The sequence below is a fragment of the Salmo salar genome, chromosome ssa04 (genome assembly GCF_905237065.1).
Source record: "Salmo salar chromosome ssa04, Ssal_v3.1, whole genome shotgun sequence".
NCBI classification, from domain to species: Eukaryota; Metazoa; Chordata; class Actinopteri; order Salmoniformes; family Salmonidae; genus Salmo; species Salmo salar.
The window spans coordinates 82,976,630-83,099,700 of NC_059445.1; the positions used below are offsets into that span (position 1 = coordinate 82,976,630).

The 123,071-nt window shown below is 43.3% G+C and overlaps 7 protein-coding genes and 1 long non-coding RNA gene across 11 annotated transcripts; 5 read left to right on the forward strand and 3 right to left on the reverse strand.

The window, feature by feature from the left end:
• Nucleotides 1–19,944: 19,944 nt before the first annotated feature.
• Nucleotides 19,945–21,088, reverse strand: vkorl (Vitamin K epoxide reductase complex subunit 1-like protein 1). The gene is given in 1 exon segment (NM_001146431.1): nt 19,945–21,088. A coding segment is annotated over 1 exon segment (195 nt). The 5' UTR covers nt 20,701–21,088; the 3' UTR covers nt 19,945–20,505.
• A 2,855-nt stretch (nt 21,089–23,943) lies between these two features.
• Nucleotides 23,944–24,922, forward strand: LOC106603974 (uncharacterized). Its single transcript, XR_001328552.2, has 2 exons — nt 23,944–24,299; nt 24,607–24,922. It is a non-coding gene; the product is annotated as an uncharacterized lncRNA (long non-coding RNA).
• A 1,627-nt stretch (nt 24,923–26,549) lies between these two features.
• znhit3 (zinc finger, HIT-type containing 3) lies at nt 26,550–28,390 on the forward strand. Its single transcript, NM_001140621.2, has 5 exons — nt 26,550–26,708; nt 27,377–27,414; nt 27,581–27,646; nt 27,852–27,938; nt 28,107–28,390. The coding sequence occupies exons 1-5, from the start codon at nt 26,641–26,643 to the stop codon at nt 28,274–28,276; spliced, it is 429 nt and encodes a 142-aa protein (NP_001134093.1). The 5' UTR covers nt 26,550–26,640; the 3' UTR covers nt 28,277–28,390.
• myo19 (myosin XIX) lies at nt 28,387–53,840 on the reverse strand. The gene is made up of 24 exons (XM_014198281.2): nt 53,519–53,840; nt 49,132–49,285; nt 45,016–45,164; nt 44,573–44,686; nt 44,299–44,431; nt 44,005–44,074; nt 43,649–43,751; nt 43,391–43,487; nt 43,133–43,209; nt 42,930–43,020; nt 42,567–42,735; nt 42,076–42,149; nt 41,720–41,841; nt 40,016–40,129; nt 39,485–39,661; nt 38,774–38,914; nt 38,534–38,641; nt 38,209–38,279; nt 37,792–37,871; nt 35,791–35,951; nt 31,888–32,017; nt 30,539–30,624; nt 29,798–30,127; nt 28,387–29,573 (listed from the first exon to the last, which is right to left on the reverse strand). The coding sequence occupies exons 1-24, from the start codon at nt 53,564–53,566 to the stop codon at nt 29,460–29,462; spliced, it is 2,913 nt and encodes a 970-aa protein (XP_014053756.1). The 5' UTR covers nt 53,567–53,840; the 3' UTR covers nt 28,387–29,459.
• A 79-nt stretch (nt 53,841–53,919) lies between these two features.
• On the forward strand, nt 53,920–63,085 carry pigw (phosphatidylinositol glycan anchor biosynthesis, class W). 3 transcript variants are annotated; one of them, XM_014198288.2, is made up of 2 exons: nt 53,920–53,981; nt 59,529–63,085. In XM_014198288.2, exon 2 carries the CDS (start codon nt 59,532–59,534, stop codon nt 61,026–61,028), a length of 1,497 nt encoding a protein of 498 aa, XP_014053763.2. In that variant the 5' UTR covers nt 53,920–53,981; nt 59,529–59,531; the 3' UTR covers nt 61,029–63,085. The 3 variants fall into 3 exon arrangements, with proteins under 3 accessions (XP_014053763.2, XP_014053764.1, XP_014053762.2); XM_014198289.2 differs by having other exon boundaries at nt 53,937–54,122; XM_014198287.2 differs by having other exon boundaries at nt 53,945–53,984.
• A 936-nt stretch (nt 63,086–64,021) lies between these two features.
• On the forward strand, nt 64,022–79,813 carry ggnbp2 (gametogenetin binding protein 2). 2 transcript variants are annotated; one of them, XM_014198285.2, is made up of 14 exons: nt 64,022–64,296; nt 65,015–65,143; nt 65,779–65,859; nt 66,046–66,299; nt 66,678–66,776; nt 67,502–67,615; nt 67,742–67,951; nt 72,349–72,523; nt 72,774–72,962; nt 73,392–73,617; nt 77,308–77,433; nt 78,015–78,166; nt 78,406–78,618; nt 78,970–79,813. In XM_014198285.2, the coding sequence occupies exons 2-14, from the start codon at nt 65,051–65,053 to the stop codon at nt 79,156–79,158; spliced, it is 2,121 nt and encodes a 706-aa protein (XP_014053760.1). In that variant the 5' UTR covers nt 64,022–64,296; nt 65,015–65,050; the 3' UTR covers nt 79,159–79,813. The 2 variants fall into 2 exon arrangements, with proteins under 2 accessions (XP_014053760.1, XP_014053761.1); XM_014198286.2 differs by having other exon boundaries at nt 73,392–73,563.
• A 1,057-nt stretch (nt 79,814–80,870) lies between these two features.
• On the forward strand, nt 80,871–88,726 carry sap30l (sap30-like). The gene is made up of 4 exons (XM_014198280.2): nt 80,871–81,617; nt 84,668–84,790; nt 85,080–85,178; nt 87,039–88,726. Exons 1-4 carry the CDS (start codon nt 81,432–81,434, stop codon nt 87,165–87,167), a joined length of 537 nt encoding a protein of 178 aa, XP_014053755.1. The 5' UTR covers nt 80,871–81,431; the 3' UTR covers nt 87,168–88,726.
• A 3,366-nt stretch (nt 88,727–92,092) lies between these two features.
• Nucleotides 92,093–94,279, reverse strand: LOC106603969 (heart- and neural crest derivatives-expressed protein 1). Its single transcript, XM_014198279.2, has 2 exons — nt 93,414–94,279; nt 92,093–92,868 (listed from the first exon to the last, which is right to left on the reverse strand). Exons 1-2 carry the CDS (start codon nt 93,885–93,887, stop codon nt 92,773–92,775), a joined length of 570 nt encoding a protein of 189 aa, XP_014053754.2. The 5' UTR covers nt 93,888–94,279; the 3' UTR covers nt 92,093–92,772.
• Between the last annotated feature and the right edge of the window lie 28,792 nt (nt 94,280–123,071).

Below are 123,071 nucleotides of genomic sequence, written 5' to 3' on the forward strand. Positions count from 1 at the left end.
AAGGTGAACCTTCGTCCCAGTCTGAGTTCCTGAGTGCTCTGGAGCAGGTTTTCATCAAGGATCTACTTTGCTCCATTCATCGTTGCCTCAATCCTGACTAGTCTCCCAGTCCCTGAAAAACATCCCCAGTTTAGTATGCCAGATATTGGGGGGGGTTATGGAGTTCAGTATGCCAGATATTGCGGGGGGGGTTATGGAGTTCAGTATGCCAGATATTGGGGGGGGGTTATGGAGTTCAGTATGCCAGATATTGGGGGGGGTTATGGAGTTCAGTATGCCAGATATTGGGGGAGGGGGGGGTTATGGAGTTCAGTATGCCAGATATTGGGGGGGGGTTTAATGGAGTTCAATTACCAGATATTGGGGGGGGTTATGGAGTTCAGTATGCCAGATATTGGGGGGGGTTATGGAGTTCAGTATGCCAGATATTGGGGGGGTTATGGAGTTCAGTATGCCAGATATTGGGGGGGTTATGGAGTTCAGTATGCCAGATATTGGGGGGTTATGGAGTTCAGTATGCCAGATATTGGGGGGGTTATGGAGTTCAGTATGCCAGATATTGGGGGGGGGGGGGGGTTATGGAGTTCAGTATGCCAGATATTGGGGGGGGTTATGGAGTTCAGTATGCCAGATATTGGGCGCTACCTTGTCACCAATCAGTCTTTGTTTTCCGGAACATTCCATTCATTCTGCCTGAGGCCTATACTACGAATCAGGTTTGTGGAGTTAGCGAGGTAACTTTGGTCAACTGAGTTCAATTTGGGATAACCGGTACCACGGATATGGCTCACCAAATTAGCCAGGTACATTTCTATGGTAAGACGTCTGCTAAATGACTAAAATGTAATCGATAACAATTTCGATTTCGGCACAGATTTAAATGTGGCACTATTTTTGTCAATGGTTTGATGTTTCAGCATTGTGAAGAGTTAGGTGTTCAACAAGCCATGTGCGACATACATGCGGAGTTACAAGCCTGCTTGAGGTAGCCGTAGGCGGACGAGCGATATCCACTGTTGTTGTACGGATGAAGCCTGAGCTGGAATGTGAAGAGAACTGAAGCTGGCTAGCTTCAGAACACCCCGACTAGATCTAGCTTGCTTTGTAGTATAACCCTCTGGTGTAATTTTAGTTCCTAATGTCCTAGATAATGAACTGTAGAGATTCTTCAATATAGCCTTGGGTATTCCACATTAAAGAATAAAACCTTATACCGTGCTAACCAGTCGGTCCTTTTCCTGAAAGAGTGAATTATTTAGTGTAGAGGTGCTGACTAATGGCGAATAAACTATAAAGAGTATCACACTCCTCCAGTGGCGGTTCTAGACCATTTCAACTGGGGGGCCAAGCTGGGGCCAGTTGTACTGTTAGGGGGGGCCAGTTACATTAGACGTTATTGTTGTCATATCGTTTTCTTCACTGCATTAGCAGGCAAAATACCATGTTCATAATCATCATCGTTGCCACTGTCTAATAACGGATGTAAAAAAAAAAAAAGAACGATAGCAAAAATGTGTTATGTAAAAATTATTTCGTACTCCACATTTAGGGGGGCCAAAATTGTTGTCACAGGGGCACTCCTATCTATTAATCTAATCTAACAGTAATTTATTGGGTAAAACAAACACCAACGTTTCGGCCTGATAATAACAGATAATATCTAGAATCCCCCTAACATTGACTGGTTACTACAAAGCCTGAATAGAAGGTGTGGAATACTACAGGAAATTGTTTGAACAAGCATTATCAATAAAAATGCATTTTAAAGCTCCTCCTGAAAATATTAGTATTTTTTTTTTTTAACACCAAACAGTGACATTTTTGAGTGACAGCCTTAACATTTGAGTAGCTGATTTTTGTTCTGGTTGGCAAGATTTACATTTTGTGTTTTTTTTTTCAGTTATATATTTTGTGTAATATTAGAGTGAGATGTTACAAAAAGAGGCAAAGGTCACTTTCAGATGGAATGTTTTTAATGGTAGACCATTTCCACACGACAATGACCCAATTTTTAAAATGTTCACTGTAGTTTCAACTTTCGCAACAGTTTCTCACAAAGGTAAGCAAATAGTGGATTTCATTCGATTCGGATTCTCTGTACCCATTCAAATCTACCATTCACGTAATACTTTTTCCATGTAAGAAAATACAGCATTTTGTCAACTTATTTGGTAAATACAGAAGCAAACCTACAGTATTCCTCCCACAAACAAACTTTTTGATTTGAAAATAAATTTGATGCTGACACATGGATTCCTGGACATCCCTCTTTCCACTGAAATAACACAGGAAGTTACATCTATACAGCTATGATGTAGTTACCAATGGAGAGCCCATTCATACAAAATAACTAGAGAAATACACATTTTCACTTGTCACAGAGAAAGTACTTTAACAATCTTGTAATTCAGACAAAATGTATTTTTATAGCAGAAACAAGTGACCTCTAACTCTAAATGACAGAAATTAAAGATTGAACATTTATTGAAAATAAAGTAGACATTTAATGACCGTTTAAATACAAGACAGGGGCTTTGCGGTGAGTCATTTCTACCTCGCGTGGTTTATAGAGTAGCCTAGGGTGTATTCATTACAGGAAAAACGTTCTAAGAACCAAATGGAACCGACGCGGGGAGGGATCGATCTGAATTTGTCCCAATAGGAACTTGTTTGCGCCAATTGTTCCAATGATCAGAAATACATGTTTAGAAAGGCAAGCAAGAGAGCCAATCACTGTCACCAGGCTTTATTTGACTGTCTCTCTCTAACTGCTAAAGGCCCAGTGATCCAACAGAAGGCACTTTTGATGCAGTGAACATGGACTGTCATGGTTCTAAATCTTGGGACATTTTTAGAATCACTTTCTAAACAGGACACATGGATTACAATTAGTCATGGGGTGCATTATACATTTATCTGTATTTCTGATTTGATAAATACATGTTTATCTTCTAATTTGACTTGAATTAAAAAAAAAAACATTTTTTTTAAATGGGTTGACTCATCATCCAACAGGTTAGCGATAGGAACACATTCAGCAAGCTTCTTTTTGAAGGACTTTGACTTGTGTGACTCAACGCCAAACACTCCACCCACACCTCTCTGGAACAAGTAACTCGGGGACTATTATTACAACTATTTAAGTTGGTTGCTCCAACGTTAGGACCTATATGATGGCTGCCAACATGGGCTCTGTGAGTAACCCCTTAGGAAAGTCCTATAGTGTACAACCAGACTACTGTCTGTCAAAAAACTCTGGAGGTTTAGACCTTATCATCATCATGCACAAAATGGCATCTCATCCCAAAGACCCTCTGAGGTGTATCACTGCTGAAATTCAGATGCAACAGGCAATACAGTATTTTTGTGTCAAATACCTTGGCGTTCCAATGCAAACAATGTGTAACCAATAAGCACCTCATATTCCATCACGCATGTACAACTGATGACCTGGCATGGTTTAACAGGAAGCAGTCATTTGCGTCGTCAGCCATCTTTGTTTAGACCTCTGCCATTATGAAACATCGGCTCCTTTTCTATTTGGAAATTTCCAACTGGTGTTAAAAAATTAAAAAAATTAAAAAAATAAAAAGTGGCAACACATGTAGCTATGTTGAGTGCCCATCTAAAACAGTATCAATGAGATTGTTCAATGTGAGCCAGGGGATGTTCCACTGTCCATGAATGTGGATAGTCACTTGCCGCTGGTTCTGGACGATCCAACTGGCTTGGGTTGTATCACACACACACACACACACACACACCTTGGCCAATACTGAGAGGTGTGTGTGATTTCCGTCCCCTAAAACTAGATACAGTGCTGTTGAACCACAGAGAGAGAGAGAACCTTATAACCTATAAAAATGCCTAACTGAATGGCCTACTACTACTACCACCTTTAAGCTGACAGACAATCACTGTTTGGCAGCCTGTGCTACTGTATCATTGCACTATACACAAGGGGTGAGGGAGACACCAATGGCCTTTAAGTACATCATTTAGTAAATACATACAACAACAAAAAAGCAATGGGTTTGTAACAATGGTGAAACAATGAGAAGAAAAAGTGAAACATTTACATATGCCCCCTCCACCCAACCAAATAAAGGGAATTCACATCTCATTTACATATGCCCCCTCCACCCAACCAAATAAAGGGAATTCACATCTCATTTACATATACCCCTCCACTCAACCAAATAAAGGGAATTCACATCTCATTTACATATACCCCTCCACCCACCCAACCAAATAAAGGGAATTCACATCTCATTTACATATACCCCTCCACTCAACCAAATAAAGGGAATTCACTTCGTCTCTTTCAGGCACATACGTCTTCATGGATCCCCCAGTGGTACAGTAGTGTGTGTCCAGGAATGCTTTTTACACATAATGACGACAAGACAGGGAAGTTTATGGAGAGCAAGACTTCATCTTGGCAGAGAATAAATTAACGAGGGTCATGTACATTAGGCACTAAACAGAAGAAACAAACAAACGGGATACTACCTGGACAGTAGACGGGTTGGTTGTTTAGCAACAAAACTGACGGGCTTTTTTTTGTTGTTGACACAAAACTATATTGTCGCCATTGTTTATTGAAAACATATGTACATTGTTACAGTTGTTGGTTAAACTAACTGAAACGAGCCACCTACGATTCCCCACATGGCAGCTTCATGTCATTGTTGCTAGCCATCTGGCCATCAAGAATCACACCACCACACGGTCTTCAGCCCCGTTGAAACGAGGTGCGTTGTTTTCGTTAATGTCAGCTAACCAGTCTATAAGAAACGCTCATTTTCCAGTGCAAAACGTTACGTTGCCTAATGAACACGACTCTGAGAATGCACATATGCTTTGTGACCTCAGTGAGTTAAAGACGTCTGAGAAAGAGACGAAAGAAACAGATTGGTGAACACATGAATCCAAGTCTATGCAGCATGCCTCGCTTGGGGTTGCAGGGAATTAAGACGTCACACACTGACTGTAAAACGTCTTCAGACTGAGTTAATTCACCCAGATGACAACTTCACTTCACTTTTTTTGTTCCTTTTTTTTTTTTTAAACATTTTTTTTTTACTTAGTCTATGTCAACACTAAATCACAATCTAACCTGCAATATTGCTCAGCAGCTATTTACAGAATGAAAAGGAGAAAAAAAAATAGCAACAATTCTGACTGATTTGCTCACATTCTCCCATGTTAAATATTAGTGGTACTATCAAAGACAAAACAAAACTTGCTGTAAACATTAAAAAAATAAAACCTATTTCTGTATGCTGTTGGGTGTTAACCAGTTTGGCTCTCCTCATGTTATCCTAGCTATGCTGCCAACTGTACGATTATAATCCCCACGATCATGCATTTGTTATTCTGACCCATTATTCAGTTCCGCTGAGGTCGTAGTAACGTTGCAGCTGGGCTCCGGCGCCGATCAGGAACAAGACCTTCTTATCGACAAGTATTCACCTTTTAGAAGTTTGCTTCCACGTTCTGGTCCTTTTTGTTCAAGAAGGATGTCCTGTCCTCTCATCTTTCACAGTGAAGTGAACTGGGATTCTACCTTTGCTTTTCCTGCTTGTTTATTATGTGTGAGGGGAGTATAAATAAAAATAAAAAAAAAAAAAAAATGACAAATGAAGAGAATTGTTTTTCTTCCCCCGTTTGAAAATCCTTCCATTTATGCAACAATGAACTTGAGAGATGTCTGGCCCAGACTAGTCATCCTGTTTCTTTTTATATATAACACACAGCATAATAAACATTGTTTTGGAAGCAAGGTCTCCTGGTGGCAAGTCAAAATGTTCTGTTCAAGAGTTCACGTTATTTTTTTGTTTGTTATTTTCTTTCTCTCCACGTACTGCATTTTCCAGCCCCATCTTAGTCCTGTTTGACCGGCAGCTGCTGCTTCCAGGCCTCGTTCAAGTAAACCAGGCGCTTGTAGTTGAGCATAAAGAGAATGAAGCTAAGTGCATATGTGGTGATGCAGATAATGCACAAGTCCTCGAGGACAAAGTAGAGGATGTAGCCCAGGTAGAGAGAGCCCATCACCGATAGGATGGACGTCGCCATGAGGATCAGGGCAGCCATCGCACTCACGGTGATTCCTGTAACCCACCAGAGAGAGAGAGAGAGAGACAGACAGAGACAGAGAGAGACAGAGAGAGACAGAGAGAGACAGAGACAGAGAGAGACAGAGACAGAGAGACAGAGAGAGACAGAGAGACAGAGAGAGACAGAGAGACAGAGAGAGACAGAGAGAGACAGAGAGAGACAGAGAGAGACAGAGAGAGACAGAGAGAGAGAGAGAGAGAGAGAGATTTAAGGCTACTAACGTGTACAAACAAGTAAGATGTGCTGTGCGAGGCTAGCAGTGAATAAATATAAATCACTATGACAAACACTACTATGTGGAAAAGACAAAGGCACGCGTGTTGGTCCCAAAATGCCTGGACCTTGTACTTAAATCAGGGAGGAATAGGCTCTGTGTCCTCCTCTGGTGACCTTGTATGATAACCAGTCAGCTTTAAGACTTAGCACTTAACTGACATATTTATCTATTCGCTTACTCATGCTTGACGATTAGAAATATAAAAAGACAGATTGGACACCTGGCCGTCTTTATGACCATTAAATCTGAGTACCCAGCTGTTGAACGTAACAAGGGTCTGTAGTGCATTTCTTTTGACCAGGGCCCATGGGAATCTGGTCAAAAGTAGTACACTATATAGGGAACATGGTGCCATTTGGAACTCGTAGTCAGTGACCCATCAACTATGGCTAACTTACAGTGACGTCAAAGTGCAGCCAGAATAACAGCAGAGTAGCTTCATTTACATAAGCTGTTTTCTTGTGACATTTATTTGGATACATCCATAACAAAATGAGCTAATGAGGCGCAATTTCACCTGGCATAGAAAATGTGCTCTCCCTCGTCAGGACACTGTTGTTCAGAGGAGCTAGCCAACAACACAGCTACAATAACACAATCACTTCAAATTGAAGCTGGAAAGACTGCATATTAGCTGCGTTTCGTTTAACTTTTTTTCAATTGACATTTTTTTGTATATATATCCATAAAAATGATGACAGCCGATTCATGATTTCGACTGGCTGAGAAACACTGCCCGTCTCGTCCCGACACGTTCATTACTATGGGACAGCAGGCGATTGAATTTTAATATTGAAACAATGGTGCAAATGTCAGAGAGACAAACAGGAAGGTTTATACAAATCTGCTGTTGAAAATGTAATGTTAGATCATGTCTAGATTATTTTTATAGTGGAGATCAAGTTTATAAATTGCCTGGCTGGGCTGATGAGACAGTGGATTGCGCAATCAGATGGAACAGAGTAAATAGGCATTTTAACGTCAGATTTAGCCTGTGGCAATTTGTGGAATAGACACCGGCTGGAATGCGGTTTTAACCAATCAGCATTCAGGATTAGACCCACCCTTTGTATACTATACCGTACAAATTTCCCTTCACTGGAACTAAGGGGCTTAAGCTGAACCATGAAAAACAGCCCCAGACCATTATTCCTCCTCCAACAAACTTTACAGTTGGCACTATGCATTCCGGCAGATAGCGTTCCCCTGGCATCTGCCAAACACAGATTCGTCCGTCGAACTTCCAGATGGTGAATTGTGATTCATCACTCCAGAGAACACGTTTCCACTGCTACAGAGTCCAAAGGCGGCAAGCTTTACACCACTCCATTCGACACTTGGCATTGCGTATGGTGATCTTAGGCTTGTGTGCCGCTGCTCGGCCATGGAAACCCATTTCATGAAGCTCCCGACAAACAGTTCTTGTGATGATGTTGCTTCCATAGGCGGTTTGGAACCCGGTAGTGAGTGTAACCGAGAACAGATCATTTTTACGTGCTACACGCTTTAGTACTCAGCGGTCCCGTTCTGTGAGCTTGTGTGGCCTACCACTTAGCGGCTGAGCCGTTGTTGCTCCTAGATGTTTCCACTTCACAATAACAGCACTTACAGTTGACCAGGGCAGCTCTAGCAGAGCAGAAATGTGACGAACTGACTTGTTGGAAAGGTGGCATCCTATGACAGTGCCACGTTGAAAGTCACTGAGCTCTTCGGTATGGGCCATTCTACTGCCAATGTTTGTCTATGGAGATTGCATGGCTGTGTGCTTGATTTTATACGCCTGTCAGTAACAGGTGTGGCTGAAATAGCCAAATCCACTAACTTGAATGGGTGTTCACATACTTTTGGCCATTTTTATTTAGACATGTTCAACCTAACCACACTGACAGTCAGTTCCACTCATCATTGTTGTGTTAGTCAAAATAAGCCTGTGTCGTAAACTGGGTTAAAGGGCCTCTTGTTCTGAGGCAGCACCAGGTGGCTAAGCAGGACCAGTCAGTCAGTAGGCCACAGACAGTAGGCCCCGTAGCCCAGTCAGTCAGTAGGCCCCGTAGCCCAGTCAGTCAGTCAGTAGACCCCAGGCCCCGTAGCCCAGTCAGTCAGTAGGCCCCGTAGCCCAGTCAGTCAGTAGACCCCAGGCCCCGTAGCCCAGTCAGTCAGTCAGTAGGCCCCGTAGCCCAGTCAGTCAGTCAGTAGGCCCCGTAGCCCAGTCAGTCAGTAGGCCCCGTAGCCCAGTCAGTCAGTCAGTAGACCCCAGGCCCCGTAGCCCAGTCAGTCAGTAGACCCCAGGCCCCGTAGCCCAGTCAGTCAGTAGACCCCAGGCCCCGTAGCCCAGTCAGTCAGTCAGTAGACCCCAGGCCCCGTAGCCCAGACAGACAGTCAGTCAGTAGGCCCCGTAGCCCAGTCAGTCAGTCAGTAGACCCCAGGCCCCGTAGCCCAGACAGACAGTCAGTCAGTAGACCCCAGGCCCCGTAGCCCAGACAGACAGTCAGTCAGTAGGCCCCGTAGCCCAGACAGACAGTAGGCCCCGTAGCCCAGACAGACAGTAGGCCCCGTAGCCCAGACAGACAGTAGGCCCCGTAGCCCAGACAGACAGTAGGCCCCGTAGCCCAGACAGACAGTCAGTCAGTAGGCCCCGTAGCCCAGACAGACAGTAGGCCCCGTAGCCCAGACAGACAGTAGGCCCCGTAGCCCAGACAGACAGTAGGCCCCGTAGCCCAGACAGACAGTAGGCCCCGTAGCCCAGACAGTCAGTAGGCCCCGTAGCCCAGACAGACAGTAGGCCCCGTAGCCCAGACAGTCAGTAGGCCCCGTAGCCCAGACAGACAGTAGGCCCCGTAGCCCAGTCAGACAGTAGGCCCCGTAGCCCAGACAGTCAGTAGGCCCCGTAGCCCAGACAGACAGTAGGCCCCGTAGCCCAGACAGACAGTAGGCCCCGTAGCCCAGACAGACAGTAGGCCCCGTAGCCCAGACAGACAGTAGGCCCCGTAGCCCAGACAGACAGTAGGCCCCGTAGCCCAGACAGTCAGTAGGCCCCGTAGCCCAGACAGACAGTAGGCCCCGTAGCCCAGACAGACAGTAGGCCCCGTAGCCCAGACAGACAGTAGGCCCCGTAGCCCAGACAGTCAGACAGTAGGCCCCGTAGCCCAGACAGACAGTAGGCCCCGTAGCCCAGACAGACAGTAGGCCCCGTAGCCCAGACAGACAGTAGGCCCCGTAGCCCAGACAGACAGTAGGCCCCGTAGCCCAGACAGTCAGTAGGCCCCGTAGCCCAGACAGACAGTAGGCCCCGTAGCCCAGACAGACAGTAGGCCCCGTAGCCCAGACAGACAGTAGGCCCCGTAGCCCAGACAGTCAGTAGGCCCCGTAGCCCAGACAGACAGTAGGCCCCGTAGCCCAGTCAGTCAGTAGGCCCCAGGCCCATAGATCAGTCAATGCTTGTCCTAGGATTTATTTCAGCAGCGGTGGCAAAGTTAGCGTGGTAGTAGCCAATGGCATGGTCTACGACCAATGTTTTTAAAGGCCCTCCTCTTGGACGCAGAAACAAAATGTAGCTGCAATTCGAATTTCCTGCAATTCTACACATTTTACCATGGCTTACGTCACATTCTTATGCTATCTGAGTGACTCAAAAATAAAATGGGCCCCCCCCCCCCATGTTGACATTTTTTATTTATTTTTTATCCTCTCTGACTGTCTAGTTTTCATTTAGGTGATTATAGGTTCTTAAAAGATGATCTAATATTAAATTTGAGTCCAATATATTTTCTACATACTTTATATCTGGTTTTGGTGACTTAACTTTACTCTGAAAACATTTTACCACCCCAAAAATGCTATTTAAAAAATATTTTTTTGGAGTGGCTGTCCTCCACTGCTAAATGAATATAGGGGAAAAACTGGTCAGTCAGCAGGCCCCAGGGCCTATAGGGCAGTCCGCAGAGTGTCATGACCACAGGTGGCACGTGCCCCCTCAGATTAGTTTTGTTGTTGTTTCTCTGTAATACTACCGGCCACCTAGCAATTTTAAGAAGTTGAAGCCCTTAGAGACTCTGGGGATAGCTTTTCCTAAACAACATTAACCCATGCTGGACTATCTACTACTTGAATGACGCCAACATTTCATGTATTTATTTTTATTTATTTAACTTGGCAAGTCAGTTAAGAACAAACTCTTATTTTCAATGACAGCCTAGGAACAGCGGGTTAACTGCCTTGTTCAGGGGCAGAACGACAGATTTTTACCTTGTCAGCTCGGGGATTCAATCTTGCAACCTTCCGGTTACAAGTCCAACACTCTAACCACTACGCTACCTTGTCTATCCAAGATGGCGTAGCAGTAGGACGTGTGTATTTGTCTGTCTTATCCCGTGTCTTACGAAATTTCCATCCCCAACTACAACATTTTCCGCCAAGATAAAACAGCCAAGGGGGTGGAGTTGCAATCTACTGCAGAGATTGCCTGCAGAGTTCTGTCATGCTATCCAGGTCTGTGCCCAAAAAGTTTGAGCTTCTACTTTTAAAAAATCCACCTTTCCAGAAATATGTCTCTCACTGTTGCCGCTTGTTTATAGACCCCCCCCCCCCTCAGCCCTCAGCTGTGCCCTGGACACCATATGTGAATTAATTGCCCCCCATATGCTTACCACCCCGGCCGTCCTACAATCTAAGCTAGATCCCTCAATCTCACACAAATTATCAAGGAACCTACCAGGTACAATCCTAAATCCATAAACACGGGCACCCTCATAGATATCATCCTGACCAACCTGCCCTCTAAATACACCTCGGCTGTTTTCAACCAGGATCTCAGCGATCACTGCCTGCGTCCGTAATGGGTCTGCGGTCAAACGACCACCCCTCATCAGTGTCAAACGCTCCCTAAAACAATTCAGCGAGCAGGCCTTTCTACTCAACCTGGCCCGGGTTCCCTGGAAAGATTGACCTCATTCCATCAGTAGAGGATGCCTGGTTATTCTTTAAAAGTGCCTTCCTCACCATCTTAAATAAGCATCCCCCATTCAAAAAAAATGTAGAACCAGGAACAGATATAGCCCTTGGTTCACTCCAGACCTGGCTGCCCTTGACCAGCACAAAAACATCCTGTGGCGTACTGCATTAGCATCGAATAGCCCCTGCGATATGCAACTTTTCAGGAAAGTTAGGAACTAATATACACAGGCAGTTAAGAAAGCAAAGGCTAGCTTTTTCTAACAGAAATGTGCATCCTGTAGCACAAACTCCAAAAGGTTCTGGGACACTGTAAAGTCCATGGAGAATAAGAGCACCTCCTCCCAGCTGGCCACTGCACTGAGGCTAGGAAACACTGTCACCACCGATAAATCTACGATAATTGAGAATTTCAATAAACATTTTTCTACGGCTGGCCGTGCTTTCCACCTGGCTACTTCTACCCCGGTCAACAGCTCTGCACCCCACACAGCAACTTGCCCAAGCCTCCCCCATTTCTCCTTCACCCAAATCCAGATAGTTGATGTTCTGAAAGAGCTGCAAAATCTGGACCCCTACAAATCAGCTGGGCTAGACAATCTGGACCCTCTCTTTCTAAAATAATCTGCCGAAATTGTTGCAACCCCTATTACTACCCTGTTCAACCTCTCGTCTGAGATCCCTAAAGATTGGAAAGCTGCCGCGGTCATCCCCCTCTTCAAAGGGGAAGACATTCTAGACCCAAACTGTTACAGACCTATATCCTACCCTGCCTTTCTAAAGTCTTCGAAAGCCAACTGAACAAACAGATCACCGACCATTTCAAATCCCACTGTACCTTCTCCGCTATGCAATCTGGTTTCTGAGCTGGTCACGGGTGCACCTCAGCCACGCTCAAGGTCCTAAATGATATCATAACCGCCATCGACAAAAGACAATACTGTGCAGCCGTCTTAATCGACCTGGCCAAGGCTTTCGACTCTGTCAATCACTTTATTCTTAATCATCGCAATCTTATCGGCAGACTCAATAGCCTTGGTTTCTCAAATGACTGCCTCGCGAGGTTCACCAACTACTTCTCAGATAGAGTTCAGTGTGTCAAATCGGATGGCCTGTTGTCCGGACCTCTGGCAGTCTCTATGGGGGTGCCACAGGGTTCAATTCTCGGGCCGACTCTTTTCTCTGTATACATCAGTGATGTCACTCTTGCTGCTGGTGATTATCTGGTCCACCTCTATGCAGACGACACCATTCTGTATACTTCTGGCCCTTCTTTGGACACTGTGTTAAACCTCCAGACGAGCTTCAATGCCATACAACTCTCCTTCGGTGGCCTCCAACTACTCTTAAATGCAAGTAAAACTAAATGCATGCTCTTCAACCGATCGCTGCCCGCACCAGCCCGCACGTCTAGCATCACTACTCTGGACGGTTCTGACTTAGAATATGTGGACAACTACAAATACCTAGGTGTCTGGTTAGACTAAACTCTCCTTCCAGACTCACATTAAGCATCTCCAATCCAAAATTAAAACTAGAATCGGCTTCCTATTTCGCAACAAAGCCTCCTTCACTCATGCTGCCAAACATACCCTCGTAAAACTGACTATCCTACCGATCCAGGACTTCGGCGATGTCATTTACAAAATAGCCTCCAACACTCTACTCAGCAAATTGGATGCAGTCTATCACAGTGCCGTCCGTTTTGTCACCAAAGCCCCATATACAGTTGTAGTCTGAAGTTTACATACACCTTAGCCAAATACATTTAAACAATTCCTGACATTTAATCCTAGTAAATATTCCGTCTTAGGTCAGTTAGGATCACCACTTTTACTTTAAGAATGTGAAATGTCAGAATAATATTAGAGAGAATTATTTATTGAAGCTTTTATTTCTTTCATCACGTTCCCAGTGGCTCAGAAGTTTACATAGACTCAATTAGTATTTGGTAGCGTTGCCTTTAAATTGTTTAACTTGGGTCAATCATTTTGGGTAGCCATCCACAAGCTTCCCACAATAAGTTGGGTGAATTTTGGCCCATTCCTCCTGACACAGCTGGTGCAACTGAGTCAGGTTTGTAGGCCTCCTTGCTCGCACATGATTTTTCAGTTCTGCCAACAAATTTTCTATAGGATTGAGGTCAGGGCTTTGTGATGGCCACTCCAATACATTGTCTTTGTTGTCCTTAAGCCATTTTGCCACAACTTTGGAAGTATGCTTGGGGTCATTGTCCATTTGGAAGACCCATTTGCAACCAAGCTTTAATTTCCTGTCTTCTTGTCTTGAGATGTTGCTTTAATATATCCACATAATTTCCCCTCATTAATCCATCTATTTTGTGAAGTGCACCGGTCGATCCTGCACCACAACATGATGCTGCCACCCCCGTGCTTCACGGTTGGGATGGTGTTCTTCGGCTTGCAAGCCTCCCCCTTTTTCCTCCAAACATAACGATGGTCATTATGGCCAAACAGTTCTATTTTTGTTTCATCAGACCAGGGGACATTTCTCCAAAAAGTACAATCTGTCTCCATGTGCAGTTGCAAACCGTAGTCTGGCTTTTTTTATGGCGGATTTGGAGCAGTGGCTTCTTCCTTGCTGAGTGGCCTTTCAGGTTATGTCGATATAGGACTCGTTTTACTGTGGATATAGATACTTTTGTACCTGTTTCCTCCAGCATCTTCACAAGGTCCTTTGCTGTTGTTCTGGGATTGATTTGCACTTTTTGCACCAAAGTACATTCATCTCCAGGAGACAGAACGCGTCTCCTTCCTGAGCGGTATGACGGCTGCGTGGTCCCATGGTGTTTATACTTGCATCCTATTGTTTGTACAGATGAACGTGGCACCTTCAGGCGTTTGGAAATTGCTCCGAAGAATGAACCAGACTTGTGGAGGTCTACAATTTTTTTCTGAGATCTTGGCTGATTTCTTTGATTTTCCCATGATGTCAAGCAAGGAGGCACTGAGTTTGAAGGTAGGCCTTGTAATGCATCCACAGGTACACCTCCAATTGACTCAAATTATGTCAATTAGCCTATCAGAAGCTTCTAAAGCCATTACATCATTTTCTGGAATTTTCCAAGCTGTTTAAAGGCACAGTCAACTTAGTGTATGTAAACTTCTGACCCACTGAAATTGTGATATAGTGAATTATAAGTGAAATAATCTGTCTGTAAACAATTGTTGGAAAAATGACTTGTGTCATGCACAAAGTAGATGTCCTAACCAACTTGCCAAAACTATAGTTTGTTAAGAAATTTGTGGAGTGGTTGAAAAACGAGTTTTAATGACTTCAACTGTACTATCCACCACTGCGACCTGTATGCTCTCGTTGGCTGGCCCTCGCTTCATATTCGTCGCCAAACCCACTGGCTCCAGGTCATCTATAAGTCTTTGCTAGGTAAAGCCCCACCTTATCTCAGTTCACTAGTCACCATAGCAGCACCCACCCGTACACGCGCTCCAGCAGGTATATTTCACTGATCACCCCCAAAGCCAATTCCTCATTTGGCCGCCTTTCCTTCCAGTTCGCTGCTGCCAATGACTGGAACGAACTGAAAAAAATCACTGAAGCTGGAGCCTCAGTCAGATATAGTAAAGACTGAGAGGGGGCCTGACAGATGTGTGTCAGCACAAATAGCACCAAGTGACTATCAAGGAGGAAAGCAGGGTGTTTTCTGCCATTGTTGTACTTTGGCGGGCCGCCTAAGCATTTTTTTCTCTCGGTTCGCCTAAATCCAAACTAATTAATTTTCTGGATAGAAAACTGTTTTCAGTGTAAACTTAACACAGCTAAAAACAGAGTATCTCTACAATAGATAATGAACCTATATATTTAAAAATATATATAATCTGAGAACTAACAGTCACCTAAATAAAAACTAGGAGAAATGAAAATTCCAAAAATAATGAATTTAGCCGTATATAAATTGTTATTATGTTTGAGCAAAAGAACACAGTATTAGACATGGCAAAATGCATAGTCGTATGATATTTGCTTTAAAACTGCAAAATGTTCTCTCAGCTTTGTAGAATATCCGGAAATTGACTTAGAAATGCTAAAATGTCTCTACACCGTCAAGATGGGGGCCTCTAAAGCCGCGCTGATGACCCCCCCCCCCCCAAGCCCCCTTTTGATCCAGAAAGAAACCTGGGTTGCCACCTAACATCTATCCATACTTTGAAAAGCCTGTGGCAGTGGGAAAACCAAAGTCTTACCTAGTAACAGTTGAAAGACATAAAATACAATTCCGTAGACACTGTTTGGCTGGTTCATTGCACTGTCGTTTCCGAAGATCGAGCCCAACAGTCCAAATCCTCGACCCCACCTACACATTGAGAAGAATTGGAAGAAACAAATGGAAATTTGTTGGTAATCGTGATGATGAATTGCAAGGATAAATTGACAAATACATTTAATTAACCTGAAATACAAATGGCAACGTCCGCCAATGGCAACGTCCGAGAAGATCAAACTATTATTGGGCTCAATTCTGATAAGGTGATAACTAGGTAGCCTAAATGGTGTCAATTACAAATTACAATCATAAAGATAACGGCTCTACAATACCAAGTTATATTCTGATAGGGCAGCTAGTTACAACCATAAAGATAACGGCTCTACAATACCAAGTTATATTCTGATAGGGCAGCTAGTTACAACCATAAAGATAACGGCTCTACAATACCAAGTTATATTCTGATAGGGCAGCTAAATAGGTAGCCAAAACACTGTCATTTACAAGTTACAACCATAAAAGTAAAAGCAGGCATTCACTGAACCACTGTTTCCCTTAGTTAGTGGAACTTCCAGAGGCCTCAGAAGCAAGACAACCAAGTACTTTGGGGACCACTGGGGGACCAGTACAGGAAAAATAATAAAATAATAATAAAAAAATGGATGAAATGTATGCATTCACTACTGTAAGTCGCTCTGGATAAGAGCGTCTGCTAAATGACTAAAATGTAAAAATGTTTTACTTTGGAAGTCCTGAGCAACAACCACTGGTCCTGATTATACACCCCCCCCCCGCACTGCCTCCCCTCCCTGCACTGCCTCCCCTCCCTGCACTGCCTCCCCTCCCTGCCTGACCCTCCCCCTCCCCTCCCTGCCTCCCCCTCCCTGCACTGCCTCCCTCCCCCTCCCTGCACTGCCTAACCCTCCACCCCCCCTTGACTGCTTCCCTCCCCTCCCCTCCCTGCAATGCCTCCCCCTCCCCTCCCTGCCTCCCCCTCCCCTCCCCTCCCTGCACTGCCTCCCCCTCCCTGCACTGCCTCCCCCTCCCCTCCCTGCACTGCCTCCCCCTCCCTGCACTGCCTCCCCCTCCCTGCACTGCCTCCCCCTCCCTGCCTCCCCTCCCTGCACTGCCTCCCCTCCCTGCACTGCCTCCACGGGATCGCACTGCAGCATTGTTCACAGCTGACTTTTATGCACTACATTTAGGACATACATATTCCATTATTGTGAACCGTTCCCACCTAATCAGTGAACCTGTGACCTAAGCTCTTGCCCTGGGTATTAATCGAATGATGAGTTATCAATGTATGTTTGTTGATCCAATCTGGATACAAAGAGGGGTTAAGAGGGAAGCCCTGAACTGGCAAACCAACCTTCAGACTTGAAGGTAAACTGACTCCAAAATGTTTCACTGTTGACTGTTTGACAGGAGGCCAATGAAATGCACACTAATATTGTATTTCACCCCCTTTTTTTCCTCCCCAATTTTCGATCTTGTCTCATCGCTGCAACTCCCCAACGGGTTCGGGAGAGGCGAAGGTGGAGTCATGCGTGGGCCAAAGCATGACCCTACTAACTGCCAGCTTAACCAGGAAGCCAGCCGCACCAACATGTCAGAGGAAACATCATTTAACTGGCGACCTGGGTCAGGCTGCAGCCCACCACAAGTAGTTGCTAAAGCCCCACCGGCCAAACCCTCCCCTAAACCGGGCGATGCTGGACCACAGCCATGGACAAGGCCTGCACAGCCATGGACAAGGCCTGCACAGCCATGGACAAGGCCTGCACAGCCATGGACAAGGCCTGCACAGCCATGGACAAGGCCTGCACAGCCATGGACAAGGCCAGCTGACAAGGCCTGCACAGCCATGGAGAAGGCCAGCTGAAAAGACTAGAGCTGACTGTCAGGCAGTGTGGTTAGGTTGACAGGGCATTCGGACACTACTCAGACCCCTTGACTGTTTCCACATTTTGTTACGTTACAGCCTTATTCTAAAATGGATTCCATTGATGAGGGGGAAAAAACACACACAATACCCCATAATGGCAAAGCAAAAACAGGTTGTTTTTTGTGTGCACATTTATTAAAAATAAAACTTAAATATCACATTTAGATTAGTATTCGGACCCTTTACTATGTACTTTGTTGAAGCACACCTGGCAGCGATTACAGAGTCTTCTTGGGTATGATGCTACAAGCTTGGCACACCTGTATTTGGGGAGTTTCTCTCATTCTTCTCTGGAGATCCTCTCAAGCTCTGTCAGGTTGGATGTGGACCGTTGCTGCGTAGCTATTTTCAGGTCTCTCCAGAGATCTTCGATTGGGTTCAAGTCCGGGCTCTGGCTGGGCCACTCAAGGACATTCAGAAACTTGTCCCGAAGCCACTCGTGCGTTGTCTTGGTTGTGTGCTTAGGGTCGTTGTCCTGTTGGAGTTCGTCAGACCAGAGAATCTTGTTTCTCATGGTCTAAGGGTCCTTTAGGTGCCTTTTGGCAAACTCCAACCTGCCATGTGCCTTTTACTGAGGAGTGGCTTACGTCTGGCCACTCTACCGTAAAGGCCTGATTGGTGGAGTGCTGCAGAGATGGTTGTCCTTCTGGAAGGTTCTCCCATCTCCACAGTGGAACTCTAGAGCTCGGTCAGTGACCATCTGGTTCTTGGTCACCTCCCTGACCAAGGCCCTTCTCCCACGATTGCTCAGTTTGGCTGAGCGGGCAGCTCTTAGAAGAGTCTTGGTGGTTCCAAACTTCTTCCAATTCAGAATGGAGGCCACTGTGTTCTTTGGGACCTTCAATGCTGCAGAAATGTTTTGGTACCTTTCCCCAGATCTGTGCCGACACAATCCTGTCTCGGAGCTCTGCGGACAATTCCTTCGACCTCATGGCTTGGTTTTTGCTCTGATGTGCACTGTCAATTGTGGGACATTATATAAACAATTGAATTTACAACAGGTGGACTCCAATCAAATTGTAGAAACATTTCAAGGATTATCAATGGGAACAGGATGCACCTGAGCTCAATTTTGAGTCTCATTGCAAAGGGTCTGAATACTTATGTAAATAAGGTGTTTTTTTTATACATTTCCAAAAATGTCTAAAAATCTGTTCTCTCTTTGTCATTATGGGGTAGTGTGTGTATATTGATGAAGGAAAACATTACTTTAATCCATTTTAGAATAAGGCTGTAACGTAACAAAATGTGGAAAAAGTCCAGGGGTCTGAATACTTTCCAAATGCACTGTATACAACCAATGGAGAAGCCCAGCTGAAAAGGCTAAGCCTATACAACCATGGAAAGGTCCAGCTGAGGTCTGGTGTGAACAACTTGGAATATGGATACCAAGTCAAATCCTATGAGAAAATGTCATGACAGTTACACTGACTCTCAAAAAGACTTCTATGAGCAAGCCACTGATACCTAAAGAAGGCATTACAATGACTTTTCCAAGAATGCTAACCAAGGTTATTGGGCGAATGTCTTTTAGTATTTATAATTGGATTCCCCTGTAGCTCAGTTGGTAGTGCATGGCGCTTGCAACGCCAGGGTTGTGGGTTCGTTTCCCACGGGGGCCAGTATTTAAGAGCGTCTGCTAAATGACTAAAATGTAAATGATAACAGTTCTGGTCTAGCAGTTTTATGCTACATTGTAAATGATATAGGCCTCCTTTCCTATAGGGTTCATTTGTTTAGTTCACAGACATGCCACACAGACCAAAAGCATCCAGTCTCTTTTCTCTCTCTCTCTCTGCTATAGAAAATTAAAAAAAGCTCTCCCTCGAGACAAAATACTGTTTATTATGCCACTATAAGTTAACAGGTTTAGGTTGGGTGTTATTCAAAGCATCATGATGGCCTTCGGCAGGCAGAGTGTGGTTGAGAAACTTAAGGTCTCATCACGTGTTGTTCTCATGACTCCAGCACCATCAGAGACCTGACTTTGCCTGTCCACATTAAACACCAAACAGGAGCGTCATGTCATATAATCATGGGAGCTACCCCAACATCACATGGCAAGTTGAACTGACAGATGAAATCCAAACAGGTCATGTGACTTCAGTTGTCGTCAATGTAACATTTGCATTTCCCAATCTAAGGAACAGGTTGTTCATATTGTCATTGACATATTACAGCTGACAATTCAACTATTCTCAATGAGGGCAGAAATCGGGAAAGTATATTTGATATATAGTTAATGGTCCTATACAAATGTAGCCTACAGTTTCTAGTTAAAATCAGTTTTAGATATTGGAAAACGTGCTTGAGGTTCTCTCTCCAACTTATTTCATGTGTTACACGTTAGATTAGACAGCTGATTCACACGTTTAGACAAACTACACAAAACTGGCTGAATGGTTACGCCGATCTCGTCTCGCTAGCTCGGCTAGCTTAGTAACTAGCCAATGTTAGTTTGCTGCCGGCGGTGGCGCCGTATTCGCTAGCTAGTTGGCTAATTTAGCAATCTAATGAAAGCAATATGTGTTTAGAAGTTTGAATTATAAAAATGTGTAACATGTGCATCCATGCAAATGAAGAAAAAAAAACACCACTTCCTGGCATCTAGCAAACAAACAGACAGTTAGTAGCTAGCTAGCGTTAGTTGCTGGCTGGTGAATAAGTAGCGTAGCGTTAGCAATTTGGCTAAACAACTAACGTTACACTAGCTTCTACAGTAAAACATGCCAGCCTAAGTTTGTTATCAACAGTATGCAAGCTTCTGATTATAACTTTTGGACGTTTTTTGGGGGCGAAAACCATTGCATTTTTTTTTTTTTTTACAGAAATTGTAAAGTGTACTAAAGAAGAGGTGCATACGAAAGAAGAAAAAATATATATATATATATATTTGACAGTTCAGCCCGCGCAGCCGTTCCCACAATGCCACCCAGTCTCATTCAGAGAGCCGCTGGTGAATTCAAATTACCTGGAGGTGAAGACTTTTGAACAGCTGATAGAATTGCTCACGTCGCACATGGCCCGATAATTCGAGTCTCTAGACTTTTCCGTTTCCACGTGAAAAGCGTATATGGACAACAATATACCCAAGACGCAAACAAGGAGCCTGGCTATTCTTTCCCATCGAGGGGTGGACACTCTCAGGACGGGCGCCGCCATCTTTCTCCGGCCTTACTCGAGTCGTACACGCAACCGCTTACCATTGGGGACAACGAGAACTGCGACGTGGAAAAGCGTCAGAACGTGCCACACCAACAGGGCAGGGGCGTGTCACCGTCTCGCCACCCCTCGTCTACAGTACAATGGCCTGTCAAATGCCAATACAGAAAATCTGTTTGTGTAGATATAAACATTTGCAGCAAAATGTTTCCATACCATACCTGTAACAGTCTGACTGTATTTATCACATTGCTGGTCAGCTAGACTTTGTCCTGGTCTATGATTTTTTTAAACTATAGCTCTATCTAAGAGTTGAAGCTGCCTTTGTCCTTGCACTCTGAGACCAATCTAATCTATTACAAAAATAAATAAATAAATACATTCAATGAACATGTATGGCAATCCCCTCATGCCTCTGCGCAAGAGTAGCATCTTTAAAATGTTTTTTTTTTGCCAGTGGGGTCATACTGCCTCCTAGTGTCTCAGCCGTGTACTGTTTTTATTTATTTATTTATTTATTTATTTATTTAACCTTTATTTAACCAGGTAGGCAAGTTGAGAACAAGTTCTCATTTACAATTGCGACCTGGCCAAGATAAAGCAAAGCAGTTCGACAACATACAACAACACAGAGTTACACATGGAGTAAAACAAAACATACAGTCAATAATACAGTAGAAAAATAAGTCTATATACAATCTGTTAGATATTAGAGTTTGAGATCATTTCTAATGAAACATATACTGAGTTAAACATAGGAGTTTGTCTCTCTACAAATCAAATCAAAGTTTATTGCTCACGTCCACAGATTTGCCGGCGTTATGGCAGGTGCAGCGAAAAGCTTGTTACTAGCTCCAACAGTGAAGTAGAATTTGATTTAACTAGGCAAGTCAGTTCCAAAACAAATTCTTATTTACAATGACAGCCTAGGAACAGTGGATTAACTGCCTTGTTCAGAATGACAGATTTTTTCATTAACTTTGTCAGCTCAGTGATTTGATCTAGCAACCTTTGGGTCAACTGGTCCAATGCTCTTACCACTAGGCTACCTGCCATCCCAAAAAGGCTTGCAAATACAATACACATGGAATGTGAAAGTGGACATATGTTTACTGGACATGTCTAGATTGTACTCGCATTGCCCAGTTTGCAGTCTACAGCCAACAGACATATTTAATACTGTGTCGTCATGATAGATTTACAATTCAACTGCATGTATCTGGGTATAGGGATTGCAGTGGTGACCCGTCATTCAGGGCAGCAGAGGTAACTCAGGGTCTTCCTTTCCTGTGGCGGACCTCATGAGAGCCAGTTTCATCATAGCACTTGATGGTTTTTGCAACTGCACTTGAGGGAACTTTAAAAGTTCTTGACATTTTCCAACTTGACTGACCTTCATGTCTTAAAGTAGTGATGGTCTGCCATTTCTCTTTGCTTATTTGAGCTGTTCTTGTCATAATATGGACTTGGTCTTTTACCAAATAGGGCTATCTTCTGTATACCACCCCTACCTTGTCACAACACAACTGATTGGCTCAAACGCATTAAGAAGGAAATAAATTCCACAAATTAACTTGTAACAAGGCTCACCTGTTAATTGAAATGCATTCCAGGTGATTACCTCATGAAGCTGGTCGAGAGAATGCCAAGAGTGTGCAAAGTTGTCATCAAGGCAAAGGGTGGCTAATTTGAAGAATCTAAAATCTAAAATATATTTTGATTTGTATAACACTTTTTTGGTTACTATATGATTTCAAATGTGGTCTGTCATAGTTTTTATGTCTTCACTATTATCCTACAATGTAGAAAATACAAAAAGTAAAGAAAACCCCTTGAATGAGTAGGTGTAACCAACATTTTTATTGGTACAAAACAAATATTCAAAACTCCTTGCACACACTCTTGGCATTCTCTCAACCAGCTTCACCTGGAATGCTTTTCCAACAGTCTTGAAGGAGTTCCCACATATGCTGAGTACTTGTTGGCTGCTTTTCCTTCACTCTGTGGTCCAACTCATCCCAAACCATCTCAATTGGGATGAGGTCAGGTGATTGTAGAGGTCAGGTCATCTGATGCAGCACTCCATCACTCTCCTTCTTGGTCAAATAGCCCTTACACAGCCTGGAGGTGTGTTTTGAGTCAGTGTCCTGTTGAAAAACAAATGATAGTCTTACTAAGCCCAAACCAGATGGGATGACGTATCGCTGCAGAATGCTGTGGTAGCCATGCTGGTTAAGTGTTCCTTGAATTCTAAATAAATCACAGACAGTGTCACCAGCAAAGCACCCCCACACCATAACACCTCCTCCATGCTCCATGGTGGGAACCACACATGCGGAGATTATCCGTTCACCTACACTGCGTTTCACAAAGACACGTCAGTTGGAACCAAAAATCTCAAATTTGGACTCATCAGACCAAAGGACAGATTTCCACAAGTCTAATGTCCATTGCTCCTGTTTCTTGGCCGAAGCAAGTCTCTTTTTCTTATTGGTGTCCTTTAGTAGTGGTTTCTTTGCAGCAATTCGACCATGAATTTGCCTGATTCACGCAGTCTCAGACAATCAGTTCTCCATGACAACACAATCATAAACAACAGAGTAGGGCTGGCTAATAAGTCCTTCGTTTTAGGGTTATGCTCAGGTAAAACAATATTCTTGAAGATTGGAATGACTGGAATACTGATAGACTTTGTTTTTTAATGTAAGGAAATAATTTAATCGTAATATTATATGTAGTAGAAAGCGGTGGGTTAGAAGAAGCCTACATAACCAACCCATAAAGTAAAATGTAACATCCATATATGGCCAGCTATGTAAACTTTAACATTGATTTATCCTGCAAATAGATGTCGTTCTATTGGAAACATACACTTTTGTCTTCTTCTAATGCCTCATAAGGTAACTCTGGGTTAAAGTAATCTAAAAGGGGAAAGTAATCTAAAAGTAACTGAATGTAAACAGATTACGTTACTGAGTTTGGGTAATCTAAAAGTTACATTACTGATTACAATGTGGACAAGTAACTAGTAACTGTAACGGATTACATTTAGAAAGTAAGCTCCTCAACCCTGGTAGTGTAGTGGCTTTGCTGGCATGCATAGGGGGGGAAAAAAAACAAGGAGAACACCGCCTTGTAAAACGAAGGGATCTTGACATGGGCCAATCAGAAGGGATCTTGACATGGGCCAATCAGAAGGGATCTTGACATGGGCCAATCAGAGTCGTCTCTTGATCATGTGACGTTAAGAATAAAAACAGTGAGTGACATCATCTGTTTACTTCAGCTTTTGCACCGTTGATAGACTTCATTTAGAGAACTGTACTAGCAATATTTGCCTCTCCTAAAAAATTATGGCAACAGACATTGAAATATTTGCTTTTTTCGAAGAAGCACACTACGATCAATACGATTACTACAATTTAGCCGAATATTCATGTCACGCTGGTGGAAAAGGTAGAACCAAGAGAGAAATCGGACTGAACACCAATCGCCATATCCCTGCTGGACACGAGAGAAAAATTGCTGAAAAATATCAAAACAGTGAACTCAAACGCAGGAGAACCAAAAGTTCATCATCTTGATGGACTCTGTGTCAGGTAATGTTGTAGAACTACGAAAGATCTAGAAAATGGGATGAAAATTAAGCAATTTTAGTGCAAACAATGTTGCGCATAAACATGTCTGTTCGTGTCTTTTTTTTTTTTTTTGCCTCTGCGCTGTTGTTGTTCTTGTCCAACTGCCATTTTAAGACGGAACAAAGAACCGTGTGCATTGCATTGGGTGGAGTTTTTCACATTATGGATCAACAGCATTTCTACCCAATAGCAAATCTAACTGTTGTTCATGTTGACCTTATAATGTATATTATAGTTGATTTATGTATTTTATCTCCCTTCTATACAGATCTCAAACCTAGTTGAAGATTGAACTGGAACATGGTCCAAATATGTATTTTTGCCTTTCCTGACCCTTCTGACCCAGTGAACAGAGTTGACTGTGACTGGCCTGCCAGGAAACATACCTTGGCAGTTAGTTTCGAGTGCACTCCTTTTCCACATGTTGCACCCCTGTAAGTGGTCTCCAGTTACAGCAGTGTGCAAGAATACATGGTTTTAAATGGTTGAAGACCTCTCTAGGACTATTATGCTGTTATCATACCGTTTGGTTTAAAGTGTAAAAAGTACTGTGTTGTGAATAAAGAGATGACGATTTAAAAGAGGCTTGAAGTTGACCCTCATTTATCTGATCTAAATACCTCTATGAAATACGTCTTGCCTATTTTACCCATATTTTCTGTTCTTTTAGCAAAAAAAGTAGTGTGTGGTTCTAGTAGAAGTAATTAACTACTGAAAATGCTGCCACAATTTGAATTTAGTTCAACTAGGTATACCACAAAGCTACTGCAAAATGTAATTAAATTACTAGTTGAACTATACTGAATAAAAATATAAAGGAAACAATTTCAACGATTTTACAGAGTTACAATTCATATAAGGAAATCAGTCAATTGAAATAAATAAATTAGGCCCTATGTGGAGGTCCTGGGCTGGTGTGGATACACGGTGGTCTGCGGTTGTGAGGCCGGTTGGATGTACAGCCAAATTTTCTTCTTACTGTAGAGAAATTAACATTAAATTCTCTGGCAACAGCTCTGGTGGACATTCCTGCAGTCAGCATGCCAATTCCACGCTCCATCAAAACTTGAGACATCTGTGGCATTGTGTTGCACATTTTAGAGTGGCCTTTATTGTCTCCAGCACAAGGTGCACCTGTGTAATTATCATGCTGTTTAATCAGCCTCTTGATATGCCACACCTGTCAGGTGGATGCATTATCTTGGCAAAGGAGAAATGCTCACTAACAGGGATGTAAACAAATTTGTGCACAAAATGAGAATAAGCTTTTTGTGCATATGGAACATTTCTGGGATCTTTTATTTCAGCTCATGAAACTTGGGACTGACACTTTACATGTTGCGTTTTATATTTTTGCTCAGTGTACATTTACTGTAGTTCACTACTCCCCATCACTGACAAATTTGGTATGAATCCCAAATGTAAGACAGTCACCTCGCTCTCCATCTCCTCTCTTAGCCTCTTCACTTTCTCTATCCGTCTTTCCACTTCTTTCTTATTCATTTTTACCATTTGTCTTCATCAGTAAGACTTTTTTTCCCTCTCTTAAATTGTGCTTTCTTCCCCTTCTACATTTGGAGGCACTGGCAGTGCAACTGTCCTTGTGGCAGTTAGCCTAGCGGTTAAGAACTTTGTGCCATTAACTGCAAAATTAGCTGGTTCAAATCCCTGAGCCAGCAAGGTGGAAAAATCTGCCGGTTCTGCCTATGAGTAAGGCAGTTAAATGTGGAAGACATATACCAAGTCAAGGTCCTAAAGGCTTCTCAACAGCTTCTAGCCATAATACTCCTGAACAGCTAATCAAATGTCTACCCAGACTATTTGCATTGTCCCCCCCCCCTCTCTTTTACACTGCTACTACTGTTTATTATCTATGCATATTACCTCAATTACTCGACTAACCTGTGCCCCTGTACATATAGCCTCGCTACTGTTGAGGTACTGCTGCTCTTTAATCATAAAAAAAATAATATATATATATATATTACTTATCTATTTTTTACTTAACACTTATTTTTCTTAAAACGGAATTGTTGGTTAAGGGCTTGTGAGAAATAAAATGTGATTTGATTTGATTCAATTGAAAGCATTCACCTGAGATTACAGTAGGTATCCCCTTTACTCACGCTGGCCTGTTCCCTAAAGTATTGTTTCTAGGGCGAGTGGGCCGTACTTTCACCCCTGATTACGTTACGTTGGGTTTTCCTTTTTACCAACATGTGTCTGTTTTGCTAGCTAGCTAGTTAGCAGTCGACGCGTTAGAATTTTGTTCCCTGCTCATTTTGTTTAAAATATAATCAAAATGCAGATCTGCAATGTGTGCAGTGGAGAGACACCCAAATACCGATGTCCGGCCTGTAGAATCAGATAGTGAGTATAATTTATTCTTGTTTGTACTTCTGCATATATATATATTTTTTAAACAGCTAGCTATCGCTACTAAAGCGACAGAATTTAGCTAGCTAACGTTACCGTTACTAAAACTACAGGATTTAGCTAACTACCGTAACTAAAGCTACATCATTTAGTTAGCTACCGTAACTAAAGCTACATAATTTTGTTAGCTAACGTAACTAAAGCTACATAATTTAGCTAGCTAGCTAACGTTACTTAAGCTACAAAATTTAGCTAGCTAGCTAACGTTACTAAAGCTACATAATTTAGCTAGCTAGCTAACGTTACTTAAGCTACAAAATTTAGCTAGCTAGCTAACGTTACTAAAGCTACATAATTTAGTTAGCTAGCTAACGTTACTAAAGCTATATAATTTAGTTAGCTACCGTAACTAAAGCTACATAATTTAGTTAGCTAACGTTACCGTTACTAAAACTACAGGATTTAGCTAACTACCGTAACTAAAGCGACATCATTTAGTTAGCCAACGTTACCGTTACTAAAACTACAGGATTTAGCTAGCGTAACTAAAGCTACAGAATTTCGCTAGTTACTAAAGCCACACAATTTAGCTAGCTACAAAACATGCATTATGATTTGTCTGTCATGTTCTGTTACATTTTTTTTGGTCCTTTGTTTTTCAGCTGCTCTCTCAGTTGTTACAAGACCCACAAGGCCAATGGTAAGAACGTTTGTTGTTTTTCCATTATAGTAGTATCTAAAGTCTTGGAAGTGACTATCATTCATATAACTTTACACATGCCTATACAGTAAATAGTAATAGCTGATAACATACGTTATCACACTTGTTTGTGACATGGGTCTACCATCATGTTTCCTTTTCCCAGATACCTGCCAGCCCCTTAAACAGTCAGTGCCTCCTGTTCAAGACCATAATGGATCATACAGCAATGGTAGGACATAATGGTCAATGTTATACCTAGAACCTTCTCATCAATTCCCAGGAATGTACTCGCGTTTGGTGAGATGTTCATAAGTTGAACATTGCAGACAGAAATATGCTTTATTCGTTGGGACCCATTTCCTATCAGGCAGCACATTTATGTATCACATTTGTATAAAATACAGCAGTTTGATTATACACTCTGATTTTGTCAGTTTCAGCAGAGGATCCCTGGACTGTTGAAGATCTCCTTGACGATGACCATACAGATAAAGTACCACTTCAGAGGCTACGACGATTAGGTACTAAACGCCTTTGATATTTCAGTTTGCACTCTGAACTTTTAAACCCATTTTAAACTTACTGGGTATATAACTGTCATTTGGCTGCCATAGTTTCCACTAATACATTAATGGATAATGTTGTTCTGACATCTTTGCTGTAATATCTTTGTTTATGCTTCTCTACAGGCAAGTCGGAGGAGCTGAGAGAGCTGCTCCGAAACCCCCATCTCCGTCAGCTGATGAGCTCTTTGGACGCGGCAGACAGCAAAGCAGACGCCATTAAGACCGCAATGCAAGAGCCTCTGTTTGTTGAGCTATCAGATCAATGCTTGCAGATTGTTGAGCAAAACTATTAAAATGTATTTGCAGACGGAGCTGAGCAGAATACACACCGAGTCCATAATTCATGTTCACTTTGACAAAAACAATGAAATCCTCAGTTTCTTTCTGTGTAAATAAAACTGTATTCCAATTTGTTGAATATTTATTTTAGCTTGTCTTTGCAATACTGTAGCTCCAACTAGCTAAGTCAGATCTTTAAAAAGGGGTTCTCGGTACAGCTATATAAACACCAAGTAGCTAGCTATGTTTCATAACACATTTGATCTGGGTATGGCTTTGAATGCCCTTAAACAAACACCATTGTTTAGGCAGTTCAAAATAAACATAATTCAAGGTGGGTTACAAAATATCAGTTACTATAGTAGCAGATTGGGACAAGGCAAAAGGTAACTACTGTAGTGGCAAAATACAGGTCAAAGTATACAATCCTTTTCGGGCAAATAAACATCATGGCATTAAGCAATGTGGCACATCAATGGTTCCTTTCAAATAAATACAGCAAAACGTTAGTGTTTCTGTCATGCTGTTTGGTTTAACACTGAAGCGATCAGCAGCAAACTGGTTGACATTGATTATAAAGCTTGTTCAAAGACATACTATTCCCTTGTGTGCAAAACACTGTAGTGTACCTCTTCTAATAATGATCTCATAATGAAGCTTGTGCCATAAAAATAGACTGGATTTGGTGTAAATGCCCAGCTTTCCCTTGATCTGTAGTTAACTTTGCTAAAATTACACTTAGATTTGGTCTGTGAGCTCAAGTGTATGGAATACAGATTTAAAAAAAAAAACAGAATGTGGTTTAAACAACATGTATCCCTGATGAAAATAACAATTTCCCTCTGAATACAGGCCTGTCAATAACTTAAATGCAGCAATATCTAAAATTAAACATTACAAAGGAGTACAAATATCCCAAAGGAACATCTTCCCATAAATAAAAATGCCAAGTTCACCAGCAGTACATTCTTGAGTTGAATGCCACAGATTTTGAGAAAGGCACCCAAGTGGTCATAAAGCCTGAGACTTTCAACAATGATCAAATATTTCCAATATGGCAGCTAAAGCACTACAAAACAATTTCTCCTGGTCCATTTATCTCCATCTACAGTACTTATCAAAAGGTGCGGTTATATGATTGAGGCAGCTCACTTAAAAAGTGCTGGATATAAATGATGAACATAGAATGGATCCCACTCAGGTGCTCTCTAGCAGTATCTGGTTTAAGCCTGTCACTCCATCACGCTTGTGGTCTGGATGCAGATCAGCGTAGAGCAGTGGAGATCGCTGGTAGTGGAGCTTAATAGACCCCTAATGAAGTGGGAAAGGACCACAAACAACATTCACAATGGATTTGTACAGAAATTCAACAATACAGTATCACATGTGAATGCAGGTGGGAATTCTCTGGTTGAGGGGGTAGACCTGGGTCAAATACATATTGAAATATATATATGTATATTTGAGGTGTGCTCGACTTCACTTGCCTCAAGTATTACAAATATTTGTCTGGAGGGGAGAGATAGTGGTCTTACCCTGGGCTGAGCCCTGATGGAGGCAACCCCCTGCTTGAATTGGTTGGTCTCCACCTTATACTCCCTGCTCCTGAAGCAGTGTCCGTTGAGGCAGGCCATGACAGACATCATCTTCTGGAAGCCAGTAGCAGTCATGGACACAGTGATAGTGGGGGCTGAGGCCAGAGCCAAGCCCATGGGCCAGCCTCGCACCATGACGGGCTCCTGGATGCTGGAGAGCTGCACCGAGCCCCTGGCCCGGAGGATGGGGTCCAACTCTGGTGGCATAGCCTCCTCCTGAAGATCCTCTGCGTCATCCAGCTCTGCTTCAGCCAGGGCGTCCATCAGCGCCTGCAACACGAGGACAAAGTCTGTACAGTCACAACTCCTGTACTAGCTTTTCCTTCTTGCATGTCTGACAAGGACCATCACCATGAAAAAAAAAAAAAGACGACTGTTTTTAAATGGGTGTATGGTGTATTTTCTTTTAATGAAGCAACCGTTAGTATTTTAACATTTCAAATATCAAATTAATTCATTCCTGTAGGAAAGGAGAAATTCCTACATAGAAGAAACCGACCACTTGAGTTAAACACTGTCCTAGAATTCAGACAGCGAGGATGGGAGCCACTGAATTCAAGAAAATCCATGCGTGCCTCCTATTTTAATTTACCATTTGTTTAACGAGGAACGATCCTTGAGGTTAAAAACCCATTTTGTGCAAGGGTGACCTAGCGAGAAGCCAGCAGGACATCTACTCACCCTCCATTTCCTCCAGGACCTCTGGAGGACTATGGCTGCCCTGTGCCACCTCCGGACCGCTCTCCTGACCAGCCATGACCGCACCACTGCAGGAGGAAGGAGAAGCGATCAGATAATGATACAGCCACAGAATTAAAAAGAACATTATTACATCGTATCTCTATAGATCCGTCACAGACAACCGTACATTCTATACATGCACTATTTTGTCTTAACAGCTGTGTCAAATGCTGTCATTTGTATAAAAAGGAACACTTTATCTGGATTAAATCATCGAGATCTGATCACCAAAGGTATATCTAGATATTAACACCAATGTGACTCAGAGGAAACATATGGTCAAGGTGTTGTTCAGGTGAGCTTAAGTTGTTCTGTTTCTTCATAAGGATTCAAGTACAGTAACCCGTAGTCATCTGAACAGAGTCGCAGGCTCTACCATCTGGTGCCTCTTGGCCAGACAGACAGGAACAGCCAGGCCAAGATGGGCCCCCTAGACAGTGACACAGCCAGGCCAAGACGGGCCCCCTAGACAGGAACAGCCAGGCCAAGATGTGCCTCCTAGACAGGAACAGCCAGGCCAAGATGTGCCTCCTAGACAGAAACAGCCAGGCCAAGATGGGCCCCCTAGACAGAAACAGCCAGGCCAAGATGTGCCCCCTAGACAGAAACAGCCAGGCCAAGATGGGCCCCCTAGACAGAAACAGCCAGGCCAAGATGGGCCCCCTAGACAGAAACAGCCAGGCCAAGATGGGCCCCCTAGACAGAAACAGCCAGGCCAAGATGGGCCCCCTAGACAGAAACAGCCAGGCCAAGATGGGCCCCCTAGACAGAAACAGCCAGGCCAAGATGTGCCTCCTAGACAGAAACAGCCAGGCCAAGATGGGCCCCCTAGACAGGAACAGCCAGGCCAAGATGGGCCCCCTAGACAGGAACAGCCAGGCCAAGATGGGCCCCCTAGACAGGAACAGCCAGGCCAAGATGTGCCTCCTAGACAGAAACAGCCAGGCCAAGATGGGCCCCCTAGACAGGAACAGCCAGGCCAAGATGGGCCCCCTAGACAGAAACAGCCAGGCCAAGATGGGCCCCCTAGACAGGAACAGCCAGGGAGAGCCAGACCAAGACAGGACACAGACAGGAACAGCCAGACCAAGACAGGACACAGACAGGAACAGCCAGACCAAGACAGGTTACTGTACATACAGCAGTGAAGCTGTGTGCCATGCAATGATCTCCATTTGCATAACAGACGTGATGGCAGAGCCAGTTGGAGCGAGGCCATTGTTACGGAGCGCTATACTGTGACCTCTCCCTCTCTCACAGACTGCTAGGGATTTAGGTCTTGACCTTACCTGCTTGGATGAGGGTGACGGCCCGTCTCATGGCGTGACGTCTGCGTTGTTTGTACCTGTGCCAGCAGCACTGGATAGAGAAGGCCCTCTGGGAGCACACCCGGTTCCTGTGTTCCTCCAGCAGCTCCAGCTATAGATTAGATCAGTACTGAGGATTAGGCCTATCCCAGACTCAGCCCACAGTACACTGCTTATAGACAGGACAACTGTCTGGAGGTCACCTACTTTGATTCATAGCCCACAGGGGCCGAGGCATCAGTCTGTTAGCCCCATAAACATCCTATTAAATTCCTATTCTATTGTCAGCCCATGGTGACAAAGAGTCCGCAGACTATCGGGTCCGCTTTGACCCATCTCACTGGGCAGACGTCAGTTCAGCGTTTAGTTTTGATTTACAATTGATTTTAGTTGTCAACTAACGTGAATTCAAGAAAACATTTGAACCATCTCATTGGATTTAGACTAAAAAGACGTGTCCGAAATTCCTTTACGTTGATGGATTAGGGGCCTTAATATACGACTCACACTTACTACACTGAACAAAAATATAAACGCAACATGTAAAGTGCTGGTCCCATGTTTCATGAGCTGAAATAAAAGATCCCAGAAATGTTCCATATGCACAAAATGCTTATTTCTCTCATATTTTTCTTCACCTGTGGGATCGTCTGAGACCAGCCACTCGGACAGCTGATGAAACGGAGGAGTATCTCTGTCTGTAATAAAGCCCTTTTGTGGGGAAAAAAACTCATTCTGATTAGCTGGGCCTGGCTCCCATGGATTACCACAGATAACACTGCTACTCCTACTGCTCTCTCCTCGTCTGCCCACGTGTTCTCGCATACCCCGAGAGCATCTGGCCAGCGGGGTGGTGGCACTGGAATCCTCATCTCTCCCAAGTGGACATTCTCTCTTTCTCCCCTGACCCATCTGTCTATCTCCTCATTTGAATTCCATGCTGTCACAGTTACCAGCCCTTTCAAGCTTAACATCCTTATCATTTATCGCCCTCCAGGTTCCATTGGAGAGTTCATCAATGAGCTTGACGTCTTGATAAGTTCCTTTCCTGAGGATGGCTCACCTCTCACAGTTCTGGGTGACTTTAACCTCCCCACATCTACCTTTGACTCATTCCTCTCTGCCTCCTTCTTTCCACTCCTCTCCTCTTTTGACCTCACCCTCTCACCTTCCCCCCCTACTCACAAGGCAGGCAATACGCTTGACCTCATCTTTACTAGATGCTGTTCGTCCACTAATCTCATTGCAACTCCCCTCCAAGTCTCCGACCACTACCTTGTATCCTTTTCCCTCTCGCTCTCATCCAACACTTCTCACTTTGCCCCTACTCGGATGGTATTGCGCCGTCCCAATCTTCGCTCTCTCTCTCCCGCTACTCTCTCCTCTTCCATCCTATCATCTCTTCCCTCTGCTCAAACCTTCTCCAACCTATCCCCTGATTCTGCCTCCTCAACCCTCCTCTCCTCCCTTTCTGCATCCTTTGATTCTCTATGTCCCCTATCCTCCAGGCCGGCTCGGTCCTCCCCTCCTGCTCCGTGGCTCGACGACTCATTGCGAGCTCACAGAACAGGGGCTCCGGGCAGCCGAGCGGAAATGGAGGAAAACTCGCCTCCCTGCGGACCTGGCGTCCTTTCCCCCCCTCCTCTCTACATTTTCCTCTTCTGTCTCTGCTGCTAAAGCCACTTTCTACCACTCTAAATTCCAAGCATCTGCCTCTAACCCTAGGAAGCTCTTTGCCACCTTCTCCTCCCTCCTGAATCCTCCTCCCCCTCCCCCCCTCCTCCCTCTCTGCGGATGACTTCGTCAACCATTTTGAAAAGAAGGTTGACGACATCCGATCCTCGTTTGCTAAGTCAAACGACACCGCTGGTCCTGCTCACACTGCCCTACCCTGTGCTTTGACCTCTTTCTTCCCTCTCTCTCCAGATGAAATCTCGCGTCTTGTGACGGCCGGCCGCCCAACAACCTGCCCGCTTGACCCTATCCCCTCCTCTCTTCTCCAGACCATTTCCGGAGACCTTCTCCCTTACCTCACCTCGCTCATCAACTCATCCTTGACCGCTGGCTACGTCCCTTCCGTCTTCAAGAGAGCGAGAGTTGCACCCCTTCTGAAAAAACCTACACTCGATCCCTCCGAAGTCAACAACTACAGACCAGTATCCCTTCTTTCTTTTCTCTCCAAAACACTTGAACGTGCCGTCCTTGGCCAGCTCTCCTGCCATCTCTCTCAGAATGACCTTCTTGACCCAAATCAGTCAGGTTTCAAGACTGGTCATTCAACTGAGACTGCTCTTCTCTGTGTCACGGAGGCTCTCCGCACTGCTAAAGCTAACTCTCTCTCCTCTGCTCTCATCCTCCTAGACCTATCTGCTGCCTTTGATACGGTGAACCATCAGATCCTCCTCTCCACCCTCTCCGAGTTGGGCATCTCCGGCGCGGCCCACGCTTGGATTGCGTCCTACCCGACAGGTCGCTCCTACCAGGTGGCGTGGCGAGAATCTGTCTCCGCACCACGTGCTCTCACCACTGGTGTCCCCCAGGGCTCTGTTCTAGGCCCTCTCCTATTCTCGCTATACACCAAGTCACTTGGCTCTGTCATATCCTCACATGGTCTCTCCTATCATTGCTATGCAGACGACACACAATTAATCTTCTCCTTTCCCCCTTCTCATAACCAGGTGGCGAATCGCATCTCTGCATGTCTGTCAGACATATCAGTGTGGATGACGGATCACCACCTCAAGCTGAACCTCGGCAAGACGGAGCTGGTCTTCCTCCCGGGGAAGGACTGCCCGTTCCATGATCTCGCCATCACGGTTGACAAGTCCATTGTGTCCTCCTCCCAGAGTGAGTGCTAAGAACCTTGGCGTGACCCTGGACAACACCCTGTCGTTCTCTACTAACATCAAGGCGGTGACCCGATCCTGTAGGTTCATGCTCTACAACATTCGCAGAGTACGACCCTGCCTCACACAGGAAGCGGCGCAGGTCCTAATCCAGGCACTTGTCATCTCCCGTCTGGATTACTGCAACTCGCTGTTGGCTGGGCTCCCTGCCTGTGCCATTAAACCCCTACAACTCATCCAGAACGCCGCAACCCGTCTGGTGTTCAACCTTCCCAAGTTCTCTCACATCACCCCGCTCCTCCGCTCTCTCCACTGGCTTCCTGTTGAAGCTCGCATCTGCTATAAGACCATGGTGCTTGCCTACGGAGCTGTGAGGGGAACGGCACCTCCATACCTTCAGGCTCTGATCAGGCCCTACACCCAAACAAGGGTACTGCGCTCATCCACCTCTGGCCTGCTGGCCCCCCTACCTCTGAGGAAGCACAGTTCCCGCTCAGCCCAGTCAAAACTGTTCGCTGCTCTGGCACCCCAATGGTGGAACAAGCTCCCTCACGACGCCAGGACAGCGGCGTCAATCACCACCTTCCGGAGACACCTGAAACCCCACCTCTTTAAGGAATACCTAGGATAGGATAAAGTAATCCTTCTAACCCCCCCCCCCCTTAAAAGATTTAGATGCACTATTGTAAAGTGGTTGTTCCACTGGATATCATAAGGTGAATCCACCAATTTCTAAGTCGCTCTGGATAAGAGCGTCTGCTAAATGACTTAAATGTAAGTGGGTGGACTTGGCTCCCAAGGGGAAGGCCTATGCCCTCGCAGGCCCACCCACAGCTGCACCCCTACCCAGTCATGTGAAATCCATAGATTAGGGCCTAATGAATTTATGGATTTCATCATATGAACTGTAACTCAGTTAAATCGTTAATTTTATATTTCTGTTCAGTATACATAACTGGACTTCAAGAGTATTAAAATCTCATTGATTTGATAATCACATTCAACCAACTATGGTGCTGAAGGCCAATACAACACTGACCATGGAATTAGTCAGGAACACTTTGGTCCTGCCGCAGTGCACCAGCGAGCTGCGGGCCTCGTTGTCGATATGGCGTGAGGGGTCGAGAGAGTGACTTAACACCACCCTGAGAATATCAGCCACAGCCAAACCAAGAGCGTCCTTGTTGTCCGCCTCCAATCCTGAGAGAGAGCGAGAGCCAGACACACACAGAGAGACAGAGAGACATAAACAGACTGACATCTATATGAAGGACTGCATACAGACACACACACAGCAGAGTCCCAACACATTTTACATGTCAATCCAAGACACCATAGTCTGCATGTCCCGAAACACTGACCAGATTTCTAACCACAGCTGATAAATTTAATTCAAGGTAGCACTTAAAAAAAAATGGTTGCTTCAAGGTTAAAGTGAATGTTGTCGACCCATTTGGTTTCAACTGCCAAACCACACAATGAATGAATGCACAATGAATGTATAAACACTTGATGGCATGCCTGTAAACCATGATATGAGGTAAAACTATGTAGATGTTGAGAGCATACCACGGCATTTAGGTTCTAGAGCTATAAAGTGTCACCCCATAACAATGGACAATTAGCATAACACATATTTCCATTCTGGAATACAACCAAATAGCGTCAACTTGACAGCGCGACAGATAATTCATTTTGACAGCAAGTCAGAGCCAGCGGGGAACGTCAGAGAAAGAAATAGCACAGCATGCAATGAAGAAATTGCTTAAGCATGCGTTTTACCTGAGAGATTATAAAATAGTTGGAAACATATTTTAGAAAAGTCAACTCTAAGGAGCTCCAGAGTAGGAGGGGAGAGGATCAACTCTAAGGAGCTCCAGAGTAGGAGGGGAGTACAGGATCAACTCTAAGGAGCTCCAGAGTAGGAGGGGAGAGGATCAACTCTAAGGAGCTCCAGAGTAGGAGGGGAGAGGATCAACTCGAAGGAGCTCCAGAGTAGGAGAGTACAGGATCAACTCGAAGGACAGGAGAGCTAGCAGAGAGAAAAGAAAAGAGCCATCAACAAGAGAGAACAAAGATAGCAGAAACCCCAGCTGTATTCATTCTGATAAAACTATTGACCCAAGAGTTCACTATTCAACGGTTTGTTTTCTTTGGAGTTAATAGTGTCTTCAAAAAGTATTCATAACCCTTGACTTATTCCATATTTTGTTGCGTTACAGCCTGAATTAAAAAAAATTATGAAATATACTGTATATAGAGCTTTTCACACCTGGATTGTACAACATTTCCCCATTATTCTATTCAAAATTCTTCAGGGTATGTCCAATTGGTTGTTGATAATTGCTAGACAACCATTTTCAGGTCTTGCCATAGATTTTCAAGCAGATTTAAGTCAAAACTATAATAATTCGGCCACTCAGGAACAGTCTTCTTGGTAAGCAACGCCAGTGTAGATTTGGCCTTGTGTTTTAGGTTATTGTACTGTTGAAGGTGAATTCATCTCCCAGTGTCTGGTTGAAAGCAGACTCAACCAGGTTTTTTTTTTTAAAGATTTTGTCTGTGCGAAGCTCCATTCTGTTTCTTTTTCATCCTGAAAACCTCCACAATCCTTAACGATTACAAAATACCCATAACATGATGCAGCCACCACTATACTTGAAATATGGAGAATGGTACTCCGTAATGTGTTGTGTTGGATTTGACACAAACATAACACTTTGTCTTCAGGACAAAAACGTAATTGCTTTGCCACATTTTTTACAGTATTACTTTAGTTCCTTGTTCCAAACAGGATGCATGTTTTATAATGTGTTTTTATTCTGTACAGGCTTCCTTCTTTTCACTCTGTCAATTAGATTAGTATTGTCATTTAGATTAGTATTGAGAAGTAACCACAATGTTGTTTATCCATCCTCAGTTTTCTCCTATCACATCGATTAAAAAAAAAAAAAAAAAGTTAAAGTTAAAGTTTAAAGTTACCATTGGCATAACGCCACCAAACACTATTACAGTACATGTCTCCTGATGTCAGACTTACCTTTCTCACCAGCTCCTTGAGAAAACAACGTCAAGTTGGAAATCAGTCCATAACGTTGTGTGAAACTCGTATAAGGAATTCTGCACAGAGAAACAAAAACATAGTGAGATGGAAAGCGGCAGTCTAAATCAAGAGGAGATTTTGTTCAGTATAACCCGTGTCTATCTGGGTCAGTGGTACTGATGACAGTGCCTCTTGTGTAGTTGTGCAGAGGTTCAAGCCCAGTTCAGGAAAGGGATCTGCTCTCTATAGTATTGCAAAACATCCGGAAAACCAGGTTGGAAGATCCCTGGAATTAGGAGGGAATAAGCAAGAAATCCAGAATCCTCCAACCAGGATTTCTGGAAAACCTGGGAAAGATACTTGAAATTTGACACCCCTAACTCTGTGCAATACATCATCCCCCTCTGACCTTACCTTATTGGAAAGCCTGCTGCACTGATGTGTATGGTCTCTACAATCCCACAGGCCTCCAGTTGCATAATGACCTAACAATGAAATCATAAAATGAATGAAATCATAAAATATAGCTTTATAAGAGAGTTGTAGAACATATTAAATAAAAAATATGATTTGCCTAGTGACCAATATCCGAGTTATCAATTGCACATTTCCTTTTCCAGTTATCAAATGTCATGATTGTGTTCCAAGAAGATGAAAAACATCTACTGAACAAAGACGTGATGATGATTCATGCGTTCTCATGGTTTGTTACCACGTCAAAGCAGTCTCTTTCTCCTACCTCCTCCTTTTTAAAGGTGAGAGGCCTGCAGTCTGTGTTGGGTTTGATGCAGCGGGTGTAGTGAGGAGTGGTGCTGTGTAGAATCTTCATTAGACTCTCCAGAGAGTTCTATAGGGAGACAATACCATCCATAAAATATGGAACAAGAGAACTCTGAGGAATTCCAGAACAAGTGAATACCACAGAAAGAGATAGGAATCCTTTTGTTGTATTGTCGAACATCTAGGATGTTTACCTCACCTTGAACTTAGAGACCACAGTGACCACTTGTTTGAGTCCCCTGGTGCCTTGACCCGCTGGGTCTCTGTCAGCAAACAGCTGGTGAAGCAGAGGGTTCTCAGACTTCTTTAGCAGGTGGATTAGTTCTGGGGGCACTGGGTCCTATAGAAGGGAGAAAGGTGCATTTTAGAGTCTTCTCATAAAATTAAGTCTTGCAATGTCCTTTTGGCTATGAAGTACAGTGCATTCAGAAAGTATTCACACCCCTTCACTTTCTCCACATGTAAATTGGATTTCAGTTTTTTATTTTTAATACATTTGCAACAAAAAAAAATTTAAAACAGTTTTTGCTTTGTCATTAGGGGGTACTGTTTGTAGATTGATGAGACTTAAAACATTTTTTAAAAATGTAATCCATTTTAGAACAAGGCTGTAACTTAACAATATGTGGAAAAAGTTAAGGGGTCTGAATACTTTCCAAATGCACTGTATGTATGGTCTTAATTAAATCTCCTCATGAAATTAAGTCTTGCAATGTCTTCTGGTTATGAAGTATGTGGGGCTAGCATCTTCCACAGACTTCCATACAGTAGTGTCTGAATGGACCAAACATGTCAGTTATCCATTATAGAATCAGCACAGGCAGGTCTTGTAAATAAAAAAAAAAAGTGTTTTTTTGCTATCAACTATAAAATGATTAGCAGCACCTTCCACAGCATTGTTCCAGCGTACCTTGTTCTTCTCCATCATGCCGTCTATCTGGTAGGAGACTTTGCCAGCATAGTGAGCCACAGTGAAGTGGGGCTGCTTGCTGAACTTGTCCCAGCTCATACTGCCGTTGTCAGACAGCTCTTTCTCCAGACGAACCCTGAACTGCTTGGCGTCGGAAGCTCGGTTGAGAAGGCATTCCTGAATGGATGGATGGGTTAACAGACAGAGACATGTGAATAACAGAAACAACCAAAGACCTTGATATATTGTTTCTGTACAAAAATCACTTGATTTTTTTTTTTTTTTTTTTTTAAAAGGTAGCTCTAACGCAGTATTCTAGAGCGGTGGATCCCAACTCCGGGCCTCCAGTACCCCCAACAGTACATATTTTTGTTGTGACCCCGGACAAACACAACTGATTCTACTTGTCAACTAATCATCAAACCCATGTTGAATCAAGTGGAATCAGGTGTTTCTGTCCGGGGCTACAACAGAAATGTGTGCTGTTGGGGATACTGGAGGACCGGAGTTGGGATCCACTAACGTACACACCTCATTGAGGAGAGAGAACACTCCAGTGGGGATGCCCTCTATCAGATCCAGACAACCCTGGTTGTCCTGGTATTTAACAAACGACCACTCCAACCCTTCTGAGACGTACTCCTCCTAAGGGTGAGAGACTTCACTGTTGAGCACTAGACAACCCAACGCTAGACAGACAACCCAACGCTAGACAGACAACACAAGACTAGACTAGACTAGACAACACAACACTAGACAAGACAACACAACACTAGACAAGACAACACAACACTAGACAAGACAACACAACACTAGACAAGACAACACAACACTAGACAACACAACACTAGACAAGACAACACTAGACAAGACAACACAACACTAGACAAGACAACACTAGACAAGACAACACTAGACAAGACAACACTAGACAAGACAACACTAGACAAGACAACACAACACTAGACAAGACAACACTAGACAACACAACACAACACTAGACAAGACAACACTAGACAAGACAACACTAGACAAGACAACACTAGATAAGACAACACAACACTAGACAACACAACACTAGATAAGACTTTTTTTTTTAAAGGTAGCTCTAACGCAGTATTCTAGAGCGGTGGATCCCAACTCCGGGCCTCCAGTACCCCCAACAGTACATATTTTTGTTGTGACCCCGGACAAACACAACTGATTCTACTTGTCAACTAATCATCAAACCCATGTTGAATCAAGTGGAATCAGGTGTTTCTGTCCGGGGCTACAACAGAAATGTGTGCTGTTGGGGATACTGGAGGACCGGAGTTGGGATCCACTAACGTACACACCTCATTGAGGAGAGAGAACACTCCAGTGGGGATGCCCTCTATCAGATCTACTAGACAAGACAACACTAGACAAGACAACACTAGACAAGACAACACAACACTAGACAAGACAACACAACACTAGACAAGACAACACAACACTAGACAAGACAACACTAGACAAGACAAGACAACACTAGACAAGACAACACTAGACAAGACAACACTAGACAAGACAACACTAGACAAGACAACACTAGACAAGACAACACTAGACAAGACAACACTAGACAAGACAACACTAGACAAGACAACACTAGACAACTAAAGAAAACACTTTCCTACGCTCCAAAGTGTTACACACCCTCTGGCTCATTCAGAATGGGAACATCCAGTCCTGTCACGGTCTAGTTCTACGCAGGTTAACACTCTGAGACCGGAGGCTAGAGCCGTACAGCCCCCAAACAACTCTGGACCTCGAAGCCAGACTCACTGCTTTTTTTTTTCTCTTCTCTTCTTCCATTGTTCAATTAATAAATCAGGGTAGAACAGAAAAGCAGTAGGCTCCGGACTTCGTAGGGTAAGAGTTGAATACCCCTGATGTAGAGGGTAAACTAGAAAAACACAGTTCACGATTTCAACTTGGAAAATATTAATTTAGCGTAACAACTACCTGTTGGGCTTTGGAAAATATTAATTTAGCGTAACAACTACCTGTTGGGCTTTGGAAAATGTTAATTTAGCGTAGCAGCTACCTGTTGGGCTTTGGAAAATGTTAATTTAGCGTAACAACTACCTGTTGGGCTTTGGAAAATGTTAATTTAGCGTAGCAGCTACCTGTTGGGCTTTGGAAAATGTTAATTTAGCGTAACAACTACCTGTTGGGCTTTGGAAAATGTTAATTTAGCGTAACAACTACCTGTTGGGCTTTGAGATAGTGGGCTACAAAGTGCTGCTGCAGTTTCTCGTTGGCGTAGTTGATGCATAGCTGTTCCAGGTTGTTGAACTGAAAGCACTCAAAACCATAAACATCCAGCAGACCTGGGGGGGAGAGAGAGAGAGAGAGACAGACAGACGAGAGACACACAGAGAGAGAGAGAGAGAGAGAGAGAGACACAGAGAGAGAGACAGAGAGACAGAGAGACAGAGAAAGAAACGTAATAAATTCTATTTAGCAGACATTTTATCAAACCCACTTAACCAGAGAGGGACAAGCAAACAAAGGATTAATGTTTAATATGGGAGAGATTACGTATTACAAATCTACTTATTTACCTATGAAATTGCACCAGGTAGAGTTGTCTGCACATATGCTGTCGTTGATGAATGTAACCAACCATTCAAATAATCTGTTTGGAAAAATTAAAAAACAAATAAACATTCAGTACACATTAAAATGGCTGATTCCTTTGTAGTTACAGTACACATTAAAATGGCTGATTCCTTTGTAGTTACAGTACACATTAAAATGGCTGATTCCTTTGTAGTTACAGTACACATTAAAAGGGTGTGATATTTTCAGAATGAAGTTGATGAGGGAGAGGACAGGTAAGTCTTTCATCACAACAGACAAGAGCTGGACCTCATCCCAAACGCATGCTTCTAATAAATATTCACTCTCAGAATCTACTTTAGGGGGAAAAAAATGTAAAGTATTCAAAATCACAACCTGGTTCAGATCTGAATATTTATGTCAGATTTTTAACTTAGGAGTGATTATAAAGAGGTTCTGAAGGAAATATGTCCTCTCTGTTGGTCAGACTCACTGTGCATAGATGACCTTTGCGAGGCAGTCCCTCCTGACACTGCAGTCTGCCAGGGAGCAGGGCTTGAAGAGAGCACTCTGCTTCCCTGCCCTCAGGGTCCGTACCCTGAGGCATGTCTGCAGTTCCTCCACTGGGACACACAGCAACGATGCACAACGCTGCATAAAGTCTACAGGATAAGACAGGAGGGCTCATGTAAAAACGGTCTTCAAATGAGATTGATTAATTGATTGTTGAGACCACGTTGGAGCCGAACTGATGTCTTAAAAGGTACGAGAACGGAGTCAGACAACAGTTTAAATCGAACTGAAGTCTAAAACGCCAGAACAGAAAGTTGATCTAGTGTAATATCAGATTAAATACCTTTGGATTTCTCCTCGAGGTCACAGGGTTGTGATTCATCCATGGCAGAACAGAAAGTCACATTCCCCAACTGAAGAAGACCTGCTAGTATCTGTTAAGACAACAGGAAGTTGTGGTAGAAATGTATTTATGAGTGATTATGTGGAGACAGAACAGAATCTACTTTTGGAATCATTTAGGTGATTTAGTTTATATCATTCTACCCTAAATATATGTCCCTGCATCTCTGCATTGATGCCCAGGTGTAGCATAGCCTCTACAGTCTCATCAAAACAATCCTCTGCAAAACAAGAAGACAAAGAGAAGAAGAAGACAAAAAGAAGAAGAGCAAAATCAGAAACTGGGAACATTGACCTGAATAGAATAGAAATACATGGTACCTTTACATTCAATACATGCAACCGATTAGAAGCTATTGTTTTCAATCCCGTGGCTGGAGGATGAGGACACAACAAACGTACCTTCCAATGTCTTTTCAGCATTTGGAAGCCAGTCAAAACGTTGGTCATGTGACATCTTCCACTCCCTCCTCTGCTCATCGCTGCCTCCTGTCATCATCTGAATAGAATGTCAATATATATATCACAATAAATGTATTGACATGTACCGAGGCCAGGCGCACACACACACACACACACACACACGATATTACTTAATTTACAAACATTAACATTAACTTAAAATTCATCTTTATAGTCAAGAGTTTGTCTTTAACTTGCCTGGTAGAATATGTGAAAGTTTCTCTCATTAGCTGGTTGTCCAGCTACCCTGGTCTTCTCCAGTAGGTATGTTTGTACTGATGCTCCCACCAGCAGCTGAGACCTGGACAGATGACAAAGACATTTGATTGAACGGGGCGCTTGGTTGTGTCGTCAGCACAAAACAGCCTTTTCAGTTAGATTTACTGTGATGTTCTCATACCTCGTTAACTTATTTATTAGGAGTCTGCAGTGATAGCACACTAGTCTGCTCCCATATCTGTTGGTGCCATCTTGTCAAATATTACAGTCATAGTCATCAATGACCACTTGGCTAAAGAGGACTGATCTAGAAGCAGATACACAACCAGACATACCGGTTGAGCTGGAGCTGGATGTACTTCCCAAAACGACTGCTGTTGCTGTTTCGTAAGGTGCAGGCGTTGCCTGTATAAATAAGGGGTCCAGTAAATAAAAGCATGGAATGAGAACATCGAGCAACAACAATCATCATCATGTCAACTGGATCAACACATCAAAGACCACATTGATTAGCTAGATCCATGCACCTTTATTCCAATATTGGCTAAGTTGTTGATGATTTCATTTAAAAAATAAAATAAAACAAATAAAAGTTGATATTCGAAAGTAAAACTGGTTTCCAGTCTCACCGAAAGCCTCCATGATGGGGTTGGAGTCCAGTACCCTCTTCTCTATCCTCTCCACGGTGTCCTGACTCTTCAGCAGAGAGGAAGACGCTGCTACCGTGGCATAATACTTCATAAGGCAACGAGAGGTCCATGTCTGGTCAAGAACAAAGACAGTGATTTGAAATAATTCAGGGTACTTTAAAAACATATGTTAAACTTCCATTATTGACACTTCATAATAGTGTAATAAAAGGACCGTAGATATTTTATATCCACCATTATTGATTAAGTTTACCTTTCCTGCTCCGCTCTCTCCGCTGACCACCAGAGACTGGTTCACGGGCTCCACCTGGCCTTGTACATTCCTGTAGGCCTCCTCCGCCACTATGAAGATGTGGGGTTTGGACTCCTGGACAGACAAAGAAATAAATATCAGAGACAGTTGTGTTGTAAGAATTCATGAAATGTGACTCCTTTCCGTCAGCATTGACCCTTCCCTCTGTTTTTAAATTATTAAAACATTAAATTTACCCAAAAAACTTTGTTTCATGAGTTACAGTAACTAGGCACTAAAATTAAAGATCGATAGATAGGTAGATAGGTAGATAGGTAGATAGGTAGGTAGGTAGGTAGGTAGGTAGGTAGGTAGGTAGGTAGGTAGGTAGGTAGGTAGGACATGCTATAAACCAAAAGGCCATGATAATACCAGTGATAAACAGGCTAATGGTTGTACAGTACCTGTGGCTGTGGAGCACAATGGTACTCCTTCATCACATCCAAGGAGTAGAGGTCAGGGACTGGCTGGAAAGGGTTGAGGGCCACCAGGGTACAGCCAGCATGGGTGTAGAAAACCTTCGCCCTGTACCTGGCTTGTAGGCATTTCAGCACTAACCACAGAAAAACACACAGGGATTTACACAGGGAACAAACAGGGATTTACACACACACACACACACACACACACACACAGGGAACACACACAGGGAACACACAGGGAACACACACAGGGAACACACACACAGGGAACACACACACACACACACACAGGGAACACACACACACACACACAGGGAACACACACACACAGGGAACACACACACACACACACACACACACACACACACACACACACACACACACACACACGGAACACACAGGGAACACACACACGGAACACACACACACACAGGGAACACACACACACAGGGAACACACACACAGGGAACACACACACACACACACAGGGAACACACACACACACACAGGGAACACACACACGGAACACACACACACACAGGGAACACACACACACACAGGGAACACACACAAACACACACACAGGGAACACACACACACACACACAAGGGAACACACACACGGAACACACACACACACAGGGAACACACACAGGGAACACACACACACACACACACAGGGAACACACACACACACACACACAGGGAACACACACACACACACACACAGGGAACACACACACACACACAGGGAACACACACACACAGGGAACACACACACACGGAACACACACAGAACACACACACACAGGGAACACACACACACAGGGAACACACACACACACACACAGGGAACACACACACACACACACAGGGAACACACACACACACACACACACACACACAGAGGGAACACACACACACACACACAGGGAACACACACACACACACACACAGGGAACACACACACACACACAGGGAACACACACACACACACACACACACACACACAGGGAACACACACACACAGGGAACACACACACAGGGAACACACACACACAGGGAACACACACACACACACACACACACACGGAACACACACACACAGGGAACACACACACGGAACACACAGGGAACACACACACACACACAGGGAACACACACACAGGGGAGCACACACACACACACAGGGAACACACAGGGAACACACACACACACACACACACACACACACACACAGGGAACACACACACACACACAGGGAACACACACACACACACACAGGGAACACACACACACAGGGAACACACACACACACACACAGGGAACACACACACACAGGGAACACACACACACACACATACACAGGGAACACACACACACACACAGGGAACACACACACACACAGGGAACACACAGGGAACACACACACACACTGGGAACACACAGGGAACACACACACACACACAGGGAACACACAGGGAACACACACACACACACACACACACACACACACACACAGGGAACACACACACACACACAGGGAACACACACACACACACACAGGGAACACACACACACAGGGAACACACACACACACACAGGGAAACACACACACACAGGGAACACACACACACACATACACAGGGAACACACACACACACAGGGAACACACACACACACAGGGAACACACAGGGAACACACACACACACTGGGAACACACAGGGAACACACACACACACACAGGGAACACACAGGGAACACACACACACACACACACACACACACACACACACACAGGGAACACACACACACACACAGGGAACACACACACACACACACAGGGAACACACACACACAGGGAACACACACACACACACACGGGGAACACACACACACAGGGAACACACACACACACACACAGGGAACACACACACACAGGGAACACACACACACACACACACACACAGGGAACACACACACACACACAGGGAACACACACACGGAACACACACACACACAGGGAACACACACACACAGGGAACACACACACACAGGGAACACACACACACACACAGGGAACACACACACACACACAGGGAACACACACACGGAACACACACACACACAGGGAACACACACAGGGAACACACACACACACAGGGAACACACACAAACACACACACAGGGAACACACACACACACACACACAGGCAACACACACACGGAACACACACACACACAGGGAACACACACACACACAGGGAACACACACAAACACACACACAGGGAACACACACACACACACACACAGGGAACACACACACGGAACACACACACACACACAGGGAACACACACACACACTGGGAACACACAGGGAACACACACACACACACAGGGAACACACAGGGAACACACACACACACACACACACACACACACACAGGGACACACACACACACACAGGGAACACACACACACACACACAGGGAACACACACACACAGGGAAACACACACACACACACAGGGAACACACACACACAGGGAACACACACACACACACACAGGGAACACACACACACAGGGAACACACACACACACACACACACACACACACACACACAGGGAACACACACACACACACAGGGAACACACACACGGAACACACACACACACAGGGAACACACACACACAGGGAACACACACACACAGGGAACACACACACACACAGGGAACACACACACACACACAGGGAACACACACACGGAACACACACACACACAGGGAACACACACAGGGAACACACACACACACAGGGAACACACACAAACACACACACAGGGAACACACACACACACACACACAGGCAACACACACACGGAACACACACACACACAGGGAACACACACACACACAGGGAACACACACAAACACACACACAGGGAACACACACACACACACACACAGGGAACACACACACGGAACACACACACACACACAGGGAACACACACAGGGAACACACACACACACACAGGGAACACACACAGGGAACACACACACACACACACACAGGGAACACACACACACACACACACAGGGAACACACACACACACACACACAGGGAAACACACACACACACACACAGGGAACACACACACACACACAGGGAACACACACACACACACAGGGAACACACACACACAGGGAACACACACACACAGAACACACACAGAACACACACACACACACACACACACAGGGAACACACACACACAGGGAACACACACACACACACACACACGGGAACACACACAGGGAACACACACACACACACACACACACACGAGGGAACACACACACACACACACAGGGAACACACACACACACACACACAGAGGGAACACACACACACACACACAGGGAACACACACACACACACACACACACACACACAGGGAACACACACACAGGGAACACACACACACAGGGAACACACACACACACACACACACACACACACACACACACACACACACACACGGAACACACACACACAGGGAACACACACACACGGAACACACAGGGAACACACACACACACACACACACGGAACACACAGGGAACACACACACACACACACACACACACACACAGGGAACACACACACACACAGGGAACACACAGGGAACACACACACACACACAGGGAACACACAGGGAACACACACACACACACACACACACAGGGAACACACAGGGAACACACACACACACACACACACACACACAGGGAACACACACACAGACACACACACAGGGAACACACACACACACACACAGGGAACACACACACACACACACACACACAGGGAACACACACACACACACACACACAGGGAACACACACAGGGAACACACACAGGGAACAACAAGAAAACAGAAAGTTTAAACTAGTAGCTATAATAACATGTTCAAAAAGGAACCATCGTTTAAAGTCCAGAGGGAATTTCAGTTCCAAAGCAAAACAAGCTTGACTGCTGGTGAGTCATGTCTGGCTCTCTCCAACACAGAGGTAGCCATGGCTTCGGGTCCTACCTGTTGTTGGGGTCACGGGGTTGACTTTGGTGAGGTCATCGTAAGTGTGCAGTTGGCCCTCGTCTATGAGGAAGGCCTTGACCTCTCCCTCCAGTGAGTCATTTAGAGACTTCCTGTGAGCATGTCCAGACTTCTTCCTGACTCCTCCTTTCACCTGTGGTAACCATGGGAGAGAAGACCAGGGTAAACACCAGCGGCCTGTACTATTCCACAGGAACGCAGGTCTGTATCATAACAGGCGTTAGCATTAAATGAGGGCTTTACGCTGAGATTCATCTAATAAGACTTTTAAACAATTACTACAAAAACACATTTACTTGAAGAACAGTTCAGATGCTACATTTGGTAACAGAATGAAGGCTCAAACGTGTTTTTGTAAAATGTTCAGTGGTAATTGTTAAGAGTAGTACTTATGCATAGTTGTATGATTCATTTAACTTTTAAATCATTGTTTTTTGGTTTGACATACAACATACATTTTAGAGTGAAAATACTGAGTCTCAGCATGACTCTGTTACTGCATACACAATTCAAAAAAATATTTTTATTCCAGCACAAAAAAACAGACTGGCCTACGGGACAAAACAGACCGGCCTACGGGACAAAACAGACTGGCCTACGGGACAAAACAGACCGGCCTACGCGACAAAACAGACCGGCCTACGCCACAAAACAGACCGGCCTACGCCACAAAACAGACCGGCCTACGCCACAAAACAGACCGGCCTACGCCACAAAACAGACCGGCCTACGCCACAAAACAGACCGGCCTACGGGACAAAACGACAAAACAGACTGGCCTACAAGACAAAACAGACCGGCCTACGCCACAAAACAGACTGGCCTACGGGACAAAACAGACTGGCCTACGGGACAAAACAGACCGGCCTACGGGACAAAACAGACCGGCCTACGGGACAAAACAGACCGGCCTACGGGACAAAACAGACTGGCCTACGGGACAAAACAGACTGGCCTACGGGACAAAACAGACTGGCCTACGGGACAAAACAGACTGGCCTACGGGACAAAACAGACTGGCCTACGGGACAAAACAGACTGGCCTACGGGACAAAACAGACTGGCCTACGGGACAAAACAGACTGGCCTACGGGACAAAACAGACCGGCCTACGGGACAAAACAGACCGGCCTACGGGACAAAACAGACCGGCCTACGGGACAAAACAGACCGGCCTACGCCACAAAACAGACCGGCCTACGCCACAAAACAGACCGGCCTACGCCACAAAACAGACCGGCCTACGCCACAAAACAGACCGGCCTACGCCACAAAACAGACCGGCCTACGCCACAAAACAGACCGGCCTACGCCACAAAACAGACCGGCCTACGCCACAAAACAGACCGGCCTACGCCACAAAACAGACCGGCCTACGGGACAAAACGACAAAACAGACTGGCCTACAGGACAAAACAGACCGGCCTACGCCACAAAACAGACTGGCCTACGGGACAAAACGACAAAACAGACTGGCCTACGGGACAAAACGACAAAACAGACTGGCCTACGGGACAAAACAGACTGGCCTACGGGACAAAACAGACTGGCCTACGGGACAAAACAGACTGGCCTACGGGACAAAACAGACTGGCCTACGGGACAAAACAGACTGGCCTACGGGACAAAACGACAAAACAGACTGGCCTACGGGACAAAACGACAAAACAGACTGGCCTACGGGACAAAACGACAAAACAGACTGGCCTACGGGACAAAGACGAGACTGGCCTACGCGACAACGACAAAACAGACTGGCCTACGGGACAAAGACGAGACTGGCCTACGCGACAACGACAAAACAGACTGGCCTACGGGACAAAGACGAGACTGGCCTACGCGACAACGACAAAACAGACTGGCCTACGGGACAAAGACGAGACTGGCCTACGCGACAACGACAAAACAGACTGGCCTACGGGACAAAGACGAGACTGGCCTACGCGACAACGACAAAACAGACTGGCCTACGGGACAAAGACGAGACTGGCCTACGCGACAACGACAAAACAGACTGGCCTACGGGACAAAGACGAGACTGGCCTACGCGACAACGACAAAACAGACTGGCCTACGGGACAAAGACGAGACTGGCCTACGCGACAACGACAAAACAGACTGGCCTACGGGACAAAGACGAGACTGGCCTACGCGACAACGACAAAACAGACTGGCCTACGGGACAAAGACGAGACTGGCCTACGCGACAAAAGAAAACAGACTGGCCTACGGGACAAAGACGAGACTGGCCTACACCACAAAAGAAAACAGACTGGCCTACGGGACAAAGACGAGACTGGCCTACACCACAAAAGAAAACAGACTGGCCTACGCGACAACGACAAAACAGACTGGCCTACGCGACAACGACAAAACAGACTGGCCTACGCGACAACGACAAAACAGACTGGCCTACGCGACAACGACAAAACAGACTGGCCTACGCGACAACGACAAAACAGACTGGCCTACGGGACAAAACAGACTGGCCTACGGGACAAAACAGACTGGCCTACGGGACAAAACAGACTGGCCTACGGGACAAAACAGACTGGCCTACGGGACAAAACAGACTGGCCTACGGGACAAAGACGAGACTGGCCTACACCACAAAAGAAAACAGACTGGCCTACGGGACAAAGACGAGACTGGCCTACGCGACAACGACAAAACAGACTGGCCTACGCGACAACGACAAAACAGACTGGCCTACGCGACAACGACAAAACAGACTGGCCTACGCGACAACGACAAAACAGACTGGCCTACGCGACAACGACAAAACAGACTGGCCTACGGGACAAAACAGACTGGCCTACGGGACAAAACAGACTGGCCTACGGGACAAAACAGACTGGCCTACGGGACAAAACAGACTGGCCTACGGGACAAAACAGACTGGCCTACGGGACAAAGACTAACTGCACCACAGCTTCTGTCAGGAAACTACAAAAACAGTTGTAGGTTAAGTCTATTTACATTCAACAAATAAACATTTAATCTCCAGCTACCTTGCTTATCCTAAGTGTCTAGTTAGTGTGTTCTCTAGACATCTTTATTGGATTGGTTAAATCCTACCAAATGCTTGAAATGGCGCTCAGTTAAATATAGCTCTTTAGTCTGGCAACAGATGCATGAAATATGTGCATTTTGCCTCCATGTGTGCAGAGGCTCATTTAGTTTTTAAATGTATATACCATCAGCATTGTCGTGATACAATCGTTTTACCTTATCATAACAAAACAATCATGATCTATTTACCTTTTTATTTGTCATGTGAAACTTTGTAAAATTGTGTGTAGCTTCAAATCACTTTATTATTATTATTATTTTTTTAAACTATGTTCCTCATGAAATGTTTGTTGAGCACTAGATAGGATAAAAATATGAGGCTATAATGGGGTGCATTTTTTCTGCTCCATTGTCAATGTTTAAATGTTTGTATTCAATTGATTGTAACAAGTGATGATTGCATGCCACTAATTGAAAACTGTCAGTAAAGGTTGAAACTAACAGTCTTGGAGATCTTTCAAAAGGCTGAATGAAGCCAACTCTAGATTACCGAATTGTATAAATTATATGAAACTGTGAGGAGAGCATACATGAGCTACACAGGTGTGGCAACAGCTAGGCAAAATGTTACTGTTCTAGACCCGTTTCCCAAACTCTGTCCAGGTGCACGTTTTTGGTTTTTGCCCTAACACTACACAGCTGATTCAAATGTTTTATTTATTTTTATTTCACCTTTATTTAACCAGGTAGGCAAGTTGAGAACAAGTTATAATTTACAATTGCGACCTGGCTAAGATAAAGCAAAGCAGTTTGACACAAACAACAACACAGAGTTACACATGGAGTAAAACAAATATACAGTCAATAATACAGTAGAAAAATAAGTCTATATACAATGTGAGCAAATGAGGTGAGATAAGGGAGGTAAAGGCAATAAATAGGCCATGGTGGTAAAGTAAATACAATATAGCAATTAAACCAATGGAATGGTAGATTTGACAGTAGATGAGTGTGTAAAGTAGAAATACTGGGGTGCAAAGGAGCAAAATAAATCAATAAATACAGTAGTAGTAAATAAATCAAAGCTTGGTGATGAGTTGGTTATTTGAATCAGCTGCTGGGAGGGAAAAAAACAAAACGTGCCCCAGGACCAAGTTTGGGAGACCTGGTGTAGACAACATGTATCTATGTAACGCTACACAAGCCCCTTTACTCAGAACAATAATAAGATAAAGCCGACATTAGTTAATAATACATTCAGACGTCGATTCATTGAGAGATTTGGAATTCATTAAAAACACTTTAAATACAACTAACTACCAAAGTGCTCAAAAGGCCCAGTGTTGTCGCCTACCTTTCCCCCATGTCCATTTCCTATGCGCTGACTCTTCTCAGAACTCATGGATTTGGAAGTTGTCCCGCCGCCTCTTGCAAAGTAGTAGAAAAGCGATGCTGTTGTCAAGGAGTTTTTTTCCCCTTCTTGACACCAGGCAAAAGTGAATCAGACTTTTATATAGTTTAGACGTGTAGGATCCATAGTCTGACTATTCCGCCGCCATTTGACATGGGATGTGAAACTTTCCCTCTATCATAAAATTCCACAGTGAAGGACAGAAACTCTTAACCCAGCTCGTTCCGCACACACCGGCTGTTACGACAGGAGCGGAGTACGCACACTCTCCGTGACATAGAACACAGAAACTCTTAACCCAGCTCGTTCCGCCCACACCGGCTGTTGAGTCATGAGTACGCACACTCTCCGTGACATAGAACACAGAAACGCCCATCTGCAGAACGCGGAAATAACAATTCACCAGGTTGTGGTAGATTTTTTTTTTTTTAAATACATTAATCGAGGATGCGGACTACATTTTTCTCTCCGATTAATCTAGGATGATTCATCTATTATAAAACGTATATTTGTTTTGAACCAGGCTAGCTACCGAAGTTAAAGTGCGGTAGGTGGGAAAATAATCAAGTCTGTGTGATGTATTGTATGATGTTAGTGCCAAATGCTGGCTAGCCAGACTCATTGTCTCAGTGAGGCGTAAATGATTTTCAATCTTGTAATCACATTTTGTAATGAAATAATGAGTTGGTTGGCATACAAGTAAACTTATATTTGCTTGTACTTCATAATAATAAATATATATACTGCTTAGCTATCTCGTTATGCAAAAGTCTCAACTGAATCCTGAGTAGGCTGCCGGCACTGCATCTGTGCTAGATGCGTCACTACAGACCCTGGTTCGATCCCGGGCTATCACAACCGGCCGTGACCGGGAGTCCCACAGGGCAGCGCACACTTAGCCCAGCGTCGTCCGGGTTAGGGGAGGGTTTGGCCGGTGTAGGCGTCATTGTTAAATAATAACTTGTTCTTAACTGACTTGCCTAGTTAGATAAAGGTTCAAAAAATATATATAAAAAATCTTTGCTATGTTCAGCTCTGACTTCACCTCATTGAAGTTGAAATTAAAACATTCATGGTGCTTTCAAGACAATTGGGAACTCAGAAAAAACGAGGTCAAATCATGACGTCAGGGATCTTCAGGTTGGAAAGTCTGAGCTCTAGAAAGATGCCTTAGTTTTCGACTTAGAATTCCGAGTTGGATGACCGTTCAAAAGATTCCACGCTCGTTTTTTCCCCCCCGAGTTCCCAGTTGTCTTAAACGCTCTAAAGTCTGAGAGTTCTGAGGTCCCAGTTGATTTGAATGCGGCATCAAAGGTAGATTCAGCGGGTGCACAAAGTAAACAGCTTGTCGGGTCAATTTCCACAACAACTTCATTTCGAACTTGCAACTTGTTTTATTCTATTATTCTAGAGTGTGGAAGCATAAGGCTAAACTTCTGTTGAAGTTAGAAACAGCTGTTTTGGTCCCATACCTACCAAGCTTAAGCGTAAAAGGTAAATCCATTTGAATCATATTAAAAGATAGAGGATGCATTTTTTTGTATGTGCCATTATAGCTTCTGTGACAGCATGGGCAGAGCTATTGAGGCTATCTCCATTTTGAAGTAGTCCATTTTCTTTTTTATAATTGGCTGATCCCTCCTGATGACCTGGTCGGACACCACTCCCAACAGGGTCACCAGGAGGGATCAGCCAATGAAGTTGGAAGTCTGACCCAGTTGACGACATTAAAATAATGGAAGCCCTCTTCTTCTTCTTTTTCCTTGAGGTTTAATGGTGGTTGGCATCCAATAAATGTTGCATTACCGCCATCTGCTGGACTCGAGTATAACTCCCTTATACTTTACTTGAAAAAATAAAATAAAACAAATACCCTACCATCTAACACTACATTCACACACAAAAAAAAAAACCCTACTCCACTATTTAAATCTATTTAGTTCTACTTCAGGCCAACAACCTGAAAGGATGGGACACCACCACTCAACACACCCTGTAACTCTGATATCAAGTCTCGCACACCCAAATACCTCTGCAGCTGCCACCACAACCTCTATTTTCTGCGACTTACGTTCCATCCCTGCAGTACAGTTGATAACCATTGCTATAAATGCCAAAAATCCAATCTTACTGAAACATATATCACTTGATGGTTTATCCCTGTTCTGGTACAGATCTACTCGTCACACCACTTCTCTCAGGATCCCTCCACCATTGACCTATCTTCCTCTACTTTCTTCACTGCCTCAGCATACGACAACTTCTGCACTACTCTAACCCTGGAAACCTCAATCTGCCTCTCTCACAGGGGACATTTCTAATCCCCAGCCCCATGGGAACCCCATCAATTAAGACACACCTACTCGTTCTAGGGTATTTTTATTTATTTATTTGTAGAATAATAGTGACGACATCAAAACTATGAAATAACACATATGGAATCATCTAGTAACCAAAAAAGTGTTAAACAAATCAAAATATATTTTATATTTGAGATTCTTCAAAGTAGTCAGCCTTTGTCTTGATTATTAAATTATTTATTTATTAAACCTTTATTTAACCAGGAAGGGCTCATTGAGATTTAAAATCTCTTTTTCAAGAGCGTCGTGGCCAAGATAGGCAGCACCAAGTCATTATAAAAATTACAGACAAACAACATGAAAAACTACAATTAATCTAGTAAAAACCATAGAATTCACAAGAGTATGACAGCTTTGCACACTCTTGGAATTTATATTTTTATTGAATTGACAATTTTACTTCTAAATACTACCACGAAGATGATCGCCGGTCCAATGGTCATATCTATTCTATTATCTATATTTCTATATCTATTCTATTATCTATATTTCTATATCTATTCTATTATCTATATTTCTATGGTTTCAATAGGTTTCCTATGGAGGATTGAGAGTTTAATTTAAAACAACAGATATTCATGTCAACATTCTCTGATGTGTGGACCTCCAACCATCTTTGTGGTACCATTTTGAAAAAGGTATTCTCACCCTGTATTCAAGAGCATGTGTCTCAACCGATGGCGGGCACAACACGCCCCTTGGATGATGTAAAATAGGGTAAACAAGCAACAAGATAATAAAATATGAAAAATCTGCGTTTATGCGTTTTAGATAATTGACGTTAAAGAAAAATTTATACTTTTTTTTAGTGAAACGTTTTTTTTTCTCCAGACATTATACAATTGTTTGAAAACCCTGTTTGTAAGCTTTTAAATAATATTTAAACCATTTATCTTTTCAAGTGATGAAGACATGGATGTCTCATTGTATATTGGGGTATGCAAAAATGGGTTAACTTTGAGTACCTGAATGTTTTGTCATTCAGCTCTAAAAAGCCACTTTCTGACCACTTCTACAATGGGCAATTATGTATGGAAGGTTTTGTTCTAATCTAAAAGTGGTGCCGTCAAAAAGAGATTGAATTCAAATGGATTTTACCCCTGAAGAAAACCCATCCGCATGCTCAGATACTGTGTCTAACTGTGTGCGAGCGAAGTCTTGAATCTCGCTCACTGCAATATCTGCAGTGCTTCTAGAGGCAATGTTATTTCGCTGAGTTTAACTTTTAAGGGGTTAGGGTAATGGTTAGGGGTTAGGGTAATGGTAGGGGTTAGGGTAATGGTTAGGGGTTAGGGTAATGGTAGGGGTTAGGGTAATGGTTAGGGTAATGGTAGGGGTTAGGGTAATGGTTAGGGGTTAGGGTAATGGTAGGGGTTAGGGTAATGGTAGGGGTTAGGGTAATGGTTAGGGTAATGGTAGGGGTTAGGGTAATGGTAGGGGTTAGGGTAATGGTAGGGTAATGGTAGGGGTTAGGGTAATGGTAGGGTAATGGTAGGGGTTAGGGTAATGATAGGGGTTAGGGTAATGGTAGGGTAATGATAGGGGTTAGGGTAAAATAGGGTAATGATAGGGGTTAGGGTAATGGTAGGGGTTAGGGTAATGGTAGGGGTTAGGGTAATGATAGGGGTTAGGGTAATGGTAGGGTAATGATAGGGGTTAGGGTAATGGTAGGGGTTAGGGTAATGATAGGGGTTAGGGTAATGGTAGGGGTTAGGGTAATGGTTAGGGGTTAGGGTAATGGTAGGGGTTAGGGTAATGGTTAGGGGTTAGGGTAATGGTAGGGGTTAGGGTAATGGTAGGGGTTAGGGTAATGGTAGGGGTTAGGGTAATGGTTAGGGGTTAGGGTAATGGTAGGGGTTAGGGTAATGGTAGGGGTTAGGGTAATGGTTAGGGTAATGGTAGGGGTTAGGGTAATGGTAGGGGTTAGGGTAATGGTAGGGTAATGGTAGGGGTTAGGGTAATGGTAGGGTAATGGTAGGGGTTAGGGTAATGATAGGGGTTAGGGTAATGGTAGGGTAATGATAGGGGTTAGGGTAAAATAGGGTAATGATAGGGGTTAGGGTAATGGTAGGGGTTAGGGTAATGGTAGGGGTTAGGGTAATGATAAGGGTTAGGGTAATGGTAGGGTAATGATAGGGGTTAGGGTAATGGTAGGGTAATGATAGGGGTTAGGGTAATGGTAGGGGTTAGGGTAATGGTAGGGGTTAGGGTAATGGTAGGGGTTAGGGTAATGGTAGGGGTTAGGGTAATGGTAGGGGTTAGGGTAATGATAGGGTAATGATAGGGGTTAGGGTAATGGTAGGGGTTAGGGTAATGATAGGGGTTAGGGTAATGGTAGGGGTTAGGGTAATGGTAGGGGTTAGGGTAATGATAGGGGTTAGGGTAATGGTAGGGTAATGGTAGGGGTTTGGGTAATGGAAGGGTAATGGTAGGGGTTAGGGTAAAGGTAGGGGTTAGGGTAATGGTAGGGGTTAGGGTAATGGTAGGGTAATGGTAGGGGTTAGGGTAATGGTAGGGGTTAGGGTAATGGTAGGGTAATGGTAGGGGTTAGGGTAATGGTAGGGGTTAGGGTAATGATAGGGGTTAGGGTAATGTTAGGGTTAGGGTAATGGTTAGGGTAATGGTTAGGGTAATGGTAGAGGTTAGGGTAATGGTAGGGGTTAGGGTAATGGTAGGGGTTAGGGTAAAGTTAGGGGTTAGGGTAATGGTAGGAGTTAGGGTAATGTTAGGGTTAGGGTAATGGTTAGGGTAATGGTAGGGGTTAGGGTAATGGTAGGGGTTAGGGTAATGATAGGGGTTAGGGTAATGGTAGGGGTTAGGGTAATGATAGGGGTTAGGGTAATGGTAGGGTAATGATAGGGGTTAGGGTAATGGTAGGGTAATGATAGGGGTTAGGGTAATGGTAGGGGTTAGGGTAATGATAGGGGTTAGGGTAATGGTAGGGGTTAGGGTAATGGTAGGGGTTAGGGTAATGGTAGGAGTTAGGGTAATGGTAGGGTAATGGTAGGGGTTAGGGTAATGGTAGGGTAATGGTTAGGGTAATGATAGGGGTTAGGGTAATGGTAGGGGTTAGGGTAATGGTTAGGGTAATGGTAGGTGTTAGGGTAATGGTAGGGGTTAGGGTAATGGTTAGGGTAATGGTAGGGGTTAGGGTAATGGTAGGGGTTAGGGTAATGGTAGGGTAATGGTAGGGGTTAGGGTAATGGTTAGGGTAATGGTAGGGGTTAGGGTAATGGTAGGGGTTAGGGTAATGATAGGGGTTAGGGTAATGGTAGGGTAATGATAGGGGTTAGGGTAATGGTAGGGGTTAGGGTAATGGTAGGGGTTAGGGTAATGGTAGGGGTTAGGGTAATGGTTAGGGTAATGGTAGGGGTTAGGGTAATGGTAGGGTAATGGTAGGGGTTAGGGTAATGGTTAGGGTAATGGTAGGGGTTAGGGTAATGGTAGGGGTTAGGGTAATGGTTAGGGTAATGGTAGGAGTTAGGGTAATGGTAGGGGTTAGGGTAATGGTAGGAATACCCTTATATCCTGATGGCTACTGTCCAATACTTTATGAGGTGTTGGAATGAGGATTTTCTTTTCCTCTTTTGTAGGAAATGTCAAGTCAGAAGGAATTGAAGGAGGCGTTCGTCAGCAATCTGAATGGGACCAGCCTTGGGGAAGTTGCCCTGGGCTCCTTTCTGGCCCCACTGTGCCTGATCAGCAGAGGACTGTTTCTGATTCTATACCATCTGGGCAGGGGGGCGCTCCCCCTCCCCTGGATCGCCCACCTCGTCCTGGACTTCTCCATGATCATACTACCCCTGGTCTTATCATGCACCGTTCTGAGTGACATCCTTCACCTAGTCATCCTGGGCCTGATGGTTGTGTCTGGGGCTATGCTATGCTATATCTACCGTACCAAAAGGCCAACCAGACCCAGGGAAACTTCTAAGGACACTGTTGCCAAGAGCTTCTTCCAGAGCCATGTTCAGTGCAACCAGGTCCCCTTTGTGACTATCTTTAGAGTCCTGGTCAATGTGAAAACGGCCATTAGCATTCTAGCTGTCGACTTCAGCGTGTTCCCAAGACGCTATGCCAAAACAGAAACCTACGGAACAGGGGTTATGGACTTTGGTGTTGGAGCCTATGTCCTCGCCAACGCCCTCGTCTGCCCAGAGGCACGGAGGAAGGAAGTCTCAGGATCCAAGTTAAGCCAAGTGGTTAAACAGCTCGTGTCTGTCTGGCCCCTGGTCATTCTAGGCTTGGCCAGGCTGGTGAGTGTCAAAATGTCTGGTTACCACGAGCACGTGTCAGAGTATGGTATGCACTGGAATTTCTTCTTCACCCTAGCCATAGTCAGAGTGGTGGCCTCTGTGCTCTTGGCTCTGTTCCCTGTCAACAGGTCATGGCTACTGGCCCTTCTGATTGGAGGACTTTACCAAGTGACCCTGGAGATGTCTGAACTGAAGTATTCCATCATCCACAACAATGACAGGACGGGAGGCTTTCTGCAAGCCAACATGGAGGGGGTTTCATCTGTTGTGGGCTACATAGCCATCTATATGGCAGGGGTCCAGATTGGACTGTATGTAATGCGACCAAGGACACTGGTCAAAGAGTGGATCAGAGTGATTTGGAATCTCTTATTGGGAAGTGCTGTGCTGTATACTGCCCTGATCCTATGTCAGGCCTCTGTTGAGCCAGTGTCTCGCAGGATGGCCAATCTACCATTCTGCCTCTGGACTATTGCCCAGTCAATGTTTTTCTTATCCTGTTTAGCAACTGCTGATGTTATTTTGTTTTTTATGAAAACGGTATCAGGTTGCGTATTGGTGTCGTCTTCCTGGTATCCTTGTAGAAAGGAAGCTTCTGTATCTGAGGAGAAAATGGAGAAAAAAGTTGAGGGACTTTGTCTCATTCAAGCTGTGAACCGTAATCAATTGTTGTTTTTCATGCTTGCCAATTTACTAACTGGAATCACAAATGTGTTAGTAGATACATTCAACAGTAGTGATTACATTTCTGTGTGTGTTTTGCTGTCATACATGTTCATAAATAGTTTTGCGATATACATTTTACATCTCATGAAAATCACAGTAAAATTCTGGTAAGCACAATGCCTGCCTGTTGTTCTTATTTTAAATAAGTCATAGAGACTTATTCCAATAAACTGTAGTGTTTCGTTTTGTTACATTGTTTTTCATATTATAGTTGATGTTAAAGGTCCTGAACAGTCATTCTGATTCCCATGTAAAAAAGCCTTTTGAGTGACTAAAATATCACCTGTAATTTTTTTATTTTTAGAAATGCTCAAATTTTTTGAAAAACTAAATTTTTCTCTCATGGCTAACTACCAGGAAGTTAGAAAAGACAGGCTGAGTGGGCGGGGATCTTATATTCATGAGCTCGCCTTGAGAGACAGCTCTTTGAAACGCTCTTATGTTAAGCAGCGTGGACGTAGTGAGCAGTGTTGCAGTAAAATCATCTCAAGTTAATTTGGTGATACACTTAACAACTCAAACATCAGTAACCACGTTTTTATGTGGGTAAAGTCATACCGTATTAAAAGAAAATCATGACAGCTGTGATGAAAACTGGTAGTTTGAGCACAATTTTTGTAAATGCCGACAGAATTCGTTCATTCGACATGGTGGGATCTTTTTGTGTCTGTAAAATTAATTATGCGAAAAATGGTGGTGGAAATGCCTTTATGAGCAAAAATATCAAAGTAAACTTGGAGTCACTCGATGATATGTTGTGTGGTCCGCCCACTATGACTCTGGGAAACCGGGCAGTTTATTAGGCTACAGATTAAATAACTTATGATGAACTTCACAGGGTGGTGAAAGTGCACGGTGATGAGCTTATGCACAAAATAAATATTTGGATCTACTTAATTCAATTTTGGACAGTAGTTACACCTAATGGAAACAGGTTATTTTTACTTGAAATTATTATTACAGATTTACTTAATTTACTTGTGTTGTTCAAACACTATTGAATTGAGAAATAATAAATGTGTCAGATTGACCAAATGTATTTAAGCATTCGTGTTTCTAACACAACTGGGTCAGAAAGCATGCAGTTTATTAGGCTACAGATGAAATAGATTATGAGTAACTTCACAGGGTGGTGAATGTGCACGGTGATGGACTTGATGCTCCTTTCCAATAAATATCAAGAGTCTTATTCTGATGACATGATACTATTTTGTAAGAGTGAAATAATCTCATCATGTAGGCTATACCCACACTGTATCTGCCAGCTGTTGGCTAGAGCGCACGTGCCAAGACCAGAGTGGGCACAATCGCTAATTTAACGCAAAATGTTTTGTGACAAAACCTTCAGTAGAGTTGAAAATGTGATGGAAACCCATTTAGCGTGTATTTTTTATTTGGTACATGGGAATTGAACAGCAAAAGTCATTTTTATGTGCACTACGTCATCACGCACAGCCAAGTAAATTTGATGGAAAATACATCTCTAGTGGGGAAATGCACATATTGTTTTTTATGCAGATTTTAGAATATTAGCATGAAAATCGGTCGCCATTTGGATGAAAGCCAAGCTACTGATGTCAATTTGTTTTATACTTCTCCCGTTTGGCATGTCTGTTGCTATGTGGTTTACAGCAGCATTGACGGATGTGTTGACATGACAACTGTGTCAGAGTTTTGAACTAACCTACCCAATTAGCTAACACCAGACACAGGTGAAGACCTAGCTAGCCAGTAACTAGCTAACACCAGTATCTTCGCCATAGACAAATAGTATAAACCACGCCCCTCGGAAAACACGCCTTCTCCGATGTTGGTTACAAGGTTGATCCTTATTTAAGAGAATATCATGTTACCATTGGTGTATTAAAATGAGAATTAGGGTGATGTCAACCTATCCCCTTAATAATCCCGCCTCCTGAATCCAAGCGTTTGATATGGGGAGGGGACCAGTAACTTTATGATCAAACTTTATCAATGTAGAAGCAACAGAAATTTTTCATCATTTGGTCACCAATACTTTGATCTGGTTTCATCCAAATATCATCACATTTCATGAAAAACATGATTTTGACTGTTCATGACCTTTAAAGCAAAAGTTGCCATTGTAAATATTATGCAAATATGTTGTACAAATATGATCTCTTGATAATAAACTGCTTTCAAATGTTTCGTTTTTTAATTCACATTTAATGTTACTTTGATTAAATATATTATCATAGAGCCAGCCAGGAGAAAAAAATTGTTTAGGTCCACCAGGAATAACATTTCCCCTCTTTGTCGACCCCTAGCGCTCGATTTTGAAAAATAATTTCCAGCAGGGTTAGTGCTATTAATAATCCTTGGGACGGCCATAACACCCATTGAAGTCGACATTTCAAATGGTTAAGGCAGGATTGGATTTCCCAAACTCGGGAGTCGAATGGGGTGCCCGTTTTGGTTTTTGCCTTAGAACTACACAGCTGATTCAAATAATCAACTAATCATCAAGCTTTGATAATGTGAATCAGCTGTGTAGCTAGAAACCAAAACGTGCACCGAGCTTGGGAAACGCTGGGTTAAGGTTAGGCAAGGGTTGCGGTAAGCCATTTCGCAACACTCGCATTAACATCTGTTAACCATGCGTATTTGACCAATACAATTTGATTTGATTTGAAGAGAAGTATGCCACAGATAGAACAATGAGACAGATATTCCACCAGATGTATAAATGTGAAGCATCCGCTTGGCGTTTCCGCTCACTACCAAATATGGTAGTGAGAGGAAGTCCAGTGGACGGCAATGGGAGAAGATGGAACGAGATGGATTTTGGCCGATATTCTGCTAATTTTCTCATCGATGAAACATTTGATCTCAATACAGTTCTCTGTTCCCAAAACTATATGTTACGAACAGAGTGGACAACGTTTTTTTTAGGCTTTACCCTTTGTTAAAGCACAAAAAAATGCAGTTGTTTAGAAGGAGTACAAAGGCGAATTGAGTTTCTGCACATGCGCACTTTACAGAGTAGGCGTTGTCTAACAGAAATATGCAAATCTTTAATAGAACGCACCAATCGGATCTCGCTAGATCGTTCTTAGCTTTGCCCATTTTCTTACTTGTTCTGCCCACTATAACTCTTTGTTTTCATTTATATACGACAGGCTGTGGTTTTATCTAGGTTTAGTTATACAAATCTTTGGTCTCTCGTTGCCATACCTCCAAAATCACGAGGTTAAAGTTTGGTTAGGGACGTCCCGATAATCCCGGATTGCACAAACTTTGCCCGGAAGTTATTTTTTTGGTTCGTACGTCTTGAGGGCGAAGGTTACCGCCGGCACATACACCTCTGTCGCACTTGTTTTGTTTTTTTTTGTAATAAAAAGACACCTTTTAAAAGCGGGTAAGTAATATACGACGATTGCTTGTGTCTACAAAATTATGTCATTATAAGTTCGGAAAGGAGTGTCCGTTTTATTTAAGAACATGGACAGGATTTGTTAACTTACTCTGAGGCGAGAGCTAACCAGTTATCTGTGGCATTCTGACGATTCAATTTGATTAGAATTTCCTCAGACCCTGAAACGTAGCTGCTACATAGCTAACTTAACATAATGTTAACCACAACTAGTTACTAGTAAATATGAACAAAGCCAAATGGTGTAATCTAACACATCATGACTGGGAGTTTTTGTATTTTCTTAAAGATTTTGCACCTCAGTTTCAAAAACCAACTGAAGTTCTCTCAAAACTAGCGAGCTAACTTTGCTACTGTAAGCACCATGCTAGCTAGCCAGCGTTTATTAGCATCCACTTAACTAGCGTAGCCAGCAAGTTAGCCATGATAAATATGCCAGAGACTTGGTACAATTGGTCAACCACATAAGCGTTTTATTAAGAATACTCGAGAAATTGTTGCCGTCGCCATATTTGCATATCATTTAACTAGTTAGTTAAGGATACATTGCAATGTCAGCTTCCAATTTTATTATTCGTTAACTTTTGATATTAAGTAATGACAAGGCATAGAAGTTGAAATGACCCGCGGTGTAAACGTTAGCCCTAGCTATTGGTGAAACTGCGACTGTTGGATTTGCTCAATCTGTCCCCACTGTGAACAGGCAGTATTGCTACCACCACGACAAGAGCTGGAAGACATGGCGCGCCTGGTTGCGGTTTGCAGGGACGGGGAAGAGGACTTCCCTTTCCTCGCAAGACAGATTCCCTTGTACATCGATGACACTCTCACGGTAAACATTTTTACCGTCTAGCACAAGGTGCTGTAGTTGTTTGAAAGGTTTTGCAATCAGGTACTCTTCTGAAAGAAGCTAGCTATGTCGACCAGGAAACTCGGGTCAAATGCTTTAACGTTAGTTGGGAGCGAGATGACTAATGTAACTAGGCCTCTCCGACAACTAGCGTTAGCAAGCTAACTTAGCTAGCCCGATTCTCCAACCGGCTTTCCAGTCAGCAATGTTTGCTAGCTATTTTGGCATAACGAGCTATCTCGATCTGTCATGAATTTGCAATGATTCCCTGATGTACGTTATGCAATGTATTTTGGATTTACGTTTCTGAGCTGTTAGGCCAGCCTAACTGACCAGCTAACCGGCAAACTGTTACTTGTATGCGGTTGCTAGGTAGCTTGTTAGCTGGGTGGGTGGCTAACTTACATTTTTATCATTTGAGCAGCTGTAGCGTATTGGATACTGAGCCTGGACATATGTTGGCTATGCAGGAACTGTATGGACAGGTTAATGTTGAAATAGCATTCATTTAGTGGATAGCTTTACCCCCTCTACTTAGCCTGTGTATCAGTCACGTTGTGGGATACTTGTGCTAATGACACTTTCACTATCAATATATGCCCCTCTTTTTATTACAGATGGTGATGGAGTTTACTGACAGTGTCATGAACCTTGACACTCACCAAGTCAACAGCTCTCAGATGAAGCAGTTTGTTGAGGTGAGTGCTGTGACAGAAGATTTGGGTTTACCTTTCAAACATGGCTTGATAATATTTACCCGTAAGACTGTTGGTCATACTTTGCTCACGGATTATGCCTTTTTATTTCTTCAACACTTAACTATTACACTATTACTAAGTCAAGTGTTGTCTCGTGTGCCTGCCTGCTTCTGCCCCCCCCCTCAGCATCACAACATGCTGAAGCAGCAGGACCTGAACATCGCCATGATGGTAACTTCCAGGGAGGTGTTCAGCGCCCTGTCCCAGCTGGTGCCGTGTGTGGGCTGCAGGCGGAGCGTGGAGCGCCTCTTCTCCCAGCTAGTGGAATCCGGGAACCCGGCACTGGAGCCCCTCACTGTGAAACCCACCGGCGTGCTGTCTGTCACCAAGACCTGCATGGCCGACGCAAAGACGCTCTACACCCTCTTTTACGTCCACGGGTGAGCGAGACGCGTGTCGCAAGACTAATACTCCTGTTACCTTCATACTTACTTGGCCTGTCAGACTGCTTCACTTGAAGCCTACCTTTTATTGACCTGTCACAAGACCCACTCTTGCTGTGGCCTGTCTTTTATCTGTACTTTATTGGCCAATTTACCTAAGAAACAATCTTTCTAAACTGTGCCCTCGATTGACAGCAGAGATATTGCATACAATTTCTTACGGCCATGTAAGAATCGTGTGTGTGGGGGGGGGGTGTTTTGTGTTTCATTACTTACATATGCTAAAATCTGACAACTATGTTTTTATGGTAAACTATTAGTATAAGTAATGTGCTAGACAGGAAAATAAACATGTTTTTTTTTATTTTTTTGTAGGTCAAAGTTGAATGACATGATCAATGCCATTCCAAAAAGCAAAAAGAATAAACGCTGCCAGTTGCACTCCTTAGAAACACACAAACCTAAGCCTTTGGGGTGAGTCACATTTAACACCGCTATTTATCATCTGTTAAACTGCTTGTATTGAACTTCATGTCATGTATGATACCATTTTTGGAAAAAAAAACAAGTTGCAAAGCCTGTTCTCTCAGACCTTGTAAATTAAATGTTGGCTGAATGTCCACATTTGTCATACCAGGGCCAAACTAGGCTATTTGAAACTGCAGTAAGTCATTTGTGATGTGCAGTATTGTAGTGTCTTTAAGATATCTCTGAATCTTTAGAGGAGAAGGCAGCGTAGACAAAAGGCTAGGTTTAGAGAAAGACAAAGATGGAGGAGCCAAGACAGACAGCAGATGTAGCTTCGTTTTTCACTTTGGATCCCTTCAGGCCCCCAGCAGGTAGGAAGCAAAGCAAACACAGCTCGTTCGTTCAGAGCGTTTCTATGTGACATTTCTGGATGCTAGTTAGTTAGCGTCAGTCTGAAGTAGTTTACTCCATTGTCTGGATCGTGTCATACATTATGTTGTGCACATGTACATCTGTGAAGCTCTACATTTTTTTTAAGGTAAAATACTTTTGAGTTAAAGAGCATTTTAATTTGGATTTATCCAGTGAATACTTGCCAATGTTAAGTTGGCATGCCTGTCCTTTTCGTCACCTCTATTGTGAAGCTGACTTGATAGGTTTATTTATTGAAATAATATGCTGATTTGAGTCGTGCATGATGTTAACAATGGGGGGGGGTTTGCTGCTGACAGGGGAAGCTGGATGGATGTGTGGGAGCTCATGTCTCAGGAGTGCAGGGACGAAGTCGTCCTGATCGACAGCACCTGTCTCCTGGAAACCCTGGAAACATACTTGCGCAAGCACAGGTAAGTCACGGTAATGGTTTTAAGTAATATAGGTCATGTTTACATCCAATGGGCTTCATTTTTGCATTAGACTGCTTGGAAATTGTACTAGTGTTTTAATCTTCCCTTCCCTTCTCTTCCTTTCAGGTTCTGTACTGACTGCAAGAACAAAGTACTGAGAGCATACAACATCCTTGTAGGGGAGCTAGACTGCACTAAAGAGAAGGGCTACTGCGCTGCCTTGTACGAGGGACTCCGCTGCTGTCCCCAAGAGCACCACGTCCACGTCTGCTGTGAGACTGACTTCATGGCACATCTCCTGGGCCGAGCCGAGCCTGAGTTCTCCGGAGGTTACGAGTATGTACACTGCTGCCTTTTCCCTTTGTTCTATAATATATGTTCTATACACGTGTAGTAACCTTCAGTACTGGACAAATAAATTGTCATCCTTAAACTTAAAGAATTATTTATTTTTTCTAAAAATTTGTTGAAAGTGAAAGAAAAACAGTTTGGTCTCCACATATTATTGTATTTTCAACATTACAGAACCAATTTTATTATTGTTCAGTTTACAGTTTTTATTTTAGAAAATTTCCTGGACCAAATGATTGCACCCCCCCCCCCACAGCTAGTACTTGATTGCACAGCCTTTAACTGCTCTATTTCTTCAGTGTTTGAGGGGTGACCCCACATACTGCTGTTGTCAGCACTTGCCATAGGTTTGGATGGGATTCAGCCACTCCACAGGGATGGAAACTAAGTCACCTTTCGGCGAACTTCACCGTTTCGAATCTAAAATAGGTGACCTATGCGATTCGTGTAGATCCGATGAGAAAAGTATGGGAGGGGGGGTTTGGATCACTACTGGCTGTAAGCGAATGAGTGATGTGGGTTTGGAGCAAGACTGTCTGCTGTATCCCTTTACATTACATTTACATTTCAGTCATTTAGCACACGCTCTTATCCAGAGCGACTTACAGTAGTGAATTCATACATTTTATTTTTTTTTCTTCTCCGTACTGGTCCCCCGTGGGAATCGAACACCATGCTCTACCAACTGAGCCACACGGGACTAGGTATCCAAGGCTGAGCCAGTCGTTCACATAACAGAATGTAGCGCAGCACCTCGACTGAAGAAACGAGAGACAACCAGCTTACTAGTTACAGCGTCAGCTAGCGCTGTGGGAAGGCAGCTTGCCGTTTACAGCAGCACGTCGCCTACACGATGAGGTAACGTTAGGTGAGAAGCTGTAACTTTACTTCATGAGCTTGTAACCGAAAAACAACTGGCATTTGGAAAGTTTTTTTGAGGTGAGGGAGAAAGTGTGTTGTTGGAACAAGTATTAGCATTGTTAAGTATCTTGCTAACGTTTAGCTGGATCGTATTCTCCGTTAGCAAGCCAGAGTACTGTTGAGCAACGTTAGCCAACTTAAAAATCAATTATTTGAGCCGTTATGGTGTGAAAATTAGCTTGCTAATAAAGTGAGACGGCTAACGTTACAACATCAGATGAGGTAACATTAATAACCTAACCAATTCGTTTAATAGTATTAACTGGTATACGAGTCCTTGCCGTTGTTGTGCGGAAATTCCCCCATTTGCCATAATTTTGCAGCGACTTGCTTGCTAGTTGAGATTTTTGCTCTTCTTTTCACTCCGTTGTCATTTTAGCCTACATTTCACTGATCTTAATAGCAGAAAGCATTTTTCTCTGCGGTTTTCGGTTTGGCTAAAGCCCTGGATGGCTGCCCATGTCGCCCATACCCAAATCAGCTCCTGATTTTTATTACATTTTAGTCATTTAGCAGACACTCTTATCCAGAGCTACTTACAGTAGTGAATACATACTTTTTTCTTCTTCTCCGTACTGGTCCCCCGTGGGAATCGAACCCACAACCCTGGTGTTGCAAACACCAAGCTCTACCAAATTAATCTCTTTGCTAAAATTCGTCATCTCTCCCATGTCTTATTCGACTAGTATTTTTTTAAATGTAAGCATAATTCAGCCATAGTTGTTCTGAAATGTTTATTACTTCCCAAAGTTTTACTCCCTCCTCTGTTTAATATAACACACATCATTAATTATTAATTTCGGTTTCCTATCCTGACGTGAAGTTTGTTCTATAGAAAGTATTTGACTCTGTGTGCCACAGAAAGTATTTAACTCTAGCCACAAAATGAAGGAAATTATAAGGGGGAGCGGGGATTCTGGCACTTCCTCAAGTTATAACATGTTAGTTGCTTACTGGACCCTGGAAATCTGTGTGAAATTAGTTAACTAGCTAACGAACTAACCACTATCTGTTAACTAGTGTTTTCCCTCAACAGTATGTGGTTAACTTTCAGAATGAGAGAATTGGGTGAAAATGAGGTGTTGCTTGTTAAACAATTGGATTCAGGGATCAAGTGTAGCTGGGCCTGGTTTAACCTGGATGCCACTATAGAGGTGAAAGGAACAACACACACTTTCCCTATTTCTCACTTTTTCAAAACAGTGGATAAAAAGGGGTATGCCAGGTATACTCTCTGCCTGAAAGAGAGAAATTATGCCTACAAAGGGTCTCATGCATGGCTGGCACCTTGTAGAACAGATGTCCCCAGGCAGAAAGTGTATAATGTGCAGTGTAGCCCAAAGATATTGTATTGTTGTGTTGAACTTGACAGTGAGGGGGGGGGTGTATTATACTTTTTAAAATTTGTTTTATTTTACTCAGTGAATGTTTTTGCAGACATGTAGCCTTGTGCACTTGATCGATGTCTATTATAGTGGCCACTATAATAGAGCAAAAACAGAATGCCTGTTTCATTCTAGTTCTACTTTTTTTAAACAATTTTTTTTATTTTTTTTTTAAATCCCAAGTGCAATATTTAGATGTTTGTGTGGTCATAAGTGTTCTATAAAGGCTGTCATGACTAACTGCAATATTGGTGTTTTCTTAAGACTTGAGGTTCATTTGCAGTGAAGTCTAGGCAACAAATAACAATGGCATGCTTTCTTTACACTTTTTAGCTGTGAGTTAGGTTCACATTAACCACTATTTTACACACAGACTGATCATATTCTTTTGTTTTAATTAATTAAAACCTGCATTTCCTCCTAGCAGGAATTTTTGTTGTTGCATGTGCAAAAGAAAAACGTGAGCATGACATCAGCAGACTATCAGGTGTTTTTGGAGTCCAATATTTAAGTGTCCCAAAAACTGGCTCTCCATTGAAGGTCCCAAACACACATCAAAAGCACCCAGGTATGGTTCAAGAATAGTTGCTAGACTGTTCTGGACTCTTCATTGGAAGAGTCCAGATCTGAATCACATCCAAAACCAGCGAGTGCAGATAACAGAAGTTGATGGAAGGCATCCCTTAAACATTGAAGAAGTAGAGGAGTTTGTTGCTGAAAAGTGAGCAAAACTTCTGGTAGAAAGGTGCTGCAAGCTCATGGCTACAAGGAGTGTTTGTCTGCAGTTGTCTTGGCCAAAGGCTGTGCGTCCAAGTACCAGCTCTAGGACAGTGATGTAGTCCAGTCACTTAACCTCGAGGTCTAGTCCCTAATGTCCAACTCTGAATCCTTTATACTTCTTTATACAGAAGTCCCTTGGTAGTTCTGAAAGTAGCTGGGGTTTTTTAAGCAACATTTCATTACACTAACCAGGTTTCGATCCAACGTTTTTCTGAAAGTAAAGTACTTTGGATGAAAAATGTCACAACGGGCCGGTTTCAAAGGGCAAATTTTGTCGGTGAACTTTTCAAATGTTGACAACCAAAATGTTCTCGACAAGGTGGGATCTTTTTTATGTCTAACATTTATGTGAGAAATGGCTGTGGAAACACCTTTTTTTTTAATGTCAAAATATTAATATAACCATATCGAAGTAAACTTGGAGTCGCGCAATATGTTGTGTGGTCCACCCATTACGACTTGGGAAGGCATGCAGTTTATTAGGCTACAGATGAAATAAGTTATGAGGAACTTCACAGGGTGGTGAATGTGCACGGTGATGGACTTGATGCTACTTTCCAATAAATATCGAGAGTCTTATTCTGATGACATGATGATCGATGCTTGGCTGCTGTTTAACAAATAAGTTATTTTACTCTTTTGTCCATGATAATCTCATGTAGGCCAGTTGTTGGCTAGAGTGCACGTGCCAAGACCAGAGAGGGCACAATCACTATATAACTCAACAGTTTGTGTGACAACCATAATCAGAGTAGAAAATTAGATGGAGTTATTTTTATGTTCACTACGTCATCAAGCACAGCCTTTTATCTGCAACAAGTGAATTTTTATGGAAACTGGTCTCTGGTGGGAAAAATTAGTTTTTCATGTGAATTTTAGAATTCTTTTCTGTCGCTACTGTTTAAATCCCAGTCAATTTTTGTCCATACGATGTCTTTTTAAAGTTTACAATTGTGTATTTAGAAAATAAAGTTTACAAAAATACAATTGCTTCTGCAATGTTGAAAATCCAATAACATGGTGTGGAGCCCAAACTTTTATTTTTTTTTCCCTTTTCATGTTCATTTCCTCATGTCTTGTAACATAAGGAAAGTGCCAGTATATTTGACCAGCACTATAGTAGTGAAGTATGATTCACTCTGCCGTTGACCTTCTGATGTACTTAGTTGTAGTTCTTCACTAACTTTTTTTTTGTTTTGCTAGTTAAATGTTCTAGAATTATGACGTTCTAGAATGTCATATATATAGAATTTAACATGCAAATTCGAACACGACTCCTGCCCCTCTCGCGTTCAGGCGCAGAGAACGGCACGCCAAGACCATTGACATTGCGCAAGAAGAGGTGCTCACCTGCCTGGGCATCCACCTGTACGAGCGACTGCACAGAATCTGGCAGAAACTGAGGGCAGAGGAGCAGACCTGGCAGATGCTCTTCTGCCTCGGCATCGACGCTTTACGCAGAAGCTTTGAGGTTTGTTTGCACAATGCCTGCCAGCATTAGGCTACCGAGCTTATGTGACATAGACATGTTTTATTGATGGAGGTGATGTATGGCGAGTGCTTTCCCATCCGACACAAGTCTCTGTTTACAGTGCGGTGGCATGTCAGTGTATGTATTGACTCATTTGACATACATTTTTTTTATATGTTTATTTAGCCAGGACTCCTCTCTTTTTTTTTTTATATATATAATAACGACTTGGTAACACCCATTTCCCCAGACGGCGGTGGAGAAGGTGCAGGGCATCAGTCGCCTGGAGCAGCTGTGTGAGGAGCTGTCGGAGGAGGAGAGGGCCAAGGAGCTGAAGCAGGAGAAGAAGAGACAGAAGAAGAAGAACAGACGCAAAAACAAGTGTGGCTTCGACGTGTCTGAGCAGGAGGCCGGGGGCAAGGACAAGAGCCTGGATGAGGTAACGCTTCATCGTTTTCCCCACACACACACACCCATACACACCACACCACACACCACACACCGCACAAACACACACACACTGAGGCAGCATGACAACAGGGAAATACCAGTGAGTCTGTTATAGGAAACTGTCCTCGCATGCCATCAGCACACTTATTCCACATTATCTGGTTAACCTCATCCAGGCTAACCATGTTATTGACGGATTAATAGTGTGTTCTTTTTGTGATCTTGTTGTTCACACATTGTGTTTCAGACGGTCAAAATGCCATCAGTAGGTTTAAATGGCAAATATAGCCATCAAATGTTGTTTTAAATTCCTTAACTCTCCCTGCCCATAACACTGTCCTCCCTTTTTCTATGGTCTGGCCATTTAGGGACGTTACTCTAATACTGTCCTGTCGTTCTGTTATCGCCCCCCATGCAGGGTTCATTAGAGTCTGTGGAGAGCGGTGGCTGCAAGGCCTGTGGAAGCCGAGAGGAGGAGGAGGGTCATGTCAGCTGTGTGGAGGTTGTCGTCACCAGCAACGAGAGCACTACTTCCTGCAGCTGCCCAGATAGCACCGTGCCCATCCTGGGCTCTCCTAAAGTCAAGAAAGGTAATGCTGTCACCACCATCCAACCATCACTCAAGACCAGACACCTGACCCTGGGTAAGATCAATCTTACCAATGACAGCCGTCCTTTCTGAAATGTATTTATTTGATTTTAAGGGACCATGTACAATTGAAATGTGTATCTCAAGATGTGATGTATTTATATCCTAGCTAGACAGCTAATTGTCATCTTCGGTCACGGTTGATGAATCGACAGGCTGAGCTCTTTGTGTGTTCCAGTTCCATGTATATATTTAATGGTTTTCCCTTTATTCAGACAGGAGGCAGAGTAGCAGTGGGCTTGGGATGTGTACCCACACTGACTGTGAAGGTGTATATTGTCAACAAGCTGTTGTCCGGCTTATCGTTTTTACATCTAAAATCATGGAAATTGTTGCTTTTATTTTATTTTTTTATATATTTTTTTTTGTTCAGTGTAAATGCACAATTTGTAAGCTATTCAAAATAATACCCTAGTCTTTTACGATCAACCATTTGATTGACTCTATAGGCTTAACGGAGTTTTATCTTATAAAGTTGTTTTGCGATTTTTAGCATTTAATTAAAAACAGTAATAATGAGTGAGAACAAATAATTGCAAGCGACTAATGGAATAGGAAGTTGAAACAAACCCTGAAACGTTACAGCCTTACTTGACTAAAATCCCTCCTGGCGAACCCAAAACAGACAATAATAGGCTATAGACCTACACATAGGCTACTGTCAATAAAAGTTTCAGTAGGCTAAACATTACTTAGAAATTCATTATTTATATTATTTACCAAGTGTTTATTAATGTGCTTGAATTGCACTATGAACAGTAGGGCATATAATCTTCAATAAGGGGGGACAAAAAATACATAAATTATGAGTTGGAAGTTGTCTCACTAACAACTTTATTTTGAAAAGCTTACAAATTGTGCATTTACACTGAACAAAAATATATATATATTTTTGTTTACAGTTAGTTTCATATAAGGAAATCAGTCAATTGAAATAAATTCATTAGGCCCTATTTTATGGATGTCACATGACTGGGAATACAGATATGCATCTCTTCATCACAGATACTTTAAACAAAAAAGATCATGCTGAAACATGAGGTGATGGCGGCGGATGAATGGCACGACAGCGGGCCTCAGGGATCTCCCCACGGTATCTCTGTGTATTCAAATTGCCATCGATAAAATGCAATTGTGTTCGTTGTCCGTAGCTTATGCCGACCCATACCATAACCCCACCGCCACCATGGGGCGCTCTGTTCACAACGTTGACGTCAGCAAACCGCTCGCCCGTAAGACAAATAGGCCTATTATCCAGGCTATGCCTTTTGCCTATCGAACTGCAAATCCGAAACGTACAATCAGATAAAACAAATGATTATTTATAACGTTCTTTGTGACCCTATTTTAATTATTACCAAAAATAACAAATGAACATTGGCTTAGGCTAAAAATAAATAGCCTTAGCATATTAGGATGTGCATTTTGAAATGTACACATCCTAAATATAGGCATAAAAGTTACAAAATAAGTACTAAAATTATCTAAATTAGTGCAACAAAAACTGCAAGTAAGTCTTAAGGTTTGACAGAATATTTTTTTTCTCCTGTGCTCGGGGCTGTGTGTCTCTGTGTCCTCGGGGCTGTGTGTCTCTGTGTGTCCTCGGGGCTGTGTGTCTCTGTGTGTCCTCGGGGCTGTGTGTCTCTGTGTGTCCTCGGGGCTGTGTGTCTCTGTGTGTCCTCGGGGCTGTGTGTCTCTGTGTGTCCTCGGGGCTGTGCGTCTCTGTGTGTCCTCGGGGCTGTGCGTCTCTGTGTGTCCTCGGGGCTGTGCGTCTCTGTGTGTCCTCGGGGCTGTGCGTCTCTGTGTGTCCTCGGGGCTGTGCGTCTCTGTGTGTCCTCGGGGCTGTGCGTCTCTGTGTGTCCTCGGGGCTGTGCGTCCTCGGGGCTGTGCGTCCTCGGGGCTGTGCGTCCTCGGGGCTGTGCGTCCTCGGGGCTGTGCGTCCTCGGGGCTGTGCGTCCTCGGGGCTGTGCGTCCTCGGGGCTGTGTGTCCTCGGGGCTGTGCGCCTCTCTGTGTCCTCGGGGCTGTGCGCCTCTCTGTGTCCTCGGGGCTGTGCGCCTCTCTGTGTCCTCGGGGCTGTGTGCCTCTCTGTTTTTTGAATGAGATGCTTCTAGATTTGAATATAGGCCACAATTTTTTTTTTTTTTTGATATTATTAAAAAATAGTGCAATGAGGAACCATTTTAGGGGAAGTTGATTTACCATGTCTGGCAGGGAACACCACAATGTTTACCTCTTCTGCCCCAGAGTAGTGAATTCAGCAGGATGATGGACTTGTAAATGTTAACAGTTTGTAGTCTGTCCATCCTTTTCCCTGAATCTTTTTGCATATTCTGCAAGTGACTTCGGTCAGGTCTTTGCTGCTGGTCCTGCATCTTTATTAGAATGACATTATGCACCAAATCACAGTTCTGTTATAACCAATGTGTAGTTTATATTGTATTTTTCCTGCCATTTTGACACCTACGTGCACACACTAATATCTGGACAGGATGATGTGTCATTCCAGACATTGCCCAATCCTAGTGTGTGTGTGTGTGTGTGTGCGCACACCATGAACAAAAGTATGTGGACACCTGTTGGTTGAACATCTCATTCCAAAATCTTTGGCATTAATATGGAGTCGTCGTCGTCTGTCCCCCCCCTTTGCTGCTAGAACAGCCTCCTCTCTTCTGGGAAGGCTTTCCACTAAATGTTGGAACATTGCTGGAGGGACTTGCTTCCATTCAGCCACAAGAGCATTAGTGAGATCGGGCTCTGATGTTGGGCGTTAAGGCCTGGCTCGCAGTCAGCGTTCCAATTCATCCCAAAGGTGTTCAATGGGTTTGAGGTCAGGGCTCTGTGAAGGCCGGTCAAGTTTTTCAACACGATCTCAACAAACCATTTCTGTATGGACCTCGCTTTGTGCACAGGGGCATTGTCATGCTGAAACAGGGCATTCCCCAAGCTGTTGCCACAAAGTTGGAAGCACAGAATTGTTTAGAATTACATTGTATGCTGGGGCGTTTAAGATTTCCCTTCACTGGATCTAAGGGCCCTAGCCCGAAACATGAAAAACTGCCCCAGACCATTGTTCCTCCTCCACCAAACTTTACAGTTGGCACTATGCATTCGGACAGGTAATGTTCTACTGGCATCCGCCAAAACCAGATTCGTCAGATGGACTGCCAGATGGTGAAGCGTGATTTATCACTCTGTTGCTTTCAGAGGCAGTTTGTAACTCGGTAGTGAGTGTTGCAACCAAGGACAGACACTTTTGTGCTTCAGCGCAAGGCGGTCCCATTCTGTGAGATTGTGTGGCGTACCACTTTGCGGCTGAGCCGTTGTTTCCCCTAGCAATTACAGTTGACCGTGGCAGCTCTAACCGGGTAGAAATTTGACGAACTGACATGTCGGGAAGGTGGCATCCTATGACGGTGCCATTTTGAAAGTCACTGAGCTCTTCAGTACGGGTCTTTCTACTGACAAAGTTTGTCGATGGAGATTGCATGGCTGTGTGCGCGATTTTTTTTTAAAATTTTTTTATTTTTTTATTTTTTTTATACACCAGTCAGCAACGGGTGTGGCCGAAATGGCTGAATCCACTGAAGGGGTGTCTGCGTACTTTTGTATATATGTAGAAGCATTACCAGCTAGACCAGCCTCATTGAGTTTATTATTTATTTAATTGTTTGGTCATTTCTTTAGGTCTGTCGCCTCACAGTAATGGGAGTGACTGTGGTTACTCGTCTAGCATGGAAGGCAGCGAGCCTGGCTCACAGGAAGGATGTGACGTCGCCTGCACTGAGGGTATCTGCAACCACCACGAAGCAGGTTGGTCCATCTTCAGTTAATGGTCCAAATAGTACTGGCTAGTTGTGTCAAAGCTAAAACAAAATTGGGATTTGTAACGTTAAGAAAGAAAAAAACTATCCCGAAAACCCCCCCCCCCCCACACAAATTTGAATCACAGTACAGTTATTACAAAACATATTATTTTCTGTGTTAAGGCCTAACTAGAAGATAACTTTCCCCAGACCTTTACAGCCTGTCATTTTAAATAAAACCAGAGTAAGGAGGGGAACTTTAGGCTACTTTTGTGAATTTGCGAGGCCTGTAAGACAAGACATTACGAGATACAGATTACGAAGTCGTATGTGCTGGCTCACCTGCTCTTTCTCTCTGCTAATGATGCGTGTGTGTGTGTGTTCAGTCTTCGGTCTGTTGCCTGTAGAATATCCTAGCCTATTCATTGATGATAGCCTTTGCTTTACTGAAGTTATCAGATATTGCATGCCAAAACATTGCGAGGTACTGCTTTCCCTCGCTATTCACATGGAATTTAATGAATTTGTCTTATGGTTTTAATGGACCCCCCCCCCCTTGTCATCTCCTTGTCGTCTTGTCATCTGAAGGAGACTACTTGTGTGGTCATCAATGTGCTGAAGACAAGGAAGAGGATGGTATGGACAGCTGTGTGGAGTGCTGGGCCAGCTCTGAAGAGAACACCAAGGGCAAGAAGAAGAATAAGAGAAGAAAGAACAATGGCTTGTTATCTTACTATCAGGTGAGATGAGAATGTCCTAGGATGGGATTTAGCAGCAATTACTGCTTTAAAAAAAATATATATATGTATATAGTATTTTCCCATTCATATAGTCTATAATTGAAATTGACCTTTCCCCTAGCCAGATTTTCTTGATGGGTACGTTAGCCTAGTCAGAGATGTGATCTGGTCATGTCATTCATTGTTTCTCAGGCAAAACTAATTAAAAATAAACTTTTTTTTTTTTTCTTTCTCAACAGGGTCCAAATGCAGAGGTATGTGTTGTGGAAGAGAACAGGAAAGGGCAAAACACTGCTGCAACGTCAGCCGTGTGCAGAACCAAAGAGACGTGTGCCCAGTTGTGCCTCGACACCTTTTCTAGTATCGCACTGCAGTTACCGTGTGCAGAACATCGAAAGAACCTCAGCCATTATCTGGAGGATACCAGTGCCAAAAGTCTCATTGAACTACTGGTCAGTGACGTTTTTTTTCTTCAAAAAGTTGGGATGGTCACTTCAGTGTTGACGTTATTATTTGTACTAGTTTTGAGTTCCATACGGAGTGGTAGGATGTAAAACATTTGCTTCAACGTGTGTGTGTGTGTGTGTTTTGAAAGTCCTGTGTGGCTCAGTTGGTAGAGCATGGTGTTTGCAACGCCAGGGTTGTGGGTTCGATTCCCACGGGGGACCAGTATGGATTTTTTTTTAAATTAAAAAATGTATGCATTCACTACTGTAAGTCGCTCTGGATAAGAGCATCTGCTAAATGACTAAAATGTAAAATGTAATCAGTGCTTTTTTTTGTTGTTGTTGTACTAAAAACAGGATGACTCTGAAGTGACTTCAGATGAAGAGAACTGCCTCACGCAGGATGAGATCCAGTCGTTTGTGGACAACAACAAGTCCTTCTACAACAACCGTGACCAGTACCGACAGCACCTGAAAGATAAATTCACCAAGTACTGCCACGGAGGTGCAGATTGGTTTGCTGCCGCCACCACCAGCGTCAATTAATGAATTAGCTGCCGTTGCACTACTCTACTGTCATGATATCTTGTTGCCGGGACAACACACATGGTGATTACCACCCCTCTGCTCGCACCGCCTTTTAAAGGAGAAAGAATTCACTAGTGCATTTTAGTCTTGTTCAATGATCCCCCCCCCCACACCCCCTCTTTGTTCAATGATTCCCCCCCATACCCCCTCTTTGTTCAATGACCCCCCCCCACACCCCCTCTTTGGTTGAAGTACATGTGGTTCTTATTTTCCCACCTCTGTTCATCTTCTGTCACCTCTTCCTGTTCACCTTATCACACCGTCCTTGTTGTTGTCGTCCGTCCCACCCTGACCAAACCCGGTTTCTTTTCTGGTCTCATTTTGTAGGGCTGTTGGTTTAGAGCACAGTGGGTCTGTTAATTAAGCTTGCAAGCTGTGACATTAGGGTTTAGATGTTAGTCTTGTTTTTTTGTTTTGTTTTTTTCTCTTGTCTCTTCCTCTGTGACGCTTCATTTTAGTGGGAAAAGTTGTACCAATAAATGTGTACAGAAATTATATAATCTGAATAGATTTTACAGTAAAACATCCATTTATAACAGGGGTTGGATGTGATGTTAAGAAGGGTGCAATGTGTAAAATTGACAAAATAAAGAATATTTATTAATATGCATTACAAAATTGTGCTGTAACTTTTTTTTCCCCCCCCATTCTGACATGGCAACCAGGTCATGCTATGTTCATAAAGAACCAGGAGATGGCGTGATGTGACGAGGTTACCCTCACAGATTGGGAGCTGTAATGTCAGAACAGTATACTTTACCGTCATCGGACTAATAATTTAATACCTATATTTTTTTTATTTTTTTTATAGTCTGCATTACATTTTCACACACAGTTTTGCAAGAACTTAAGTTCAAACTAGCTGCTCTTGGTGGCGAAAGAATGCAACACGCATGTGAAAGTTACATGATGACAAGGTTTACTATTTTGCTATACTGTAGCTAAGTACTCCTCTGACTAGTTAAATAGTGAGGATTACGTTTTGTCTCCTTAAAGATACATTCAATGCTTAAACTGTGTGAATCGTTCGCCTTGTTCCAGACATATTTGTGATCTCGAACCACCATTTTATTTGCAGAAGTATTGGATTTTGAGTGTGTGTTCGTCACTTTCTTTTACCCGATTTTGTCTTATGAGTCTACTTTTATACATAATTATACTAGCTTCTAAAGAATAAACTATCCAGGGCCCGCTTCCCAAAAGGATCCCGAAGAATCATAGGAACCAGTGATTCTAATGCCGTAAGATTATTTTGGGAAACCGGGTCCAGGACTGATTGAGCAAGTTTTTTTTTTTTTTTTTTCCAGTCATCAGATGTAAAAAATGACTTCTGCATTGGAAATGTCCAAACGAATGCGTTATGAAATCCTATTCGAAAGGAGACTAGATCAACCGTGTTATCAGACTAGCAGACTACATGATGATTATCAATATGTGCACACTAAAATCCCCATATGTATTTTTTTCCCCCCAGTATGAAGATTACACATGTACACAGTTGACATGTCAGACTCGTCTGTTCATACAAAACAGATACGCGTCCTGATCCAGGAAGCGACAACTGAATGATTGACATTTTGTTTTGACCAACCGAAGAGCAATATAAACATGTTTAATCCCGCCTCTAGTAGAAAATGACCAATAGTGATCCAGGAAGAACTTCCGCTGCAGGAACAGGGCATGTTCATTGTACAGGCTGTTTCTGAAAGAATACCGCGGCGGCTATTAAAGGTGAAGTCTGAAATACGTGATTTACTTCAAAGTTGTTTAATCAGTGAAAGACGACTTTTTTTGTGTGTGGCGATTTAGTTTGATATGTGTTAACCGGTTGGAGCCGTATTCTACGAATGGTCGAAAAGTAACGGTTGAAACAAAAAATCGACATCACCGTTTTGTCGGTTGAGGAATTTGTTCGTTAGCATAGCTAGCTTTGATAGCAAGCCACCTTGTGGTCCTGTCTTGGCATTCTAGCCTGTATTGTGGTATGGATTTATTATTTTAAATTTTTTTAGCCATAGAGAGTTTCTAGTTTGATCAGGAATCTCGTTAACGTGTACATTTTTTTAATTGTTGGTAGTTTTTCCGCATTTGTTTTTAATTTTGAGGGGAGAAAAAAAACAGCGTTCTAGTTCACGCTTGTCTGTAAAGAAGGGGACATTTTAGGGAGGAGAAAATAACGTTCTCAGTGGTTTTTATTTTTAATTAAAACATCACCAAAAACACCAACAATCATGAACGGGTTCAGCACTGAAGAAGACAGCCACGACGGCCCCCCAGCGCCGCCGTTTTACGGTCAGACTTGTTGTTTGATTGAGGACGGTGAGCGCTGCGGACGATCAGCTGGAAACGCCTCCTTCAGCAAGCGGATCCAAAAAAGCATATCGCAGAAAAAACTAAAGCTGGACATCGACAAAAGCGTAAGTGTTTTATTGCTAACTAACGTTTAGTTGTCTCAACCATTTGAGACTATGTAGTTATCCCTCTAGACATCCCCTCTACCAACTGGCTAAGCAAGCCAAGCACTCGCTAATCGACCAAGCTTTGTCAAATTCAACCTCACACTTTTTTTTATTATAGGTTTGTTCTGCGCCATAATTATGTATGACGGAAAATGGTGGACTACTCTCTGACTGCTTATGGTTTCATTTTGGAGTAGCAGCCAGTGGGACAGCAAACAAGAAGGGTTGCTCCCCCACCTCCAATCCGAGCCCTGGCTGCCAGTTTCACCCTGCGTAGCCAGTCTTTTCCACGCCTCCACTCCCTAAAATGGCTGTTACTAAGGAAGCTATAGGTTGTCCTGGGGGGGGGACACAAAAGTTACAGGCAGTTATATTTGGCTACAAGCAAGTGTGAAGAAGAAGAAAACCTCCCTAGTGTATAGTTAGTTGTCTGTAAAATCCAGCTGCTAAATGTATACAATGTATCCGCCACAGACAGATCTTGTCTTTCAGCACTCAACTCTATAAGGTGTTTCGCAACTCCCCCAAATTGAAGTTGAAATGTAAAATTGGGGCTTTGCTATCTGGAAACCTACACGTTGCTCTGTTCCAGCAATACACGTGATGAATCCACGTGTCGTGGGTGTGGCTTCGTGCTCCCTAACTACTAATAGAAGATGAAAGGTCCCCAAGTGGTGATCCATGGCCATTTCTATTGGATGGTTTTATGCACAGGAAAACCTGCTCATTTTTTAAAAACTTTTTTTTTTTAACTAGGTCTGTCAGTTGATAAGAACAATTTGTTATTTACAATGACTGCCTTGTTCAGGGGTAGAACGATAGATTTTTACCTTGTCAGCTTGGGGATTCGATCCAGCAACCTTTCTGTTACTGGCCCTACACTAACGACTAGGCTACCTGCCCCCCCTACACTCTAACCACTAGGCTACCTGCCCCCCCCTACACTCTAACCACTAGGCTACCTGCCCCCCCTACACTCTAACCACTAGGAACAGTGGGTTAACTGCCTTGTTCAGGGGTAGAATGATAGATTTTTACCTTGTCAGCTTGGGGATTCGATCTAGCAACCTTTCTATTACTGCCCCAACGCTCTAACCACTAGGCTACCTGCACACTTAAAGACCAGAGTTTTGGTTTCTCCTCCTGTGGCTCTCCCAACACAATATTACCAGAGCTACCACAGCACACTTGGTTAGGCTAACTCAAATATAAATAATGATTCCCTTTTGCTTTCCCAAATGATCTTTGTCAAGAACACGAGCTAAAAACAAAATGATGTAGAAACGTACGTTATGAGGAGTTAAACTGGCCTAGTTTTGGTGGGATAGCACATTGAGGCTGCAGGTAGCCTAGTGGTTAGAGCTTTGGGCTAGATCGAATCCCTGAAGCTGACAATGTAAAAATCTGTTGTTCAGCACCTGAACAAGGCAGTTAACCCACTGTTCCCCGGTAGGCGTCATTGTAAATAAGAATGTGTTCTTAACTGCCTACAACAGCCTAGTTTAAATAAAGGTTAAATAAATAAATTCAGTAGTGTCACATCTGTCACACCCAAAAGGAGAATTATCTTGTGAAATGTCGATTGTTTTTCCACTTGTGCATCATCATAATTATACAGTACCAGTCAAAGTTTGGACACATACATGTACTCATTCAAAGGTTTTTCTTTCTTTTTACTATTTTCTACATTTTCTACATCAAAACTGTGAAATAACACATGGAATCATGTACTAACCAAAAAAGTGTTAAACAAATCAAAATATATTGGAGATTCTTCAAAGTAGCCACCCTTTGCCTTGATGACAGCTTTGCATTCTCTCAACCAGCTTCATGAGGTAGTCACCTGGAATGCTTTTCCTACAGTCTTGAAGGAGTTCCCACATATGCTGAGCACTTGTTGGCTGCTTTTCCTTCACTCTGCTGTCCAACACATCCCAAACCATCTCAATTGGGTTGAGGTCGGGTGATTGTGGAGGCCAGGTCATCTGATGCAGCACTCCATCACTCTCCTTCTTGGTTATAGCCCTTACACAGCCTGGAGGTGTGTTTTGGGTTATTGTCATGTTGAAAAACAAATGCTAGTCCCACTAAGCACAAACCAGATGGGATGGTGTATTGCTGCAGAATGCTGTGGTAGCCATGCTGGTTAAGTGTGCCTTGAATTCTAAATGAATCACAGACAGTGGCACCAGCAAAGCACCCCCACACCATCACACCTCCTCCATGCTTCACGGTGGGAACCACACATGCAGAGATCATCCGTTCACCTATTCTGCATCTCACAAAGACACGGTGGTTGGAACCAAAATTCTCAAATTTGGACTCATCAGACCAAAGGACAGATTTCCACCGGTATAATGTCCATTGCTCGTGTTTCTTGGCCCAAGCAAGTGACTGGTGTCCTTTAGTAGTGGTTTCTTTGCAGCAATTTGACCATGAAGACCTGATTCACGCAGTCTCATCTGAACAGTTGATGTTGAGATGTGTCTGTTACTTGAACTCTGTGAGGTGCAGCTAATTGCTGATTTTTGAAGTTCTTGAAATTAAAGTAATGGACTGTTGTTTCTCTTTGATTATTTGAGCTGTTCTTGCCATAATATGGACTTGTACTTTTACCAAATAGGGCTATCTTCTGTATACCACCCCTACCTTGTCACAACACAAGTGATTTGCTCAAACACATTAAGAAGGAAAGAAATTCCACAAATTAACTTTTTACAAGGCACACCTGTTAATTGAAGCTGGTTGATAGACTGCCAAGAGTATGCAAAGATGTCATGAAGGCAAAGGGTGGCTACTTTGAAGAATCTCTAATATTAAATATGTTTTGATTTGTTTAACACTTTTCTGGTTACTACATGATACCATATGTGATATTTCATAGTTTTGATGTCTTCACTATTATTCTACAATGTGGAAAATAGTAAAAATAAAGAAAGAAATAAAGAAAAACCCTGGAATGTGTGTCCAAACTTTTGACTGGTACTGTATATCTTGTATTATTTTAGGTTCGACATCTCTACATATGCGACTTCCATAAAAACTTCATCCAGAGTGTCCGTAACAAGAGGAAGAGGAAGACTAGTGACGACGGAGGGGAGTCTCCGGACCATGACGTGGAAGTTCCAGAGGTAACAGCCGGGAACAAACCCATTGTCTTCACTTTAATCATCTGACTCTAAAACACGACATTGCTTCTCAATAGGAAACATCCTTGTTGAAGAAAATACCAGCAAGTTGAAATAGATATGAAAGACAACATAAGATGGCTATTGATGGAAATTCCTAACAGCGTGAAATCTCTAAGCATTTTATTAGTGAAATGTAATTGATAGAGAACAGTAAAATGTGCTTAAAGATATGTAATCCTTTATGGGTAACCCACCAGTGTTTCCTCACGGTCTGTTTCTGTGATGTTAGGTGGACCTGTTCCAGCTTCAGGTGAACACGCTGAGACGCTACAAAAGGCACTACAAGCTGCAGACCAGACCTGGCTTGAACAAGGCCCAACTGGCTGAGGTAGGCCTACATTTACACTGTAGTCGTTAAGCTTCCTGTCTGATCCAGAGAGACTTAGTCAGTGCATTGAAGTAAGGTAGCTAAGACAACCACGTATCACAGTGGTCAAGGTAAACTTAGTGCTAGTAAGAAATACAAGAGCCAGTGTTTCATCAAGGAAGACCAGTAAGCCTACAGCAGTAAGGTGTCATAGACAGGTAACAGTGTACACACCAGTGGGGCATCTAACAACAAGCTAAAGACAAGCATCAGGCACTTTTTATTTATTTTTACTTTGACTAATGTATTCATGTATTGTCCTATATGGTGTATTGATATTTTGAAATGTAGATGTACTTCGTAATACTGGACTACTACCTACCAAGTGTCCCAGCGGCTAAAACAAACTGCAACTTGCCAATTCAGTTTGGCTTCTAACAGCTGCTCTGTGCTGGCCAAAGAGTTGCTGGCTGGTAGAATGGAACACCTAATTGGATAAGCACCAGTTAAACCCAAGGGTGGTGAAACTACTCGTGTCGCTCTCATTCCATGTCCAAATAAGCTGATTCCAACCTAATTTTGTCTTGGACTGCTTAGTGTTAATAGGACAAACAGTGCAATGTTTATTGCCACAATGACAGTAGATGGACTTTAAAAATGTTACGTCACAGATTTCAACATTTGCATACATTTTTTTGTACAACAATGCAGCTCTGTTTTTTTTTATATATATAGCTTACCTCGTTCTTTGGATGGGACATATATATACTGAAGTTATATATATATATATATAACTTCTGCCTTGGGGTTTCATTAGGATAATTATTCTCAGTGATTTTTCTGTAAAGGGTTACCCTCACCCTCAGTAGATGTGCCCAGTCCATCCAATGGAACCGTGGCCCATATTATCATTAGAATTATTGTTTATTATTTACCATGATGTATGTGGTGTGGGAGACCAATTACACAGTAATTGGACATAGACGGATTGTTAGGAGAATTTGTGAAATCGACATGTAATCTTGCAGCTGGCGCGATTCCTGTCCTTACAAATACTCCTCTATGGTGTTTCCAGCCCGGCCCGGTGATTGGGGGGGGGGTGGGGGCGTTGCGGGAGCTGGTTGAAATAAATGAAACTGCCCTGTAAGTTGAATGTTTCCCCAGGCTGTAGAGAGGCCCAGACCTCCATTAATGAGCCTGTCACATCGTTAATAAAGCACACGCCAACAGGTCCGACCAATTACAGCTCTCCATGTGCCGCCCACATTGAGTGGAACTGTAAGCCTAACTGGAGCTGGGTGAAACTACACAGAGGATGTTTATTTCCCCTCACGCTTGTTATTTTAAATCCAAATGATCTCTGTGTTTGGGTTTAGAAGGGGATTGAATGTCTCCTAGAAACACATCTTGTCTATTTATATGTGGAGTTCTAATCCTCCACAGTATGAGAACTCAATAGTTTGGCACTTTGTGGTTAACCAGACTGGTGATTCCACTTGGTCTTGCCTCCTGCTTTTACATATAACGTTCTATATTCAATACCACTAATCTTTACCAGAATGGGTTTTTTATTAAAGTGGGTAGAAAACAACTGGATGTCCCATCAATAGAATGATTACACTGACCTCTTTCTCTCTGATGTACTCTCTTAAATCTAGAACGTTGTTTTCCTCTGATAACTAAATGATTTAAATCTAGAACGTTGTTCTCCTCTGATAACTAAATGATTTAAATCTAGAACGTTGTTCTCCTCTGTGATAACTTAATGATTTAAATCTAGAACGTTGTTCTCCTCTGTGATAACTTAATGATTTAAATCTAGAACGTTGTTCTCCTCTGTGATAACTTAATGATTTTGGCCTCAATGTTATTTGTTTTCAGACTGTCAGTCGTCACTTCCGGAATATCCCAGTGAACGAGAAGGAGACTCTGACCTATTTTATTTATATGGTGAAGAGCACCAAAAGCCGACTGGACCAGAAGTCGGATGGTAGCAAACAGCTGGAGTAAAGGCCACCGATTTAACTTCCCATACCAAGACTTGGACATGGACACGTGTGTTTGATAACAAGGTGTTTTCTGACAGGCAGCCAAAACTGATCTTATGACAGTTGTTGAGACTCCGCAGGGTAATGTAATGCTGTAATGTGAATATGCTGATATGTACAAAATGCACAGATTATGAAGAAATCAGCAAAAGGTAGAATGCAATGTATGATAACTGCCTTAAAAGATGTTTGGGATTTTGTTTGTTTGTTTTTTTGCGTCGACTGTTAAAAACTTTGAAGAAGAGGGGAAAAATGGTTTGTGCCAAACCAGAGTGTGCAAACTTAAGATATCAATAAACTGGACAGGGTGCATTTTGTGAATGAAAAGATCATTTAAAAAGGTTTTAGGAAGCGTTGTCCTGTTGTCCAGCTAGTACTCATTCTGTTATCCAGTGGTGTGACATGCATGTGAAGACTGAGGAAGTTGAATGATGTAGCAGTTTGGCAGACTCGTTCATATTTTATTTTCTCTCACCGTGACTTTTCCCTCTCCTCTATCTTCTACACTGAAACACACACAGACTGAAGTGATGTTTCAGTTAAAAACAAGTTATTTTCAAATATTGGTGTTGATTTAGTTTTATTTTTTTTATGTCTGTTTTCTTTACCCACTACCTTTTTTGTGAGAAATATAACAGTACTTTAGTTCATCCTTGATTGTAAGATTTCTATGTAAAGTTGTGTTTCTGAAGGGACTAACTATTTCAACAGTTGTTTAGTATCTTGTCATGAATATGCTTTCAGCATTTGAGACTCATTTTAAGCAATTAATTGAAGCTGTGTTCATTAGAGTGGAAAATGCCTTATTACCACAATATGTTATTTCCAAATGTAGTTGTTCTACTAACACAGGCACAATATAGAAAGTCCTCAACTTTGAGAGCAGAGAACTATATTTGAACCACCTAAATTGCTTTCACAGTGCACAATGAGTACTGGCTGTACTTTCTGCTTTAGTGTTTACAATATGTTAGTTCTATTCTATTGGAATGTAATTCTGAGGAATCATGTCACCTCGGACTGTCAAGTCCATTTCCTTTCCTGGCACAGCATTGGAATTATGTGACTGTCTAGTGGATCACAGTACCAATTATAGTCACTAGAGGAAGATGGGAGTTTTTTTTTTTTTGCTTCCTCTGTGTCACTAATTATAAGTGTCTTCACTTCAACACCTCTGTATGTACTGATGGTTTGTTTGAGTCAGTGGTCTCTCCACAGATGACGGTATGGCATTTTTAGTATTGAATTTTTTTCAATTTTCCCTGTCCTTTATTTAATAAGTCCCAAGAAATAAGTCGTCTCTGCTGCATTCCATGTTACACCGTCAGTTAGCCATGTCAGGTGTGTCGTTGCTGAAGTATCGATGGCTTTTTTGTTTTTTGCTTGTACCCTTGTTAGCACCATATAGATTTCCCCTCTTGAACATATTGGCTGTGCTGCGTTAACCTAACTGTTGTAATAGATAATACTTGTATTTAAATATGGCTGCGTATTGCTTTTAATAAACGTATTGTACATAGATAATGGCTTGTCTTTTTATTTGCTGTGGGGTAGTCACTCTCTCTTTTTGTGATTTAGTAGCTGGATAGGATTAGTAACTGACAAATTGCTCTCCTTTCATGATTTTTCAACCACAGACAATGGAGTTATCATGCAGCCCTATCACTAGTGTTTCAGATTTACAGTGGACCTCTATCGCATACCTCTACCGCATGCCTCTACCGCATGACTGTACCGCATGCATTTTCCTCCGTCTTTTCTCTGTAGTTACTCGACCTACCGCTAGGTGTCAGCAGCATTCTGTTGTGCTCCAGTGGTTGAACGGCAGAAACAACGCTGGACCTACTTCTACATGAAGGTAGCAGGGCTGAAACCTGATGTGTTACCTACATGTGACATTTCGTAGGCTATGCAATAAGAGAATGACACGTGTCTCCCCCCCCCCCCAATAAAAATGTCCTGTACATGATGTTAGCCGGTTGAGACCATGCATGTGTACAGATGCAACTATTTGCTGGAGGAACCAGTTTCTTGCCTGTAGACCTATAGGTTAGACGGGCCATATATAGCCTGTATAACCTATGGCTAGTGCTATGTGGGGTTCCCTGGGACATCCCTACCATAAACTTTAACCCCTACCCATTAAAGGGTTATGGCTAGGGGTTAAGGTTTACGGTAGGGACGTCCCAAGGATCCCGGATAGCTATTTTGTCTTGTTTTTGTTTCTTTTCTACTTTTTTTTTGGTGAGAAATATAAGAACAGTACTTTTAGTTCATCCTTGATTGTAAGATTTCTATGTAAAGTTGTGTCTGGTGCGAACTAAATATTTCAACAGTTTAGATTTTTGGTAATTTTCATGCTTTCAGCTTTTAAGACTAATTTTAAGCAATTAATTGAAGTTGTGTTCATTAGGGTGGAAAATGCGTACTTGTTACTAATATATATATATATATATATATATATATTATTTCAATATTAAACGTAGTTGCTGTTCTAACACAGGCATAATGTAGAAAGTCTCAACTTCAGAGCACTGAACCATATTCGAACTACCTAAATTTCGTTTTTTTTTTTTTGTCGCTTGCCTACACAATATCCCAAATGAAAAGCTGAATTGTCTTGAGTCAATAAGTATTCAACCCCTTTGCTATGTCAAGCCTATATAAGCCCAGGAGTAAAAATGTGCTTAAGCTTGACAAGACACATAAGTTGCATGGACTCACTCTGTGAGCAATAGTAGTGTTCAATATGATTTGTCAATGACTACCTCATCTCTGTAGCCCACACATTCAGTTTTCTGTAAGACCCCTCAGTCGAGCAGTGAATTCCAACCACAAAGACCAGCATGGATTTCCAATGCCTCGCAAAGAAGGGCACCTATTGGTAGATTGGTCAGAATAAACAAAATCAGACACTGAATATCCCTGAGGATGGATCAACAACATTGTAGTTACTCCACAATATTAACCTAATTGACAGAGTGAAAAGGAAGCCTGTACAGAATGAAAATATTCCCAAACATTGCATCCTGTTTGCAACAAGGCACTAAAGTAAAACTGCACAAAATGTGGCAAAGCAATTAACTTTTTGTCCTGAATACAAAGTGTTATGTTTGTGTCAAATCCAATACAACACATTACTGAGTACCATTCTCCATGTTTTCAAGCATAGTGGTGGCTGCATCATGTTATGTGTATACTTGTAATCGTTAATGATTGGGGAGTTTTTCAGGATAAAAAATAAACCTAATGGATCTAAGCACAGGTAAAATCCTAGAGGAAAACCTGGTTCAGTCTGCTTTCCACCAGACACTGGAAGATGAATTCACATTTCAGCAGGACAATAACCTAAAACACAAGGTCAAATCTACACAATCTACACCAAGAAGACAGTGAATTTTCCTGAGTGGCCGAGTTAAATATATGACAAGACATGAAAATGGTTGTCTAGCAATGATCAACAACCAATGTGACAGAGTTTGAAGAATTTTGGAAAGAATAAATGGGCAAATGTTGCACAATCCAGGTGTAGAAAGCTCTTAGAGATTTACCCAGAAAGACTCCGCTGTAATCGCTGCCAAAAGTGCTTCTACAAAGTATTGACTCGGGTGTTAATGAGATATTTCTGTATTTCATTTTCAATTAATTTGCTAACATTTCTAAAAACATGTTTTCACTTTATCATTATGGGGTATTGTGTGTAGATGGATGAGAATGTTTTATTTAAATTTTGAATTCAGGCTGTAACACAACAAAATGTGGAATCAGTCAAGGCGTATGTATACTTTCTGAAAACACTGTATATGCATAGGCCTCTGCAAATATAGACTTCCAAACCAGTATTATGCTGGCCTAATATTAAGCACTAGTTTCTGAGTGATCTATAAGCAAATCTTTGTTCAAGCCTATATGTTTTTGTTTTTGCATCATTGAAATAATAGCCTAATCTTATCTCTTAATTTGATTATTGAATACTAAACTAGGCCAGGGTTTCACAAACTCGGTCATGCTCGAATCAGCTGCTAGGGCAACAACCAAAACGTGGCCCCGGGATCTAATTTGGGAAACCCTGGTATAGGCTATGCTTTGAAATTGATTGATTGATGGGACGAGTTTATCTTGTGGGCTGATAAGTCAATCGAAAGACGGTTTTATTGGTTCCGGGCGAAACAGCGTGCGTCTGTCCCATGGCAAAATGGAACGTAATCACCGTAAATTGAACGTAACAAAATATTCGTTTTTCGTCTACATTTTTAACTGAATTACTATAGACCTATATTGATCTATAATGCATTTCTGAATGTGGTAAATATCGTATAGAGCAAATCAAATGTTTTAGCTCATACCCAAGAAAATTGCCTATAACTGCCATCACGAATGGCATATGACTTCCCTCGCCTATATCAATTATGACTAGAGATATCTCTGACTGATTGTTTATTTTTACTTCCGACCCAATACACTGAAGCATGTGTTTTCATATTTTAAACCGCTGCACCTCAAACCCTTATGTTATCTAGTACATTACCATAAAACAAAAGATTGAAGAAACAAAATAAGAAAATGTATCGTCGAGGGTCAGCTGTATGGGGACCTGGGATAGTGGGAGGGAGGCTTCTTATAGTCTTCCACAACCATTTTTCTTCACACATGCTATGATTAAATTGTTCCATTTGTAACCTAAAATGTTTGACCAAACTGTACCATTACCCGGATGTGTCTCATGATCGGTATCAATACAAAACAAAAAATGACTCTTAGAAATTGGATCCTCAAATAAAGGAAATTAATAAATAGTAGCCTAGGGATATGCATATCAAGATTTGGAGACTTATACCTAATCATTCTTTTGAAGCACTGAATAATTTCATTGCCGTTTTACAACGATTTTGTGATTAATTATGTTAATTCATTTATTAAGTAATCTATTAATATAATTTTACATCCAATAAACACAAAGACAACAATTTCGTCAGATTCAAATATACAGTCTAATAATTAACCGCCTGTGTCCTTTGGAATTACGTTCCGTTGTTTGGTTTTCTAACAGATATTTGTCTTGCACTTCTAAATGTAATTGTTTTCTATTTCAAAAGGACAGTTACATTAATTTGAGGTAGATTCCCAAAAAATATATATTTACAAGACATAGCACGACAAGTCGACACTACTATAACAAGACAATGCATAGCATAAAAAAACAGTGCTGAACATTGATTGCCGCGTAAAGAATAAAGAATCGCCACACATAACCACCGTGCCAGTCTCTCCGTTCAGTATTGTGGCCTATCCACAACCAAACATATTTATTCTAAGCTATATAGCCTAACTTTCATTTATATTCTATCAAAGAATACAAAATGACAAAGAAAAGGTATCCAGGCAGTTTTTGAATCATTTGCATAATATTGCATTTCACCAAGTCTACCGTGTTTGAATTTGAACATTGCACGTAGAAGGCCTATAGATGTGAATATAAGTGGTTGTATTCCTTGCAGCGAAGTGCTTGAATACGGAGTCTGCGTGGGTTTCTGCTGCTGCTGCTCTGCTCAGTGAAGTCAGAACAGTCACTGGTTCAATTCCAAAGCCCAGACTTGCTGAGGCCAACCTGTCCGTCCTTTGAACTTTTTCTCGTTTCCTAATGACTCTTGCAGGTCCTCGTTCTGTGAAAGAAAATACAAAGGGGATCAGAATATTGATATAGCATCGCATTATGCAGTTGTATTGCTGACGGACTTTTAACTCAATGTATATTGACATGGTCTGAATGAAATAAACACCTATTAGCCTACATGTACTATTTAACAACCAAGCTAGCAGGATCACAATGCTATACTGTGAATCTTTAAAGACCTTCTCAGGCTTGTTCAACTGAGCAAAAATAATTTAATTCTGATATGCGATTCTAAAATAACTTTCATTGTTCTAAACTGTGAAATGTTTTCGCTTTAAATTGTCAACAAATGTGGTTAACCAAATGATTTTAACATTAATTTAATAGACCTATACATTAATTACAATATTATGGACTCAACTTTGTTTCAACATTTAAAACCACAATCACAAAGGTGTATATTCCCTAATTACGCATTAAATACACTCAATAACGATGAAAATAATTTAGGTTGATGGCAGAATGTAAATTCCCCAAAATACTTTTTAGGCCTACAAAGTTAGAATAATATACAATGTATTACACATAGCCTACCGTTTCCCGTTTCCGTTTCAAATCTCTGTTATCATATTTCTTGATTTCGGCATTGAATCCCTCCGTCTCTCCAGTGTCTTTAGCCAGCACGTCCATTAGGTAGGCAATGTAACTTGTTGCTAGTCGTAATGTTTTAATTTTGGACAGTTTCGTGTCTGCCGGTACGTTTGGTATACATTCTCTCAGTTCGGCGAACGCAGTGTTGATGCTCTCGGTTCTCCTTCGCTCCTTCTTCGGCCCCGAGGCTCTCCTCTTCCCAGTGCGCGCCAACGGAGCGTCCAGCTGGCTGTCGTGAGCCGGACCCTGAGCCCCAAACTCCGTGGAGTACGGTGACTGGATCTGGAAATCAGGAGGGACTTCGCCGTGGTTCACCACCCAGCTTTGGAAGTACGGGTTATCTTGATGACACCTCTGGACGAATGGAAAGGTATCGTGCATTAGATGATGATGCTGGTAACCCCCAATAAGGTTCATTTTGGAAAATAGATTAAAAAAACTAAAATCTCCTCAGGTCCCAGCAGGTCTTTTGGAGTCTTGAGGTTGGCAACACTCGTCACTGACCAATGCTATAGTGATCAAGGGAAAGTGACATTAGCGAATGATGCTCCAAATCGACATAGGAAGACCTTCACTATAACAAATACAAACACATAAGATAAGCAACACACGTTTATAAACGTTTCTCCTAAAAATAAAAAACAAAAAGTGTCAAGTTTGTTGAAAAACCCGTCGTTGTCATTCTGATAGGCTAGCAAAAATTACGTGTAAAGTAAAGTAGTATAATCCAGACAGGTTTTGACAATCTGGAGAGCACTCCTTTTTCGTGGGATTACTCTCATTTGCGCAAGAAATTTGACCCTACTGAAGGTGCGGGGCGTCAGGTTTATATGGTTTCGAAAACAACAGAACGACCAGTCAGCCAATGAGGTGAGATGACCACAGGTTGGGGTGGAGAGTCAGCGAGGTTTACAATAACATGCGCCATGGTGCCACAACCGAAACCGGTATGAGAACGTATGCAAACCAATACATCATTTGCACGGCCTGTTCCCCTTTCAACCCGAAGAAGAGTTTAGTTTTCATGTTTAGTTCTATTATTTATAGTTGAAAAGTCTCCTGCCGATTCCATATTGAGCTCTCTGCAGCCTTTACGCACGGTTTTCCCCCCCATACTCAGAATTTATCATTTGTCTATATTGCTTCAGTTTGTAAAATATTGTGTTTTCGTTCAGCATAGATTCCATTGGTACTATATTGCATGCATTTGTGGGAAAAATACGTTCCTTGTATGCATGTTGTAGCTTATTTCTTTGTGATCACATAGGCTATGTAATATAGGCTATATATGTAATACAATTAGACGTGCAATACTTTGAGAAAGGGAAATGGTTAATGAAACATAACGTGGGCTAGAGATAGGAATGACACATTATCGTGTAGGTAATACACCTACATCTAGATAAAGAAAAAAAATGCAATGGTGTATTTTAACATTGTTATTTTGCAAAATTGATAATATGGTCTACTCGGTTAGTGGGCAAACTGTGTTTTCTCATTTGTGAGATGTGTGACTGAGCAGTGGCAACCCTATAAGAACATTTGGAAACAATTGTTTCATTAATTAACCTTTAAAATGCGTCAATTATTGTTTTCTCTGATTTCACCCCCTGCATTGAAATCGTCCATGCTTTTACCAACTGTTGCTTTTAATAATCATACCAAAAACTGTCGAATCAACCTTTGTTATAGTTTAATCAAATAAAACCATATAAACTGAATTTATAAAGATAATTAAAATCATGACCTCACTTGATGAGTTTACCTGAACAGGGGGAGAAAAAAAAAGTGTAGCCTAATATTTGTGTGTCCTCTGAATAATGAAATGTTAACATCGTTTTAGTAAATCTAGAAAGTTACATTCAACAGCGTGGATCATTTGGAATATTTGCCAATAAAATATAAACATTTCGAAGCTGCCTATTTCGTTAAATAAGTCTACTTGTTTACACAATAACATACATTCATTAGAGGCTACTATTAAAATGTCTATGTAGTTAATGTGATCAACATGGAAAAGATAAATGATTTATTAGCCTATATTCCATTAATTGTAGATGGCTTCTGATATTAGATTTTTAATTCACTGTTCAAGTAATTAAATATATATCAATAAAAAATATGCAGTAACGGCATATAGTCTAAGTATTGATATGCTACAAAAACATTAATGTTAATATATATATTTTAAAATGTATTACAATTATTCATTTTCTCATTGGTTAAATGTTTACAATTCAAACGCAATGACGCACAATTTGAATGAATGTTTATGGTTTTGGGGTTGAAATGAATGATGGTTCTGTGTGTGTGTGTTTGTGTGTGTGAATATATATATATTTTAATGTTTTGTGTAACACGTGTGTACAAATACACAGGCCTAAATAACAGATCTTTAACATCACGTGCTTCAATGATGCTTTAAGGTGAGAGCCAGTCGAGAGAGAGAGAGAGAGGCGGCTGAAAGCAACCCGCTGGTTATCTCGGGCTCAGTATTATTCATTCTCCATAGCTCCGTCAAGTAGAATTCCGCATTTCTGCCTGCAGCCCCATGCTAACATACCATCTAATCTCTATCAGCCTAAAACATTATCCCATTACATTGGATGACCTTGACGCTATTTAGAAACCATTTACCTCATGTCTTATCTAAATATAGTAATAAATCAGAGGTGTCACGTTCCTGTTTATCACACATATTCCATAAAAGCACTCCTTGGAAGGCCACTGTTTATATTAGGGCAGTTAGTTACATATTTTAACGTCACCTATGTTTAATGCCGACGGTCACGAGAAATAATCAATCACAACAATATGTCCATTATGAATGGCCGCGCAGTCATGATCGGCTAGCTGCCTTTTCAGCGTCAGTAAGATGGAGGATCATATCAAATACCTGGGGCAACACTGTTGTTTTCGAGTGCACCAGAATTGTTGTGCTTGACTTTTTCAATATTATTGGATGTAGTCTATATTGTTCTATTAATATTAGACTATATTAGATTCAACGGGTTGCAACTTGCCAGCATTTTAAATCGTTGCCTCTGCCTTTTCTGTAGCTTCTTAAATGTATTTTTCGAATATGTTTTGTTTTTTTCTGCTGTTCTTTGATTTCGATTACGTGGCTACTGCTATCCCATTTATGAAGGTATAGCCAATTAAATCCATATCATGTTCTGTGGAGCTCCTGAGTGGCGCAGCGGTCTAAGGCACTCAGTGCAAGAGGCATATTGTACCTGGTTCGAATCCAGGCTGTATCACATCTGGCCGTGATTGTGAGTCCCATATGGCGGCGAACAATTGGCCCAGCGACATCCGGGTTTGGCAGAACGGCCAGACAGTAAATACGAATTTGTTCTTAACTGACTTGCCTAGTTAAACAATTTAAAATGAATAATATGTGGTTTGCAAAAGCTTATCATAATTTCTATCTATTTTCATTCTGGCATTATATTACTGGGCACACACTGGCTGAATCAACGTTTTTTCCAGGTCATTACAATGAAATGATGTTGAACCAATGTGGAATAGAAGTTGATATCTGTGCTCAGTGGGAAGGTTCAATCTCTGCATATCTCAAGAAGAATGAATGATTTACAATCATTCTGTTTAATATACCCTCCATTTGTATGGTATAGTTCTCCCCTCATAGTTCTCCTATGAGTATGAAACAATCAATGGTGACACAGCCTCTTGAAAAGCAAACCTGACACTGTTGATTAAGAGTCCACTACACAGATATGAAATACAATACTGGTCATATTTTTCTGTAGCTTGCTGTAGCTGACACTTTTCAACACGAAAACGGCATCAGCTTCTTCATAGGCTTGGATATGGCTTGGATAGGCTTGGATATGGCTTGGATATGGCTTGGATAGGCTTGGATATGGCTTGGATATGGCTTGGATAGGCTTGGATATGGCTTGGATATGGCTTGGATATGGCTTGGATAGGCTTGGATAGGCTTGGATAGGCTTGGATAGGCTTGGATATGGCTTGGATATGGCTTGGATAGGCTTGGATATGGCTTGGATAGGCTTGGATATGGCTTGGATAGGCTTGGATATGGCTTGGATAGGCTTGGATATGGCTTGGATAGGCTTGGATATGGCTTGGATATGGCTTGGATAGGCTTGGATATGGCTTGGATAGGCTTGGATATGGCTTGGATAGGCTTGGATATGGCTTGGATATGGCTTGGATATGGCTTGGATATGGCTTGGATATGGCTTGGATAGGCTTGGATATGGCTTGGATATGGCTTGGATAGGCTTGGATATGGCTTGGATATGGCTTGGATAGGCTTGGATATGGCTTGGATAGGCTTGGATAGGCTTGGATATGGCTTGGATATGGCTTGGATATGGCTTGGATATGGCTTGGATAGGCTTGGATAGGCTTGGATATGGCTTGGATATGGCTTGGATAGGCTTGGATATGGCTTGGATATGGCTTGGATAGGCTTGGATATGGCTTGGATAGGCTTGGATATGGCTTGGATATGGCTTGGATATGGCTTGGATATGGCTTGGATATGGCTTGGATATGGCTTGGATATGGCTTGGATATGGCTTGGATAGGCTTGGGCATCTTGTGTCACCAACAGGAGCACTGAAAGACCCTGGTCCCTGGCACCAACAGTGACCTCTTAACCTTATGCCTTTACCCCTCCACTCCCATCTCCCTCTCTTTCTCTCTCTCTTTTGCTCTCTCGCTCTCTGTCCTTTCCCCCCCCCTCTCTCTCTCTCTCTCCCTTTCTTTCTTTCTTTCTTTCTTTCTTTCTTTCTTTCTTTCTTTCTTTCTTTCTTTCTTTCTTTCTTTCTTTCTTTCTTTCTTTCTTTCTTTCTTTCTTTCTTTCTTTCTTTCTTTCTTTCTTTCTTTCTTTCTCTCTCTCTCTCTCTCTCGCTCTCTCTCCTTCTCTCTCTCTTTCTCTGTCGTTTCTAGCTGTGCCTGGGGAAACATCCAAAATAGGTCATAGGAACCATCTTGACCGTGTTATGCATTCTCCACAGAATTATTTGTGTCATCGTGTAGATTTTTCAATGGTGCCGTTTCCCCCCTCTTCAGAATGCTTACTCTGAACTTCAGATTTTAAACAAATATCACCAGAATGATTCAAAGCTAATGTGCTCAGCATGGCATAAAATCAACTGTAGGAAACTATTCCACACAGTATGTTCCCTCGCTTCTTCTCTTTACTTTCATGGCTGTGTTTACCGTATTCTCTTATATCCGTCTCACACATGAAACGTCTAAATGCAAATTGATTAAACGTTATGCACACAGACAGTCTCTCTCCGTGGCTGCTCGATAGGGGGGGGGGCTGTCTCCCTGTCCCATTCAATCTCAAGCAGCATCTCTCCCATGCATCACCCTCATGACTGTCGGTCGCTGTTGTGTTCCCCCCCCCCCATCCTCCACTAATAAAGATAAGACACCCCGGCTGGAATGTGGTGAGGGTGGCTCGGCGAGGTACATTTGGGGCAGATTCTTGTGATTGTTTACAGCAGTGATGAGGCTAGTGCCCTCTGAGCTGATTTATGCTGTGTGTACAGCCAGGGAGAGAGAGAGAGACCAGTGGTCTGGACAGAAGCCTACCCAGCCCAACAGAATACCACCTCCAGCCCCATCTCTGGGCAGACACAAGACAACCCCCCCACCCCTTTTACAGTCCCCGGCTCCTGAGACCACCAACCCGACTGGCACTAATGATTTCACAGCAGTCATTTTAAAAGTGCACAGCTGTTCTATGTCAAAATACTGCAGAGTATTTTGGGAGAACAGCATTGACACACAAAACATCATTCTATAGAATGTGACCCTGGAAAGTTTGTTTTAAAAGGCTTTGTTGATACTGGAAGTAACATGTTTTATAAAAAAAAAAATCTGTTTTTATGTACCATTCTATAATACTATGTGTCGGTGTACGCTATAATGCTGCTGTTGTCATTGTGTTGGTAGGACTCATTGCCTTTAATGGTAGAAACAGGTAGCCACTGTTCATTCATACTGAAGTCTCTCCGCTCATTAAAACCAATGAATGAGCTACAGATGTCAGATTGTCGTTAGCTTACCTGGAGGGAGCATTGTAAGAGGTTAGTTGAGGTTTAACGAAGTTACACATCACACAGACTGAGAGAGAAACCACAAGACAGAGGGGAAGACTGAGAGCCATGTGGTAAAATCTGAAAGAGCATAGTGAACCTGTTACTGTAAGCATCTGGAAAACCTGTTTGCTCCAGGCAAAAAAAAGGTTTTCAGTGGACTGTGAGGATACAAATATGGTGTAGCATATAACTGTTAAGGCCATGGAGGGGAACATTCCGCTAAACGCTATCATAAGTGTCTTGTATTACAATAGCCTCGTTCTGCTCTCTGGCATGCCACCCTCTCTTCACAACTCCTTATGGAATTGTCACGCCGTACATGATGATGATGTGAGCCAATGAGTGACAAGGTGTAGGCAAGAGCACAAACAGATCTGGGACCAGGCTATAGAAGGAGACAACAGATCTGGGACCAGGCTATAGAAGGAGACTACAGATCTGGGACCAGGCTATAGAAGGAGACAACAGATCTGGGACCAGGCTATAGAAGGAGACTACAGATCTGGGAACAGGCTATAGAAGGAGACTACAGATCTGGGACCAGGCTATAGAAGGAGACAACAGATCTGGGACCAGGCTATAGAAGGAGACAACAGATCTGGGACCAGGCTATAGAAGGAGACTACAGATCTGGGACCAGGTTATTGAAGGAGACTACAGATCTGGGACCAGGCTATAGAAGGAGACAACAGATCTGGGACCAGACTATAGAAGGAGACTACAGATCTGGGACCAGGCTATAGAAGGAGACAACAGATCTGGGACCAGGCTATAGAAGGAGACAACAGATCTGGGACCAGGCTATAGAAGGAGACAACAGATCTGGGACCAGGCTATAGAAGGAGACAACAGATCTGGGACCAGGCTATAGAAGGAGACAACAGATCTGGGACCAGGCTATAGAAGGAAACTTTCAGATCTGGGTCCAGGCTATAGAAGGAGACTACAGATCTGGGACCAGGCTATAGAAGGAGACAACAGATCTGGGACCAGGCTATAGAAGGAGACAACAGATCTGGGACCAGGCTATAGAAGGAGACAACAGATCTGGGACCAGGCTATAGAAGGAGACAACAGATCTGGGACCAGGCTATAGAAGGAGACAACAGATCTGGGACCAGACTATAGAAGGACACAACAGATCTGGGACCAGGCTATAGAAGGAGTCAACAGATCTGGGACCAGGCTATAGAAGGAGTCAACAGATCTGGGACCAGGCTATAGAAGGAGACAACAGATCTGGGACCAGGCTATAGAAGGAGACTTTCAGATCTGGGACCAGGCTATAGAAGGAGACAACAGATCTGGGACCAGACTATAGAAGGAGACAACAGATCTGGGACCAGGCTATAGAAGGAGACAACAGATCTGGGACCAGGCTATAGAAGGAGACAACAGATCTGGGACCAGGCTATAGAAGGAGACAACAGATCTGGGACCAGGCTATAGAAGGAGACTACAGATCTGGGACCAGGCTATAGAAGGAGACAACAGATCTGGGACCAGGCTATAGAAGGAGACTACAGATCTGGGACCAGGCTATAGAAGGAGACTACAGATCTGGGACCAGGCTATAGGAGGAGACAACAGATCTGGGACCAGGCTATAGAAGGAGACTACAGATCTGGGACCAGGCTATAGAAGGAGACTACAGATCTGGGACCAGGCTATAGGAGGAGACAACAGATCTGGGACCAGGCTATAGGAGGAGACAACAGATCTGGGACCAGGCTATAGAAGGAGACAACAGATCTGGGACCAGGCTATAGAAGGAGACTACAGATCTGGGACCAGGCTATAGAAGGAGACAACAGATCTGGGACCAGGCTATAGAAGGAGACTACAGATCTGGGACCAGGCTATAGAAGGAGACAACAGATCTGGGACCAGGCTATAGAAGGAGACAACAGATCTGGGACCAGGCTATAGGAGGAGACAACAGATTTGGGACCAGGCTATAGAAGGAGACAACAGATCTGGGACCAGGCTATAGAAGGAGACAACAGATCTGGGACCAGGCTATAGAAGGAGACTACAGATCTGGGACCAGGCTATAGAAGGAGACAACAGATCTGGGACCAGGCTATAGAAGGAGACAACAGATCTGGGACCAGGCTATAGGAGGAGACAACAGATCTGGGACCAGGCTATAGAAGGAGACAACAGATCTGGGACCAGGCTATAGGAGGAGACAACAGATCTGGGACCAGGCTATAGAAGGAGACAACAGATCTGGGACCAGGCTATAGAAGGAGACAACAGATCTGGGACCAGGCTATAGAAGGAGACTACAGATCTGGGACCAGGCTATTGAAGGAGACAACAGATCTGGGACCAGACTATAGAAGGAGACAACAGATCTGGGACCAGGCTATAGAAGGAGACTACAGATCTGGGACCAGGCTATAGAAGGAGACAACAGATCTGGGACCAGGCTATAGAAGGAGACAACAGATCTGGGACCAGGCTATAGAAGGAGACAACAGATCTGGGACCAGGCTAGCATTACAAGGCATGTCAGTTTGCTGGTCCGAATCAGTTGGGTTGCCAGGAAAGGGGGTCTGAGTTAATAATTTGCCCACGGCATGCAGTGTCCTGCCCTGTCCGCCTCCCTGAAGCTTCTAGATATATCTGAATAGACCCTAAAACAGACACAGGAAGTCTATCTGCATCAGGCTGCATGATAATGTCAGAACTGCCGCCCGGAATGCAGTGACAAGCTCTCAGACCAACGCTTGATTGGATCCTTATCATAGCAATGCTGTTCCTGATTGGATCGCTTATCATAACCATGGTCGGCTCTGTGCTAATGTTATGATATTCAGGTTACGTCCCAAATGGGCAACCTATTCACTATATAGTGCACTACTTTTAACCAGAGCCCCTATTCCCTATATAGAGCACTACTTTTAACCAGAGTCCCTATTCCCTATATATAGTGCACTACTTTTAACCAGAGCCCCTATTCCCTATATAGAGCACTACTTTTAACCAGAGCCCCTATTCCCTATATAGTGCACTACTTTTAATCAGGGTCCTATAGGCCCAGGTCAGAAGCAGTGTACTGCATAAGGAACCTGGTGCCATTTGCGACGCAGCCTGATTATGAGCCGTGGATGCCTTGCCTGTATGAGGTAGCTGCTATCTGCAGTCTGGACTTTCCCATGTATAATAATCACAGAGTGGAACGTGTGTGTGGTAAAACTACAAAATAGCATTATGACCACAGGATAATGTCATGCAAAGAGAGAGAGAGAGAGAGAGAGAGAGAGAGAGAGAGAGAGAGAGAGAGAGAGAGAGAGAGAGAGAGAGAGAGAGACAGAGTGAGAGAGAGAGAGAGAGAGAGAGAGAGAGAGAGAGAGAGACAGAGAGAGAGAGAGAGAGACAGAGAGAGAGAGACAGAGAGAGAGACGTGAGTGTTTTGAACGCCGTACCTCACGCAAAAACAAAATGTTATTTTCATGTGAATTACAGGGATTCTGTCTGGGCCGTTGCAATTTGAGGTCTCGTCTGAAAGGAAGTGGACTCACTTCCCAAAAGGAAAGAGGATACTGCTGTCGTGGTGCTCTCCTGTTTTGATTTCTACAATAGGGACCAATTCTCTATGAAATGAAATCGTCCATTCGAACATATACACTACTTTAGTGTGTTTCCATTGAGAGAAATAACAGTCCTTGTATCAAATGGAATATTGTTATTCATCCATCAAGGTGTATGACAATATTGTACTCTCAGATGTTTTTAGATCTGTTTTGTTTTTTTAGAGAAATAATGGAAGGATGGAACATAAAATCTGTCCATATTGTTTGAACCTTGTTATGGAGGGAATTCTCTGGGAAGAGAATATCTCAGCTGAGCTCCAATGGTGCCCGGTGTACCACCTTGCATGTCTGAACCCAGGATGGGCCGTCACAGCCGAACCCTGGCCCCGGGTTTCATCTGGACCCTAACTGCCTCTGGGACCAGGGCTGTGTGCTGTCCCTGTCCTGAGTTGTGGGCCTGAGGTGGGTTTTGGAGCCATGCTTAGGGTTGGAGGTTTTACCCCGCTCGCACCGCTTTCCCATTCCCTGGCTTTTCCACGTCGGCCTCGCTCTGCAGCCTTGCTCCTGAGAAAAAGCAGACACCACCCCTCCCCCCCCGCCTCCTCCTCCCCTCCTCCTCCCTCTCCTCCTCCCCTCCTCCTCCCTCTCCCAGCTCTCTTTTCTGTACCTTTTCCTCTGGGGTTTTTATGGCAGCTCCTCTGTCATGCATTAGACAGCGTGTACACTATAATACAACGGCAGAAATACAGAGCATGTGATTATATATTTATGTCCATGTAGATATGTAATAGGAAGCATTACTTTCCAATCTCTGTCCATGCCAGTTTTCAGCAGTGATAACATTGTTGATTTATCCTCCCTAAAACGTATATACTTTAATCCAATTCACTTGGATATTTAGTACACTTGGATATTTAGGAAGGTAGGAAATCATCTCTGTGTAGTGTAGACCTCATTGGGCAATTTTTGTAAAGCTTTCTACCTTGCATGAGTGCAGGTTTCTGTGAACTCTCTGCTCAGCTATTGTCTTATGCAGTATGACATGTTGTAATTCTCTGTATACATTTCACTCATTTGCATGAAGACTATTTGTGCTGTCTGGCTGCCACCAAAATGAATGTTTTTTTTTGTGAACAAAGGGAGCTCAATGTTACTCGATTTACGCTGGAAAGGCAAAAAAAAAAAGTTGTTGTTTAACAATGAACCTTTTTTTGTTAAAGGTTTGTGTGTTTTGTTCCTGTTTAATGGTGTCTGGTTCTCTTTTGTGGAGGAGATGTACTGTCAAACCTGGTCCAGGATCAGATGTTGACATTAAAGGTTTGTGTGTTTTGATCCTGTTTAATGGTGTCTGGTTCTCTTTTGTGGAGGAGATGTACTGTCAAACCTGGTCCAGGATCAGATTTTGAATTGATGTTTAAAGGCCCTTCTATCTGAGGGAGAGAAATGTTATCCTGTCCTTTTATTGATCTTTATTCTCATTCGTCTTCATTGATTCAATATTCAACACAGGGACTGCAGATTATAATGAACTACGTCATTCAATCTGGTACAATAACTGTTGACCATGGTTCCTGTCAATTTAAAACAATACAATTATAATACAAATAATACAAATTATAAGGACTTCATTTCGCTTTTATTCAGAATATCTGAAGAGATAAAAATGTAATTATCCAGTCGTAATGCATGGACAGCAGGTCAGGGTGGAAGAGAGAGTGAGCGAGAGAGACACATGGATGGATGGAGAGAGCAGTATCCACAGATGTCCTGCGAACGCATCTCGTGGCATGCGAGCTCGTCAAGTGGGTCTATTTCTGTCCATGCCGTTACGAAGGATTTTGTGCCTTATTTCTGTAAAAATAATAATTAGCACATGGAGCCATGATTTTGACTGGCAGAATGTAGCTCAGGGGCCCTCGAGCTGATGTCTTCTTCTTAAAGTCCCAGTGCAGTCTAAAATGTGACTTTCCTGTGTTTTATATATATATATATATATATTTTCCACACTATGAGGTTGGAATAATACTGTTAAATTGTGAAAATTGTGATAATTCCCTTTTAGTGTAAGAGCTGTTTCAGAAGACCGCCTGAAATTTCAGCCTGTTTTTGGTGAGATGGAGTTTTGGCTTGCCTGGTGACATTATTAGTTAATAGACCAATAAGAAAGAGAGTTCAAAACCTCTCTGCCAATAACAGTTAGTTTTCAGTTTCCCCCTCCCCACTCAGACCACTCCCAGACAGTCCTAGCAAAATTCTTGCCTGAGAAATGGCTTTTTACTAAGAAGCTATTTTTGTTTATTTTTGATCATTTTAATTGAAAACAATCACAGTAAGGTACTTCATTTTTACCCCCAAATGATTTGATGTTGAGATAAAAAATGGCTGCACTGGGTCTTTAAGTCCCCCTCCTGAGAGTCATGTATTATATATAGTTTGTTTGTAAGTAGGATTTAAATGTTCTGGGCTAACAATCCATTCTCAGGTTTAAACACGCTCCCCCTCAAATCTATGGTCTGTCATTGGACGAACTCTGAACCTGCGGGCTCCCCTCTGTCGGTGAGAACCACCGTTGGTTGCTGGAGATGGGGCACGTTGTTTTATGATGCGATCTGTCTTGTGTGTCTCAGCCAAAATCCTATTTTTATGGCTTGCTTATACATTCCTGCTGCAAATGGTTTACATACCAAGGCAGGGAGCCTTCCTAAATCAGCTGGCAGGTCCAGGCAGCTGGGACAAGGTGGAAACCCTGTCATCGGGCCGCTCCGCACGGGATTAATGAACCCCAAATCGAGATAATAACATCTCTGCATGACCCGGAGCGCCGGATTACATCACTTTCACAGTAGTTCTATTTAGACTCTTGTCGTTCTCGGTCCTCTGTGACACTTTTCTCCCTCATTCTTTATGAAAGCCCAGAATGCAACACCCATTCATGAATGATATGGGTGTTTTTTCTTCAACCCGAGGGTCCTTCAACACCGTTCAAACATTGTTGAGTAAAGGTGGAGAGCTTCATCCCAAATGGCACCCTGTTCGCGTAGGGCCCGGGTCAAAAGTAGTGCACTATGTAGGGAATAGGGTGCCATAGGGCCCAGGCCAAATGTAGTGCACTATGTAGGGAATAGGGTGCCATAGGGCCCGGGTCAAAAGTAATGCACTATATAGGGAATAGGGTGCCATAGGGCCCGGGTCAAAAGTAATGCACTATGTAGGGAATAGGGTGCCATAGGGCCCAGGTCAAACGTAGTGCACTATGTAGGGAATAGGGTGCCATAGGGCCCAGGTCAAATGTAGTGCACTATGTAGGGAATAGGGTGCCATAGGGCCCAGGTCAAACGTAGTGCACTATGTATAGGGAATAGGGGTGCCATAGGGCTCTGGTCTAAAGTAGTACACTATGTAGGGAATAGGATGCAATAGGGCTCTGGTCTAAAGTAGTGCACTATATATAGGGAATAGGGTGCCATAGGGCCCAGGACAAAAGTAGTGCACTATGTATAGGGAATAGGGTGCCATAGGGCCCAGGACAAAAGTAGTGCACTATGTATAGGGAATAGGGTGCCATTTGGGACGCAATTTAAAAGTGGAGGAGTTAAAGGGGGCTGACTCAACCATTCAGGACCGGGCAACAATCTAGACCAGTGTTCAGGAGGCCCCAGAGTGCAGCCACACAAATCCTCTGTTACCTACTCCGTTTTAAAACCTTGTTTCATTCATGTTAGCAGCTCATAAAGGGCCGCCCACTGCTTCGGCAGAAACAATCTAGGGTCTTCAGATTTTATACGACACACTACTGTGGGCTCTAATCACGCTTTGGCTTTCTTTAGTAGACTCATTTGGCTTGATAAGAGATATGTAGAGGTCACGAACCATTGAACAGTCCCTTGACACTGTTATCAGTGTAATCTGACTTCCCATAAATAGCCAAAAACTCCCTTGACTGACTACTTTTGCTTTGTTTATGTTGACGTAGCAAATTAGACAATAGGTCTTAATGTTTTCCTCTCCCTTCGCCTCGGTGGAGAACTGCTTCCTCGCATGTGGGAGAAAAAGGTTCTTTAACAAAGTCTTATGAGTGAAAAGGATGTTACCTCATTAAAGAAAGGGACGTAAATCTGTCTCCCCACTCAGCCTCACCATACCACATCTGTCCCGCTCCGCCACGCCCCGCTCCACTCCCTCTAACCACTCATTGTTCCTCATACCTACTGAGCCACGGAGCTTACACCCCATTTTATAGGCCATGCCGTTGACCTCACATGCTGTTTAGCCTCCCTTGAGTCCCTTCACTATCCGCGGTGCCATGTTATGGTGGTTCTGACTGGGAAAGCATGTACAGTATTAGGTATTAGGTACTGTTATGGGTACATGGCTTGGAAGCACTTTAAACAAAGGAGAAAGACTTGATAGATACATTGGTTGTGTCCAAAATAGCAACCTATTCCCTATATATAGTTCACTACCTTTGACCAAGGCCACATAGGGCTCATTGGACTGTGGTCAAAAGTAGTGCACTAAATAGGGAATACTGTAGGTTGCCATTTTGAACACAACCTTTGTATTAGTTGATGAGGCTCGTCCTATATTATTATCAGAGAGAGGAGGAACTCCCTTGTCTCTGGGGTGAAAGAGAAATCATTTAGATTCCTATAATATCTGTTCTCTTCTTCCCTGCTTGGTTTGACTGTCCCTCGGTACTGATGCTTTGTCTTTTCGGAGGTATTTTACGACCCAAAGTGCACCAGTGTTTCAGAGATGTTCCTAGAGTTTTCTCTCCCACAGGACATCACGTCTCACAGTCAATAGATCATTGTAAAATGGCTGTGACGTTTAGTCGTGATATACTGGGACTCACCTATAACTGTGTGTCAGGTCGGAATCTCTCTGTACGTGAAGACAGAAGCACTAAGGCCGTAGGCTAGCACGCCACACCAGACGCTTTCAATTACATCCTTATTTTTTCCGCGTCCCAAATAGAACCCTATTCCCTACATAGTGCACTATTTTGGACCAGGGCCCATAGTGCACTATATAGGGAACAGGGTGCTATTGGGGACACACTGTATTATATCTGTCAGGGGCCTTAAAGTATGTTCTTCATGAAAACAACGGCCTGGAAATAAAATCGCTGAAGCCAACCAAGGACTGGATGTAAGAGGACTGGATGTAAGAGAACTGGATGTAAGAGGACTGGATGTAAGAGGATTGGATGTAAGAGGACTGGATGTAAGAGGACAGGATGTAAGAGGACTGGATGTAAGAGAACTGGATGTAAGAGGACTGGATGTAAGATGACTGGATGTAAGAGGATTGGATGTAAGAGGACTGGATGTAAGAGAACTGGATGTAAGAGGACTGGATGTAAGAGGATTGGATGTAAGAGGACTGGATGTAAGAGGATTGGATGTAAGAGGACTGGATGTAAGAGGACTGGATGTAAGAGGTTTGGATGTTAGAGGACTGGATGTAAGAGGACTGGATGTAAGAGGATTGGATGTAAGAGGACTGGATGTAAGAGGATTGGATGTAAGAGGACTGGATGTAAGAGGACTGGATGTAAGATGACTGGATGTAAGAGGATTGGATGTAAGAGGACTGGATGTAAGAGGACTGGATGTAAGAGGACAGGATGTAAGAGAACTGGATGTAAGAGGACTGGATGTAAGAGGATTGGATGTAAGAGGACTGGATGTAAGAGGATTGGATGTAAGAGGACTGGATGTAAGAGAACTGGATGTAAGAGTACTGGATGTAAGAGGACTGGATGTAAGAGGACTGGATGTAAGAGGACTGGATGTAAGAGGATTGGATGTAAGAGGACTGGATGTAAGAGGATTGGATGTAAGAGGACTGGATGTAAGAGGACTGGATGTAAGAGGATTGGATGTAAGAGGATTGGATGTAAGAGGACTGGATGTAAGAGGACTGGATGTAAGAGGACTGGATGTAAGAGTTCCATTGAGTTCCGTCATTGTAAACAAGAATTTGTTCTTAAGTGACTTGCCTAGTAAAATAAAGGTTAAATAAAAATAAAAGCTGGATTTCAAATGGATAGAAAGCAATGACTATTTTCTGAATGTGAAAGATGAGAACCCAAATGATTGAAGAGGTGAAATATAAGAGATATGCAGGGATCAGACATGGCATGGGGAGAGTCAAATGGATATCCCTGTAGGCAGGAATAGCCTGCCCTGTCAACTCCACCAATGCAATAAAACGGATTGTTAAAAACAGAGGACTAATACCAATGATCAGTAACGCCCGACTGCACTTACAACATCCAAACAACAATTTCCTCGTGAGAGATGACTTCATTGACCACAACAAATATATATTGTTACCATTTTTTTTTTTTTAAGTCAAGTTGATCATCTCTGTGTCTTCTCAGATAAAAGTCAAGTTGATCATCTCTGACAAAAGTCATTGATTTTTCAACATGAGATGCACCAGCACACGTGAAACAACATCCTGAACGGCACAGAAAACATGGCACCAATTTATCTTGATGAATCTCAAAAGCCATCCATCTCACTGAAGATGAAGAAGGTTTTCTCTGCTTGGAAATGTAATAACTAAATATTTCTAATGGCTCTTAGTTGTATTAAAGGCTGGTTATAAAAACCATACGGCCACTGTCAGGGCAAGACGGGATACAGCTTCATTACTGAAGCAACATACATCACTTTCTGATAACATTAAAGGAAAGCTTCCTTTGTGTGGCTGCAATCTGTTCAGTGCCATTCTAATGGTCTCTGGCGTGAACCAGACAGAGGGTGCTTTAAAGCCACACTCCATAGCCAGGACTACTTATCTGATGTCGTTGGAGCAACATGGACAACTATAGCTAGAGGCTATTGAATTACAGTCACCAGAATAGGTTAGGATAGAGCCAATATGTCATGTACAAATGTAGGTCAGTTGAAACAACTCAAACGCAGCACGATTGGCACGCAGTACAACACAATGTACATGGCACCAGGTTTTACTGAAAGGCGATGTGCTTTGAAGGTTGAATATTCAGAAAACTCCTGCGAAGCTGAACTCTGAACTACTCTCAACTCTACCAAACAAGAGGAAGCCTAGGCCAAATATAATATTTGCTACAGATCACTGATGAACTATTCACAATTCATGTCTGTAAAACACTGTTATAAATTGTATCTTCCATCTGTACCATTCAGAAACAATAATAGGTAAAAGTGAGAAAAGTAAAAACCTCCTGTTTGCACATTTCAACTTTAATTCATTAATTTATTTAACCTTTATTTAACTAGGCAAGTCAGTTAAGAACAAATTCTTATTTACAATGACGGTCCTACCCCCGGGCCAAACCCTAACCCGGACGGCGCTGCGCCAGCCCTATGGGACTCCCAATCACGGCCGGTTGTGATACAGCCTGAAATCGAACCAGGGTCTGTAGTGACACCTCTAGCACTGAGATGCAGTGCCTTAGACCGCTGCGCCACTCGGGAGCCACTCAGCTTGCCTTAGCCTAAACACTATATCAAGACAAAACAGCTAGATTTAACATCCCGACTGCTTCTCCCCTGCGTTTTTTTTTTACTGTGTTTTGTTTATTTAACATTGCGTTGTAAAAGATGTCTTCTGACTCCCAGCATGGGTCAGTTTGTGTACAGGCTTTGATGAACACCCCTCGCCCCCCCCCCCCAACCCCAACCCCCCTCGGCCCCTCGTTCCAAATCTAAATGGGGGTCTTTGATGTTAGTGGACGGGGCCTGTTGTTTTTGTTTGTATCCGGGCTTATCAGTGCAATGCTACAGCTCTCCCCCTCCCTTCCCCCCTCTCCTCCTCCCTTCCCCCCTCTCCCCCTCACTCCCTCTGTCTGCCGGTCCCAGGGTCCTGGGCCCCAGGAGCACTCACTGGGCCAGCCCTCTGCTTTCCTCTCCTCTGGAGCAGGCCTTGCTGGGCCTGCTGCAGCCTGGGACTCCAGTGCCGCCAGACTCCCCCTGATAAGGATGATGGATGGGCAGGTCTCTGGCTCCACCAAAGCCCGGCAGCTTCCTGGGAGCTGGAGATAGGTCCGCCATGGCAGGGGGCACACCATCTTTATTTTGGAGTTGACCCTTAACCTCAACCTCACACACCCATCACTAGGCCCTATCCACATTCCCAGGAATGATGTTTGGGTCTCAAGATGATCAAGAAACGAAAGGAAAGGAAAGGAAAGGAAAGGAAAGGAAACCTCCTCGCACGGTGAGCTTTATCTTTATACATTCATCATTTTATTATCGCCTTCAGACATTTGTTTTCATCATACAATATTTTCAATTATTATATATTTCATGTTTTTATTTTATTTATTCTAAATCCATGTTTTTAAATGTTTAGTTTATTATATGTGAAGAAGATGGAAGCAAATAAAGCCATGTTCTCGTAAGTGCTACAGTATCTTGTATAATCACAGATCTAGTGATGGGGGAAAAAACGCTGGCAACAGCTGCAGTTTTCAACCAAATCACAGCGGTTGTGTGGCTTTCTTCTCTCTCTGTGAGAGTTAATCACCCAAAACGTTCCTCTGTCGCACTTCAAATATTCACCCAGAAACAGCTAAGAGACAGATCAAAGACGGCGAAGAGACGGTTAAGAGACAGATCAGAGACGGCTAAGAGACGGTTAAGAGACAGATCAGAGACGGCTAAGAGACGGTTAAGAGACAGATCAGAGACAGCTCAGAGACAGGTCAGAGACAGGTCAGAGACAGGTCAGAGACGGCTCAGAGACAGGTCAGAGACAGGTCAGAGACGGCTCAGAGACGGCTCACAGACGGCTCAGAGACGGATCAGAGACGGCTCAGAGACGGATCAGAGACGGCTCAGAGACAGATCAGAGACGGCTAAGAGACAGCTCAGAGACAGCTCAGAGACAGCTCAGAGACAGATCAGAGACAGGTCAGAGACAGCTCAGAGACAGCTCAGAGACAGGTCAGAGACAGGTCAGAGACAGCTCAGAGACAGCTCAGAGACAGCTCAGAGACAGCTCAGAGACGGGTCAGAGACGGCTCAGAGACGGATCAGAGACGGCTCAGAGACGGCTCAGAGACGGATCAGAGACGGATCAGAGACAGCTCAGAGACAGCTCAGAGACAGCTCAGAGACAGCTCAGAGACAGCTCAATTAAACATTTACTTTTGTGCTCAAGGTGATGCTGAGAGTCTGAGATTCTTTCTTTTCTTCGTAAGTCTTGTTCTGTGGTTGAACTTTGTGACCCCCGGAGGTTTAACATGGGGGTTTTGGTGTCTCAGGCTAAGTCCCAAATGGCACTCTAATCCCTATATAGTGCACTACTTTTGACCAGAGACTAATGGGCCCTGGTCAAATGTAGTGCACTATTTAAGGTAATAGGGAACCATTTGGGACTCAACCTCAGTTTACCCCTGGATGACATTTCTCTCCGAGTTCACCTGACATTTACAGTTTTTTCCAACTGTTTACACACAAAATCTTTTCATGTCACACGATTTTTGAAACCTCTCACTCAAAGTGCAAACCTACACACCAAATATCCAAAACCATAAGCTATTTCTCAGCCTTTGACTCAGTTGTCAATTGCATAAAACACTTTTTTTCACAACACTACACACAATTCTCTACCTAAAACACAAAAATCTAACAGGAAGTGACTTGCTTTCCTTTTCCAAACACAGCCAATCAAAATGCTACACTTTTTCACCAGGTCACACACACAATAGGACAGAGGGCAATTACCAATGTCCCTGGACAGCGTGGGGGGTAATATAACTATGTAACTATGTGTGCTGCCATCACTCAAAACGGGGTCCTCCATCACAATGCCACAGTGGGTCCGTACAACACCGGCCATATGCTCACTTTTCTGGATGCAATTTACACAATGCTTGTCCCTGATCCAGATCAGGAGCCTGCTAGTTTTGTGGTTTTATGGGACAATGTTAGTTTTCACCGGGCTGTTCTGGTCCAAAACTGGTTTGCCACCCATCCACAATTTGTAGTTTTGTACCTACCCCCATATTCACCTTTTCTAAATCCCATAGAGGAATTCTTCTCAGCCTGGCGCTGGAAAGTGTATGATCGCCAACCCTATGCCCGCATGCCGCTTCTCCAGGCAATGGAGGACGCATGTGTGGACATAGAGGTTGCCTCTGTCCAAGGTTGGATACGCCATGCAAGGAGATACTTCCCTCGATGTTTGGCAAGAGAAAACGTATCTTGTGATGTGGACGAAGTATTGTGGCCAGACCCAGCCCGGAGAAGAGATGAAGCGTAGCTTAGCACTGGTGACTGCCCCCCCCCCCCCAATTCCTGGACTGCCCCCCCTCGGGACCCCACACACACAATTGTGTTCTTTACTGTATTCTAAAGAATATACATTTGGTTTACATATGCTTATGGTTTTGTTGTATGCTACTGTATACAACAGTAATGTTTGTCCTAATAAATATTTTATGTTTCTACATTGCATTGGTGTTTACAGTGTACTTGTTACCCCTCTCAGCAGATTACTGTAGAACATTGTATTGAAATGTAGATATAAGCCTATGAAAGACCAAAGAGCTTTAGATTTAGAACAGTGTTTACATGGTATATCCAAACATGTACTATTATGAAAGCAGTATTTGCCATTTGATTCAAATGCTTCATTCTGACATGTGTTTAATGGCATTTTGAATGCAGTGTTACATTTCGAAGGAGATGTGAGGCATTTTGCATTTTGTGTGTGCAGTTTAGGGAATTGTGTGTCGAGTTTTGGAAAAAAAAGGAGACATTTTTGAAAACGTGTTTAAACAGTTGGAAAAAAAAACTGTAAAAGGCAGGAGAAGCTTGATGGGGCCGCAGAAGGTTGCGTATCTGTGGCCCGCTAGCCACAGTCACTTAAATGTGTATTTTTTTATTTTATTTAACCTTTATTTTTAACTAAAGGTTAATCAATATAATCTGTCTAGGAGACGTCTGGATTTCTCATACCAGCACATTGTTTTGATCTGGTTCCTTTTCTTTAATGACTCTTAATCCGTTGCGGCAAAAAGACTTGGACGGAGTTTCAAAGGCTACTGCAGTGTGACTTATTATCAGCGTTCGGATGGAAATTAAATACATAGATGTTTTGACAACGTGCTTGGAATGTTATTCCGTTTTGGAGTTACTTCACTCGCTCTTACCAAAACACCGGTACTAGTAAAATGCATCTCTTCTCTTTAAAAGTTCCTCCCCTTCACGTCAGCTGTTAAGTCTCTTGGCACTGTGCAACACCTTGGACTTTAAGAGGTGCAATTAAAGAGAATTAGTGGAGAGAGATGGAGAGTAAGTGCCTAGTCTCCCACCTCAACTCTGTTTAGACCAAGGAGGGTGTGTGTGTGTGTGTGTGTGTGTGTGTGTGTGTGTGTGTGTGTGTGTGTTGAGGGGGTCTCTAATGGGTTTTGTTGGGGCCCATTAAGACCCGTGGAAGAAAACAGCAGTGCGTGATTAGTGACTCTCTCAATGATATAATGATGGCTCTATTTAAGGGCTTGCATCCTAGGGTGTGTGTGTGTTCATGTGTGTGTGTGTTCATCTGTGTGTGTGTGTGTGTGTGTGTGTGTGTGTGTGTTCATGTGTGTGTGGGTTCATATGTGTGTGTTGTGTGGTGTGTGTGTTCATGTGTGTGTGTGTGTGTTCATATGTGTGTGTTGTATGGTGTGTGTGTTCATGTGTGTGTGTTTTTCATGGTGTGTGTGTGTTCATGTGTGTGTGTGTTCATCAAATCTAATCAAATTGTATTAGTCACATGCGCCGAATACAACAGGTGTAGACCTTACAGTGAAATGCTTACTGACAAGCCACTAACCAACAATGCAGTTTAAAAAAATACAGATAAGAATAAGAAATGAAAGTAACAAGTAATTGAGGAGCAGCAGTAAAATAACAATAGAGAGACTATATACAGTGGGGAGAACAAGTATTTGATACACTGCCGATTTTGCAGGTTTTCCTACTTACAAAGCATGTAGAGGTCTGTAATTTTTATCATAGGTACACTTCAACTGTGAGAGCCGGAATCTAAAACAAAAATCCCGAAAATCACATTGTATGATTTTTTAAGTAATTAATTTGCATTTTATTGCATGACATAAGTATTTGATACATCAGAAAAGCAGAACTTAATAATTGGTACAGAAACCTTTGTTTGCAATTACAGAGATCATACATTTCCTGTAGTTCTTGACCAGGTTTGCACACACTGCAGCAGGGATTTTGGCCCACTCCTCCATACAGACCTTCTCCAGATCCTTCAGGTTTCGGGGCTGTCGCTGGGCAATACGGACTTTCAGCTCCCTCCAAAGATTTTCTATTGGGTTCAGGTCTGGAGACTGGCTAGGCCACTCCAGGACCTTGAGATGTCGTTGTCATGCTGGAAGACCCAACCACGACCCATCTTCAATGGTCTTACTGAGGGAAGGAGGTTGTTGGCCAAGATCTCGCGATACATGGCCCCATCCATCCTCCCCTCAATATGGTGCAGTCGTCCTGTCCCCTTTGCAGAAAAGCATCCCCAAAGAATGATGTTTCCACCTCCATGCTTCACGGTTGGGATGGTGTTCTTGGGGTTGTACTCATCCTTCTTCTTCCTCCAAACACGGCGAGTGGAGTTTAGACCAAAAATCTCTATTTTTGTCTCAGACCACATGACTTTCTCCCATTCCTCCTCTGGATCATCCAGATGGTCATTGGCAAACTTCAGACGGGCCTGGACATTCGCTGGCTTGAGCAGGGTGACCTTGCGTCGCTGCAGGATTTTAATCCATGACGGTGTAGTGTGTTACTAATGGTTTTCTTTGAGATGGTGGTCCCAGCTCTCTTCAGGTCATTGACCAGGTCCTGCCGTGTAGTTCTGGGCTGATCCCTCACCTTCCTCATGATCATTGATGCCCCACGAGGTGAGATCTTGCATGGAGCCCCAGACCGAGGGCGATTGACCGTCATCTTGAACTTCTTCCATTTTCTAATAATTGCACCAACAGTTGTTTCCTTCTCACCAAGCTGCTTGCCTATTGTCCTGTAGCCCATCCCAGCCTTGTGCAGGTCTACAATTTTGTCCCTGATGTCCTTACACAGCTCTCTGGTCTTGGCCATTGTGGAGAGGTTGGAGTCTGTTTGATTGAGTGTGTGGACAGGTGTCTTTTATACAGGTAACAAGTTCAAACAGGTGCAGTTAATACAGGTAATGAGTGGAGAACAGGAGGGCTTCTTAAAGAAAAACTAACAGGTCTGTGAGAGCCGGAATTCTTACTGGTTGGTAGGTGATCAAATACTTGTGTCATGCAATAAAATGCAAATTAATTACTTAAAAATCATACAATGTGATTTTCTGGATTTTTGTTTTAGATTCCGTCTCTCACAGTTGAAGTGCACCTATGATAAAAATTACAGACCTCTACATGCTTTGTAAGTAGGAAAACCTGCAAAATTGGCAGTGTATCAAATACTTGTTCTCCCCACTGTACAGGGGGTACCGGTACAGAGTGTGGGGTGGCACCAGTTAGTTGAGGTAATATGTACATGTAGGTAGAGTTATTAAAGTGACTATGCATAGATAATAACGGAGAGTAGCAGCAGCATAGAAGAGGGTGGGTGGAGGCAATGCAAATAGTCTGGGTTGCCATTTGACTAGATGTTCAGGAGTCTTATGACTTGGGGGTAGAAGCTGTTTAGAAGCCTCTTGGACCTAGACTTGGTGCTCCGGTACCGCTTACCATTCTATAGCAGAGAGAACAGTCTATGACTGGGGTGGCTGGAGTTTTTGACAATTTCTAGGGCCTTCCTCTGAATAGGTTGTGTGTGTTGTATGGTGTGTGTGTTGTATGGTGTGTGTGTTGTATGGTGTGTGTAAATGCTGGGTGCTGATCTATGTGGTAACACGCTGCTGTCTCTGAGGGGAGCTGTGAACCACGACAGACATGTTGTCCGCTGCGATGCGCTGACGGCCCCGTCTATGACCTCATCTCTCTGTAGAGTAAGTGCAACAAAAAAAACAGCAGAGCCACGAGACATCCCAACCAACAACACTCTGGAGGGAGAACATGTCATAAAGCCCTATACCATTTAGCCATGAGATGGGCGTTTAGATTCTCCTCTTACCAAGTTCATTCCATTTTAAATCAGTTCATTCAGGAAGTGACTTGAAATTCTAATCCAGGGGAAACCAGCATTTTTGGGGGGGATCAATTTAACACATACTGTAAGGGAATAGGTATCAAATCAAATCAAATGTTATTTGTCACATGTACCAAATACAACAGATGTAGACCTTACAGTGAAATGCTTACTTACAAGCCCTTAACCAACAATGCAGTTTTAAGAAAATACCTAAAATAAAAAAGTAAGAGATAAGAATAACAAATAATTACAGAGCAGTCAATGTGTGGGGGCACCGGTGTCGAGGTAATTGAGGTAATATGTACATGTAGGTAGAGTTATTAAAGTGACTATGCATAGATAATAACGGAGAGTAGCAGCAGCGTAGAAGAGGGTGCGGTGGAGGCAATGCAAATAGTCTGGGTTGCCATTTGATTAGCTGTTCAGGAGTCTTATGGCTTGGGGGTAAAAGCTATTTAGAAGCCTCTTGGACCTAGACTTGGCGCTCCGGTACCACTTGCCATGCGGTAGCAGAGAGAACATTCTATGACTAGGGTGGCTGGAGTCTTTGACAATTTTTAGGGCCTTCCTCTGACACCGGCTGGTATAGAGGTCCTGGATGGCAGGAAGCTTGGCACCGATGATGTACTGGGCTGTATGCACTACCCTCTGCAGTGCCTTGCGGTCGGAGGCCGAGCAGTTGCCATACCAGGGTGTGATGCAACCCGTCAGGATGCTCTCGATGGTGCAGCTGTAGAACTTTTGACGATCTGAGGACCCATGCCAAATCTTTTCAGTCTCCTGAGGGGGAATAGGTTTTGTCGTGCCCTCTTCACGACTGTCTTGGTGTGCTCGGACCATGTTAGTTTGTTGGTGATGTGGACGCCAAGGAACTTGAAGCTCTCAACCTGCTCGACTACAGCCCTGTCAATGAGAATGGGGGCGTGCTCGGTCCTCCTTTTCCTGTAGCCCACAGTCATCTCCTTTGTCTTGATCACGTTGAGGGAGAGGTTGTTGTCTTTGCGCCACACGGTCAGGTCTCTGACTTCCTCCCTATATGCTGTCTCGTCGTTGTCGGTGATCAGGCCTATTACTGTTGTGTCATCAGCAAACAGAACGATGGTGTTGGAGTCGTGCCTCGCCATGCAGTCATGAGTGATCAGGGAGTACAGGAGGGGACTGGGCATGTACAATGAATAGCATTCTCACATAGGTGTTCCTTTTCTCCAGGTGTGAAAGGGCGGTGTGGAGTGCGATAGAGATTGCATCATCTGTGGATCTGTTGGTGCGGTATGCAAATTGGAGTGGGTCTAGGGTTTCTGGGATGATGGTGTTGATGTGAGCCATGACCAGCCTTTCAAAGCATTTCATGGCTACAGACGTGGGTGCTACAGGTAGGTAGTCATTTAGGCAGGTTACCTTAGTGTTTTTGGGGACAGGGACTATGGTGGTCTGCTTGAAACATGTTGGTATTACAGACTCAGACAGGGAGAGGTTGAAAATGTCAGTGAAGACACTTTCCAGTTGCTCAGCGCATGCTTAGAGTACATGTCCTGGTAATCTGTCTGGCCCTGCGGCCTTGTGAATGTTGACCTGTTTAAAGGTCTTATTCACATCGGCTGCGGAGAGCGTGATCACAGAGTTGTCCGGAACAGCTGATGCTCTCATGCATGTTTCAGTGTTACTTGCCTCGAAGCGAGCAGAGGCTATAGATGTTTTCCTGTACATAACCCAACTCAAAGTGCTGCCAGATCATTGGAGGATGGGGTCAGAGCCCATTTCACCCTGCAAGGCACCCTGGGTAAAGCCCCTGCAAAAGTGCCTACGAGGAACTAGAAAGAGGGAGAATCCCAGAGAGAACCACTGCAGTGCACACCAATCAAGCCGAGTACAGATCACTGGGGTTGCTTTGGAGGGCACAGAGGAGAGACTTGTTTCCGGTTCCTCTTCAACCAGGGGGAACATGGTGTGGCGCTGTATGATTTATCAGGATGTTTCAGCCAGAGTACTGGTATGTAGGAGCAGCCCCGCAGCCCCCATGCAGGCTATTAGGCCCCCCGCATCCCCTGCAGAGAGAGGCTCAGATAAGAGAAATGGAAAAACGAAGAGGAGGAGAAAGACATCTCTCCATCCAGACTTCCTTCTCTTCTCCTCTGCTATCTTCTCCTTCGGTTGATTAGCCGCGAGGCTCAAGAGGCCTTGTTATCAACTTGGAGACGATAGAAGTTCATTGGCCACGATGTCGGAGTGATGGGGGGGGGAGGTGGACGTCATGGTGGATAGAATGGGGGGGGGGTTCCAGACCTCAATCTCCACAGGGTCTACTGTTTTTTCTTTCGTCCATAACATTTTGATTTGGGGACTAATTCAGACCTGATCAAGTTTCAAGTTTTATGTACAGGATACACATAGCATACAGTGTCCATCTAAATGCTTAATTGCAGGTTCCATCTGGACAATTCAACAACAATGAGAAATAATAAAAGATAAGAATAGGAACATAAAGTAAATGGCTCAGTAGAATAGAATTGACCTTTCAGCATGTGCCACTAATTCCGACCTGGTTAGGAAGTCGTTGGGTGTTCCGTCAAATCAAATCAAATGTTATTTGTCACATTTAAATGGTTAGCAGATGTTAATGCGAGAGTAGCGAAATGCTTGTACTTCTAGTTCCGACCATGCAGTAATATCTAACAAGTAATCTAACCTAACAATTTCACAACTACCTTATACACACAAGTGTAAAGGAATAAATACGAATATGTACATAAAATATATAAATGAGTGATGGCCGAACGGCATAGGCAAGATGCAGTAGATGGTATAGAGTACAGTATATACATATGAGATGAGTAATGTAAGGTATGTAAACATTATATAAAGTGGCATTGTTTAAAGTGGCTAGTGATACATTTATTACATCATTTTTTTTCATTATTAAAGTGGCTAGAGATGAGTCAGTATGTTGGCAGCAGCCACTCAATGTTAGTGATGGCTGTTAACAGTCTGATGGCCTTGAGATAGAAGCAGTTTTTTAGTCTCTCGGTCCCAGCTTTGATGCACCTGTACTGACCTCGCCTTCTGGATGGTAGCGGGGTGAACAGACAGTGGCTCGGGTGGTTGTTGTCCTTGATGATCTTTTTGGCCTTCCTGTGACATCGGGTGGTGTAGGTGTCCTGGAGAGCAGGTAGTTTGCCCCCAGTGATGCGTTGTGCAGACCTCACTACCCTCTGGAGAGCCTTACGGTTGTGGGCGGAGCAGTTGCCGTACCAGGAGGTGATACAGCATGACAGGATGCTTTCGATTGTGCTTCTGTAAAAGTTTGTGAGTGTTTTTGGTGACAAGCTGAATTTCTTCACCCTCCTGAGGTTGAAGAGGCGCTGCTGCGCCTTCTTCACCACGCTGTCTGTGTGGGTGGACCATTTCAGTTTGTCCGTGATGTGTACGCCGAGGAACTTAAAACTTTCCACCTTCTCCACTACTGTCCCGTTGATGTGGATAGGGGGGTGCTCCCTCTGCTGTTTCCTGATGTCCACGATCATCTCCTTTGTTTTGTTGACATTTAGTGTGAGGTTATTTTCCTGACACCACACTCCGAGGGCCCTCACCTCCTCCCTGTAGGCCGTCTCGTCGTTGTTGGTAATCAAGCCTACCACTGTAGTGTCGTCTGCAAACTTGATGATTGAGTTGGAGGCGTGCATGGCCACGCAGTCATGGGTGAACAGGGAGTACAGGAGAGGGCTGAGTACGCTCCCTTGTGGGGCCCCAGTGTTGAGGATCAGCGGGGTGGAGATGTTGTTACCTACCCTCACCACCTGGGGACGGCCGGTCAGGAAGTCCAGGACCCAGTTGCACAGGGCGGGGTCGATACCCAGGGTCTCGAGTTAATGATGAGTTTTGAGGGTACTATGGTGTTAAATGCTGAGCTGTAGTCGATGAACAGCATTCTTACATAGGTATTCCTCTTGTCCAGATATGTTAGGGCAATGTGCAGTGTGATGGCGATTGCGTCGTCTGTGGACCTATTGGGGCGGTAAGCAAATTGGAGTGGGTCTAGGGTGTCAGATAGGATGGAGGTGATATGATCCTTAACTAGTCTCTCAAAGCACTTCATGATGACGGAAGTGAGTGCTACGGGGCGATAGTCATTTAGCTCAGTTACCTTCGCTTTCTTGGGAAAAGGAACAATGGTGGCCCTCTTGAAGCATGTGGGGACAGCAGACTGGGATAAGGATTGATTGAAAATGTCCGTAAACACACCAGCCAGCTGGTGTTCGCATGCTCTGAGGACGCGGCTGGGGATGCCATCTGGTCCGGCAGCCTTGCGAGGGTTAACACGTTTAAATGTTTTACTCACGTTGGCTGCAGTGAAGGAGAGCCCGCAGGTTTTGGTAGCGGGCCATGTCAGTGGCACTGTGTTGTCCTCAAAGCGAGCAAAGAAGTTGTTTAGTTTGTCTGGGAGCAAGACATCGTGGTCCGCGACGGGGCTGGTTTTCCTTTTGTAGTCTGTGATTGACTGTAGACCCTGCCACATACCTCTCATGTCTGAGCCATTCAATTGTGACTCTACTTTGTCTCTATACTGATGCTTAGCTTGTTTGATTGCCTTGCGGAGGGAATAGCTACACTGTTTGTTTTCGGTCATGTTTCCGGTCACCTTGCCCTGATTTAAAAGCAATGGTTCGCACTTTCAGTTTTGCGCGAATGCTGCCATCAATCCATGGTTTCTGTTTGGGGAATGTTTTAATAGACGCTGTGGGTACAATATCACCGATGCACTTGCTAATAAACTCGCTCACCGAATCAGCGTATTCATCAATGTTATTGTCCGATGCTATGCGGAACATATCCCAGTTCACGTGATTGAAGCAATCTTGAAGCGTGGAATCCGACTGGTCGGACCAGCGTTGAACAGACCTGAGCACGGGCGCTTCCTGTTTTAGTTTCTGTCTATAGGCTGGGAGCAACAAAATGGAGTCGTGGTCAGATTTTCTGAAAGAAGGGCGGGGAAGGGCTTTATATGCATCGCGGAAGTTAGAATAACAATGATCCAGTGTTTTGCCAGCCCGGGTCGCGCATTCGATATGCTGATAAAATTTAGGGAGCCTTGTTTTCAGATTAGCCTTGTTAAAATCCCCAGCAACAATAAATGCATCCTCAGGATATGTGGTTTCCAGTTTACATAGAGTCAAATGTAGTTCTTTCAGGGCCGTCGATGTGTCTGCTTGGGGGGGATATACACGACTGTGATTATGATCAAAGAGAATTCTCTTGGTAGATAATGCGGTCGGCATTTGATTGTAAGGAATTCTAGGTCAGGTGAACATAAGGACTTGAGTTCCTGTATGTTGTTATGATCACACCACGTCTCGTTAATCATAAGGCATACACCCCCACCCTTCTTCTTACCAGAGAGATGTTTGTTTCTGTCAGCGCGATGCGTGTAGAAGCCAGGTGGCTGTACCGACTCTGATGACGTTGTAACGGCCGTCGTCAGAAAGAGACCAAGGTGCAGCGGAGGATGTGTTCATCATGAAAGGATTTAATGATCGAATGAACACTATACAAAAGAAACCAAAAAAACGACTAGCAACAGTTCTGTCAGGAACACACTAAACAGAAAACATTCACCCACAAACCCCAAAGGAAAAACAGGCTGCCTATGTATGACTCTCAATCAGCAACAACGATCTACAGCTGTTCCTGATTGAGAGCCATACACGGCCGAAACAAATGAAACCACCAACATAGAAAATTAACATAGAACGCCCACCCATGTCACACCCTGGCCTAACCAAAAACAGAGGAAAAAACCCTCTCTATGGCCAGGGCGTTACAGACGTA

Coding starts and splice junctions, on each gene's coding strand:
- znhit3 (NM_001140621.2), top strand. CDS start 26,641: ATGCAGATCTGCAATGTGTGCAGTGGAGAGACACCCAAATACCGATGT. Junction 26,709..27,376: donor CCGGCCTGTAGAATCAGATA/GTGAGTATAATT, acceptor TTTGTTTTTCAG/CTGCTCTCTCAGTTGTTACA. Junction 27,939..28,106: donor TCAGAGGCTACGACGATTAG/GTACTAAACGCC, acceptor GCTTCTCTACAG/GCAAGTCGGAGGAGCTGAGA.
- myo19 (XM_014198281.2), bottom strand. CDS start 53,566: ATGAGTTCTGAGAAGAGTCAGCGCATAGGAAATGGACATGGGGGAAAG. Junction 38,280..38,533: donor TCACCTTTAAAAAGGAGGAG/GTAGGAGAAAGA, acceptor TTTCATTGTTAG/GTCATTATGCAACTGGAGGC. Junction 30,128..30,538: donor GGTCCTGGAGGAAATGGAGG/GTGAGTAGATGT, acceptor CTCGTGTTGCAG/GCGCTGATGGACGCCCTGGC.
- pigw (XM_014198288.2), top strand. CDS start 59,532: ATGTCAAGTCAGAAGGAATTGAAGGAGGCGTTCGTCAGCAATCTGAAT.
- ggnbp2 (XM_014198285.2), top strand. CDS start 65,051: ATGGCGCGCCTGGTTGCGGTTTGCAGGGACGGGGAAGAGGACTTCCCT. Junction 67,952..72,348: donor GAGTTCTCCGGAGGTTACGA/GTATGTACACTG, acceptor TCTCGCGTTCAG/GCGCAGAGAACGGCACGCCA. Junction 72,963..73,391: donor AGGACAAGAGCCTGGATGAG/GTAACGCTTCAT, acceptor CCCCCCATGCAG/GGTTCATTAGAGTCTGTGGA.
- sap30l (XM_014198280.2), top strand. CDS start 81,432: ATGAACGGGTTCAGCACTGAAGAAGACAGCCACGACGGCCCCCCAGCG. Junction 81,618..84,667: donor AGCTGGACATCGACAAAAGC/GTAAGTGTTTTA, acceptor GTATTATTTTAG/GTTCGACATCTCTACATATG. Junction 85,179..87,038: donor ACAAGGCCCAACTGGCTGAG/GTAGGCCTACAT, acceptor ATTTGTTTTCAG/ACTGTCAGTCGTCACTTCCG.
- LOC106603969 (XM_014198279.2), bottom strand. CDS start 93,887: ATGAACCTTATTGGGGGTTACCAGCATCATCATCTAATGCACGATACC. Junction 92,869..93,413: donor TGAAACGGAAACGGGAAACG/GTAGGCTATGTG, acceptor TTTCTTTCACAG/AACGAGGACCTGCAAGAGTC.